Consider the following 144,179-nt stretch of genomic DNA (forward strand, 5'->3'; position numbering starts at 1 on the left):
TGAGGGAGACCAGCCCCCATGTTGTGAGCTGCCCTATGGAGAGGCCTTGTGGTAACTGAGAGAGGTCTCTGGCCAGTAGCCAGTTAAGAATTGAGGCCTTTGGCCCATTAACCCATGAGGAGCTGAATCTTGCCAACAGTTTGGAAGTGAATCATCTTTCAGTTGAAACTTCAGATGAGCCCACAGCCCCAGCTGACACCTAACTATTACCTCATGAGAGACCTTCAGCCAGAGGCACCCAGCTAAGGGGCAGCTGGATTCCTGACCCACAGAAATTGTGAGGTAACAAATGCTTGTTGTTTCAAGCTGCTCAGTTTTGGGGTAATTTATTTTATGGCAATAAATAATTAATATAGGGTAGGAGAGAACAAATATTAAACTAATAAATAATTCTAGATAAGTTTGGCTTGTCATATAGGTAGGAAAAAACATAAACAATGGTGGAGGATGACAACTGCTGTGTCTTTGCCTCAGTATGTTTCCTCAGATAAGTCATATGACCTTTCTGCGCCTCTCTTATCTTGATCACAGGTATACTTTACTCACAGAATGTCTGTGAGTTGGAAATGAAATAATAAATGCAAAGCACTCGGAAAATTTCTAAGTACTGTACCTATGTGAAATGATTGGTATTAAAGCTGAGAAATAACTGTTTCAGTCCAGGACTCAGTGTAGGACTCACAGTGTAGTGGAATGAGCACTGTGCCTCAGTAGACCTGAATTCCAACCCAGCACCTTTCATTAACCAGCTGGGTGACCTTGAGAAAGCCACTTAAGTTCTATTAGCTTCAATTTTCTGATCTGATAAACCTTTAGACACTGAAAGGAAAGAAAACAGGACAAGTAAGTTTTGATTGATGAAAGCAGCCTAGGAGCATGGGTATAGTAATTGGGACCCTTTGGTCAAAAGTGACAGAAATCCAAGTTGAAATAGATTATCTCTAGGATCTACTTTAGGGTTAAAAATATTGATTTTTTTAAAGCATTTCTTTTGCTTTCACTAGGTTTCCAACAGAATGTGATTGTAATTTTCTTTTACTTCAGAGTCTACTTTTAAGGACATTTGTGTGCTGGAGTGAGTGAAAAAATATGTTTTTTGAGAGCATGGTTAGTCAAGTGAATCCATCATACAGGCAGGCACTGAGCAAAGGGGTTGGACAATGATGTCTAGATGCTAGGTCTGGTAAAGTTGACCACCAGCGCCTGTTTCTGGTCTTCTGATTCTTCCATCCCACATTCTTCCTATAACTAAATCAGCCTAGAAGATGTGTGTTTATTTCAGGAAGAATCTCACACACTTCTAGAGTCTGAATTTTGCAGCTATGGCCTTAATGATGTTATGGGGCCAGGGCAGGCCCTTGTACAATCCTGAAAATAAGCATCTCCCTGAATCATTTGCCCTTGGCGCTTCCCTTGCCTCATCCTTGTTCTGGCCATATGTTATTTCCTTGGTCCCACTTAACATAAGCCACAGGAGTACCCCCTTCCTTGTAGGCAGAGTAGACAGCTGCTTCACCAGAGTTCTGAGGATCCTCTGAAGCTCCTCTTGATCACATCGTCTTCCTCACTGGCCTTCACCAATATCCAAAAGTCTAAGCCTGGAGTTACTTCCTAAAGCAAGAAGGTGTTGGGAAAAGTACGCAGGATTTGGAAGCAAGAGAAAGGGTTTGAAATTCAGGCTCTGGCAAAAAATAATGGGGAACTTGGGCAAGTCACTTAATTTATCTGGACCTAACTTTTCTATTCCATAAAATGAGGAAGATATTATCTGCCCTCCTTTCCCCTGCATCTTTATGTGGATCAACTGAAATACTGATTGAAAAATCATTTTGAAAATGGAAAAGCAATATATAAGTGCTTACTGTGATTGTTAAGGGTTAATACATTATTATCTATGTTAGAAGCAGTAAAATTTTCTGTTCACCCCTTGGAACACTGAAAAGAAAGGAGACAGGCTGAGTAAACTTTGATTGATGAGCAAGGGGTGAGAGCATAAGTATATGAGTCAGGTCCCTTTGTTCAAAATGGATAGAAATCCAACTTGAAATAGTTTAGGCAAAAGAAGAAGGAAATTTCTAAAAGGGCATCACACTTAACCTAGAGTAGAACAAGGTGGGAGATGGTCCTCAGGGAAAATTGGAAAAGGAACTCAAATCGAACCATAACTTCACTTTTCTCATGGCAGAGCTTCCTTTTCTGTTATGTAGACTGTCTTCTTCCTTGTGCTGGGAACCTGGCTTACGTGTGCTCCCACCATTCAAATCCTGTTGTTTCTACCAACCAGGAGGGGATGATTTTCTCTATTGTTTCAGTTTTGAACATTCCAGGGAAGGATGCTGATTGGTTTGGCTGAAGTCAGATACCCACTTCTGGACCAACTGGAACCAAGGAGGCAGAATCTTTGTGGGGACACATAGCAACTGCCTTTCCCAGAGGAGTAGGAATGCCTTGGAGCAGATGCCAAATGTTGTCCTCTGCAATAAGGCGCTGTCTAGGTCACTGGCTGCCACATAGAGTTGTTTAGGTTGTGCAGTGTGCTGCATGCAGCAGCCCCACCTGGCTGGGGAGAAAGCTAAAATGCAATGTGCCTGCACAAAAGCAGTTCATTTCTAAAAAGAAATATACTCCAAAATGTGGCAGCAAAAGAAGTTTTGCAAAATGTTAGTCCAAATGAGAGAAGATGGAAGAAGTTTCCACTGGGGGAAAAGATAAGCCTGTGCCAGACAAGCCTTTGTCAGCCCTTTGCTCAGAGCCCATGAGTGCCAGGCAGTGGACTGGGATGGGTGACAGCTCCGTTCTCAGAGGCGTACCCTCCCCACATTTTATATTGATGAGATGAAATGGGAAATTAAACTCTGACACCAATATGAATAGGAGAAAAAAAGGAAAAGCTACGAAGCGACAGTTCTTTCTTCAGACTTCAGAGAAATGATTGCCCTGCCTAATGTTGGTGGCATGTTCCAAATGGTTTGGGTTGTTAATGTGGAGGAACTCCAGTCATCTTTGTCCCCTTCTGCCAGGATAAGTAGGTGGCATTGAACCCACCTGTCCCTCCTGCTGATGCTGCCTGGCTAATTTTCCTCCAGCCCACATGTGCTAATCCTGACTGTCCTGCTCGAAAGCCAGATGTCCTCTCTCTACTGCCTGCCAACTCCTTAAACAGGCACCCACGGCCTTTCACGCTATGGCCCCAATCTGCCTTTCCAGGTTCCTCTCCCACTTTCTCTCTAAGTCCATAAATATAGACTTTTGTTGTCCCCAGATATGCCAAACCAAGTCTCACCTTTGAGCCTGTGCTTGGGCTATTTTTTTTTTCTGCCTGGAATGGGCTGCTTTTTGAAAACTTCCCTATTCATCCTTTACAAAGCATTTCCTGGTTCCCCCCAAGTAAATGCGACTTCTTTTTTTGATCCCCAGAACTCATGGCTTGTACTCCTTTATAGCACTCACCACATTCTGTCTTAAGTCATGGTTGCACCTGTTATATTTCATTCTCCCAGATGAAAAGATCCTTGAAAGGAGATTTTTTTTAAATGGTGATGATAAACACATACATTTCTTACTCTGTGCCAGCCCTGCTACATATTTTAAGTTATTTAATCCTCATGACAACCTTTTTGCAAATGAAAAACAGAAACACAGAGAGGTTTAGTAACTTGCCAAAGGTCACACAGCTAACCTAGGATTGAATCCTGGGTAGTGCGCCTCCCTGAGTCCATGCTGTTGACCACGATTATACCTCTTTTTGTGGAGGCAGAGGAGTATTTACTGGGAAGCCAATGAAGTTCTTTTCAAGGCAGCAATTTATAATTTTGTATACTTGTTGTAAAAGAAGCATTCAAACGTATATTAACTTCAGATCCTAAAAGAACCCAGGATGGATGTACTTGCTTATGTCTGAATCCTCTGCAACCTCATTTGGTAATAACGATTGCCATGATGATGATGACAATCATTTCAACCCTTGTATAGAGCATTTGCAAGGCACCTCAACTATCTCCCTGGATCCTCAGAACAACCCGAAAGTTAGGCACGATCCTTGTCACTTTTACAGATGATGTACTAACCTCAAAGAGACAATGATTTTGCCTAAAGTCACCTAGCTAGTAAGTGATGGGGCCAGGATTGAAACTCAGAGCCTCTGATCCCATATGTCATGCTTCCTCCACTCAAACATTTGCTGCCTGTGGGTTCTGAGGGTCCTTTACAGTGCTTAGTAGATGGTGCTCCTCCCCGCCCCAGCCCCATACAGACCCATTTACAGAGCACTCCATCACATCCAACAATTATCTAAATTGAAGTTGTCCATCCTGCCTTTTAAGTTCTTTTCCAGCTAATGAACCTTTTCAACCAACACAGGGCGCTTGATATTAATCACACGGAGAAATGCAAGCTCAATCTGTTCACCTTCGAATAGATAGCGCCTAAAAGGTATAGAAATTGCATTTAACTTCTTAAGCCCTAATCTTAAGAATTTCTTAGGGGAAACTTCTTCAACGGCCTGTTTTCAAGAGACTTTCAAAACCCTCAAGCAATTGCTAAAGTGATACTAGAAATGCATTTGCCTTTATCTAGAGACTTGGTGAGTACTAGCCTGTAATTTATCATTCTGTATAACAGAAAGCCTGGAGAATCATATTATAAAGAAGTCTTCGGCTTTCATAGCTGATATGTAAACATATTCCTAAGGCAGAAAAGGACTGGATTATTAGTGATGCCTAAACACTGACCCTGGGGAAAGCACTCCACATCCAGTTATTTTTAAGGACATATTATCTTTGTGTCATGCAGGAAAGTGCCTGCACCAGCAAGGCCTTGTCTTCCTTCCCAGACTCACATAATCAGTGGTAAAGAGGTTACTAGAGATAGTGATTGAGAACTCAAGCTTTGGAGTTAGGCCAGCCTAGGCGTGACCTGCATATTCCTGCATAAATATGGGTACGTGCATATATGCATAAACCTGGGTGTGGCTTATTTATATCACTTAACTTCATTCATTGATTCAACAAATATTTACTGAGCACCTGCTACATGCCAGCCAGTTTCGTAGGTACTGAAGACAAAGGAGTAAACAAAACAAAACTACCTCGGGGTGCTTCCATTTGTCTGCAAAATATAGCAGTAATTTGTCGCGCCTTGCCCATAAGGCTGTTTAAGGATTACAACTGAGCCTGGTACCCGGCACATACTTATTAGTATAAAAACAAAATAATGTTTTACCCCATTCTAGATTTAAAATACTTCATGGTTCATTTGTTTATATTTTGAGCCATTTCAAAACCTGTTTTTCAGAAAATTATTGTGGGGGTTCCTTTGATGGGGCCTGGCAGATACGATAAATAGTAGCTGGCTCTTTGGGCTATGTGAGCAGGAGCTGTGGTAGGAGGCAGGGCAGCAGGCCGCATGAGTGCATTTGGTCATGCCAAATGAGTGCAACTGAGTCATGGCCAGAATGTGTTCAGGTAGCCTTGGCATAGATCATCACAGAGGCTCGTCATTTTCAGTTTTATTCTGAAGGGATTGTGCTGAGATTACTTTCCCTCTAGAGTTTCTATCTGTCAGGAATACTACTAAAGAGTTTCAAATGAAGCATTTAACAGAAATTCCTGATGCTGTGGCTCCAATTCGTTTTCTTTCCTCTTGCCCTCCAGGTCTCAGTGGTGGAGGGTTGAGTTGGACAACCCAACCTACTTCTGCCCAGGTCTTCTGGGTACTTGGCTATTCCTTGGGCTTCTCTGTGACGCATCAGAACCCAAGGCTGTGTGTGGGCCCATCCTTCCTTGGTACACAGATACAGAGACCCTCTGTCTCTGATAGACAAGTGGACTATCCTTTCCTCCCACTTCTGGAGTATCATGCTTTCCTGCTTTACTTCCTTTGTCTTTTCATCCTTCGGAATTCATTTCCCAGTACCACCTGCCTTAGCACCTATCATTGTCACCTGGTGGGGCCTGAGCTATGGATACTGCACTTCCTTAGACCCCAAGGTGAGGCCCTCCTTCTGTGGCACACTTCCAACCCACTGAACAGGAAATAAAAAACAGCAAAACATTTCCTTTTACATTTCTTTGCCCCCACATTTTGCGATGGGAGGTGAAATAAGAAGCAAAGTCAAATCTTATGAAATTGCCAATGTCAATTATTTCTGACCTAAAGGAAGAAAGCAAAGGAGGAAGGAAGCAAGGAAGCAAAAAAGGGGGAAGGAATGGGGGAAAAATCTTGTGGAAGCGAGGGCTAGAATTAGGTAACGACTCATATATTCTGCTCTTTAATGATAATTACGGTTTATTGAATGCTTCCTCTGCATGAAGCACTGGCTAAACAAAGTTTTACATATATCACCTCACTTAATCATCACATCAACTGCATGAAGCTCCTCTCACCCCCTAAATTATTCCCATTTTAAGGATGCAGTAACTGAGGGTAAGAGTTAAGATACTCATCCAAGGTCCTGCAACATTTAACCACAAAAGTCATGGCTTATCTGCTATATGAGAAGAAAGAGATACAAATCATTAGCATCAACAACTTCCACTACCTTTTAATAATGTTATATATATTTTCATGATTATAAGAGTAATCATGTTCAGTATAGGAAATTTGAAAATTACATAACATTTGATGGAGAAAATGAAAAATCATATGAAGTCAAATATAACTTGCATTATTATTTTACAGTCTCTCTCACTTTGGGTGTTTTCCTGCTTTTAACAAATTTGGAATTGTTCTTTTTATTTTATACTCTGCCTTAAAAATAATTAGCATTGTTATGAATGTTGCCCCATTACTTTAAAAATTCACCAAAAACTTATTTGGTTATATTATATTGATACATAATATAATATATCAAACATATATAATGATATCCCATTAGTTATTCAATTGTTTTTCTCATGTTAAAAAATTAAGCAGTTACCAAATTCTGCTGTTACAAATGTGATGAACATCATTGTACAAAATCACTACTTTTGACACCAATGGCAGGTGTGTTTGTCATTTAAAGGTGATTTCTTTTCCACAAGAAGTGTCATCACTTACATTTTCTAGTTGTTTGGTCACAATGACCTCCATGGTGTGACCAGGTTGATGGAACCGATACACTGCATTTGTTGGGAGCTGACCCAGCCAGACCTGGGGTGTGAGTGCCCAGACCAAAGCCAACTCCAGCCAGGTGAGAGGACTTGCAGCTATTTCCTCCCCTTGGTGCTGTCCTGGGCTCAGCCTGGTGAGGATTTCCCACAGGAGGCAGGGATGAGCAGACTAGAGACAGCTGTGTTGTTCTGAGAGCTCACTGCTGGCTGCCACACAGGGCAGCATCTGCTTTAGTACCTAAGGTTGTCACCTGGTGGGGCCTGAGCTATGGATACTGCACTTCCTGAGACCCCAAGGTGTGGCCCTCCTTCTGTGGCACACTTCCAACCCACTGAACAGGAAATAAAACACAGCAAAACACTTTATTTCTTCTTCCCTTCTTTCATTCCCAAACCTTATTCTTACTTGGTTAAACTCACTTTCCTTAATCAGAAAGAAAGGAGGTGGCTCACGCCTGTAATCCCAGCACTTTGGGAGGCCAAGGCCTGCAGATCACCTGAGGTCAGGAGTTTGAGTCCAGCCTGGCCAACGTGGTGAAACCCCGTCTCTACTAAAGTAATCCCAGCTACTTGAGAGGCTGAGGCGGGAGAATTGCTTGAACCTGGGAGGTGGAGGCTGCAGTGAGCCGAGATCGCGCCATTGTACTCCAGCCTGTGCAACAAGAGCGAAATTCCGTCTTAAAAAAAAAAAGGAGGGGCATACCTCCTTTTATTGTGGCAAGGAGAAGGGGAGAAAGTAGAAACACACAAATTAGACTGCACTGCCAGTTTCACCTCCTGCTTTGTGCTTTTTTTTCCTTAAAGTATGACTTTTTCTTCATATTTTAAAATATTTTACTCAACAAAATTTATTGAATGTGTATTATGTACAAAGCACTGTGTTTAATGCAATAGGAATGGAAATGACTGAGGCTCTACTGAAGGAAAAATTTTACATGACTTTGCTTAGATTGGCTGCTTATTCAAAAATTTAGAATATTGAATATATTAATTTTCCTAGCTACTAGAAATGTCAAGCCCTTTATTAATAAATTCTAAGTTTTTTAAAGTCTCTAGCCATTTTTATTTTAGTTTTCCCCTCTGTGCCAAAGAGTTTTCTGTTTAACATTGTTAAATTTAGCAAATAAAAACACAAGACACACAATTAATACTGGATTTCAGGTGAACAAATACCTTTAAGTATATTTCATGAAATATCCATAGGTGTGTTCCAAGTATTACTAAAACATTTGTTCCTTATCTAAAATTCAAATTTAACTGGATGTCCTGTATTTTATCTGGCAACTCTATTTCTATTGAATAAGAAGTTGCCATTTATTGAGTCTTTGCCTTGGGCTCTTTTTTTTTCTTTTTTTTTTTTGAGTCAGAGTCTTGCTCTGTCACCCAGGCTGGAGTGCAGTGGCACGATCTCTGCTCACTGCAACCTCTGCCTCCCGGGTTCAAGTGATTCTTGTGTCTAAGCCTCCCGAGTAGCTGGGATTACAGGCACCCACCGCCACGCCTGGCTAATTTTTGTTATTTTTAGTAGAGACGTGGTTTTGCCATGTTGGTCAGGCTGGTCTCAAATTCCTTCAGGTGATCCACCCTCCTTGGCCTCCCAAAGTGCTGGGATTACAGGCGTGAGCCACCACTCCTGGCCTGCATTGGGCTCTTAACCTGACACATTTAATGTTTATACATCTCTATAATGTAGGTATTGCTATCCACATTTTATATGCAAGGGAATGGAGGCCTCTAGAAAACAAATAATTTGTCTGAAGTCCCAAAGCCAGCAAGTGGTGGAGACAGCATTCAGACTCAGGTTCACCTGACACCTAGGTCCATGTTCTTTCCTCTGGATTATAAGTACTTATAATTGAAGTATGGACTAGTTTTGGAATATTCCACTTTAACTGTATTTTAGTAGAATATTTGATTTCAAATTGAAAGAACAATCTATGTAAGAATGAGGTGGGTAAGAAGGAGGAAATTTTGCTCTTCTTCCCATAATATTTAGAAGAAACATTTTACCCCAAAAGCACTTGAACAAATGGCACTCCTCCAACTCTACCTTAAGATACTCATTTTCTAAATGTATAGTTTTTGTTCAAAGTGGTTGAGCACTTCACTGAAGTTTGTAGTAAAATATCGCCCTCTTCTGGACAGATGGGTATCATTCAATGGAGATGGATACAAAAGACTTTTTTTTTTTTTCCTTCCAACTTTTATTTTAGGTTCACAGGATACATGTGCAGGTTTGTTATATGGGTAAATTGTATGTTGTTGGGGTTTGGTGTACAAATTTTTTGTCACCCAGGTAGTTAGCCTATAATAGTACCTGCTAGGTAGTTTTTTGATCCTCATCCTCCTCCCACCTTCCAACCTCAAGTAGGTTCTGGTGTCTATTGTTCCCCTCTTTGTGTCCACGTGTCCTCAATGTTTAGCTCCCACTTATAAGTGAGAACATGTGGTATTTGCTTTTCTGTTCCTGTGTTAATTCACTTAGGATAATGGCCACCAGCTGTATCTATGTTGCTGCAAAGGGCATGATTTTGTTGTTTTTATGGCTGCATAGTATTCCATCGTGTGTATGTCCCAGTACTTCTTTTTGTTGTTTTTATGGCTGCATAGTATTCCATCGTGTATATGTCCCAATACACTTATTTATCCAGTACACTGTTGATGGGCATCTAGATTTATTCCATGTCTTTGCTAATGTGAATAGTGCTGCAATGAACATACACATGGCATGTATCGTGTCTTTATAGCAGAACAATGATACAAAGGCTTTTTAAGAGTTAGAACAAAAGTACAATTTGATTATGTATCCAATCACACAATAAATAGCTGTTGTTGTCACTAAGTGTACACCTTCTTCTTCACTGTGACTTCTCAGAATGAAAACAGAAAGACATGTTAGAGTTCGCTGAGCAACATATTCCATCCATGTTTATGGAGCTTGCTGAGTGGTGGGGATGGAAGTGGGCAAAATCTTTACTTCCAGGACACACCTTAAGTAACCAAACTGCAGTAATACCTAAGTCATCAGAATCACATAGCTTCAATGAATCCTGAACAGAAAGAATTTCACATGTATAAGATGAATGGTCAAAGAAGAATAGAAAAATATCCACCAGCATTGGAACTTTGGCATCAAACAATCTATTTTGATTTCCTTCTCTTCCACTGATAAACTATGTGACCTTAGGCAAGTTATCTAAATTCTTTAGCTCTCAGTTTCCTCACCTGTGAAATGATAAAAATAGCCACTTATTAGGACAGGTGTAATAAAGAAATGTGGTAATATCTGCTAGAGTCTGAATGTTTTTGTTCCCCCAAAATTCACATATTGAAATCCTCACCCCAACAGTGATGGTATTAGGAGGTGGGGCCTTTAGGAGATGATTAGCTTATGGTGACAGAGCCTTCATGAATGGGATTAGTGCCTTTATAAAGGAGGCTCCTGAAAGATCTCCTGCCTCTCCCACTGTGAGAGGTTTATAGCAAAGAGACATTGTTTATGAACCAGGAAGTGCCCTCACCAGACACTGAATCTGGTGGCACCTTGATCTTGGACTTCCCAGCTTCCAGAGCTGTGGGGAACAAATTTCTGTGGATTGTATGCTATCCAGTCCATGACATTTCATTATAGCAGCCTAAAAGGACTAACATATAAAGTATAAAAAGTTTCATTTTCTAAAGTGTCCTACTTTATTTTCACCCAAATTTTGGCTAATAGCCAAGGTTTAGCAAACCAAATTATTTCTCCAAATTTATCCAATTTTAGAACTGTGTATTTTTTCAAGAAAGTCAATGATATCACCATAAAGATATTTTGAAGTAGGAACCTCAGAAATAGGTGAACCTATGAACGTCAAACCAAATATACTCTATATTTTGTTTTATGTAATTTCAAAGCTGAAAAAAGTTAAAAAATGTAAATACACTAAAATATCAAAAAAGATGAAAGCATTTAAATATCCCTGTATCACAAATGATTAAGAATATCCAGCTTTATAAAATATACTGTCAAGTATCAGAAAGTCATTATGCATTTGATCTTTTTTTTTTGGCATCATTATCTCTGGAAATGACATACAGAAAATGTTGAGATGTGTGCCGAGTTCTCTTTTGTTTGGCAGGAACCAGTTTCACATTCTCCTCTTTCACACCACAGAACTGAGAGTCCTGTAAGGGTAAAAGGGAAGAAGAACAGGAGCTGTTGATGCTTAAACTTCATTTTGCTAGCAGTGTTATAAACCACAAATTTAAGTCAATGATATGCCTTTAACTGCCCGACAAGTTATTTAATTCAGATACAGCTATTAAAAATTTCTATTAATTTGACCTAGGATTGAGTTCTAGCTATGAAACATAGGATGACAGAGAAAATTATTCAAGTATTCTCTGTTTAGCTTATAAACAACAGAAATTTAATTCTTACAGTTCTGGAGGGTGAGAAGTCCAAGTTCCAATTTTCAAACATGCTAGGCACTTTAAAAGCAAGTAACACCAATACAAATACCCTAAATTGGTAACTTAATTACAAGTGCCTTATTGTTATTACAGAATGTCAGACCCTCATGGTAAATTACCATAGGCCATGCTACGTTTGTCTAAAGGAGGTTAAGGTCTGTGAGAATGGTATGAGAAGATTTTGCAGGGCAGGATTGAAGATGTAGGGGTAAGTCACAGCTGTTTGCTCTCCTTAAAAGATATAAAAGTTCCTGGCCAGGTGCGGTGGCTCACGCCTATAATCCCAGCACTTTGGGAGGCCGAGGTGGGCGGATCACAAGGTCAGGAGATCGAGATCATCCTGGTTAACACGGTGAAACCCTGTCTCTACTAAAAATACAAAAATTAGCCGGGCGTGGTGGCGGGCACCTGTAGTCCTAGCTACTCGGGAGGCTGAGGCAGGAGAATGGTGTGAACCCAGGAGGCAGAGCTTGCAGTGAGCCGAGATCGCACCACTGCACTCCTCCAGCCTGGGCAAAAGAGCGAGACTCCGTCTCAAAAAAAAAAAGAAGATGAAAGTCCCCAAGGGCATGAGTTTCAAACAGGCCATTCTACCCTTGATCTTTTATCCTCAAATGAGTAGAGCTAACTTTCCATCTAGTCATTACCTTGTATTCACTTAATGGTCAATCATGTGCAAAAAGAGAAAATTATTGACTCACATAACTGAAAAGTCCAGGTTTGACTTCAGACATAACCGGATCGAGATACCCAAATTCTATCTGTCTTGGTCTCTAGCTTCCACTTTCATCTATGTTGTTTACATTCTAAGGCAGATTCTCATTTAGTGCCAAGATTAGCCACCAGTAGGCCTGGTCTTAAATCTGTAAACTTAGCAAACCTCATTGAAAAAAAGCATCACTTCTTCTCTAGTCTCAGTAAGCCTGAAGTTGATTGGCTTTGATTGACCTGGCTAGTCATACGTCCACCCTTCTAACATTCATCAAGGCTAGTGAGATGCTACATTCTCAAAGGCCAGGACTTGTGATAAACCCACCCTACAACCACAAAGTAAGGCCAACTGTATCTGAACCACATGGGCTGAGTACAAGGGTGGTTTCTCAAAGGCCAACTGCAGAGCGCTAATTCCAGAAGGGGAAGTGATACTGGGCATGCGAAACACTACCAAACTTTAACTGACGTGGAAACAAAAATAAAAAGAAAACCCAAAGCAGATTCAAGAATTTTCCAAGCAGTGACCAAATGGATTTGATAATATGAACAAAAGAAAGCAGTAAAAAATGACTGACTATATATTTTATTGACTCATCTAAGGCCAGATACAGCAAACAATCTAATAGTTTATAATTTCTTTGATTTTTAGAGCCAGGAACTGAGAACCAAGTTGAAATAGAAATAAATTAGGTTACTGTATTAGTCAGGGTTTTCCAGAGAAAGGGAACCAACTGGATGTGTCTGCCTGCCTGCCTGTCAATTGATATATTGATCTATCCATCCATCAAGAGGTGTAAAGAGCCTCTCAACATGGGTTCTCGGTGTGTCACACAGTGGGAGGCTTGGTTTGCCAAGAATTTGTAGTTGAGCACTGACCCTAAAATCTATGTGTAGTTCTTTAAAAGACACAAGAAAAAAATAAGCATGTTTTTTCAATTATAGCTTTTGGGGATGAGTTGGAAACTTTTACTGAAAAAATTAGAAAATGTTTCCTTTTCAAAATTTTCTATAGGAAAGTCTACCGTCCAATTTAGAGAGGTCATGAGCTATTTTGGAATAATAAATTTATTTTCATACACCAAACTGTAGGGCCTGTATTTTATGCAGAAATTTTCTTTGCATAGTCTCATTCACTAAGTCATAAATGGCTAGATGCTTGCTAGCATTTTTAAAAAACCTCAATATACCACAATTCACTAAGCAATTCCGAATACCTCTCTTAATGCCAAAATTCAATTTGTATTTTATCCAGAATCTTGTAGTCTCCATTTATATGGTACCAGTACTGCTACTATTGGTTACTTTATCTTATGTGACAAAATAACCAATTTTTCAATATAACTATTACACTACCTTCAAGACCAAATAATAAATTTGGGGTGCCAGAATATAACAAAAAACAATTTAATTTGCATTTTTCAAATTCTTCGGCGTAACTGATTGCTTGTTAACAAAGGGAAACTTAGCCAATTTGTTAAGTTTAGCAATGTTTGCAAACATTAGTTTTAGTAAGTCTATTTATTTCAAAATGTATCTTAGGTTTCAAAATCTAAGATAGGATAGGTAGATTATGGTAACTTTTTTTTTTTTAAGATGGAGTCTCGCTCTGTGTCCAGGATGGAGTGCGGTGGCGCAATCTCAGCTCACCACAACCTCCGACTCCTGGGTTCAAGCTATTCTCGTGCCTCAGCCTCCCGAGTAGCTGGGATTACAGGCATGCGCCACCATGCCCAGCTAATTTTTGCATTTTTAGTAGAGATGGGGTTTCACTATGTTGGCCAGGCTGGTCTCGAACTCCTGACCTCATGATCCACCCGCCTCAGCCTCCCAAAGTGCTGGGATTACAGGTGTGAGCCACCATGTCTGGCCAGCAACTCTTTAAAAAATAAAAAGTTTGTTTGCTTGTAATGACATGAAATGTAGTGTCTAATCATTGGACGTTTAACCAAGAAATCATTCCCTTGTAGTTTCGAGGAGGAAAAAACACGTTTTAGTTGTGGCATTTCACAAAACTGTAATACTTCCAAATTTAAATACCTTTTGTATTTGAAGGTGTTTTATTGCTATCCCAAATAATAATCTGCTTTATCTAATAAATTTCCTGTATTTTTCTAAAAGTTAAATTATAAGATTAGTAAATCCTCACAACTATACCATTAAAAATACATATTGGGACATATACTTTGCGGAAGTCTATTACCTTTCGAACTAAGTATTCAGTTGTGTTTCATGATTTTAAAAAAATAGATAAGAGCATTACTTCCCAAGTACCTCCACTTTATAAAAATAAGTGAAAAAGAGACTCAGAATTGCCTGTGTGTATTTCTGTATCCTCACTCACATTCTTGAAAATTAACACCCAATATGGTTGACTGCTGCTGGGCAAGACCTAAGAATGATAGAGAAACCATTTGATTTTGAAAAACATCCACTTCAGCAGGTTATTATGTAATTACATGTTCACAGTTAAATTTATAAGTTAAGAGATTAAAAGAAAGTAGTAATAGCTGAGAGCAGTTTTTTTCATGAAGATACCAGATGTCAGCAAAACTAAGGCAGTGTCCTGAATTTTGCACAAGAATGTTAAGCTATAAGCAGGGCAACCATCATGGAGGTAGAAAACCTCTACCAAAATGCAGTCCAGATAAGACATCAGTTTTCTACATTGTGACTCAACGTGTAATCACCTTTTGGAGGTGGAAGGGGTATATGAGGCCAGTGGGATCTGATTTTTCAGGGCAGTCACAGCTCTTCTCAAGGACTGAGCTGTTCTGGTTTTGTTTTTCTTGAAAACGGCCACCCACAACACTATTTAACAAACCAACCGACACTTTAGCTATACTCAACTGAAAAAGTAAAATTGTTTACAGAATATTTCATACTACCCAGGCACTACAATACATGTTCAGGAATTCTCAACATCGATATTTGTGAGTACACGAATGCAGATATTTTTCTGGGAAGTTAGTTTATAGCTTTCATCACTTTCTCACAGAGGTCTTTAACTTCCAAAAAGTTAAGACTATGATAGAACTCACTAAAATTATTTTCTTTTTATTAATAAATCACTATGTATATATATGGATATTTCAAAATTCACTTGCTAAAAATTACTTGCTTGAAATCGCGCCAGGGAGGCAGTTTTAGATTAGACTGTCAGGTTGTAGAACAGCCTGTTATATAGAACTAAACATAATATTTTAAAAAGAGAAGAATCCTATATATGATGTTACAAGGTAGATAGCTATTTCCATATTTAAAAAAAAGAAAAAAGATCACGAGATGACATTTTATTCAAATATATACATGCATTTCTACCTTAATATTTGTGACCAACATTGTGTGAGACCAACATTTGTGACCTAACTTCTCTACTAGGATCTACACACAACAGAAATTGTTTATAAAACTTTGCTTTTTAGAATAGAATTCTAAAGTAATTTATAGTCACCTGGAATATTTACGCACAATATAAAGAGGCTCTAGATGATTTCATTATATTCCATATTTCTGTAATTTTATATTACAAAATAGTAAGTGGGCTCATTATTTAATTTTTCCAAAACATAGCTTTATTACAGCTTACCGTAAATCAGATACACCTTTCTCTGTAAACATTTTGTATGCTCATTAAAAGTTTGCTTCCCTAAATGGGCATGATGAACAAATATTAGCAAAATTGTTCAAGAATATTTTCCTTTGAAAAACGTATTAGTCTTTGAAAAATTACAGGTCTGTTCTAAAAAATGCTGCAATATGGCAATTTTAAAGTCATTTATTCCATCAAAAATATTCCTATTTTAAGTAAAAAAACCTGATTTTAATTTATCCCTATGAAAAGCCTAAGCACTGTCATACTTAGAAAAACTAAAAGATGGTAGAAACAGTTAAGATCTAATGATCCTAATGTTCAGATAAAACTGGAGTGTTTATGTCCTCAATAACAAAGTATTTCCTTAATTTAGAAAAAAGTAATCTAGCATCTGACTTAAGTGAATAAAGCTGAAATATTCTTTTGCCAGTGCTCAGGTAAATCATACAGATCAAGGAACTGACAAGCTAACAGTATGTACTTCTGGTAACAGGTGAGTGAACAGTTAAAATTATTAAAAATATGTCATTCCAAGGCTGAATATGCCATTCCCTCAAAGTAAAACCAGTCATTTTAAAAGCAAAAAAATTAAAAAACAAACAAACCCTCTAATGGTCAATTCAAACTGGCTGCATAAATTGAGTTTTAATGACTACAAAATCTTTCAAATTGCTAAGAGCACATTTGATTTAACTGATGGACTGTATTTAGGGTGCAAACACCCCCCAAAACCTAGATTAGTGGCAATGTCCCATGTGACAAAAAGCTTTTAGACAAAATGACAGCTGTCTTCAAAAAAGTGCAAAGACCGAGGAGGGCAGATCATGAGGTCAGGAGATCAAGACCATCCTGGCCAATATGGTGAAACCCCGTCTCTACTAAAAATACAAAAAATAAGCTGGGCGTGGTGGCACGCGCCTGTAGTCCCCGCTACTCAGGAGGCTGAAGCAGGAGAATCACTTGAACCCAGGAGGTGGAGGTTGCAGCGAGCCGAGATTGAGCCACTGCACCCTAGCCTGGGTAACAGAGTAAGACTCTGTCTCAAAAAAAACAAATAAAAGCAGAGATGATACCATTCCCCCATCCTCCAAACAGCATCCAAGCAAATTCCAACATTAAGATGCAATCAATTTCCAAAAAACTTATTTATACTCTGTATTAACCAGTGTTTCTCTTTTCCATCATCACTCCCTAAGGAGTCTTTTTATAATCCTAATCAACCACCCCCAAAATTTTCATACCACAGATATAGTATCTGTTTAAGTACTGTGTGTATATTCATGCTTTATACATCAAGTTTTTGTCCCCCAGAACAATTTTGACAAGGACTGTATGGTGCAAACAATGAAAAGTTTATAGTATTAAAACTTTTTTATTTGAATAAGTGGGGAGAAGAGAAATATATTTCAGCATTTAGATATGTAAATTATTTCCAAAACAGTTTAATACTCAACTAGTCGGTTCTATCAAAATCAGTTTTCCCTGAAGCAAGCACTGTTCCCAGCTACAAGCGATCCTCATTTCACATGGTACTGTGGGACCATAAAAATGGTCCTCCAATCTTAGTAATCAATGGGGAAAATGATGATTGTTCCATGACCTTTAAGGTTCTGCTCAAATCTTAAAAACTCTTAAGATCAGTTATAAATGTAGAAAAAATGCAAAAATGTTTAAAAATATTTAGTAATTTAAAACATTAGAAATAGAACTAAAGTGTTTTATTTCATTGTAAAAACAAAGTAGTTTGAATAGTGCTTGCTTTTTTTTCTGGCAAGTAACTTACCATACTGAGTAAGCATCTTTTATGTTCATGGCAAACTGCCACACTCCTTGTAAGTTTGGGTCAGCTTCCACCCTTTTATTGCTTGTGCTTTCAATGTTGTGAAATATTTCTATATTCACATTAAATATCCTTTAATGTAAAGTTTTTTTTTTTTTAACCACCACTTCCTCTGGGACATATTTGTCTTTATTGCAACCACTTTTCTTATTTGTGCTGGTAAGTTTGCCTTCACTAAGCTCCTATGAATACACAGCAGCAAGAACAACATTCCCATGGTCAGTGACTTCTTCTACAAATTCATTTATGTTTGATTAAAATTTCACTTCCAGTGTTATCATTTTTCATTGCTTTGCTGCACTTTCATCTTTGTTGACCAGTTCTTTCGAGTGTTCACTTCTACAGAATGTCAAGTAGATGACAAAGAGACAGCACAACTACATGTTCTGCTGTAAGTGAACTGAATAACAGATGCACAGGGACAAACCACTGGAAGAATTTGAAAGAAGTAACATGACTGGTCACTAATCATGAAGCATATCTGTTATTTACATAGCGATTTGTAGACTGAAGAGCTAGCAGAGAGGTTTGTACTTCATGTAATTACTCAGAGTTTCACTGTGCTAACTAAAATTTTAACCTAGATTTTAACAACAGTTTCCTTACCAGTTTTCTTTCCTTCCTGGTTAAGGAAACTGGTATTTAAACTAAATCTAGGTCACTGAAATTTGTGCCCATGGGAAACATGCAAACAGAGGACTGCCTACACCCTACTTGTTTATATTGATCCAGACAGGCTTAACGCTGACTACTGAAAAATAGCCTATCTGAATTTATATCAAATAGTGTATCTTAAAGCACCCAAGATGAAAAATTAGGGCACACTGAGATGATCTGAAAATCTTTGTCATATGATAATCAAGCTTAAAATGTATCTTAGAGTAACAGATTTTTAGAAATAAAGACCTTTAAAGGCTCCATAGTTTGGTACCACAGATTATCCAGCATGTTTATTATGAATTATTTCTCCTCCTTCAATTTCAATTTGCTCATACAGCCACTTGCGGTCACAGCGGCATTCAGCTCCACACTTGGTAGAACCACAGGCAGGACAAGCATAGAAACATCCTAAGCAATCTTCATCGAGGCAGTCACAGAGGTCCATCCCACTAAAAATCAGGAGACCCTGGCTATCATAGACCTTACTCTTTGCTGGTATCACTTGTCTGTAAAATAAAACACAATGAATTATACCTCATAAATATGTTATTTTTGATTTAATTGAAAATACAGTAAAAAAAAGGAGATAAAATATTTTGAGATGAGGTCATGCCAAAATGATCTATAATTTATCAGGCTCAAGGCTTATTCTATCGTCAGCAGTAAATGAACTCCATGTGAGAAAAGGAGACCTAACTCTATAGAGTGTTGAGACAAATCTAAAAATTCTGAATACGCTTCTTGAAGTGCATAATTTTCCCTTTACTTTAAACAAACAAAAAAGAATGACAGATTAATAGTGGTTCACTTTATTAGCTACCAACCTCTTCACTGTTTTAGCAACACAGTTTTATTTTTATTATAGTATACTGCCTCTATAGATTTTTATACTACAATTAATGTTTCTTGTTCTTTAATGGACTCTAGTAAATTTGGCCTAAAAATATTTAAATGACTCAATGGTAAATTTTAACAGATGGAATAGATGGCATATATAGAAATGTTGACTGAACTTAAAAAAAAAATTCTGAATGATTATACTAACATTTGTTTTAGAGTCATATTCTAAACAATTTAGTTCTCCCATTCATTCTGTTGACTATACAGAACTGCATTTCTATTTTAGACATGTAAAAAATAAAAACCTTGCATTCTCATAAAATGTAATTACCTTTTAGCTGCTACCCATAGAACAGAGATATATGAATTACAGGCACACTTTGGAGGTATTGTGGGTTTGGTTCCAGACCACCGCCAATAAAGTGAGTCACACACACACACATATATATATACACATATATTTTTTTTTTGCTTTTCCAGTGCATATAAAAGTTAAGCTTACACTATAGCCTATTAAGTGTGCAACAGCCTTATGTCTAAGAAAAAATGTATGTACCTTAATTTAAAAATACTCTATTGCTAAAAAATGCTAACAATCATCTGAAACTTCAATGAGTTGTAGTTTTTTTGCTGGTGGAGGATCTTGCCCCAGTGAGGACAGCTGACTGACCAGGGTGGTTGTTGCTGAAGGCTAGGGTAGATGTGGCAATTTCTTCAAGACTACAGTGAAGTTTGCTGCATCACTGGACTCTTCTTACAAAAGATTTCTCTGTAGCACGTGATGGTGTTTGATAGCATTTTACCTACAGTAGAATGTTCAAAATTGGAGTCATCCTCTCAAATTCTGCCTCTGCTTTATCTACTAAGTTTATATAATCTAAGTCCTTTGTCATTTCAGTAATGTTAACAGCATCCTCACCAGTAGATTCCACCTCAATAAATCACATTCTTTGCTCATCTCTAAGAAGCAACTCCTCATCCATTCAAGTTTTATCACAAGATTGCAATAACTCAGTCACATCTCCAGGCTCTGCTTCTAATTCTAGTTCTCTTGCTATTTCCACCACGTCTGCAATTACTTCCTCCACTGAAGTCTTGAACCCCTCAAAGTCATCCATGAGGACTCGAATCTTCTTCCAAACTCTTGGAATGGTTAATCCTTTCCAGAAGGTGTTCAATTTACTTTGCCCAAATCCATCAGAGGAATCACTCACTGTCTATGGCAGCTCTGGCCTCACAAAATGTATTTCTTAAATAAGACTTGAAAGTCAAAGTACTCCTTGATCCGTGGGCTATATAATGAATGTTGTGTTAGGAGGCATGAAACATTTATCTCCTGGGACATCTCTATCAGAGCTCTTGAGTGATCAGGTACATTGTCAAGGTGTAGCAATATTTTGAAAGGAATCCTTTTATCTAGGCAGGAGGTCTCTCAAGTGGGCTTAAAATATTCAATGAACAATGCTGTAAACAGATATGCTGCCATCCAGGCTTTGTCCCATTTATACAGGACAGGTAGAGTACATTTAGCATCATTAGGATCCTAGGATTTCGAAGAGGTAAATAATTGGCTTCGACTTAAAAGTCAACAGCTGCATTAGTCCCTACCAAGAGAAACGGCCTGTCCTTTGAAGATTTGAACCCAGGTATAGACTTCCCCTTTCTAGCTATGAAAGATGGCATCTTCTTCCATTAGAAGGCTGTTTGTTGGCTGGGCGTGGTGGCTCACACCTGTAATCCCAGCACTTTGGGAGGTCAAGGTGGGCAGATCACGAGGTCAGGAGATTGAGACCATCCTGGCTAACATGGTGAAATCTGTCTCTACTAAAAATACAAAAAATTAGCTGGCTGTGGTGGCAGGCACCTGTAGTCCCAGCTACCCGAGAGGCTGAGGCAGAAGAATTGCTTGAACCCAGCAGATGGAGGTTGCAGTGAGCTGAGACTGCACCACTGCACTTCAGGCTGGGCGACAGAACAAGACTCCGTCTCAAAAAAAAAAAAAAAGTCTGTCTACATTGAAAATCTGTTGGGTAGTGTAGCCACCTTCATCAATAACTTGCTGCTTCACCTTGCACTTTTATGTTATGGAGATGGCTTCTTTCCTTACCCTCATAAACCAACCTCTGCTAGCTTCAAACTTTTCTTCTGAAGCTTCTTCACTTGTCTCAGCCTTCAGAGAATTGAAGAGGGTTAGAACCTTGCTTTGGATTAGGCTTTTGCTTAAGGGAATGTGTTGTAGCTGGTTTGATCTTCTATCCAGACCATTTAAAGTTTCTCCATATTAGCAATAAGGCTGTTTTGCTTTCTTATCATTTGCGTTCAATGGAATGGTACTTTTAATGTCCTTCCTGAACTTTTTCTTTGCATTCACAACTTGGCTGTTTAGCACAAGAGGCCCAGCTTTTGGCCTGTCTCAGTTTTTGACGTGCCTTCCTCCCAAGCTTAATCATTTCTAGCTTTTTTTGTAAAATGAGAGACGTGACTCTTCCTTTCACTTGAACACTTAGAGACCATTGCAGGGTTATTAGTTGGACCAATTTCAATATATTTGTTTCTCAGGGAATAGGGACACCTGAGGAGAGGGAGAGAGTCTAGAGAACAGCCAGTAGGTGGAGCAGTAAGAACACCCACAGCATTTATCAACTAAGTTCACCACCTTGTATTGGTGTGGTTCCTAGTGACTCAAAACAATTATAATAGTAACATCAAAGATCATCATAACAGATATAGTAATGAAAAAGTTGGAAATATTGCAATAATTACCAAAATGCGACAGAGATAGAGAGTACATGCTGTTAGAAAAATGACACTAATAGACTTGTTTACCACAGTTGCCACAAATTTTCAATTTGTAAAAATAAATAGCACCTTGTAAAGACTAAAGTGAAGCACCAATAAAATGAGGTATGTCCGTATATATATAATAACAATGCTTTTCAAATAAGTGAATTACTTTAATTGTAATTATTTTAACTCTCATGCCAAAATTATTTCTTCAGTTCATTGCTACCTTCTTAGAAACAAATTTTTGGAGTTGAAAGGGATACCTTAATTTTATATGAATAAAAACAAACGTCTTCATAGGTTTTTACTACTTCCACATTATCCAATTTAAAATATGAACCCAGAAAATTCAAAATTTAAGAGAAAAATAGGGGAACAATGCAGATGTGAAGCAGCAAGTTAACATGTCTTCAGTAACACTTAGCCTACCTGTCTGAACCAGCGGTTGCATTTTTTGTAAGCCTTCTTTTTTCTCTTTTACCAGTTTCTGGAGCAAATTCAGTTTGCCTTCCTGGATTTGTAAATTGTAATGACCTCAAAGCTTTAGCAGTTCTTCCCTGAAGAAAGGTAAACAAATTATCAACTCAAATCTTGACATCAGACAATAGATTAACATTTTATTTAATGTTAAACCAGATGATTCCCTAACGTGGAAGACAGTCTGGAACACACAAGAAAGAAAACAAGGTTTTAGAGCCTAAGTGCAAGAAAATTTAAATGGCCCTAGACCATATTCAAAGCGTATTGGTTAATGTATTAGTAACATTTCCATTATTTGATTTTAGTCTCTGGTATATTAGGAGCAGAGGAGGAAGGCACTGTGAAAACTGCAATGGCTGCTGCCAACACAGGTGAGAAGGCACAAAAACTGCTGTATAATCCAGTGGCACATAACTGATTTCCTAACAATCCTGGGTCCTTATTATTGTATTTTACATATTTTTAAGAGCAGAGAATATGATTTCAAGTTCTATAGTATTATAATCTTTTTGAAAAGTTTTGGTGAAACAAAATTTAGATGTTTAAGGGTTTATGTTTGTTATTTGGGGAGGAAAGAGCTGCAGCTGATATATTCTACAAGAACATTGGATAGATAAGGTGAAGACATCTACAATGACACTATCAGCAAGTATCTAGTATGAACTTCAGATAAACTGGGCCTTCAAGGTGTTCCTCTGAGAAAAGAACAACAGGAAAATAGTATAATTTCAAATTTCAACTATCTTTTAACTTGGTTTAATAAAAAGGAGAAAACTGAGAAAAATATTCTAGCAGTAAGAATTATGAAATAATTACAAGTAAAAATTCTGAGATGTGCTTCTTTGATATACTTGTCCTACACAAAAGATAGCTTTATGAAAACTTAAGTTGTTCTGATATGGTTAAATATGCATGTAGGCATGTCAATAAGGAATAGAGGTAAAATATTTAATACTTTACAATGTAAAAATGTATTATTATTATTTTTTTTACCACAAGGAGTCCTAAAATTAACCTTGACCATATTAAGTAGGAATTCAGAACTAGAAGCAAAGAAAATTCACAAGCATTTAAAAAACTCAAGAATGAGATAGTGTCAAAGGAGAAAAAAAGAGTGAAATAAAAACCAATTACTGTAAGTCACCTCTCCAATGTTCCTTTTAAAGCAGTGATTTCCAAGTCCTTCATATAAAGGCGAATTCATCCTGCTGCAAAGACCCTTGCTGGTTGCCATGTCCCAGCTGCAAAGACCCTTGCTGGTTGCCATGTCCCATGTAGTTACTTTGGTATCAGAAAAGAAACTAAATCTTGGCTTGGCCAGAATATTCTAAAACCCACTCCTAAAGTCTTCGTACTAAAAGTTGTAGCTTGGAGTCTTAGGCATATTTTATTATTACTTTCCCAAGCCTACTTTCTTTATCCCCCAATCTTGACCTTCAGTATATGTGAATAATATTTAGAAACAGCATCCACTTTCACCCCCTCCTTTTAATTCACTGTATGCTAACAAATATAGTAATAATGTAAATATGATTTTCTTATAGTTAAGCAAAATCCTACACGGTAGAATTCACAAAGTAGAAAAAAATGACTATTATACATACATCTGACTCAGGTTTCCTTTTCTGGCGGTCTTCAGTATCAACATCCACACTTCCATTGATTATCTGTGTGCATTTTGGACAAAGCTTCCAACCAGGTACAAGCTGTCTTCCAAATTTAGCACTCAGAAAAGTGGCATCATCTAAGTCAATTACATGCAAATTTTTTTTCGCTAATTTTTTGTGTATGTTAAATGGGTCACAACATGACTTCTGTAAATCCTCAAATCTGTCAATGTAAATTTTTACATGATGAAAGCAAATTGTATTGTTCCCAGAAAGTGTCATTCCAGTTCTAAGCTGAAGTAAAAGCATATCATTTGATGACAATTCTTGCAAAGTCTTAAAACCTGTGTGACGAGTATAGTAGGTTTTATGGCACTCATTTGTAGTACGCAGCTGGACTCCAACTGAACATGGATCCATCATTCTTGATTCTAGCAAATTTTCCCTGTTTTATTTTGTCTGGAGGTTTAGGTCATGGGCTGATCACCCTAGAGAAAATATTAAAGAGAATCAAATTTGTGCTGCAAGTTTATCTAGGAAACTGAAAAAGCATTTGATAAAATTCAACACTTGTCTAAAAGAAAATAAGGAATAAAAAAGGTATTTATCGAAGTCTTATAATAGACATTTAATAATCAAACAGAAGCGTTCCCTGTAAAGTCAGAACTTCACGAAAACACCTGCAATTACAGATTATATTTAAGGCCACATAAGAATTAAAAAGGAGGAAATAAGAAATATTATCCTAAGATACATGAGAAATACAAGAGGTTTAACAAACTATTAGAACTAATAAGAGAATTCACCAGGGATGCTAGAAACTAAAAAACACTGTATCTTACAAAATATGTGAATCTTACAAAAGACATAAAACAAGACCTTCATGGACAAAATTATCAAACTGAAAGACAAAAACGGTACCCTAAATAAATGCAGCTATATATCATGGAGTGCCTCATTATAAAAAATATGTCAATTATCCGGGAATACATCTGTAAATTCAGTTCCATTACAATCAAAGTTCCATCAGATATTCTACTGCCACCCCCTTGGAATTTAGCAAGCTGGTCTATATGAAAGAGCAAAGGTCTAAGAAAGCCAAGGTAATCTTGAAGGAAAATACAGTAACATATTGATTTACTATAAACCTATTCTAATTAAAACTATGGTATTGGTATAGTATAAACAAACAGATCCATGAGTAGATGAGGGCTCGGTATATGACATGTGGTACTATTAATAGATGGGTATCACACACTAATGAAGAAGGGACTTTAACCATATGGAAAAAGAATTAGATCTCTTCTGCACAAACAAAAATCAATAACAGGTGGATTAAAGATTTAAACATGAAAAGAAAAACTAAACATGCTTATGAGAAAATAAAGAAAGTTTTCTGACACGGAAGTATGGAAGAATTTTTCAAACAAGCAAGCAGGTACCAAAAAATAAAAATAAATAAAAAGATGGACACATTTGATTATACGTAAAATTTACACATTTCTGTATAACCAAAGGAGAAAAAAATGACACTTGAAAAGTGTTGTTAGGATTATTATCGTAAATATTCGAGTAACTCCTCACTTCTAAAAATCAATTAGAAAATGACAGAGTCCACTGGAAAACTAAACAAATATAGTTAGGCAATTCAGAGAAAGAGAACAAAAGCCAATACATGCATACAAACTGTTTCCCTCATAGTTCCTAGGAAAATACAAATTAAATATCATTTCTTAAACATTTGCTTGAAATCAATTTAAAAATCTGATATCTGGTTAAGATGTGTCCAACTCTCACATGCTCCTCATAATAACTTTGGTAGGAATGTAAATTGCTGCAACTGCTTTAGAATGTTTTCTGCAATTTCTTGTAAAACTGAGGAAGCATATACCTTGGGACTCAGCTCTTTTCAGTTCTGGGTGTCAGCTGGAGAAAAATATCTCCAATATGAACACAAGTTATATATGAAAACTTTCAGTATTCACTGCCTTTGTCAGTAAAAGATGACAAATAACCTAACTGTAAAGGATGTGAAATTGTTACTCATACAAGGGACTCCCACATAACGGTTAAAATGAATAAACTACATGAATTACATGAATCAACATGAATAAATCTCAAAGACAATCTTAAGTGAAAAAAGTTGTAAAGATTATATAGTATCATCATTAAAGGTAAAATTTTAAAAAATAAGATAGTATATAAGATTTACAGATGAAACATGAATATATACTAAAATATACATGAGAGTAACATATATCACATTTGTGGATACTTCTGAGGGGAAAAAACATTATTTTCCCCAAAAAGATTTACAGAAAATAAGGTTTGGTGACATGTACATAAGTGCTTCACTACTGTCCATACTTTCTATTTGAAATTTTTCATAAATAATAATTTTCAAAGCAAATTAAAAAAAAAAGTTGAATTCTCAAGAAAACATGCAACCAATGCAACTCATTAGGAAAAAAACTGCTGTTGAGAAAAAATGTGACCCACTGAAATCTGAGTGGTAGTGAGGTACTGTGAAGTCTAGGATTCAGCAATTTTACAAGTATTTATAAGCTTTGCAAAATTAAAAAAAAAAACTGGAGAGAAATCTTAAACACATTTTGATGTGGTTTCTGCAGAGAAAAACAATAATCAGCAAAATCATATAAAAAGAAAAGACCCTGGCCTCAGGTAACAAAAAATGGTGAATAAGTGTCTGTGTTTTAGGTCAAAATACTATATTTAGAAAGTTAAAAAATAAAATACACTTTAAAGTGTTAAAAAATGTTACTGAACACTTTAACTGAAAAAAGTTTTAAAGCTGGTAAAAACAGAGTATATTTATATTCATTTATTGTGTTTTAGTCAGTTTTTAAAATGAACTAATACAGGTCCCAATCAAATCAGATAAAATGGCTTCTATCACAGTAATAATTAGAAAATTTTTTCTAGCCAGGCATTGTGGCTCATGCCTGTAATCCCAGCACTCTGGGAGGCCAATGTGGGTTGATCGCTTGAGGCCAGGAGTTCTAGACTAGACTGGCTAACACAGTGAAACCCTGGGTCTACTAAAAATACAAAAATATTAGTCAGGTGTGGTAGTGCAGCTATATGGGAGGTTGAGGCACGAGAATCGCTTGAACCCAGGAGGCGGAAGTTAAGGTGAGCCGAGATTGTGTCACTGGACTCCAGTCCGGGCGACAAGGCGAGACTCTCATCTCAAAAAAAAAAATTGTTTTTTTCTTCAAACAGATAATTGGATTAAGATAAATTAAGGAGGAGAAAAAGGAAATCAGAGGTAAAGTTACAAGGCAACGAACTATGTGGCAATGTATCTTAGCAAATAGGGGACACAATCTGGCTTTGACCTTTCTTATTTTTTATCTATATTTTTTGAGACGGAGTCTCACTCTGTCGCCCAGGCTGGAGTGCAGTGGCGAGATCTCGGCTCACTGCAAGCTCTGCCTACAGGGTTCACGCCATTCTCCTGCCTCAGCCTCCAGAGTAGCTGGGACTATAGGTGCCCGCCACCATGCCTGGCTAATTTTTTCGGTTTTTTTTTTTGTACTTTTAGTAGAGATGGGGTTTCACCATGTTAGCCAGGATGGTCTCGATCTTCTGACCTCATGATCCGCCTGCCTCAGCCTCCCAAAGTGCTGGGATTACAGGCATGAGCCACTGTGCCTGGCCTGACCTTTCTTAATACAAGGGAAACTAGGACAACTATCCCTCATCACTGTACAGAAAATAATGCTTAATATTTTGTTAATGCCACAGATTCTTTTTATTTGGAGGTAATCATCACCAGTTTTTAGCTGCAGATCTATAATGGAATTTTTTTTCCATAAAGCTATTTCCTAATATTCAAAACTTGGGCTACCATGGTCATATTTGATAGGAAAAGCATCTTGGATTTAGGAAACTAATTACTTTAGAAACCTTATCTGTCCATAGTAATCATACATTTTTACCCTTTAGGGTAATTACATTTACTCTATTAATTTTAATTTTAGGTAAAAAATTCTTTTCCTTAGTTATTGGGGAGTCTCTGTTCCATTAGTTTCCTTTATTCATGGCTAAATTACTACAAAATTCAACAGAGTTCATCATGATTAAAGGAAACTAATGGAATAGACTCTGTAACTTGTGCCAGTGAAGTTGAATACCTATTTCTGAAATTCCTGGCCTCAAGTGATCTTCTCACCTCAGCCTTCTGAGTAGGTGGGTCCTATAATTTGTTTACAAGAAGTTCAGTTTTTCTTAGTAACAGGCAGGACATTGAGCTGGCACCAAAGAAAGATCTCTACTTACTGGATGCAGAAAATGGGGTCACCAGATTTGGCAAATAAAAAACGCAGGATGCCCTGTTAGATTTGAATTTCGGACAATGAATTACTTCTTTACAGGATCCGCTCATTTTAAAATTAAAATATCCTATCTGATAAAAGACATTGTCAACTGTGATAAAAACTAAATTTTACACAGATTAAAACTCAGCGGCAAACTAATCCCACTCACTTGAGTAAAAGTGCACACACCTGAGTCAAGGTAGTTTTAAAGTCTTCCATAGGTCAGCTTTCTGATCTACGATTAGGCAGTTTGTTCACATACTGTCAAAGAGTCCAAGTCCAGCTAGCTCAAGGAACACCAAATTTCAGACACTGATCATAAATGGTCACTGTTTGCATTCTAAAAATTACACCCTCTGGTTGTTCCTCCTCTGTTATATTCCTCAATGTTCTCATTTCCAGCTCTTTCTGACTTCCTCCTATAAGCTGAAGTTCTGCATTTGGGCCTGTTTCCTAGCAACTGTTTTTGCTCATTTTGGTCTGTGTTCTGGCAATGTGGCCTACAGTTTATATTTTATTTTCTTCAAATGACAGTCCAGCAAGTTCATATTGTTCCTTTCACCTACAGTACAGTGCTATGTTCTTCCATAACGATGATTTATCTGGCCCTTTCCTTAATATAGTTGGAAATGCATTACTGTTTACTCTCCCTGAATCAGCACTGGCATCAGCTGAGACCTCAGGAGAAATAACAGAATCTCAGTATCAGCTCCAGACCCAATGAGTCAGGATCTGCATTTCAAAAAGAGACCCAAGTGATTTGTAAGCACATTACAGTTTGCTATGTACTGCTTCAGATAATTCAATTAAAAAATTTAAATTTAAAATGTTTTGATATCTTCTATATTTTATAGAAGATAGCAAAAAAGAGTAAGAAAAACACAGATATGTATTTGCCTTACAGGAAGTCTAACTCTAGGGAAGATTATTGGGGGAGAGGAGATTTAAATTTGATACACTAAGGACAGAGAAAAACATCTGCTTCAATAGAAAACTGCACTGTTGAGAGCACAGCCTTTCAGGTTTTCACATTCTGATTACATGGGAAGTCTGATTCTTTCAGCATCTTGGAGCTATTTTACAACTGTCAACTGTAGATAACCAACAGCAATGCAAAATAATTGTCTGTATTCTTGTAAATTCTATCTGGTGAAGGTTCAATGGACTTCCATCTGACTGTGGAAGCTGCTAATTTTGCCTTCACTTGCACATTTATTTCAATATTCCTGCTCTATACACATGTCTACTTTCAGTTGTCATTTAAACTGGTTATAGCATCTTACCAGTTCCTATTTTAATAATCTTTTAATGCAAGAAAAGATTAATTTGCTCCAAACACTTTGGTCAATATAAAACCTAGTACTCTTCATGGAAGAAAAAAATCCAGCTTCTTATAGGATAACAAGCAAACCAATAACAAAAACCCCAGTCTTAGAAAGATTCATGATGGTATAAATAAAATCCAGGTTTTCAATACTTTTCAATGTCAAATAATAAAAACACTTTTTGGCAAGTTGAATTTTGCTTGAGCCCTGTGCTGGTTCATTATTAGCTATAATTTAAAAAATCCTCCCACCGTTGAGTTAGGTAAGACTCAAGGATCCTCCCTTGTTTACCTATGACCAGGCAAAAGAAAGACCCTCCAAATTCTCATTTTTTGCTTCAATTATGAATTTATGAATGATTTGCTGATCTGCTTGGCCCTACAGATCAAGTGGAACCAAATACTTGTTAATCAAACTTTAGTTTCTCTCCTTCCCCCAGGTTCCTGAGCTTTGGCCAACTCTCAGCCAGACCCAGGGAATAACATTCTCAGATCTACTATTAGATCAAGCCACCCTTATATCCTACTTCCTCACACCAAAACTTTCTAGCACAGTTCACTCCTTGGAAATTCTTGCAGATCTTTTGGTTCTACCCATTGCAAAAGTCCCTTTTCTCCTTTTGCAATAACCCTTTTGAATAAAGTCTCTCCTAAGTCCAGATTTCTTATTTGACATTGTCTTTTAAAAATTCTGCATAGGAGAAAATTAAGACTTTCTACTGCCTTAGGATTGACATCACTTTACTTTAGTGCCTAAATACAGCATGTTTTGTATTCTAAGATTAACATTTAATATTGTTGTAGCACTACCTAAGAATCAAAAGAGAATGAAATAAATGTAGAATACTTTGATTAGACCTCTCCTACTACCTTAGGCAGTAAACAAAAGTATTTGCTCCTCATACAATTTGAAAGTTGCCAGCTCAGGAAATTATCCAGCTTTACTTTTTAAAACATCAGTAGTTTTAAAGAGTTCTTAAGCATTATCTTGCTACCCACTACCAAACGGTAAGGAAGGTAGATTAGGTTGAGGAAGCTGAGAAAACTCACACGTGGCCACGACGCTTGCAAGGTCTAGGACATTATCACAGGGGTTTCGGGGTGTTAATGCAGAACACCCCCCCCACCACCAACAAAACAGCAAAACAGCCACTAACAAAACAACAGCAGAGGGAATTGAGGATTAATTAGGGAACTCACTTTTTCTTCCTAAATTTGTAGGGGAGATGCAGAAATATCTGTTCCAATATGTTAATTTCCCTTAACATAGTTTTTTAGTTTGTTACCAGTCTCCTTATAAGTGAGAAAAGTAACATTTAGAGGAAATTTAACAAAACAAAAAATCTACTTCGTTTTTAGGTCAACTGATGTCTCTTTTATGAAAAACATAAAAAAAAAAAGTTTTCATGAAATGTTTTATGAAAAAAATTAAAGGCTTTTTTTGGCATAGGGTCTTACAACTTATACAGCGTCTTCCCAGATTATCTCTCATTTAATAAAAATATAATTTAATCTACCCCTACTCCCCAAATCAGTAGCTTTAGTTATGGGCACGTACGCCTACAAAAGTCACGCATCTTGCAACTGTGAACTTTTTGTGCCTGTCATCTTCAAATACTGATTACCTATAACATGACAATTTGCATTAATCAAAGGGCCCAAAGGCAAAGAGGAGAGTCTCAATCCTCAGGAAGATCTAGGCACAATAAGAAAGGTAAAGGCAATTTAAAACAAAAATATAGTCCATAACACCACTGAGAAGATTTGGTTCAAGTGTGGTAGTCAGGACATGCTAGGTACAGTGCTTAGGGCAAACATCATTTCAGGAACCTTCATAGCCACCCTGAGGAAAGTACTATCATTCTCATTTACAGATGAAGAAACTCAAGCCTAGAGCTGTTGTTATCATGCCTAACAGAGTGCCCCCAAACCCTGCAATGATTCCCACCCCAACCCTGTAAAAGGCCACATACATTTCTTCCTTAGTTCACGGCTATTAACAAATGACTAAAACCACCAGATCCGTCCAATGGGCACCTACTAAGTTCATGGTACCGGGATGGAAAAATAAACATTAGCCTTTGGCCTCAAACGGCCAGTGTTGAAAGGATTCTGATTTGAAAAATTAAAAACAAAAATAGCAGAGATACAGGCTGTCTACGGAGTTCAAGGCCACAATAACCCTAAGCAGTTCACGTCAAAATAGTAGCTTTGAAGGTCCTGGGCCTACAGGACAGGAGACGACCCTCAGAGAGGTCAGAGGCGGCAGAACCTGTGCTGGGCTTTGGCCCAAGGCGTTGCGTCGCAGATGAACTACGCGGGGGTAGGGGTGAGAGGCCCCGGCCAGCAGCTGGAAATCCCCCTCACGTGTGCGGGCCTCCTCTTCCCCCTCTCCCCGGGTTCCCCCGTGACGCCGCCGGGCTCCCTCGCCACCCAGGGGCCCGTCTCCACTCTCCCACTCCTCCCCAGGGCCTCCCCCGCTCCCCTTCCACCTTAGCTTGAGCTCTCCTCCGCTCGGCTTCGGGCAAGATGCGCATCCACACAGGCCACACTCGACCGACCGCTTCCCAGCCAGTCCCCGCGCTACCACTGAGAGGACGGCAAGCGCGGGCTAGAGGAGCTCAACACCACCACAAAGAGACGTCCGGCAGAAGCCTAGAGCGGACACGAGTTTGGCGGCCTCCGGGGACGGAAGGGGCGGGGCGGCGTGAAGTGGCAAATGATTCAACGCGAGGCAAGAGTTGCTTCAGATGCTGTCTTTTGCGGTCCTCCGAGAGGTTAGGGATTTGGGAGGTCCCTGGGGGCCATCTCTTACAAGACACAGTTTCCACTAAATTGGATCGTATTTGTACATCTCTACACCTGTGCGTGATAGTAAACTTTTGCACCCAAATACCCCGACCCCTGAAGGAGAGTGTGAGTTAAAAGGATCTGAAGAACGGACCCTTTAAGGTCTCACATTCTATTTCTTTAATTCAAGCGAAATATATTCCAAAATGCATCTTTTATTGTAAGCTATAAAAATAGCTATTACTTCGAGTAAAATGTAGGCTCCAGGAAGATGCTTGTAAATTTTCTCAGAACAGAAATGGTATTTTTATTGTATCCTTATTGTCTGTCACAGTATAGGTGCTCATTAATTTTTAAAGTGGGTTTTATTATCTAGAATCCAGGAGAATTGAAAGTCTCTTAAAGATTCTTAGCCTTTTAATTATCTTAAGGTCGGGATAGCAGGGAAACAAAAACTTGTTTTAAACCCCCAGTGAAAAATGAGGAACAGGCAAATAAGACAAGCCCCACCAAGGCCCAAGCTTGCTAGTAATTCTCTGCATCTACTGTAAGCTGTTTTCTGCAGTGAGTCTATGGTCCTCCCACCACTTTCATACTGCTCCCCGGCTAGGCAGGCGATTGATGCCTAGAACTAGGGAATGACAGGAAAAAACAATGAATAGTTTCTTCAACTGTGTCTGCAGGAGGTTGCATTCTTTAATTCTTTTACTGTTTACTTTGTGGTTGGCACTTTGTTAAGTAATGATTAGACAAAAAGAATAAAATGTATTTCTGCTTCCAAGGAGCTCACAGACTAGTGAGAGAGGAATAAACAGTTAATCACAGTGTGGTGTGAAAAGTGTCATAACAAACACATGGATATAAACAGGATAAAATGATAGGGGCTAAAGCAGGAGCATTCTGGGAGGAGATTAATGCCTTCATGGAACTTAATTTGATGCAATGGTGGCTTCCTAGTAAACTAGGCAAGTTATCCTAAAGGTAGTGAAACAGAGAAGGCTCACAGATCAAATTAAGATTATTAAATAATATAGCCTATTCAATTTAAGTATCCAGTGAAAAGGTGAAAGAGTTGTGGTAAGTGGACACACTTAGGATAAGGTGCAAGCAAGTGGAAGGAGACCATCACCTGAATCATGGGTTAAGTAATGTTCATATATCCTATCTGCCACAACAGCCTTCTTCACTGGTGGTATACTTACGAGGACCAGAGGTGAGGTGTCAGCAAGGAGGCCCACAGGTGGAAAGTGCTTTGGGCCAATGGTACACACCTGCTTTATTGGATAGAAGCAGAGAAGTATGCCTGGTCACAGCCAGAGCTTACTAGGTAAGTTGTTGAACAGATACAGGTTTTATTTGCATTTCCTGGGCAGAGCACATATGAGACTATTCTAAGTGTGACCAATGGGTGGCTGATTTAGAGGTGGCATAGTTAATAGTCCAGAGATGTCAGATTGCTCATTGCTTAGTTTTTCCATCCCTTTTTGGCTATCAGTGACTCTCTATTCCATCATATTTCTATTTAACTTTGGCATGTCTTACAGTTTACTAACTTACTATATATATTTTACATAATCCTGCCTGTGTTTCACAAAGTACATGCTTACTCATATTCTATATTTAAAATATGCTAGGAGTTTTGCATTTATCTCATAAGCTACTAGCTTACTTACTGTCTATAGTTAACATTTCTTACGACTTTCATCCATCCCTAAGGAAACTGCAAAGCCTTTCAGTATGGGTAGAGTGGAAAGCTGGAAAGGCACGTTAGGTAACAAATAATGCCCTTTTCATGCCATATTAGAGATACTTAATTTTAACCTGTGAAAACTGTAAAACTATCAGTAGTGTAGAGAATAGAAGAGAGGTGCAGTCCTGGGCTAGAGGGCCAGGTGGAAACTCTTGCCCTAACACAGATGATTAAGAAGAGGGCCTCCATCAAGTGAGGCAGTGGCTCTATAGGATGAAATGTGATTCCCTCCCACTCACCTCCTCCCACTGGATTTGGTAATGTCTAGAAACATTGTGGCTGTACCAGCAAGGGGTGCTACTAGTATCTAGAGGGGTAAAGGACAGGGTAACTGCTAAACACTTAACAATGCACAGGACAGCCTCCCTCCTCCAACAACAAAGAACTAACTGGCTCAAGATTTCAGTAGAGCCAAGATTGAGAAACCCTAAATGAAGGACATTTAAAAGGCATAGAGATGATAGAGGTTAAGTAAGCAGAATTGCTCCTATTTTTTAACTGATTAGATATAGAGGTTAGGAAGAAGTAAATAATTATTTCAGGTTTCTAGCTTGGTTAACTGGGAGGTCAAAAGGAGGAATGGGCTAGGGAGAACAGAGATAAGAATTTAAATACTGAATACGCTAAGTTTTCTCAAACTTATCAAATGTACCTCCAAGTGAAGATATACAGCTGGCAGTTGGAAGAAGAGGGCAGGATAAGAGAGGGATCTCAGCTGGAAAACAAGAGTTTTGGGAGATGTTATTCTGTGAGTGGTAGTTCTACCTTTGGAGGTGGGTGGGATAGGGAAGATGATACCTATGGAATGTTTAGGGTAAAATGAGAACAAATAGGGCTAAAGATTATTCTAAATTTCTGAGCTCTCGTTCTATTTTACTGAATCAGAATCTCGGTCCTCCAAGCCAGCCTACCAGATCATAATATCTGCAGATAAGATCCAAGAATCTGCATTTTTGGCAAGCAACCCAGGTGATTTTGCAGCACACTACGATTTTAGAACAACAGATTTAGGTCTCAGAAGAGAAGTGTGAGAAGGAGCAGACAGCGAGGTAGCAAGAAAACTAGGGAAGAACAGAGACCCACAAACCAAGAAAGGAAAGTTTAAAGCAGGGCTCTGTTGGTGCAAGAGGTTGTAGAGCAGTACTGGCCATTAGAAATACAATGTGAGTCACATAAGCAATTGTAAATTTTCTAGTAGTGATATAAAAAGTTAAACAGAAGCAGATGAAATTAATTTTAGAGATAGCGCTTGTTTAACCCAATAATTAGACATTATCATTTTAACATGTAATTAACATAAAAACTAATGAGATATGTCATGTCCTTTAATTCATATTATGTCTTGGAAACCTGGTGTGTGTTTTACACCTCCAGTGCCTCTCAATTTGGTCTAGCTACACTTCAAATATTCAGTAGCCGCATGTGCCTAGTGGCTACCAGAGTGGACAGCACAGATGTAGAAAGTCAAGTAAGGAAATAACTCATCTTCCAGCTTGGACTGAAATGAACTAGAAGGAAAATAAAAAGAACTAAATATATTCCTTAGCCGTACTAATAAGATAGTTATAGATGGTGTGATAAGACCTGTTTCAGTGATGTGGTGATGGTAGAAGTCAGAATATACCCAATTAAAGAGTGGGAAGTTAGAGATGCTAACAGCTACCTGAGAGAACATCTTCAACAAGTTTTACTGTCAAGTATAAAGAGGCACCCCTTTTTTGTGTCTTTGAAGATGAATTTTAAGATTAAAGAACACAATTCAGTTTTAGGTTTTAGCAATTACATTTGGATTTCTGCTTCTGCAAAATTACCCTATCACTAGAAACACCTGGAAAATTGAGCATAATATGTGAAATGAATTGGGCACGGTAGCTCACAAGTGTAGTCTCAGCTACTGGAGAAGCTGAGATGGGAGTATCACTTGAAAAAAATATATATTTTATATATTACATGTGTTTATATATAATATAAAATATATAATATGTATATAACATTTTATACAACATTAATATACTGAATATATTATATATAATATATAAATAAATATACAATGTGTATAAAATACATGCATATGATAAAATATACGTTTATATTTTATATAAATATATGAAATATATATTATAAATATATAATATGTATAAGATATATAATATATACACACATATATACATTCATGTAAATCATAAGTATATATACTTATACATATTTAGGAAAGGGTTGTATATATACATATACACATATATGTACGTGTATATGAAATCATTGTTTTCAGACATTGGCCAACAGGCAGTGCAGGATCGTGATCCCTGAGAGAAGGGAAACAAATGAATTAAGCTCCATAATGACCCCAGCTTACTATCTGGAGGCAGTGTCCAGAGCCTAGAACAGGGAAGGGAACCCAAACAAAAACCGATGATTTCACTAAATGGAGGCAGCAGAGATGGAGGCGACAGAGATGGGAATTTGGGGAGGCTGATGGACAGAGTATCTGAGAGGAGGACGTGGCACACAATAGAGTCTTGGACATCTGCAAGAGTGTTCCTTTGTATTGCTTACTTCCCTTTGGCTCTGAGTACTTATCTGTGCAATGGAAGGATGAAACTCCACGAGGCTAGGGAAAAGACACCAAAAAGCTGTGGGCCAAACAGTTTCTAGTACTTACACAGGGCTGGGAATAGTTTGTCTTCCCATAAGCCAGAGCAGATTGACAGACCTTGTAAGAAGCACTTATTTGTTTCTACCAATCAAAGTAACAGTAGGAGCTGGGCCAGGTTGGTCTTTCTCTCTCTTTCTCTCTCTTTCTGTCTCCACGTGGGCTCTTTGCTTAGGCTAGTTTGGTCTTCCTCACAGCATGGCAGCCAGAAGGTAGTTGGATTTATTACATGGTGTCTCAGAGCTCCCAGGGTTTGTGCTCCAGAAAGCAAGGTGAAAGCCTCTTTGCCTTTCATGACTTAGCCCCTGGAAACATATAGCATCACTTCCACTGAATTCTCTTGGTTGTGTGGGAGTCATTGAGCTTGCCCCAGATTCACAGGAAAGGAACATAATCTTTACCTCTTAATGGGAGGAGTGTCAAAAACCATGTTTTTTTAAAATGCTACAATACTTACCCTAATGCATACAATAGCATGGTCTGGTGTCAAATCTAATAACTACCATAATTGCAAAGTAGTAACGAATATGAATATATCCTGAGATATCTGTAACAACTATAATATGATACAAAAAGTTATGTGATTTCTGTTGGTGACAAAGTTATAGACACTGTAAACAAAGTTACTAGTACTGCAGCAGTACTAATAGGCACTGCTAATACTATTATTTGTTGCCTGACCTTTGTAAATAAATGAAATGCTAAATTTCAATTAGAGGTTAGGAAAAATAAAGAGAAAGCTCGCTAGGGACATAGAACAGCATTTAGGACCTAGATGAAGTTAGAGACCATGAATATGCAGAGACATAAATTAATGATGTGAAAATTTTAATTTTTCTTCTAGTGTATAGTTGTCCTTGTGTGGGACCAGTGAAGGCAGAGAACAGAATTAATTTAAGCAAGAGCAGTTGACGGTTAGATGTGTAAGAAGGACAAGAGACAAGAGAGTTTAGAGTTTTTTCATGGAAGTCATTAGATGGTGAGAATCATGAGATAAGACATAATGTCAGTTTAATTTACTATAGTATTCCGAGAGCCTAGCGCTATTAGTTGGATAAGAGGAATGGTTGAAATGATAAATCTCTTCAAATAAACAAATGAACAAAGGAGGGAAAGCTGGTTGAGAATGAAGAGAAATGGAGCTTTCAAAATCAAAATTGAAGGCAAGGAGGTGGAATCTGTGATCAAATTGAAACAATGAACAGTTGTGGTCAGAGAGTGGAACTGAAGTTTAGGATGTCAGCTAGTGAGGTAGTTTCCTGTGAGAAATTCACAGCTTCTCATTAAACGCACTTGGGAATGTGCAAAGGAACCAAGAATTAGGAAAAAAGAGAAACATTTGCATCCAAGAATCCCAAGTTTGGGATGAGATGGCATGTACTCTGAAAGGGAATGAAGGGGAATGAATTCTTAGTAATTGTTTTCATTTCCTTTGTGTAAGCTTTCATGCTGAATTTTGGCATACCACAGAGAAGTACACAAGTTCTAAGTCTATAGCTTGATACATTTTTATATTTGTATAACCACTACCCAGGTCAAGAAATTATGAGCTCCCCAGAAGTCTCTCGCATGCTGTCTCCTAGTTGTGAGCGCCTTTTACCAAAGGTAACCATCATTCTAACTTCTTTGACCATAGATTGGTTTTGGTTGTTTCTGGACTTTGAGCTTTGGAATTGTACCACATATATTCCTTTGTGTCTGGCTTCTTGTGGTCAGTAGTATGTCCTTGAAATTCATCTATGCTGTATGACATCGTAAGCAATTATTTGTCATTGCTGAGTGGTATTTCTATTACGTGAAACTGACAACGTTTTCTTTTATCTCTTTCACTGTTGATGGACATTGGGTTCATTCAATTTGGGGCTTCTACAAATAATGCTGCAACAAACATTTGAACATTCTGTCTTTTGGTCCACATACATTTACACTTTCATTTGGATATGTAGTAGGGAGTGGAATTGTTGGATTATAGGCAATGTGTATGTTCAGTTTGAGTACATACTGCTGAAGAGTTTTTCAAAGTGGTTGCATCAATTTACGTTCCTTCCAGCACCAATTTACACTCATAAACATGCTCACCACCACTTGGAGTTCTCAGTTGTTATTGTTGGCTTTCATTTTAGTTATTCTGGAGGGTGCATAACTAATTGCTTTCTAAAGCTTCAATATCCTCCTTGGGGCATGAAACAAAACTCTAAGTGGGCTCTGGAATCAGACTGCCTGGTTCAAATCCTGGCTCAGCCACTAGTAGGATAATGTGTAGATATTACATTAATTCTCTTAGCTTCAAATTCTTGTCTGTAAAATAGAGAAAGTAGCATCTGCCTTATAGAGTTTTTGTGGGGAATAAATGAATGTTTGTGTTTGTGTATAACTTTTTATATATATAGTTTAGCATAGTGCCTGGCACATAGTGAGTTCTCAATAACTGGTAGCTATAATTATTCTTGCTACTATTTATGGACCTTCCAGTTATGTCTGAAAACACTGGAATGATAATCTCACATATATTATCTCATTCATGACATGGTATATTTCAATCTGGAAAGATGGGTATTAAACTTAAAAGAAGTGGAGTCATTATTTGAACTAGTATCCCCTAACCTCACACCCACCTTGTCCTTGCTTTCCTTATAACAATGTTTAAGAGTCAGTTGATTCAAAGAAATGTGATATAGGGGATTTAACTAATGACTGGACAGAAGGACAGATTGAAACTGCATTTTTCAGCAGTTCTTGTGATTTGTCTCATTTGAAGTAAAGATTTCAGACTGTTGTGGGGGTGGCGTAGGGGAAGGAAATACAGATTTGTTCACAGCTGCTACTCAAAATACTAGCCATATAACTAGGAAAGAATTTGGCTCGAATAAAAATCCCAGGGCTCTTTATTGCCATCACAATCATTATTGTATCAATTAGGATTCATCTGGGTGTCCACAGTGTGTTTGGCACAACATCAAGGAAGGAAGCTGATGATTACAGGAACCATTTTGGTTACATCTTCGAATGACCCAAATGGTGTGAATTAAATGCAGAAATTAATTATTAAAAATTAATAATTCAACAGCACTGGGAACAAAAAAAATTAGAACTGGAAAAGGATTTAACAATTCTGTTGCATAGCTTCCTCATTTAGAGGTTGATGAGACTTAGTTCCATAAATGGTAATGTTATACAACTAACATATAAATGACAATCTGTAAAGGTTGTACAACCAGTACATAATAGGGACAGTCAAGACTCACATCCAGGTTGTCTTTCTAAAAATGCAGTGTTTTTCTTACTCAATCAGGCTGCATCTCAATCTGTAAGAATCATATTCTTAGAAAACTAGAAAACATAATATTATATATTTGTAATATTAATATCAATTACTTCTTTTGAATTGCTCTTTTGGAAAATTGGTCAAGCCATTGGATTCTACTTGTTCTATCTTTTCTGTATTAGTCATTATCTGTGATAAGAAGAGAAGGTAATGATGGCTTTGGTGGGGATGCTTTAGCTTTGGTGGAGCTTATTTAGATGAACATTATGAGCATTCTAAATATTTTTGGAAAAAATTACAAAAACATTATAGATATTTTTGAGATTCCTTGAAAAAATTTCATATGGGCCTTTGGACAGATCTTTGAAGAGCAATACTGCCTAAAAGCCAGCAGAGGGAGAACAGAGCACTGTTTTGCTAATTTTCACCAAGTTTCTCCTCATTCTCTTTTACATTTTATTTTTCCACATATTTAATACATTTCTTGACCATGAGATAATATTATCCTGTCCTGCACTTTTGGAAAGGGCAGAGGATGCTGTTATCATTGAATTAGAGTTTTGTTTAACTCACTGGTCAATAGGGTATCAAATGAGCTGGGTTAGACAGTTCTTAAGCATAGTTGGAGTTCATTTGTGTGGCTTTCACATGTTTTTCTCTATAATAATTGTGTCAATTAGGTGATTTTAAATATTATATATAATCAAGTCAATTAATATAGATTCTCTCACTTCCAATAATTACTGCTAAGAGAAAGTTACGATGTAATAACAAGGTTTGGGATTATCTCATTAATGACTTGATGTTGCTATGTAAGAGGGCAAATGTATATTGACTCAAAAGAAAGTTGAAAATGATGACTTTTTATAATGAGAGTTTTAGAAATAAAATTCAAGTGCCAGTTAGTTGAAGTAATCACCTACTCATTCTTCCAAAAATCTTCAATACATTTCCACATTCACTATTGCTTTGTTTTCTGTATCTTCAAAGTTTGAGGTACAAAACTGAATATACTACACACTTGTCCTCAAATAATTCATAAGAGACAGACACAGAAACAGATGATCAAAAATGTTAACAGTAGTGTTAGACATGTTCATGAGGCAGTAAGTGTGCATAGAACACAGGCACCCAAACCAATAAAGGGAATCTGGAGTGCTCCCTGGAGGAGGGTCATCTGAGCTGAGATTCCTTATTTATGCTTAATTTATATTAATTCATTTATGCAAATGAAATTTTTTCAAAGAATCTCAAAAATATCTATAATGTTTTTGTAATTTTTTCCAAAAATTTTCTGGGTGATTCCCTCCCCCATCCACATGGTTATGGTGAGAGCAGCTATTCTGTACATCATCACACTGCATCCCTGGGCCACAAATGTTTGGGCCATGAGTGGGCACATGAAACATGCTGAGGCAATCAATGTCCCTCCCTAGGATTTTTCCACATGGGACTCACTGAAGCTTGAGAACTGTCAATTGCTATGTTTTCTGCCATTTGATAGAGGAAAACCAATAATAACAACAATGTGAGTTACATTGACATGCACGGGGGAAGCAGAGAGAAACTGTGAAGAGAATGCATCTCCCAGACAATGCATTCTGTTGTTACCTACAATAGGTATACAATCACTTCCTTGCTCTCTGTTTCAGGAAACATCCCAGTATCCTTACAGTAAATTTCTCTTTTTTCCTCCAGTTAGTTTGAACTAGCTTGCTTTCTTCTGCAGCCATGAGAATCCCAGCTGGTATGAAGAGTTACCAAGGGTGAAGGACATTTCATGGACTGCATGAGCAAAGCCACAGAGACATAAAAAAGCATGGCATGTATAGAGAAATAGAAATAGTTTAGTTTTTTTGAAACAAAATGAGAGAGAGAAAGAGTGCTAAGAGCTTTGGTGAGAGATATGTCATTTTAAAGAGTTTAACTCTACCCTGAAGGCAGTGAAGAGCCATACACTGGTTTATACAGTGAGTGACATGGTCAGATATGTGGTTTAGATAGATCACTCTGGCAGGATTTTCTTCAATAGTTCTCTCTTATCTCTGGGCTTATCCTATGTTCCCTCACCCAGGAACCTGGGGAAAGAAGATGGGACATAGAAAATGTATTCTTTCACTAGCCAGAGCAAAGCCCAGAGTCATGACTTTTTATTATTTGCATTTTAATTGCTATATAACAGTCTGTCTTCTCTTGCATTCTGAAAGTCCCACTGGAGCACAGGCCATGTCTAGTTTGTTTACCATTGAATTCCCAATGCCTATCTTAGTACCCAGAACACATGGTGATTCAATAAAAAGTTGTTAAGTGAATAAATGAGTGAATGAGTAAATAAATAGTGATAAGGTGGAGGAGATAAATTCAAGATATATTTTGCAATAGTCAGGACTTGATGAGTTTTATAACATATCCTGCTTTACTGAGCACTTATGTGCTCTGCAGGGGATGGAGTGCTTTGCATGCATTATCTTATTTAAATCTCACAACAATCACCTGTGTAATATGTACCACAGCTCTTCCTATTTTTCATATGGGGGAAAAAGAAGATTAAAGAGACCAAATGCTAGTTTGAACCATATGAAATTGCCACCTAATAACTTGCCCAATATAGTTAATGAGTCAGTAAGTACTCTACAAACTGAATGTGTGTTTCCTCACCAAATTTATATGTTGAAACCTAATCCCCAATGTGATGGTATTAGGAAATGGGACCTTTGGGAGGTAATTAGGTCACAGATATAGAGTCCTGATGAATGGAACTAATGCCCTTATAAGGGGCTGAAGAGGTCAGAGTTCTCCCTTCCACCATGTGAGAATACACACCAAATCTGCCAGCTCCTTGATCTTAAACTTTCTAGTCTCAAGAACTGTGAGATATAAATATCTTTTGTTTATAAGCCACCAGTTTATGGTACTTTATTATAGCAGCCTAAATGGACTAAGACAAAGTGGTACTGAAACAGTTGAATATCCAGATGCAAAAAAGTAAACAATGATTTTTATGTCATACCATATACAAAAATTAATACAAAATAGACCACATATCCAAATATATCTAAACTATAAAAAAAGGTCTAGAAGCAAGTATATGAGATATTCATTGTAGTTTTGGGTTAGACAAAATTTTTTTTAGATACAACCAAAAAAACAGGAACCATAAAATAAAAAAATGATAAATTGGATTTCATGAAAATGAAAAACTCTCACTCTTCAAAAGACACCAATGGAAACGAAAAGAAAAGCAACACACTCTGATAAAATACTTGTAGACATATGTCTGATAAAGAACTTGTTTCTAGAATATATCAAGAACTCTTATAATTCAATAATGGTAAGACAAATGACACAATTTAAAACAAAATTGGCTAAAGATGTGAAGACATACTTTGTCGAAGAAAATATATCAGTGGCAATGGTATGTGAAAAGATGTTCAATATCATTAATCATTTATAAAATGCAAATTAAAGCCACAATGAGATAGCACTACACATCTACTATATGGCTAAAATTTTTAAAAATGATTGATAAAATCAAGTGCTTAAGAGGAGGTATGGAGCAAATGACATTCTCATACATTTCAGATGGAAATGCAAAAGGGTACAGCCACTTTGGAAATGCCATTTGACAATCCTTACAAGTTAAACAGATCACTTAGAAATCTCACTCTCAGGCATTTATCAGGGACAAGTTTAAGCACCTACCTGATCAATAATTTGGATCTGAATGCTCATAGCAGCTTTATTCATAATGATTGAAAAAAAGAAAGAACCAAAGTGTCCATTGAATGATGAATGGATAAACAATGATATGTCCATACAATGGAATAACACTCAGCAATGAAAAAAGCTAATCTACTGATAAGCATAACATATATGAATCTCAGAAGCATTATGCTACAAAAAGAAGCCAGATAGAATATGTAGTCTTTTACATGATTCCATTTATATGAAATTTTAGAAAAGGCACAAATATAGAGATAGAAAGGAGATCAGTCGTTGCCAGGAGCCAAAGAGGATTGACAGCAGTGGTGAATGAGGAAACTTTTGAGATGATACAAATGTTTTGTATTATCATTGTAGTGATATTCAAATGACTGAATTTATTTGTCAAAACTCATCAATTGTATACTTACAAATTGGTGAATATTACTGTCTATAAGTTGTACTTAAATCACAGTGGCTAGTGAGAGAGAGAGAAAAGGAGAGGTGAGAAAGAGAGTAGAAGCTGACCTACCCCATTCCACAAGTGCAAGTGGCCTGCCTACCCACCTGCCTTAAGCAGAGGAAGGGAGGGGAAACTGCTTTTGAATGAAAGCTTAAGAGATGTTTAATATTGTGGACTTGGTAGTTCCACTTTCTGAACTGAGACAATGGTTTGTAACTTGAGTGACCACAGAGCCATCGGATACCTAAACTGAGAAAGTTATGAGTCCCATGAAGTCTCCTTTTCAGTCACAAAGAAAGATTCTCCTCTGAATAACTTTAAAGAGCCATTAAGAGGCAAAAAACAAAGTTGGATCCCATAAATCAAGCTTGTCCAATGTGCTAAGTACATTGACAAGAGAGTACTTCAGAAAGGTAGCCATGAGCGTCAGGATAGGCAGGCAAGGAAACAAAACCAGGGGAGGAGAAAATGACTGGGAGAAAGTGAAGGAAACTAATGAGCAGAGGTTATTAAGATCTTGCTAAATAGGAAAAGTTGCCAATGTGAGTGAACTACAAGGATAGAGCTTAGTGTCTTTTTAAATATATATCTGCAGATTTAAGGAACAATTTCATATCATTTTCCCTTTAGATTTTCATCTTTGCAACAAAACTCATTGATGTATTAATATAATCAATCATTTATGTATTCAACAGATATCGTTAAGTTCCAGTACACTGCTAAGCACTTGGATCTTGAAGTAAATAAGTAAAACACAGCCCTGCCCTCCTAGGATTTACAGTTTAGCAGGAAAGGGAAGCCATTACATACAGTCATGTGCCATGTAACAATGTTTTGGTCAATGACACAGTGTATATACAGCAGTGGCCCAAAAAGATTATTCCTGTATTTTTGCTGTACCTTTTCTATGTTTAGATGCACAAATACCTACCATTGTGTTATAATTGCCTATAGTATTCAGTACAGTAACATGCTGTACAGGTTTATAGCTTAGAAGCAATAGGCTACAGCATATAGCTTAGGTGTGTAGTAGGCTATATACATTTAGGTTTGTGTAAGTACACTCTATGATGTTCACACAATGATGAAATTACCTAACAATGCATTTCTCAGAATGTATCCCCATCATTAAGTGATGGATGACTGTAGTTTTGTTTTTAATTATATCCATGAAACCTAGCACATTGCTTATTATGTGCTTAATCAATATTTGTTGAATTAATAGACATATTTTATAATGTGTGTATGTGTGTGTGTGAATATCAAAACAATCCTTAAAGCTGCGGAAACTTATTTTCTCTGTTGTGTATAGATTAACTTGCAGTTTTCTCAATTAAAGAAAAGTCTCTAGCAATATTTGGTCTTGTCTCTGTTCTCTGAATGACTTTTGTGAGTCTAAAGGTATAAAGAAAATCCTATTCACCAAAATGTTCATGGCATTGGAGAACACAGATATGCTTTTGTCAAGTGAGGTCTACTTTTCATTAGGAGAATTAAGCTTCCTATGCATGATAAGGAAGAAGACATGTGGGAGCACGAGATTTTGGAAAAGTCAGAGCCTACAGGGTCTGGCTGAGAAGAAAAAAAGAAGGAAGGTCGGGGCAACAAGATGGCAGATGGCAGTGCGCACCACAATGAGATTCTCTTACCTCTGCGACTGCACAGAACCTTAGAATATCTATAAAGAATATAAATGTGATTGGAAATTTTGTGTAAGATAGTGAAGCTTCTAGATATGAGGTGCCACAGGAGCAGGGTAACCTGAATAAATTCAGAAGTGGAGGCAGAAAAAGGAGAAATCATGGTCTAAAAATCATGGGGTAATTTTGGGAGCTTGATGGGCTGAGTCTAAGCAGAGCTACTCATCGCCTTTAACCACATAGAAGTTATCAATAAAAAAAAATAACAAAAGACTGACTTGTCATAAGATAGATGTCAGTGGGTGCAAGAAAAGGAAAATTAAAGCCAGAGTAATAAACTTACCAGCTGATGCTGTGGAGGCTGGGGGAGCTGGTGACTGGATCTAGCCACTAGGAACTAGGGGCTGTAGCTTTGAAGGTCTCCTGGAGACAAGAGATAAGGCTTTGACTTGTGTGAGGCAGAAAGTTGGAACTGAGACCGCAGCATAAAGGCAGAATCATAGAATTGCTGTCTGTCAGTGAAGGAGGAATTAGAAAAACTAAACACTAAAACTTAAAAAAAAAAAAAACTCCCTAAGAAATCAAAGCTCCAGGGTTTTTCCATATTTAACTGTGAAGTCTCAATTGACATTCTTCCTAGGGTTTTATAATAAACAATAATCCTTCACACCAATGAAGTTCTGGGGTGTCCGGCAGAAGCAAAACTCTGTATAGCTACACCTCCAACAGTCCAGGGTGATAAAGAACTACCAACAAGAGCTCGGGATTAAAATTTATAAATCATAGAAGAAAATAATTCACCATGACAGAGAGTAATTAGACAGTGAAGAGGACTGTTAGAACTTCAAGGACTTGAGAAACTAGAACAATATGAAATGTATTCTAGAATAACTATGCTTAACATAATTAAAGTGATAAAAGGAGTAAAAACCACAAGGAAAGAGTAAGATATTATTATATAAGAATATGTGAACTTGAAAAATAGGAAAGAACTCCAAAAAATGATTTTTTTAATTTTTGAAATTAAAAATTCAATGAAAGAGTTAAACAATAGGTAGATCATAGCTAAAATGAGAATTACTGAACTAGAAGACAGAGATGGAAAAGCTAACCAAAATCCAGCAAAGATAAAGAAATGGAAAATGGGGGAAAATGTTTGAGAAATAGAGGCAGACTGAATGGGTTGAACATTTGTCTAATATAATAAGAGTTGTAGAGGATGAGAAATGAGATTGGAGAAGAGGCAATATCTAAAGAAATTCCCATAATCAAGTGTGTCATGGTTATAAGCAGCATATAGTTAAGCTTTGTTTATTTTTTTCAGTCTGACAATCTTTGTTTTTCTATTGGAGTATATATTCTTTTCTTGTGATTAACATTACGTGCTTATTACTGATATATTTGGGTAGATGCTGACCATTATACTACAATATCTGGTTTTTTTTGGGGTCTCATTTGTTGTATGTTGCCTTTTTCTTCCTTTGATGAATTCATCAAACCTTTCTATTAATTATCTTTTACCTTTATCATCATGAGAATTATGCATTCCATTAGTGGCTACTGCTGTGCTACAGTGGCCATAGGTACATGTGGCTCTTTAAATGTAAATCCATTAAAATAAAAAAGAAAATTCAGTTCTTCATGTCAAGTACTCAATAGCCACATGTGTGCAGTCACTCGTGTATTGGATTGCACATACATAAAACATTTCTATCATTGCAGAAAGTTCTGTTAGATAACATTGATTTTGATAATCTGTGGGTCTATTTATATCATCTGGGCTTTATTTTTGTCTTGTTTCTTGGTCTGCCTTTGTAGGGAATAAAAGATTTCTCATCCATCACAAATTCATGGCTGAGTCACTTATAATAAAAGACAGATTAACATGAGAAAAGCTTACAAATTTATTTAATGTAAGTTTTCTATGACACAGGAGCCTTCAGAAATGACGACCCAAAGAAATAGGGAGAACTGTATTTTTATGCTTAGGTTTGCTGAAGAATGAACAGTCACACAGAAGTGTGGACAAAAGGGGGTGTGTTCTAAAGGTTACAAGTTGGGGGCGGAGGGCAGACTTAGGAAGGGTTGTTCAGATTCTTCTTGGCATCTCTATCTTTGAGGATAAGAGCGTTCCTTTCTTCCGGGTATAGGGAGGGGGTCTATGGAATTAAGGTCTTATGCTTCAGGGGAAGATCAGCTAGGTTTTTATGGCCTGCTTCAGGGGAGAAGGGGCAAGGGGAGAGTGAGAGTGACCTTATTGCTTTTGCCGTTTTCTCAAATCCAAGGTGCCATATTTTGGTGTACCGTGTCCTGAACCCCATCTCCTTGGCATCTTTTTATTAAATGATGAGTATTTTATATGAAAAAATTACATGTGTTCAGATGATTTTGTCTGTCCCCAGAAAGGGTTCACCTTGTTCTCTGTCAGGAAACTACAGTGAGGAAACTACACTTTAATTTAATCAACAACTGAATTAACCTAAGTTGTCTGCGTTACAGTTGTTATGAACTCAAATATACATCTTGTTTAACCTCATTCTTGGGAGCATAGCCTCAGACAGTCTTAACTGAGAGGCTGGGGTATTTTTCCTTTTATTAAGTCCCCTTCTTTTTACCTCATTCATATGCTGTAAATTGTCTTTGTCACTGTCAGACTATTGAAAATGACTTTTCTTTTAAGTGGCATTCTGCTTAGATTCTTAGCCGGTTGCTTTGTGTATCTTAAAAATGTAGCTGTGGCCAGGCGCGGTGGCTCACGCCTGTAATCCCAGCACTTTGGTAGGCCGAGGCAGGTGGATCACGAGGTCAGGAGATTGAGACCATCCTGGCTAACATGGTGAAACCCCGTCTCTACAAAAAAAAAAAAAAAAAAAAATTAGCCAGGCGTGGTGGCGGGCACCTGTAGTCCCAGCTACTCCGGAGGCTGAGGCAGGAGAATGGCGTGAACCCGGTAGGCGGAGCTTGCAGTGCGCCGAGATCGCGCCACTGCACTCCAGCCTGGGCAACAGAGCAAGACTCCGTCTCAAAAAAAAAAAAATGTAACTGTGTGTGTCAGGCTTGTTTCTCCCTCTGTCTTTGCTGCCTTGGCGGCTCTGGGCTCCACTTTTTGTCTTTTCTGCCCTGCAAAATTACCGGAAACTCTTTCAGCTACTCTGCTTCTCAGCAACTATGCTCTTCCTGAGATACATAGCCTTTCACACAGCACCAAAAATTAGGAAATTCTCCAAGGGGACTCTTACTGGCTCACATCTTTCTGCTTCACTCTTTAGGATGTTGGGCCTTTAAGTCCTAACTGCCTAATTAGCTCTCAATGCTTTTAAATAGAGATTTTTAAAAATCTCTTTTTTTTCTTTGTGGGAGCTGCTATTGTTTGAATGTATGTGTCCCTCCAAAATTCACATGTTGGAACTTAACCCACAAGGTGATGGTCTTAAGAGGTGGGGTACTTAACAAGTGATTATGTCATGAGGGCTCCAGCCTGGTGAATGGGATTAATGTCCTTATAAAAGTGCTGGAGGGAAGTAGCCAGGCTCTTTTTTGCCCATTGCCTTTCACCATGTGAGGATGAAGCAACAAGGTGCCACCTTGAATGTGGAGAGCAAGCCTTCACCAGACATGGAATTTGTCTGCACCTTGATTTTGAACTTTCCAGCCTCTAAAACACAAGAAATAAAATTCTATTATTTATAAATTACCCATTCTATGGTATTTTGTTATAGTAGCACAAATGAACTAAGACAGAAGCATCATTGGTTTGCTCCAAGTTATGCTGTTATATAATAGCTGGGAATAGAAGCCCTTCCACTTCATTTCCAGTCATGGTTAATTCTGGTTCAAGCTTCCAATATTGACAGGAGAGTCATTTTATTATTACCAATGTTTCTGTGTAGTTACATCTTTTTTCTGTGGCATCAGTATGACTACTATTATGCTTGTATCTGTAAATCCTCAATGAAATATTGGGAATTTGTTGCATAAATTCATATGATTTAATGAACCTTATTTTGGGCAAACTTCTGAGAGCTATAATAACAGGTAACATTTATCAACCACCTATCACATACCTTGTGTGTTGGATATAAGTTGCTTCTAATTATTAACAATAATTCTGCACCATATATATTATTGCTCTAACTTTACTGATAAGAAAGCCGAGGCTAAGAATAGTTAGATAACTTCCCTTTGGAGAGGATCCAGGGTTGACTAACTTTAAAGTATTCGTAGCCATTTTCCACCTATTCTTGAGAAGGTACCAAAACCTTAGGAATACTCTGTTCTTCACATCCCCTCAAGCTTAGCTGCAGACTCATTTGCTGTAATTCAATTCAGCTTTCTAGGTAATATCCCAAAGGAATAAAAATAGAAATAATGACAACAGGCCATGCTTATTGCACTGAGAGGCTCTAAAATCATTTTAATGAGCTAAACCTACTAGTATTAGTAATAGTCTAGTGACCACCAGCATGTTGTCTGCTTCAGGCAAAGTTTAGTTGGCTGGGCAAAAATAGGAAAATCACAGATGAGGACTTTTTCATTTAAATAAATTAGCACTGCCATAGCATTCATTATCTAGAGTAGCTATTTTTAGCTCAGAGTACCCTGCAGAGAAGATGCCAGACAGAATCTTCTGTCTTACTTGCTGGCTTGGAAGAAAGTCCTCTGACCCCAACACTGAAAGGAAGACAGGATCTGAAAACCACTCATCTCCCTCCCTGGTTCCTTGCTGAAGTGCACATTCTGAACTACCCATCACTGCTTGTGACTTTGTACTTCCTAGTATCCTTCTACAGTGGCCTACATATTTATCCCATTCTTTGTGATGTCTTATGCTAATCTGAAATAGAGTGATGAGAACCTAAATTATGATGGTGGATATCCGGCAGTGCCTAAGTCAGATCTTAGCAAAGTGATAGTTGAGGAATAATTCTAATTCAATGAGAGCCGCAAGGTTTGTTTGGGACTGTAACTTCATCTAGAAACATCTAGAAAGTGAGAGTCCAGATATTACAAATAAGAAATAAATTGAATCATACAAATGGCTTGTTTCAATATATTCACAGTTCAGAGAATGATGCAAAACATTTTTTTCCTGTTGCCATGGGGTCATCTTTCACTCCAAAATGAGTAATAATCAGATAGGCACCAAGAAATTCTTTCTTTTTAGTCTGTTACTCTCTGTTCTTTTATTGCCTCTGTTTCCTCACAATTCTATCCTCTGTTAGGTTCTGGTACGTTTTGCTACCCCAGGTAACCTATGCCACATTTCATGTTTGGATGGCAATGGTGAATTCCTATTTTCTTAAATGGACCATCTATAAAGCAAACAAATTTTCCTTTTGCATCATAAGTCAGCCTTAGAGCATTAACATAGTTGTATTTTTATGAGAGAAGGACTCTGCATCAGAGATGAGAATGGAAAGTGACACAGTAAAGGAGATAGAGACCCCTATGCTCCAGAATTATTAATGAAGAGAGGAAGATGGCATGACTAATGGGAGGAGATTTGAAGAAGTGTTTTCTTTTTATGTTACAAATGTGAATTGCTCTACAACTCTATGGCTTTAATTCATTTATTCATTCATTCCAAAATGTTTATTAATTATATACTCTGTATCAGGAACTACATCAGACACAAGTAGGTAAATATTTGGTAAATAAACAAGATGGGACTCCTGCATTGGCTAATATACAACCTAATTGGGAAGGCAGACAACCAACATATTAAAAACAAACAGTAAAAAGTGCAAAGAAGAAAAGGTGAGGGGTATGGTCATAGGGATTATGTGCAGTGTGGTGTGTGCATGAATTAATTATATATAAAAATAAAATTCATAAGCATATAGATAGCATTTAAAGTTGTAGAAATTTACGAGATCAACAAGGGAAAGAAGACACAGAGATAAGAAAAGAGATTCCTAAACTAAGCCCTTAAGAAGCAAACTTTTTCTTTTGTCTAAATAAGGCTAAATCTGGTTTTATCCACTAAGATTGCTTGAAAGTTTGTTATCAGACATTTTATTTCACAGCCTCCTTCCCCTTGCTTGGGTTTTACAAGGACCCTGGGGACTTAGAAGGTCCTTAAAGGCAGACACAACAATTCATTTGAGATTAATCATTCCAGTGTGTGATTTGTTTCCACTGTACCAAATTTAACCAGATGGACCCTCACTTAGACTTCAAGGAGTGTAGCGCTTCTTCCCTAATTATGGCCTTCTACAGTTCTTTCACTACACAGGCAGTTTAGGTGGGATCAGTCCTCACACCCATGGCAAGCAGGTATATATTAGAGAATCAATAACTATCAGCCTGTCAGATAACACTATAAAGACTCCAATTCTTCTCTTCTTTCCAAATATTTGTTTCTCCAAATGGACCTAGGCCTTTGAAGCACAAAGACCTATTCAGGGCTGTCTTCAATGGTAGAGGTTCTCTGCCTAGCAACTCACCCTTCTGGCTCCAAAACACAATATCATTGTTTATTTTTTTCTAAACTTAAAAACAGCCCATGCCTTAGAAGTCAAGACCCAACTACCTCCCTGGGTGGCAGAATTAATGATATCTTTTCTTTCTTTCTTATAAATATAGAGTAGCCAGAAACAAGACAAAATTATTATTTCTTTCTTACTGATGTAGAGTAGCCAGAAACAAAATAAAATCTATTATCTTGTAATCTGCCACTTTAGGTGGCAGAATATATTTTAAATGAGCTTAACCTTAAAATACACAATGCATTACTGGTGGGAATAGAAACTAGTACAATATTTCTGGAAATTAAGCTAATAGTATAAGTGTGACTATACCTTGTGAACCAGAAATACCATTTCTGGGTGTGTATTACATGGAAAACTTCCCACATGTGGATCTATAAGGATATTCATCACTGTTAGTATTCAAAGGTAACCTAGGTGGTCATCACTAGGGAAATTGATATGTAAAATATGAGGGACACATACTGTAGAAATTGATGCTGCAGAGAATGTAGCATTAGAAGCAACTGAGTAGATCTATATATAGCCACATGGATCGATCTGAAAATATAGTGATAAATGGGAAAAATACATAAATTAAAAATACAAACACAAAACATATTTTATAGGCTGTATAATTATAGTCAGTACCTCAATTAAAATGCTAAACTGGCTATCTGGTCGGATGGATAATGGGAAATGTGTTCATCTAGGATGAAGGGAGAAAATAAGTAATAAAATAAAAGAAGGAACCTGTAAAGACTGAGCATGATAATCTTCCATGAATTAAGCAGTATATAATACTTATTTTCTTTGTGCCTGAGGGAACAAACCAGCTTCAAACATCAAAAACAATAACCCAAATTCTTAGAAGAAAAGAAGTTCCATTTTCTTTCATTTTTTAAACTTTTATTTTAGGTTCAGGGGAACATGTGCAGGTTTGTTATATAGGAAAATTGCATGCCACAGGGGTTTGGTGCACAGATTATTTTATCACCCAGGTAATAAGCATAGTACCTGATAGGTGGTTTTTCAGTCTTCACCCTCCTCCCACTCTCCACCCTCAAGTAGGCCTAGATTATCTGTTGTTCTCTGTGTCCATGTGTACTCAATGATTAGCTCCCACTTGTAAGTGAGAATATGTATTTGGTTTTCTGTTCCTGTGTTAGCTTGCTTAGGACAATGTTCTCCAGCACCATCCATATTGCTGCAAAGGATATAATCACCTTGTTTTTTTAAGGCTACATAGTATTCCATGGTGTATATGTATCACATTTTCTTTATCTAGTCCATCATTGATGGGCATTTAGGTTGGTTCCATGTCTTTGCTATTGTTAATAGTGCTGTGATGAACATACATGTATGTGCGTCTTTATGGTAGAGTGATTTATATTCCTTTGGTTATAGACCCAATAATGGGATTCCTGGGTCAAATGGAAATTTTAAGTTCTTTGAGAAATTGCCAAACTGCTTTCCACAATGGATTAACTAACTTACTTTCCCATCAACAGTGTATAAGTGTTCCCTTTTCTCCATAACCTTGCCAGTGTCTGTTAGTTTTTAACTTTTTGATAATAGATATTCTGACTAATGTTAGATGGCATCTCATTGTGGTTTTGATTTGGATTTATTTAATGATTAGTGATGTTGAGCATTTTTTCATATGCTTATTGGCTGCCTGTATGTCTTCTTTCAAAAATGTCTGTTCATGTCCTTTACCCACTTTTTAATGGGGTTGTGTTTGTTTTTGCTTGTTAATTTGTTTAAGTTTCTTATAGATTATGGATATTAGTTCTTTGTTGGATGCATAGATTGCAAATATTCTCTCCCATTCTGTAGGCTATCTGTTTAGCTTGTTGGTAGTTTCTTTTGCTGTACAGAGCTCTTCAGTTTAGGTCCCACATGCAAACTTTTGCTTTTGTCATAATTGCTTTTGGCATCTTCATCATGAAATCTTTGCCAGGTCCTGTGTCCGGAATGATAATTCCTAAGTTATCTTCCATGGTTTTTATACTTTTAGGTTTTACATTTAAGTCTTTAATACACTTTGAATTGATTTTTTATGTGTTTCAAAGGAGGGGTCCAATTTAAATCTTCTGCATATGGCTAGCAAGTAATCTCAGCACCATTTATTGAATAGGGAGTCCTTTCCCCATTGCCAATGCTTGTTTTGGTTGACTTTGTCAGCAATTAGATGGTTGTAGGTATGTGGCATTATTTTTAGTCTCTCTATTCTGTTCCATTGATCTATTGTCTATTTTGTACCAGTTCCATGCTTTTTTGGTTACTGTAGCCTTATACTATAGTTTGAAGACAAGTAATGTGATACCTCCAGCTTTGTTCTTTTTGCTTATGTTTGCTTTAGCTATTTGGGCTCTTTTTTGATTTTATATGAATTTTAAACTAGTATTTTTTTTGGAATTCTGAGAAGAATTCCATTGGTAGTTTGATAGGAATAGCATTGAATCTGTAAATTGCTTTGGGCAGTATGGCCATTTTAACAATATTAATTCTTCCTATCCATGAGTTTGAAATGTTTTTTCATTTGTTTGTGTAATCTCTAATTTCTTTCACTAGTGTTTTGTAATTCTCCTTGTAGAGATTTTTCACCTCCCTGATTAGCTGTATTCCTAGGTATTCTTTTTTCTTTTTGTGGATATTGTGAACAGGATTAAGTTTCTGATTTGGTTTACAGCTTGGATGTTGTTGGTGTATGGGAATGCTACTAGTTTTTGTACATTGATTTTGTGTCCTGAAACTTTGCTAAAGTTGTTTATCTGCTTAAGGAGCTTTTGGGCAAAGACTGGGGTTTTCTAGGTATAAAATGTCATCTGCAAGCAGAAATAGTTTGACATCCTCTCTTACTGCTTGGGTGCCCTTTATTTCTTTCTCTTGCCTAATTGCTCTGGCTAGGACTTCCAGTACTATGTTGAATAGGAGTGGTAATAGAGGGCACCCTTGTCTTGTTTCAGTTTTCAAGGGGAATGCTTCCAGCTTTTGTCCATTCAGTATGATGTTGGCTGTGGGCTTGGTATAGATGGTTCTTATTATTTTGAAGTATGTTCCTTCCTTCAATGCCTAGTTTGTTGAGGGCTTTTTTCTTTTTTAACATGAAGGGATGCTGAATTTTATTAAAAGCCTTTTTTGCACCTACTGAGATGATTGTGTGTTTTTTGTTTTTAGCTCAGTTTAGGTGATGAATCGCATTTATTGATTTGTGTATGTTGAATCAACCTTACATCCCAGGGATAAAGCCTACCTGATTGTGGTAGATTAGCTTTTTGATATGCTGCTGGATTCAGTTTGCTAGTACTTTGTTGAGTATTTTTGTATCTAAAGTTAATCAAGAATCCAGGTCAAGAATAATGGCCTGGAGTTTCCTTTTTGGCTATGTTTCTGCCAAGTTTTGGTATCAGGATGATGGTGGCCTCATAGAATGAGTTAGGAGTCCCTTCTCAATTTTTGAAATAGTTTCAGTAGAAATGGTACCAACTCTTATTTATACATCTGGTAGAATTCAACTGTGAATTTTTCTGGTCCTGGGCCTTTTCTGGTTGATAGGCTTTTTATTACTGATTCAATTTTGAAACTTGTTATTGATCTGTTCAGGGATTCAATTTCTTCCTGGTTCAGTCTTGGGAGATTATATGTTTCCAGGAATTTATTCATTTCATGCAGATTTTCTAACTTGTTTGCATAATGGTATGCATAGTAATCTGTGAGGGAGGGATTTTTTGTATTTCTGTGGGTTTGGTGATCACAACCCCTTTGTCATTTCTGATTGTGTTTATTTGGATCTTCTCTTTTTCATTAGCCTAGCTAGTGATCTATCTATCTTATTTATTCTTTCAAAAAATTAACTTAAGGATTCATTGATTTTTTTGTATTTTTAGGGGGAGGGTCTCAATTTCCTTCAGTTCTACTCTAATTTTGGTGTTTTTCTGTCTTCTGCTAGCTCTGTGGTTGGTTTGCTCTTGTTTCTCTAGTTCTTCTAGGTGTGACAATAAGTTGTTAATTTGAGATTTTTCTAACTTTTTGATGTGGGCATTTAGTGCTGTAAACTTCCCTCTTAACATGCTTTAGTTGTGTCTCAGAGAATCTTTGTTCTCATTAATTTGAAAGAATTTCTTGATTTCTACCTTAATTTCATTGTTTACCCAAAGTCATTCAGGAGTAGGTTGTTTAATTTTTTTGTAATTGTTTTTGAGTGATCTTCTTAGCATTGATTTCTATTTTAATTGCTCTGTGGTCCCAGAGTGTGGTTGGTATAATTTCATTTTTTTTTTGATTTGCTGAGGATTGTTTAATGGCCAGTTGGGTGGTTGATTTTAGAGTATTGCCATGTGCATATAAGAAGAATTTATATTCTGTTGTTTTAGGGTGGAGAGTTCTGTAGATATGTATTAGGTCTATTTAATCGAGTGTTGAGTTCAAGTCCTGAATATCCTAGTTACTTCTCTGCCTTGATTATCTGTCTAATACTGTCAGTGGCTATTGAAATCTCCCACTATTATTGTGTGGTTATCTAAGTCTCTCTGTAGGCCTCTAAGAACTTGTTTTATTAATCTGGGTGCTTCTGTGTTGGGTGTATGCATATATTTAGAATAGGTAAGTCTTCCTGTTAAATTGATCTCTTTATCATTATGTAACGCCCTCCTTTGTATTTTTTGATCCTTGTTGGTTTGCAGTCTGTTTTGTCTGAAATTAGAATAGTAACTCCTACTCTTTTTTGTTTTCTGTTTGCTTGGTAGATTTTACTCCATCCCTTTAGTTTGAGCCTATGGGTGTCATTGCATGTGAGATGGGCCTCTTGAAGACAGCATACCATTGGATCTTGCTTCTTTATCCAACTTGCTACTCTATGCCTTTTAATTGGGACAGTTAGCCCATTTATATTCAAGGTTAATATTGATATGTGCAGATTTGATCCTGTTATCGTGTTGTTAGCTTGTTATTATGCAGACTTGTTTGTGTGGTTACTTTATAGTATCAAAGGTCTATGTACTTCAGTGTGTTTCTGTAGTGGCCAGTAACAACAGTCTTTCCTTTTCATATTTAGTGCTTCCTTCAGGACCTCTTGTAAGACAGGTCTGGTGGTAACAATTCCCTTAGCATTTGCTTGTCTGAAAAGAATCTTAGTTAGTTTGGCTGGATATGAAATTCTTGTTTGGATGTTTTGTTTTGTTTTTTGAGAGGAGTTTTGCTCTTTGTTGCCTAGGCTGGAGTACAGTGGCACGATCTCGGCTCACTGCAACCTCCACTTCTGGGGTTCAAACAATTCTCCTGTCTCAGCCTCCTGAATAGCTGGGATTACAGGCGCCTGCCACCACGGCTGGCTAATTTTTGTATTTTTAGTAGAGATGGGGTTTCACCCTGTTGGCTGGGCTGGTCTCAAACTCCTGACCTCAGGTGATCCACCCACCTCGGCTTCCCAAAGTCCTGGGATTTATAGGTGTGAGCCACCACACCTGGCCTGGAATTTTTTTTTTTTTTTCAAGAACGCTGAGGGCCAGGTGGGGTGGCTTATACCTGTAATCCCAGCACTTTGGGAGGCTGAGGTAGGCAGATCACCTGAGGTCAGGAGTTCGAGACCAGCCTGCCCAACATGGCAAAACCTTGTCTCTACTGAAAATAGAAGAATTAGCTGAGTGTGATGGCATGTGCCTATAATCCCAGCTACTCGGGAGGCTGAGGCAGGAGAATTGCTTGAACCCAAGAGGTGGAGGTTGCAGTGAGCTGAGATCATGCTGTTGCACTCCAACCTGGGTGATAGAGCAAGACTCCATCTCAAAAAAGAAGAATGCTGAACACAGGCTCCCATTCTCTTCTGGCTTGTAGGGTTTCTGTTGAAATATCCACTCTTAGCCTGATGGGGTTGCCTTTGTAGGTGACCTGCCTCTTCTCTGTAGCTGCCTTTAATATTTTCTCTTTCATTTTGGCCTTGGAGAAACTGATGACTCTGTGTCTTGAGGATAGTCATCTGTGTACTGTCTCATAAGGGTTTTCTGCATTTCTTGAGTTTGAATGTTGGCTTCTCTAGTAAGGTTGGGGAAATTTTCATGGATGATATCCTGAAATACATTTTCCAAGTCATTTGCTTTCTCTCTGTGTATTTCAGGGATGCTAATGAATAGTAGATTTCGTCTCTTTACATAATCTCACATTTCTTGGATGTTTTGTTCATTCTTCTTTGTCTTTATTTTTGTCCTACTGAATTATCTCAGATAACTGGTCTTTTAGCTCTGAGATTCTTTCATCAGCTTGGTCAATTCTGCTGTTAATACTTGAGATTTTATTCTAAAATTCTTGGAGTTTTTCAGCTTTATCAGATCAATTGGTTCTTTCTTAAAATGGCCATTTTGTCTTTCATCTCCTGTATTGTTTTATTGTATTCCTTAGAGTCCTTGGATTAGGTTTCGACTTCCTCCTGAATCTCTTGATAATCTTCATTTCTACCATATTCTGAATTATATTTTGGTCATTTCTGCCATTTCATACTGGTTAAGAACCATTACTGGAGAACTAGTGTAGTTGTTTGGCGGCAAGAAGAAACTCTGGCTTTTGGAATCGCCAAAGTTCTTGTCCTCGTTCTTTCTCATCTGTGTGGACTGATGTTCCTTTAATGTTTGAAGTTGTGTCCTGTGGATGTTTTTTTTTTCTATTATCTCCTTTGATGTCCTTGGGGGTTTCATTGTGATATAAGGTTTGTACAGTCTACTGGCTTCATTTCTAAAAGATTTTAGGGGGTCAAGGGTCAGCTTAGCACTCTTGGGCTATGTGTTCTAATTCTGGGTAGCTGGTATAGGGCCCCTGGCTTTGTTTTCTGGTCCCTTGAGATTAGGAACTTGTTGTGCTGAGGGGACTGAGGTATTCCCAGACCACTGATACAACACTCTGATGGATGATACCAGCCAAAGTGCTTTGTCAGGGCAGTTACAGCAGGATCTGTGCTGTGCCAGCAGTGGCAGTGCAGTGCAGTGAATGCTTATCAGCTGGGATAGGGTGCTGGTGGGTACCAGTCTGCTTCTCCCCAGGTGTGCATTCACAGTGCAACAGTGGCAACCTGGAGCAGGGGAGTAAGGCCACTGGCATCAGTGTGGATGTTTGCACTGGTGGTGGTTGGTGTGGGGTTGAGGTGCTGGTGGATGCAGAACTGCTGGCCTCTATGTGGGGTAATTTTGCCAGTGGTGGTGGTGATGCAGTTCAGGGAAGGGGGTGGGGTGTGGGACCACTGGCCTTTGTTTGCAAGTTGATGCTGGCAGTGGTGATGTGGGGGTGGGGTATGCTTATGCCAGCAGCAGTGGTGCATTAGGGTGCACTGCATGCCAGCTGGGAAAGGGAGGCAAGGTCTACCCACATGTAAACAAAGAAGGGGGGTGCAACTGTGGGTAAGTGTGTATTGGCAGAGCAGCTCAGGAGAGGCTGTGATGGTGGGGGAGTGAGGGTGGGTTGGTATATGTCTGTCTGCAGGGGCCACTCTTCTGGAGCTCTCCCCCATGGTCAGTTGCAGTCGGCCGTTGATGGACCTAGGAGGCAGGACCCTAGGAGGCACCATGGTTGGGCATCTGAGGCTGCACTGCAAATGGGTGTGGTCAGGCTGGGGCCCAGGAAGAGGCCAGCAGACAGGCCGGTGCTTAGATCTCACTGGCCCCGTCTCGTGGGCAAGACCACCCTGCTCTGTTTGGGTTGGACAACTCCCCTAGGCTAAAGTCTCCTAGAGGAGCATGGCAAGCATTGGGAGATTGGCATCCCTGACCATGCTCCACTGCAGATGGTCTTGCACCAAACCCTCTGGGCTCTGCACATGCAGGAGCTGTGTCCCTACCACCTCTCTAAGCAGCTCTCTCTGCCAGCTCAGGTGTCTATGGGTATCATGGGGCCTCCTGCTGCCAGGATTCCAGAGGTCCATGGCAAGTATCCGTTGTTCTTCACCTTTTCAACTTACTCCTTCCCCAGTAGTCATTGGGGGCCAGGAATGAATCCTGATGCATGGTAGCCCTGTGTGGTGTGCCCCGCTTACTTCCCTTCTGTAGAAGTTATATTTTCTAATCTTAATACACAGGAGAAATTCTGTGGCCATGTTCCTTAGATGAGAGCTATATTATTTTGGGTTTAATCACATTTAAGTTTATTGGCAAGCCTTGAACTCTGAGAAAGTATACTAGAGTGGTTTGTTCAGAGATATGCATTAGCAGATATTTTATAAAAATCAACTTTGTTGATATATAATTTACATGCAATAAATTTTATCTACTTTTAAGTTCAATGGATCTCGACAAATGTATTTATCTTTGTAACAGCCTCCCCGACTGGGATGTAGAACATCTCTGTTATCCCCCGACAATTTTCTTAAGGAGTTTGCCAGGCAGTCTTCCACTCCAATTTGCAGCCCAGACAACAATCACTATACATCAGTTTTACCTATCTTCGAATTTTATATAAATTGAAACATGCAGTATGATTTTTGTCTGCCTTCCTTGGCTTAGTATAATGTTTTTGAGAGTCATAGATGTTGACTCTCGAATTGTATGTATCAGTAGTTTATAGCTTTTTACTGTTTAGTAGTATGTCATTTTATGGAAATGCCATAATTTGTTAATCCTGATGTAACCTATTGATTTATATTTAAGTTGTTTGTAGCTTTTGGCTACTATAAATAAATCTTTAAAAATATTTTTATGCAAGCCTTTATGCTGATATATGTTTATAAATTTATTTTTGTATTTGATGTTAGAGATTATTATTATTTTGATTATTACGATTATGATTATTTTGCATCTGGATATTCAAATTTTCCAACATCATTTGTTGAAAAGACTATTTTTTCCCCATTGCATTACCTTGAGATATTTGTTTAAAACAGTTGTCTTTTGACAATATACCTATTTTTGTTCCACTGATCTGTAAGTAGTATACTGTCCTTATTAATGTAGTTTTGGAATAAGTCTTCATATTAACTATGCAAGCCCTCCAACATTGTTTCTTATTTTTAAAATTGTTTTTACTATTCTGGCTCTTTTGCATTTCTGTATCAATTTTAGGATTCCCTTGTCGATTTCTCCAAAAATCTTCCTGTAACTTTGCTTGGTATTGGTTTGAATCTATGTGTCTATAAAGAATTGATATCTTAAATATATTAAATCCCCCAACCACCAACATGGTATATTTCTCTCTATACATTTTCTTTAATTTCTCTCAACATTGTTTTATGGTTTCAGTGTCCAAATTTTGCTTATATTTCTTTCTTTCTGGTTTTTTTTTTTTTTTTGAGACAGAGTTTTGCTCTTTCACCTAGGCTGGAGTGAAGTGGCATGATCTCGGCTCACTGCAACCTCTGCCCCCCAGGTTCAAGTGATTCTCCTGCCTCAGCCTCCTGAGTAGCTGTTATTATAGGCACCCGCCACCACGCCCAGCTAGTTGTTGTATTTTTAGTAGAGACGGGTTTTTGCCACGTTGGCCCATATTTCTATTACCTAAGTAATTTGTATTTTATTGATATTTTCATAAGGTATATATTTTATTAAATTTCTTTTTAAAGTTATTTTGTTTTTAGCATATAGAACTATAATTGATTTTTGTATGTTGGCTTTGCATCCTGCACTCTTGCTAAATTCACTCATTAATTCTAGTAATTTTCTGTGCATTCTGTAGAATTTTCTTTTTATGTAGTAATATCTATCTGTAAGGACAGTTTACTTGCTTGCAGTTGTTTTCTTGCCAATTGTACTAGCTAGGAAACTTATTAATCATGATGTTACATAGAAGGTGACTTAGTTTCTTCCTGATCTTAGGGGCAGCATGCTTATTTATTCTGCATTAAGAATTATGTAGCAGTAGGGTTTGTAGTAAATGTTGACAAAGGTTATTATTATTACTATTATTTTGCATATGGATATTCAATTTTCCAGCATCATTGGTTGAAAAGACTATCCTTTCCCCATTTCGTTATGTTGAGATATTTGTTTGAAACAATCGTGTTTTCTGCTTAGTTCTCTTGCCTTCTCTCTGGTGGTCTGCCTCACAAATTTCAGCTGCTTAGCCTCCCAAACTGTGATCTCCATCTCAGCAGTTCTGTAGATGAGTCTTCCCTGCTTGGCTTACACTTCTCCACTTTGTGATCCAGGCAGTTCCTTAGGGTAGAAACTGGGGGTAAACAAAGGGATCACAGTCCTACACTACCTGTTGTCTAAACTCTGAAAACAGTTCTTTCACAAGTTTTTTTCAGTTTTTGTTTGCTTATGATGAAATACCTACCGGCATCAGTTTCTCTGTCAGGACCAGAAGAGGATGGTTTTTCTTTCCTAGAAGTCTATAGTCATCTTCTCTTAGCCCAGAATTACTTAGATTTTCATATTAATTCCTGAACCAATGACCAGCAAGTGGCATGAGATTACCATTTTTGGTGTAATCTAACAGTAATCAGAGTCCACTCATGCGGTTGAGGATGGCAAAGGCCACATTATATTTATTTATTTATTTATTTATTTATTTTTGAGGCAGGGTCTTGCTCTATCACCCAGGCTGGAGTGCAGTGGTGCAATCTCGGCTAACTGCAACCTCCACCTCCCGGGTTCAAGTGATTCTCGTGCCTCAGTCTCCTGGGTAGCTGGGACTACAGGAGCGCATCACCTCTCTGAGCTGATTTTTGCATTATTTTGTAGAGATGGGATTTCACCATGTTGGCCAGGCTGGGCTCGAACTCCTGACCTCAAGTGATCCACCCGCCTTGGCCTTTCAAAGTGCTGGGATTACAGGCAGGAACCACTGTGCCCAGCCAAAGGCCAAACTTTAAAAAGAGTGCTTAGCAAAGGGATACAAGGGAAGTTTTTTGGGCAAGTTAAAAATTTTGTATCTTGGTGGTAGTACTGAATACACGACTTTATATTTTCAAAACTCATCAAATTGTAAACTTAAAATTGATACATTTTATTGTAGTTAAATTATACCCTAATAAAGCCATTTGAAAAAACAATAAATTATCACCTGCTTTGGTTGTATATGCAGATAACTGTATTTTAAAAGGTACAGATGTCAATAGAAAAAACAGCCTGAGCCCCAGTCTCTCAGCCTCACTGTGAGCCTTATACAAGGTAATGTTTTAACTATCGAATGCCTAGCAGCCAAAAATACTCTAGAGAGAGTAGCTTCCTAGGCCAGAAGTCTTGAGGGCTTTTTTTCTTGCATTCTGTCTCTTATTTTTTTTTCGTTACTGTCATCTCTTAGGTAGGCAAGTTCTTTCTCTCTCATACCCCACTTGAAGAGAAAGTGCTTTCCTCTCTCTTTAATGGAATGGCCTCTTTTTTTCTTATAGGAGTCCATCCTCCTTAGCCTCCCTTAATAGCCTACAGACTTAAACAATACAGTGCAGTGTCTTAGTTTATCTTCCTAGAGAAATAGTCTTTTCTTTCATATCAGAAGTGTCTTGTCTTGTTTTACTCGGGATCATTGGTGAAAGAAGTCCGTTATAACTTTGAAGTTACCGCCCTGTAGTGGACTGCTTGCCTGCAGCGCATCAGCTCCTCTTTTTCCTGCCTAGTAGAACTCTGAATGTGTTCCAGTATCTACTATACTTTCATGCAGCCTATGTGACTCAAGAGAAATTGACCTTTTTCCATGTAATATGAGCTCAATAAATCTTTGTTGAATAAATTGCATTTATTAAACTCTATTTTAACTTTTCATTTGATCTCCTGTTTCCCCAAGTGTGATATGGTTTGGATGTTTGTCACCTCCAAATCTCGTGTTGAAATGTGATTCTCATTGTTGGAGGTAGGGCCTGGTGGAAGGTGATTAGATCATGGCAGTGGATCCTTCATGTACAGTTCAGCACTATCCCCTTGGTGATAATGGAGATCTCATTCAGTTCATGCGAGATCTGGTTGTTTAGAAGTCTGGGATCCCTCCACCCGACCCTGCTCCCTTGCTCCCACTCTTGCCGACACGCCTGCTCTCCCTTTGCCCTCTGCCATGATCGGAAGCCTCCAGCATTACCAGGAGCTGATGCTGGATCCATGCTTGTACAGCCTGCAGAACTCTAAGCCAATTAATTTTTTTTCTTTATAAATTGCCCAGTCTCAGATATTCCTTTATAGCAATGCAAGAATGACCTAACTCACTTAAGATTGTCTTATTTATTAGGTACTGTTAACATAGTATATAAAGCCAAGAGGCAGAGGCTCTGAAGATGTAAGAGACCCTCCCTCCCTCCAAAAAAACCCAAAACCAGAAATGAGGCTTTGTGTTCATAGCATTGGTTAGGTTGTGCTGCAATCACAATTATTTCCCAGGTGTTGGCGACTTTAAAAAGGCTTTATTTCTAGCTTATGTTACATGTTCCTTGCAGGTTAATGATGAAGGGTTGGGGGTTCTGGGCTTCACTAAGCCACTTAAGAACCCAGGCTGATAGAACCTCTGCCATGTCTTATTTGCACCATCTAGAAAACACAGCCTTCCTGATTGCCAAGGCAATTGGGGAAGAGAGAGCCTGAAGATTGGGCACAGACTTTTCTCTGCCTCACTATTTACCTTTCACTGGGCAGGACTAATTATGTAGCTTTTCAGCTGGAACATGTAGCTTTCTATTTGCCCAGAGGAGAGGAGGGCTAGTGATTGGTGGATATTATTTTATCTACCAGAAATTCTAAACTATAAAAATAAAACTGAAAATTCAAGTTAATAAATTCAAATTAATAAAAACCCAAAATAAAAATAAAGAAAATCCACATTAATAGTTAATTAAATGTTACTTCGTCATTAAATGGGGGCATACATAAATATTTCACTGCATTCAAAAAGTTTCTTTCTTAATTTCAAAAACCTCAGTACGTGTAATGCTATAAAATCATAATCATAAATTATATTTTACTTATATCCAATGATGTCAAACACAAAATTGAAAAACTTTTGTAACTTTTTCTGCTACATTAAAAATGTTTAATATGATGTGTGGTATGGCCTCCAAAATTAAAACAACCAAAGAAAGTATTTTAATGCTGTTAGTAGGCAGTAAGTGCCATGAAGGCATAATCTTTTTCTTTTGTTACTTATTCCTGGGGTCTGGCACAATTTCTGACATGGTGGAGAAGCTCGTCAATATTTGTTAATACAGAAGGAGCAGGATTGAAAAAAAATACTTGTCAAACTACTGAACAAAACCATAAAATAATTTAGTCTTCACTTTCAAGGAAAGTATAATCCTAGTGAAGAAACTGATGAGTCCAATACATTTCTGTAAATGTTAGCAGTCAAAGTCCCAGTAGAAAAAAGCTGGCAAACACAAATTGAACAGTGTGAAGAGAATTTAATGAAGATGTGGACAGGTCTGAGGTGGGGAGGGAAGGAAGTAGTTCCTGGAAAGAGGGCCACTTACAGCAAAAGTTACTTTGGGTTGAGGGACTCAGCCAGCCTGCAGACATTTTCCAAGTCAGATAGAAAATGTAGGTGGAAAAGTCTATGCCAGGCAGAGGGAATAAGATTTTGCATGGCAGGGAGGGGTGAAAACACCAAATGTACTGAACTGATGGTGAAGTGCAGCATCAGAAGTAGGCAGAGGTGACTGGGTGCAGTGGCTCACACCTGTAATCCCAGCACTTTGAGAGGCTGAAGCGGGCAGATCACTTGATGTCAGGAGTTCAAGACCAGCCTGGACAGCATAGTGAAATCCCGTCTCTACTGAACATACAAAAATTAGCTGGGCATGGTGGTGCGCATCTGTAATCCCAGCTACTTGAGAGGCTGAGGCAGGGGAATTGCTTAAACCTGGGAGGTGGAGGTTGCAGTGAGCTGGGATTACGCCACTGCACTCTAGCTTGGGCAACAGAGTGAGACTCCACCTCAAAACAAAACAAAACAAAGAAGTCGGCAGAGCCAGAAGGTCCTGGAGTAGAGTGGAGAAGCAGATAGGAGCTGTAATGTGAAGTATCTTTGGAAACAGATGTTCCCCTGTAGGTATGGCCTATTGACTGATTAGGAAACCAAACCCTTCAAAACATTCCTGAACAATGTAAACTTCTCCCTTGTGAAAACAGAAATATAACTACAGGGGCTGGTGCCAGGGAGATTTTACAGGTTACCTTTTACCTTTTTCTTCAAAATATGGTTCAAAAGTATTTTTTCCTCAGTCCAATTTCAAAAATTCCCTCCTCATAAATTGAGAGTCTGAGCCAGGAATATGTCTGAATGTAGCCCTTGCTTTGTGATGGTAGGAGAATGTCTGGGTTGATTGTAGCTAATAAAGGATCTATCTGGAGAAGAATGTAGGGGGAGAAACAGAAGTAGTCTGAGAGGTGAATCTTGAGTCCCTGGATCCAATATCCTGGAACGAGAACTGCAATTTATCACGGTCCCACCCATTTTCCAGAGTTGCCTTGGCTCACGGTGCCCTGCTTTAGTTTAAGGCTCTTATTCAGTCACTGTGGTTTGTTAGGTGGGGCTTCCCAAGAGGTGATGCTGCTTGTCTGTGGCTTCCACTCCAGCCAGGTTCAGACAATTGCCAGTCCCATCAGTAGGTGCAAGGGCAGTAGTAGGAAGTTTATGAGTTTGCTCCCTAGTATCTGTCCAAAGGCCAGGAAGTTGAATGCAAGCATCCTAGATGTGAGTGGGTCATAGGAGGGTAGATGTGTAGACAAGCTTACTTGCATTTGCTCTTTTTAGTGCCTGCAAACTTCAGCTCTCTACTGGTCTTGCATTGTCGGGCTGTCCATATCAGTCCCACTTCTCTCTTCCAGAGCCTTTCTAGTTCTCCCGTGTTCCTGCTTGTCTGCTACATGGCAGATTCCCAGCTTATACACTGTTCAGCCCTATCATGGTTACTACTTGGAAAGTCTTCTTTGGTTCAACAAAACTACCATAGGCCAGACTTGAAATAAGCTTCACCTAGAAGAGGATAGCCAGGAAAAGTAGCATGCCAGGAGGGCAGTCAAATGTTTCTCTTTGGTGGGAGAAATCTTCACAGCAATCCATATGATCTTCCAGGAGCCAGCCGTTTTTGTTCCCTACCCATATCCCAAGTTTTAGCTCAGTTGTGAAGAGAGGAGATCCAACTGGGTAAGTACCGTATTCAACCTAGCTTCAAGGCCTTGTGTCACAAATATGACTTGGTATCATACATTACTTTCTTAGGCACAGTTTCCAGGATTCTTGCAAGGAACATGTTTGATTACAAGAACTATCACTTTCAGAGGAGTCTGAAGATGTGTATTCCAATAAAGTATTTATAGTTCATACACATAGCTTCCACTCCAGATGTTATTGAGTATGAATCAGCGTTTTTTTTTTCTTTTCTTTTTCTTTTTCTTTTTTTTTTAACTAAAAGCACGTTGCTTGGTAACAGAGTTGCTCTTCTGACTTTATTAGGTTTCCAGGATAACAGTGCTAAAATGTTAACCCAAGGTCATTCTGAAAAAAGAGAAAGGGTATTATTAACCATGTATCCATAGAAGGTTTCATTGATAGAATATCATTTGAGAAAAGACTTGAAGGAGGAAAGGGAGTTAGCCATGGGGCTATCTGAGAAAACTCTTTAGGCAGAGAAGGAACAATCAGTTTAAGTACCCGAGGTGGAGGCATATCTGCAAAGGGTGAGGAATACCAGAGATGTCAGTGCCTCTGAAGTAGAGTCAATGAGAAGAGTGGTAGGAGCTGGTGAGAGGTAAGTGGTGAGGATACAGGCTAAGTAGTGCTTCTTAGGACATTGTAAAAGACTGGATATTTCTTTGAGTAAAATAGAAAGATATTAGAGAGTTTTGAAAAGAAGAGTGATGAAATCTGCCTGATATTTTAAAAGGACCATTCTAGCTATTGTGTTGAAAATAGATTGTACCAAAGGGTAGAAGCATGATGACTTGTAGAAGGCTGTTGTAATAATTTCATATGGGCAGTGGCTTGGATTCCTGTAGTAGCAGTTGAAGTGAAGGGAAACTAGTCACTTTTTAAATATATTATAGACAAAGCATGTAGTTCAGCTATGCATTCTCTATCAAATACAACTTTTAAAGCTTATTCAGTTATCTGTATACATGAATGTAGTGCATAAAGAATGACAGCAGTGCATTCTGAGAAATTGGGGAAGATGGCCAGTAAACAATCAGGATTTGAGAGTGAAGCAAAAATAGTAAACCCATACTGCCCAAACTGAGATATGAAAATCACTGAGAGCTTCATTGTCATATGAAAGGTCAATGCTGGTGTCTCCAAGTGTATGGAAAGTCTTATGGCCAAACCCAGGTATTTACTTTTCCTCTCAAGCCTAGGAGTTAGAGTCCAGGCTGGGCAACATAGTGAGGCTCCGTCTTAAAAATAATAATAATTATCATGATAATAACATCAAACAAACTGCAAACTACCTTCTCCTAACTCCCAGTATTCTCAACCCCACTTCCCTAGTTTTCTCCATAGCTCTGATCACTATCTGATATATTCTGTATTTTCCTTGTTAATTTATTGTCTGTAAATAGAAATGTAAGTTACTTGATGACAAGTACTTTTGTCTGTTTTGTTCACTCCTATATCACCAATCCTTGACAAGTGTTAGGCATACCCACATTTTCTGAAAGACTAAATAGTATATTTCATATAAACTGGTTGTTTTTTAATTAACGTATTTTTTCCTCTTTCTGTATGTTGTTTTTATTGTCTTCTTTTGATGCAAGCGTATTTTTTCCACACATGTACAATCTATTATTAAAAATTTCAACCTTATAAAAGTAGATAAAATAGTATTAATTAAGTCCCATGTGACCATCATTTCTTTTTAATGATTATCAACTCATTGTCAACCTTGTCTATTTCACTATCCTTATAACGACACCCTCCATGAATTATTTTGAAGCAAATCTAAGACATGTAATTTCAATATGTATTTCTAAAAGACAAGGACTTTTAAAAAATATATGGTTGGAATACTACTAACACACTGCAAAAAAAATGAGCACAACTCTATAATCTCAGCACAGAAAAAAGGAATATTTCCATAATGTCAGCAAATATGCAGTCACTGTTTAATGTTTCCCAAGTGACTCACATTTTTAAAAACAATTTGTTTAAATCAAAATACAATTAAGGCCTCTATACTGCAATTCAGTGGATGTATCATTTATCTATTGTTACAGTAATATAATGCTTCATCACAATACCTACAGTACTTCTGAGGTTAAACAATAAAGCATTTAATGCTAATGTGTATGGGATCAGTGTGCAGCTCTGTTGATCTTGTCTGAGATCACTTACATTGGATTTGGCTGGCTGTTAGCTACGTATGTTGGCCCCACCTGGGATGACTGGTATGACTTGTCCTTGATCTGCATGTCTCTCATCATCCACAGGCCAGCTCTGGCATGTTCTCATAGTGATGGCAAAGGAACCAGAGTATGATATGTAGCTTTGAAGTGATTCCAAATACTTACCTAGTTTGCCACATGAGTGACATGTTTTGCTGTGATAAGAACATGGAGTCTAATCCCTCTCCATGCAAAAATGTTACACCCCACCCTATTGGACTACATGTGTGAGTTACTGGACTCACTGGACTCCAACACACATATAAGCCCAAGGTTATGACAAACACATTGACAGCTCAGGTCCAAAAGTCAATTTGTCTGGCTATTCTGGCAGGGATGCCTATTAAATGTGTCACTGAACATAAGAATCATGTAACCAGTACATTTTTTGAAAATTCCATTTTCACCAAACAACTATATGATTGTGATTTGATTTCTCATATTATCTGCCTGCTGAATTTTTAGTTAATGCTTGTCTTGCAAATGAACAACTTCATTCTAGCGCATTTAGGTATACTTTGAATGTGATTAGTGACAGCCATCTTAAGTCACATCTACTGTAGGAGTTTTATATTATGTTGGTGCAAAAGTAATTGCGGTTTTTGCCATTACTTTTAATGCAAAACCGCGATTACTTTTGCACCAACCTAATATTAGGAAAGGTAAGAACTAGAATCTGCACTAAGGTAAATTACTCAAAGTAATAGGATCCTGGGAGGGCCCTTTTCACTAGTGGCAAGCAGATTCTGCCTTTCCATTTAGCTCCTTCTACCTTCTTCAATGGTCTTAAAATGGTGTATTTCCTAATATAAATTGATAAACTGGTTTTTAAATGACAAGTCAGACTCCATTTAAACTGGCAACTTTTTAAGGGCAAGTTATTTCTCTAGAGCCTAAGCATTTCTAAGTAAACTGATAAAATATAATTCAGAGGACAACAAAACCAAGGATCTTCTTCATCTACCAATATATTATTTTTCTTTTCCAACTTCTATTTTAGAATCAGAGGGTATATGTTCAGGTATGTTGCATGGATATTTTACATGATGCTGAGGTTTGGGGTATGATTGATCCCATCACCCAGGTGCTGAGCATAATACTAATAGGCAGTTTCTCAGCCTTTGCCTCCCTCCCTCTCTCCACCTTTTAGTAGTCCCCATTGTCTGTTGTTCCCATCTTTATTTCCATGTGTACCCAGTGTTTAGCCCCCACTTGTAAGTGAGAACATGTGGTATTTGGTTTTCTATTTCTGTGTTAGTTTGCTTAGGATAGTGGCCTCCAAATGTAGTCATGTTGCTGCAAAGGACATGACTTCATTCTTTTTTTGTGGCTGCATAGTATTCCATGGTATGTGTGTGCCACATTTTCTTTATCTGATCCACTGTTGATGGGCCCCTAGGTTGATTCCATGATTTTGCTATTGTGAGCAGCACTGTGATGTATATACGAGTATCTGCGTCCTTTTGGTGGGATAATTTATTTTCCTTTAGGTATATATGCAGTAATGGGATTGCTGGGCCAAATGGTAGTTCAATTCTTAGTTTTTTGAGAAATCTCCAAACTTTTCTCAATAGTGGCTAGACTAATTTGTATTATTTCCACCAACAGTATATAAGTGCCCTTTCCACTGCCTCACCAAAATCTGTTATGTTTTTGAGTTTTTAACAAAGACCGTTCTGACTGGTGTGAGATGGTATCTCCTTGGGGTGTTGATTTGTATTTCTCAGATGATTAGTGAGGATGAGTATTTTTTCTCATATGTTTGTTGGCCACTTGTATGTCTTCTTTTGAGAAGTATCTGTTCATGTCCTTTGCTCACATTTTAGTGGTTTTTGCTTGTTTAAGTTCCTTATAGATTCTGGATATTACACCTTTGCTGGATGCATGGTTTGTTAACATTTATCGTTCCATTCTGTAGGTTGTCTCTATACTTTGTTGATAGTTTCTATTGCTGTGCAGAAGCTCTTTAGTTTAGTTAGGTCCCACTTATCATTTTTGTTGTTGTTATAATTGCTTTCGAGGACTTAGCCATAAATTCTTTGCCAAGGCTGATGTCAGCAAAGGTATTTCCTAGATTTTCTTCTAGGATTTTTATAGTTTTAGGTCTTACATATAAGTTTTTAATTTATTTTGAGTTAATTTTTGTATATGGTGATAGGTAGGGGTCCAGTTTCATTCTTCTGTATTTGGATAGCCAGTTATTCCAGCACCACTTTTGAATATGGAACTTTCCCTCCATTGCTTGTTTTTGTTTTTGTTGTAATGTCATCTTTGTTGTTTCTGATTGTGCCATTTGGATCTTCTCTCTTTTTTTCTTTGTTTAGTTAACAGTCTATCAATCTTGTTTATTCCTTCACAGTACCAACTTTTGGTTTAATTTTCTTTCATATGGACATTTGCATCCTAGTTTCATTCAGTTATTCCTTGATTTTAGTTATTTCTTTTCTTCTGCTAGTTTTGGGTTTTTGTTTTTTTTTTCTAGTTCCTCTAGGTGTGATGTTAGAGTGTCAATTTGAGGTCTTTCTAGCTTCCTGATATGGGTGTTTAGCACTGTTAACTTTTCTCCTAACACTGCTTTAGCCACATCCCAGGGATTTTGGTATGTTGTATTTTTATTTTCATTAATTTCAAAGAATTTGAATCTCTCTACTTCTCTCTCAGGAATGCCAATGAGTCACAGGTTTGGTTTCTTTATACAATCCTGTATTTCTCCGAGGTTTTGTTCATTTATAAAAAATTAATTTTTCTTTATTTTTTTCTGAGTTGATTTGAAGAACTGGTCTTAGAGCTCTGAGATTTTTTCCCTCAGCTTGGTCTATTTTGTTGTTAGTGCTTCCAACTGTATCATAAAATTCTTTTAGTAAGTTTTTCAATTCCAAAACCTCAGTTTGGTTCTTTCTTAAAATGGCAATTTTGTCTTTCAATTCTTGGATCATTTTACTGAATTCCTTGGATGAAGTTTCGGATTTCCTCTGGATCTCAATGAGCTTCGTTGCCATACAGATTCTAAATTCTATGTCTGTCATTTCAGTCATTTCAATCTGATTAAGAACCACTTGCTAGAGAGGGAGAGATGACCCCCCTCGCCATGTCCTTTCCTGTGCCTTAGGGGAGCCCCCTTTGATCACTGGTGCTGCACCTGCATTTCCTTTGTTAGGTGTTCCAGGATGCAGGGCTCCCTCAGGCAGAGGCTGTGGCTGGCAGACTGACCACATCCTTCCTGGACCAGCCTTGTAGAGGGAGGCATGCCCTGCTGCCGTGCTAGTCCACAAACCCATGTCTCATTCTTCTCAGTGTTCTGAGAGTGGGGGCTCTTCCCCTGCTTAATTGCTGGTAATAGGTCTCAGCTTAGTACCCCTGAGCTATATGCTCTAAGCCTGGGGCACTGGGACTAGACCTATGGCTTTGTCCTCTGGCTGCTTGGGGTCAGGTACTGGCTGTGCTGAGGGAGCCAAAGTGCTCCCAGGCTGCTGGGAAAGCACTCAGACAGGGCCACTGGCAAAGCATTCATGCTGGGCGGTGGAGGTTATGATGCATGCACACTCTTGCAGGAGCACACTCATGCAGGGGCCTTGGGAGGGGCAGGGAGAGATGTGCTGAAGAGGCATGATCCAGTCCCATGGGAGAGATGGCCCTGCTCTCTCCTGGCCTGGGGATCAGATAGGGTTAGAGGTATTTGGAGGAAGATGGAGAGCCTTGGGGAATCGATGCCTATTACTGCATTTTGCTGCAGCTGCTTATCACACAAACTCTGCTAGGTTCTGCACAGGCTGGAGCTCTGTCTCTATCTACTCTCTGAGCAGATCCCCCTGCCAATTCTAATGTGTATGAGGGTTGTAGAATCTCTGGTAGTTAAGATCACAGAGGTCCTCAGCGATGATGGGTTTCTTTGCCATCACTTCACTCTCCCCTTCCCCTTAGGAGCTCTTCAGGGCTGAGAACTAGTCCTAGCACTTGGCAACCCCGTGCAGGGTTCCTAACTTCCTCCCTCTTCAGCCTCAGTGTCTGCATTGTCTCTCTGTTGCCTCTCAGTGTTTTCTCTCTGAAGATCTTTTTAAAATATGTTGGTTTACTCAATATTTTGATCTAATCAGCCATCTTGTCCTCTTCCTTCCCAATATACTATTATGAGGACCTTCTGAGTGGCTAGTCAGCTCTTCTCCTTAATATATAAAAATAAAAACAGAACAAACAAACTATGTAGTTTTCTTCTGTTTATAGATTGTTTATAAGCAAGAAATATAAACTTTATAAAATTTAGTGATGCTATGATAAATTTTATATGATGTGCAATATTCCACAATTAAAAAATGTAAATTTTTTTGCTAGGATACCCAAGAACTCTAGGTTGCAGATACAGCGGTCACTCCTGTCAGCCTCTTAGCATTTGACACAAGTGGTCTCTTTCTTGGAACATGTGGCATCTAGGATACTCCACGCTCATGGCTTTTTTTTCTACTTGAAGTATTGTTGGCTCTTGGTTGCCTTTCTGGGATCATTCTTATCTTTCTGACCTCTAACGTTGGGGTTCCCTAGGCTTAGTCCCTCTACCTCTTTTTTTCTCTATGTTTATTTCCTAGGTGACTTAATTCAATTCCTTAGCTTTAAATACCACTTAGGTGTTTTTCAAATTTATGTGTCCAGGGCCAGTGTGTTCTCTGAAGTCTAGACTTTTATGTGTCTCTTGGATATCTAATAGCATCTTAATTTTAACATGTCTTAAACCAAATTCTTGATTTCTACTTTATCATCATCCTCCCACTCCTCATCCAAAGGAAAGTAAACAAAAGAAGCTGCTCTTAGTGCAGCGGGGGGTCATACACTTTCATTGATTAACTGTGTGGCTTTGGGCAAGTTATTAAAAATTTCAGTGCCTCAGTTTCCTTGTTTGAAGAAGATCAAATGAAATAATATATATAAAGCATTTGGAAAAGTGCCTGAGCCCTACTAAAAATAAGGTTAACTATTAGGTATTATTATTTATAGTTACCAAAATGATAACAATAACAACAGAACAATAATAACAATTTTTGTTGATTTTACTCTCAGGTTGTTTTCTGAATCCTAATACTTTCCACCACTTCCATAGCTACAACCCAAGTCAAAGCCATCATCCTCTCTTGCCCGGAAAATGGCAAGAACCTCCTCACTGGTCTACTTGTTTTTATTCTTGCCTTGTGTGATAGTTAATTTTATGTCAACTTCACTAGGCCATGGGGTGCCCAGATATTTTTTAGACATTATTTTGGCTGTATCTGTGAGGGTGTTTTTAGAGGAGATTAACATTGGACCTAGTAGATTGAGTAAAGCAGACTGCCATCCATCCCTAATGTAGGTGGGCCTCATCCAATCAGTTGACAGTCTGAGTAGAAGAAAAAGGGGAATATTCTCATGAGTAAGAGGATACACACCTGCCTAACTGCTTTGAGATAGAACACTGGTTTTCTTCAGCCTTTGGACTTGACCTGAAACGTCGGCTCTTCTTGGGTTTAAAGCCTGCTGGCTTTGGACTGGAATTATAACATCAGTTCTTTTGGGTCTCCAGTGTATTGACTATAGATGTTGGGACATCTCAGCCTCTGTAACTTTCAGAGCCAATTTCTTAGAAGTCTCCTTATGCACATATGCACACATGCACACACACACACCCTGTGGATTCTGTTTCTCAGGAGAACCCTGACTAATATACTCTATAAGTTTATTCTCTGCGAACAGCTAAGGGAATCCCTTAAGAGAGTAAATCTGATCACATCAGCCCCCTGCTAAAAACACTCTAGTAGCTTTTCTTCATTCTTGAAGTAAAATTCTGAGTTATTTTCTTGAGGGGAGAGAGAGAGAGTCAGAGAGAGATACCAACACACACACACACACACACACACACACGGAGGGAGAGAGAACTTGGGATTACCATTTCTTTACCAGCAGAAAATCCCACCTGTTTTCGTTCCTCCCCATAATCAGCTGGAAATAGAAATTAGAACATGTGTGATAAGGTGGAGCTCCAAATAATTGACTTGTCACTTTTAAATGTTAAATAACATTGTTTATTTTTAACGATATGAAAAAGTATATTTTAGGAAATGGCCTATAATGCCTATGACATAGAAAATAAAATATGACATGCTTATATGAAGCACAGTCAAACAGTATAGAAAGGTTCTAAATGACTTATAGTCTCTTGAATATGTGAACCTACCATATTAGTTTCTCATGCTTCCTTCCAGAGAAGAAATTATGTGTTCATTGTCTGTATATAAAATATTTCTATTTTTTCATTCACACAAAAAGAGGAGTATACTTACACATTATTCTGCACTTGATTTTGCAACTCAATAACATGGCTTGGCTATCCTTCCGTTATCAGCTAATATAGATCTTTCCCCTTGTATCATGGACTACATAGTATTCCATAGTCTGGAGATGTCATATTTTATTTAATAAGAACTAGAGTGTTGAAAAAGCATTTGTTGTTTTCATTTTTAGCTCCAATAAATAACCTGTACATATATCTTGATGAATTTTTGCAAGTGTGGATGTAGGTAAATTCCTTGCAATTAATTGAGAGGTGTCACGTAACACACTTTAAATGTTGGAAGATAGCACAAATTGCCTCTAAAATGTTGTGTAAATTTACATATCTAGCAATAGTGTCAGCATTAGTCATTGTTAAACTTTAAAAACTTTTAGTTAGTGGGTGAAACTAACATCTTATTTTCGTTTATATTTCTTTAATTATGAATTATAAAATTTTTCCTCAGCCTATTGGCCATTATTTTTATTTTACTATAAATTATCTGTTCATATTTTTTGTTTATTCTTTATTAGTTTACTTATCTTACCCTTGATTCTTACAACTTGTGAATATGTTAAAGAAAATTTTTGTCTAATGTATACTATAAATATGTTTCCAAGTCTTAACTGTAATTTTTATGAACAATTTTTTTTTTGGTTTTTGTTTTCCTTTTTTGTTTTTTTGAGACAGAGTCTTGCTCTGTTGCTCAGGCTGGAGTGCAGTGGTACAATCTCAGCTCACTGCAACCTCCTCCTCCCGGGTTCAAGTGATTCTCATGCCTCAGCCTCCAGAGTAGCTGGGATCACAAGTGTATGCCACCATGTCTGGCAAATTTAGTAGAGACGAGCTTTCATTATATTGGCCAGGGTGGTCTTGAACTTCTGGGCTCAAGCGATCCACCCATCTTGGCCTCCCAAATTGCTGGAAGTACCGGCATGAGCCACTGCACCTGGCCTTTTATAAACAATTTCTTATGTAGTCATGTGACTTCTGAATTGTGTTTTACCTTTCCCGTTCTCAGCTTTTTGAATACATTCACTGTTTCTTTCTTTAAGAACACTGATGATTTCATATTTTGAGTGTTTGAATCTTAGATCTCTCTGGAAATGATTTAATTGCTACAAACCAAATAGGGATCTTAATATATTTTCTTCCTAATTGGTTACCTAATTGCCTCAACATTATTTATTGAACAATCTATTCCTTTGACTACTTACTTGAAATACTCATTTATCAAATGGATTTGCATCAATTTTTGAATTCTCTCTTACATTCTGTTGATCCATATGCTTCTTCTTTAGTCCCTAAAACTAATTAATATAGCTTCTTACCATATCTATTTATTAGGGTGAGCTTATCCTTTCTCATTTTCTTTTTCATAATATTCCTGGCTTTTGGTACTTGTTCTTTTTTCCAGTTGAACTTATTTGTGGTACAGAGAGGACACTAAAAAACCTTTGCTTGTTCTAATCTGTGTTTCTTCACACATAAACATAACAACTACATGGGTTCATTTCAACTAGGTACTAAGCCTTCTAGAATATAACTAACTGGCATATATACTCAAAATGACAGGTGGTGGAAATCTGGGAAATTCAGTTTCCATATATATGGCCTCAAAAAGGAAATAGCAAAATCATGCAGATGAAATTCTAGAGAATGGATGTTTTCATGTAGGTTGTCAAAAATCTTATTCTTGTTTCTACGAGGATAAAACCAGTCAATATATGGTAATGATGAAGGATCCCATAACATTATTTAGGATTGATCTCTGATTTATTGACTAGGATTTTTCCTATCTTCTTCCTCACCTCTCAAAATTCATTTGGCATAATCAAGTATCACTTTTAAATTCTGCATATTTTTCACTTGACATATTACCAACCTCTTTTGGACTATTCTACTGTGTTGGCACTAAACTTAGAACAGTTTCCTTGGGAATCTGATGCCCTTTCATTTCACATCCTAAATATTGACAATCACCAGTGAAATCCTAAAATCTTATTTTTCCCCTTGGATTTTGTACTAGGTTTGATTTTGTTTCTTATTTGCATTTTCCATTATAGAGAAAGTGACAGCAAGCATGTTGCCATAAACGCTTAAGCTCCACACCCCACTTTTATAAAGTTGATATTTTAGCAGGTGGCTGTTCAGCCCAGAGAGATTTCAGAGTCGATAAATATTTTTAAATATCTTATTAGAATTCTTAATCTCGGTAATCTTCTAGGGTATATATCATTAATCTTGTTTAACAGAAGAGTAAACAATCTAAAGAAGCTGAGGGGAGAGAAAACAAAAGGTATATTTATTGTGCACCTATTATATGCTAAGAATTGCCGAGTGCTTTACTCCATGAGGGTGGTGACCATGGTCACTGGTCATGGTTTGTTTTGGTCACCAACCTATCCTCAGTATCTGGCATGTTGCCCAGGACATAATGCTTGCTGAATATTATTTGCTGAAAACTTGAGTGAGCATCCATGCTTCCAGGCTAGATAGCAATGGCTGGTGAATAGCAGGGCTGTTCTCCCTGTTTTGGCATGTATGTGTGTGGTGCAGCCACATCTGTAAAAGAAAAGCCTTAATGAAACTGGATTACTTTAAGCTCTTGTGGCAGATCCATCTATTTTCAGTGACTTTGGGAAACCCTAGAAGAATTTTTATTTTCCAACCATTAAGTTTTCACCTTTGCAGTTTTTAGTTTCTCTATGTTAAGGATGAGGAAAAGGCATCGGGACAGCCCATGGAGAAATATTTCTTATTCTAGAAGGAAGTACCTGGAATGTATGTTTCTCCTTGTGAAATGTTGTTATACTAACTTCTTTAACACTCTAAAGTATTACTCTTTCCTGCATTGTTTGGGTTCAGTTATAGACCTACTGCCACAGATAACATAGTTCCGTCGGGGGAAAACGTGTTTCATATCTTCAAGTTTCAATTTATATTTTTGTGGCAAACCAAGGCCTGATTTTCTGTTGGCATTAATGATGTGTTATCCACAAGACTTCTTTCCATTAGCAGAATTAATAAAGGGTTGATTACATCTCCTCCACAAAGCCCCTCAGTTTTTCAGTTTTTCCATCTTCATTGCTGCATATGCCTGTGACACAGCTCATGATTAATCACTCACTTTCAGGATATAGGGCTACTGTCTTTCTCAACCCTGGAAAACCCGGGAAAGGTTACAGTCATTTACCACACAAATGGAAAGGAACATCAGAATAGCTTCAGGGGTTCCTCCAAATCAGAGATGATTTTTCACAGAAATGTATTTTAAAATTTGAGAGCAGTTGTGTGCCTTTTCTTCTAAACTGTGGAACAATTTAATGTCTTTTTAATGTGAGAAGCAATTTGCATTGTCCTGAAGTGTTATAGCCTTTAAACCAATCATGAGATTGTACTAGGCTCCATTTGCTCCCAGATCTCATGTGCTATAGTAACAGTGAAGGAAAAACCATATTCATTTCTCAAACACTGTTGGCTGTTCCTGTTGCAACTAATACAAAGGTTTGGCTTTTAATTTGTTGTCGGTTTCTGTAAAGCACAAATTATATTACTGGTTTTAAATGATGAGGTATGCTATTATTTTAGATATGTGAAGAAACGAGACTGTGGTGTGCAAATTTAATTTTAAATTGCTTGATTAATTCATTTTGGTGGCATGTAGCAAAGACTATTCTTTATTACGCTGGAATAAGCCAATTTACTGTAAATCACTTTAACAAATGAAATGCCTGAAGGTACCTTATAAACTGCAGTACTATTTTCGTTGTAGGGAATATAAATGAATCAAAATGCAAATTTCTAAGGCAGTTTAAAAATGTTTCTAGTAGCATTTGTGTGTAAATCATTGACCTGACTTTCATAGTTGATTACATTCAGCTAAGATTTTGTTCGTTTACATTTTTCTTCTCTCAAAGGCTGACAGAGATCTGAAGTTGCCCACCATTTTGAATCGTAGATTTGCCTTTCATTTGGTTGGTAAGGAGGGTTTCACCATGCTTCATTCTTACTGGCCAGAAGATAATTTTAGAGGGTGGTGAAACTTTCAGGAAAATCTGAGTTGACATATGCAGCCAATGCAACATGAATTTTTATACCAGGTGTGAGAACTTTTGATATATTCCTTTGAGTGAGAAAAGCAAGACATAGACAAGCATGTAAAGACGATTATTGTATATACACAAAGCCATATCATATGGGTGTGTACCTATATATCTCAATATTTAGAGATAAAAATATATAGAGTTATAGCAATGCAATGCAATGCAAACATGCTCATTGTTAGCATGAGTTTTCCGGGGAGTGGGGTGGGTGGAAAAAAAGCCAGGAAAAGAATGAAAAGACAGAAAATATTGCCCTAAAAAGCAGATTTCATGTTTGTAAAAATAGGCATGTTTCATTTACCAGTTGGATTATTTTTAGAGGAGATAGAAATAAGGTACAGTGGAAGCTCTTCTCCATTTATAGAGCAGTAAGTAAATTAGATTTCTTTACATTTACCACATCTTAAACACTAAATATTAAATAAGGCAAACTGCAAATTTGATTACGTCATTTGAAAAAGGAATATGATTTTTTGTAAAGTGAATGAATAGTCAACCACCTTAATTATTGTGTATGAACGGCAAGCAGAAACCACACAATAGAGAAGAGTGATTTTTCATTATAGGACTTTATCGTTCCTTTAGTCAACAAGCAATTATTTAGCACCTATTATGGGCAAGGGCCTGCCTTAGGTGCTGGGCAGGCTATGTAGAAATAACACAGTACAAACTTCAAGGAATTTACAGTATAGTTGGGGAGACCAACAATCAACTAATGTATAGCATGTTTGCCAAGTGAAAAAGGGAAGAAAGAAAAGCATTTCAGGCAGAGACAATAGCATGTGCAAAGCCTCAAAAGTGAGAAAGAGAATGGAATGGCATGGTTACGGACTTGTAGAACAGAATATGATTGGGCAATATGGAGGAGGAAAGCTAGCTGGACAGAAGAAAGCTTGAGAATATTAGGAGACAAAATTAAGGTAGATTTGGATGAGACTGTAGAGGCGTGGTGAACATGCTATGAAGAGTTTGGGCTACCTGCTACAAGTAAAGAGGTGCTCTAGAAAGTATTAGCGCAAACGTGACATGATTACATTTATCTTTTTAGAAAGATGACTCTAACAGCAAGATAGAGGTTATATTTGAAGAGAAAATAATGTGAAGCAGTGAAACCGTTTAGGAAGATTTTCTTGAAGACAAGTACTAGAAAATAAAAGTATTTAGAAGAGGAAGGAGCTATTGTGGCAGAGGTTATAAAGGAAGAATTGATAGAATATAGTGATTGATTGATTGTTGCAAGAGGTTGGTCAAGAATGTCAGGAGTCAAATATGCCTCCAGAGTTTCTAAGAATAAAGTCAGTGCAATAACTAATTTTCCCCATTAACTCCATGAGAAAAGAGAAGGGCTTAGATTTAGAACATGCTGATAAACAGGCCAGTTCTAAACATAAAACTAATTTTAATTGAATGTTTATTATATATCAGGTAAGACACATTATATGCACTATCTCTTTACTAATATACACTTAATATATGTATGAGTACCAATTATGTGCCTGAAAATGTTTTAGACATTATTATATTTTCATCTTATAAATGGAAACAGCAGCTTAAAGTGGTTAAGGAACTTGCCTATGGCATCACAGTCAATTGATGGTGGGGTCAGAACTAGAATATAGATTTGTTCAGCTCTGTAGGTTAGGCTTCTCAATAACCACACTGTGTTGTCTTTTTGATGTTATGTAGGGTGGGTAGGCTCCATGTTTCCCAGCAAAGCTGGAGACATACAGACTACTGGTTCTACATTTATTTCAGTGCCTCCTGAGTGTCTCTAAATGACATATTTTCGTTGATACTTTTTCATTTTCTAAGCTATGGGGTTTTCTCTATGAAAAATAAAGATATAATTCTTTACTCTCCCTACCTTGCTATATATATATGTAACCTTTTTATTTCCCATTCTGCCAATACAGTGATGATTTAACTTTGGTTTAATATACTCATTTATATGTTTTGAATGTATTCCCTAATCACAACTGCACCATGTAGAAAAGTCTGGTTACTTTTATTTTACTACATAATTTTTACATTTGTCTTCTTTTATTTGCTTAATTTTCTATGCACTTATAATTAATCCAACCTCAGACTATACACCAACTGTCTAGAATGCTTCTGAATGCATTAATTTATATTCAGTTTTCTATTTTGCCTTCCTAAAGATGTTTCTCCTACATCCTTTTAACTTATTCCTAAGGAACTGGATTGGTTCCTTTTCTGCTAGGTATATCTCTGACAACGTGGGACCGTCATTCATAATCATTGTGAGATGCCCTTTACCTCTTCTCTGTGTTGTATAGCCTGTTTCTGATTTTTCTTGTCTTTTCTATTTAATTCTCATAAAAGACAAATTTTATAACAATTTTGCATGTTTAAAAATATTTATTTTTTTCTTCACTTTTATTTATTTATTTATTTATTTTTAATTATGTTACCTTTTATTATTTTACAATGTATTTCAAAAAATGCTGTTACAGTTGCCTTAACCTACTCTATATGATCTGGAATAAAGAACTCTTAGAATTAGAACACACAAACATCAAGCTGTAATACCTACTTGTCCTGAAACATTACTACCAAAGGGATGTAGTTTTTAAATAAGCAGATGTGTGGCAATGCAAAATAAAATACAAATTTGTTAAAACAGTAAACTTTGCTTTAATGGCTATAGAAAGAAGGTGGTTTTATTTTCTTTTTTCAACACATCTAGTTCTGGCAGCAAGTTATATTGTGCATTTAGAGCAATAGGTGCCCTGAAAGTTGTTGTTGTTGTTGTTGTTGTTTTTTCAGTTTGTGCGTGTCACTTGAATCAGAAACCAAACACATGAAAAAAAAATCATCCTCAGTGCTCCCAATAACTCTCTCTCCAGAAGGTGACAATGTTAGTGAACTCAAGACTCTCACTGATGATGGTATTTTACAATGAAAACACAAGGAAACCTTTTGGGGTCCAATTTTCACATCATATTCTCCAAATAGTAAAATAGCAGCTCTACATATTGATGAAAAGAAATTTCAATTTCTTCCTATTTGTTTTTAGTCATATCAACATTAATATGTATCTGGATTTATTAATTTCTGAAAAGAAAATTTTAGTTACCAAATATTTCAGAAATGTAATAAAGCATTACATATATGTAATTAGCACTTATCTACCAAAAAAAATATGTGTATGAATGTGGCTTGGTAATGAATTCTAGGTTGAAAATCATTTTTGTTTGGAATTCAGAAAGGATTCTATAGGTGTTATCTAGCTTGCAGTGTTGAGATTGAGCCACTGGGAATCTCATTTTTTTCTTTTTGGCAGCTTGAGGGATCTTCTCTTTGTCTTCAGTATCCTGAAATTGCACAACGATGGGATTTTTGTTTATGTGTGGGTGAGTGGGTGGTGGTGGTGGGGTTCTTCTCTCTACATAGTCTCTCTCTCATTCCTTCCTCTCTCCCTCTCCCTTCCGCCTGCACCTTTTAGTTTAGGAGCTTTCCTTAGATGTGTGTAATCTGTGACTTTTTGTTTGATTTTAAGAAGGGGAATTAAAAAACTAATTAAAAATATAGGAACATGATGTAGCTTGTCAACTGAGAGCTCCCTGCAGGTTGCTCTAACTAGGCCTTTTGAATGAGGAAATGCTGATGTTTATATCCTCTAGGGCTGGGGAGATTCTGCAAAGAAAAATTTTCTGTCTCCTTCTTGGAAGGTGAAGTCTAGCTGATGGCCTCTGTGAGCCCAGTGGGATAGAGATCTTTATTTTTAGTCAGGTGTCTTTTGAGGTTAACTGTTCTCAGTGACTTCAGTCAAGAAGGAAGGTACCTCTATTTTACCTTTCTCAAGGTTTAAAAGAAAAAAGAAAAAAGAATAAGAAAAAGAAAACAAAAAAGGTATTTTGTTGGAGCAGAGCATTGCTAGTTTCCTGGCTATAGAGAGTAGGTTGGGATCTAGGACTTACTATAATTCCCTTTTTGAAGCCTTTTCCCCTTTACACTTATTTTCATGATAATAGATACTACCAATTTCTGAGTCTTTTGGGGATCTGGAGTGTATGGCTACCAGGTAAGGATTCAGTTTTCTTACATCTGCTATATTATTTATTTTTCTTCTGCTTTATATCTCCTCCAAATTTATTTTTGTTTCCTTATGTTTTTTAGGTTTTTTTTGTGGATTTGGTCCTTTAAAAACATCTCTCTACTATTTTAGTAGATTTTGGATAGGTAGTGAAAGTAAATATGTGTATTCATTTTTCCATCTTTACCTAGAAATCCAAAAAATGCCAAGAAACTCTTTTGTGATGCAGTTATGCTTTTGATTCCATTTATTTAGCTACTTTCTCTTGTGGCATCCTTTACTGAGATGAAGAATCACTAGTTAGAATACACTCGTCAAGGGCAGATCACCTGAGGTCAGGGGTTTGAGGCCAGCCTGGCCAAAATGGTGAAACCCTGTCTCTATGAAAAATACAAACAAATAGCTGGGTGTGGTGGTGGGTGCCTGTAATCCTAGCTACTCAGGAGGCTGAGGCAGGAGAATTGCTTGAACCCAGGAGGCGGAGGTTGCAGTGAGCCGAGATCAAGCCATTGCACTCCACCCTGGGTGACAAGAGCGAGACTCTGTCTCAAAAAAAAAAAAAAAAAAGAATACACTCGTCTAATGGACTGGAACAGCCATGTTTTATTTTTGTCTCTGCCATCAGTTGGCTTTGTGACTGGAGTGAAATCCCTTAAACTCTTTTCCTTAGTCTATGTCTCTATAAAGTAGAAATAATACATTATGCTCACAGGTTATTATGACGATAAAATCAGATAACACGGCAGTGTATTGTAAAAGGGCTTTAATGTGCTCCATAAATGCAACCTAATTCAAATGTGAAGACACCTTAGTGCTCTTTATAGTATAAACCATGCCAATTTATAAACCTTTTTCCTCACAGATACTTTTTTTTCAATGCCTGATTATTTTTGTTGCTCTTCCCTGAAACATTTCTTTCTTTTCCAAGAGCAGCCTACTGCTCTGCCCTACGCCAAGAGGAATGAAGTGATTATGCTCAGCTCTTTCATGTCAAACTTCTGCCAACACCTCTCATGGCATTTCTTCACTACAACATAAACAATGAGGGAATAAATTCATCTTTAGTTCATTATGTCTTCTCTGTTTTCTCTGCCTTTGAGTATTCCATCTGGTTATCCTAGTTGAGGGATTTTTCCTTGTGCCATCACCAAAGTTGCAAACCAGATGATAGTGTGACAGTGCCTATCAGCAGCTTGTTCCAACTGCCAAACAGTGGAATATACTTGCTTTACTAGCTGAAGAAAAAATACTGACAAAAAAGGCCTGGATTCAGTGACCTATGCCAAAAATAGTTAGGAGCAGAAAAAAAAAATGAAGCACTTGTGATTCCCAGCAGGCAGCAAAGAATTCCAAAATAGCTGTTCTTCTCCTAAACTTTCTCTGAACGATTGTCTCATGATTCTACAGCATCAGTTCCTGAAATGTATGTGCCAGAGACATGATTCTTCTGCACCTTTGCTAAGATGTTTCTCTTGAGGCATTTGATGGTTGGGGGCTATAGTTTTTGCAATATAGAAAGAAAATGAGATGGATTTTGACTTCTGGATTTGGCAGAATAATTGAGACTAGCCTAGCCCTCCAACTTTAAACAACTAGATGGATAAAATATATGGAACATTATATTTTTGAACTTTGGGTAATAGACATTCCAGAACTCTCATCCCTTAGAAGGGAAACAAATAGGGTGAGTCCTAAAATCACTTTGGTTTTCTGCCAGAGAAACATCATTTTCTGACAGGATGAGCACTGATTTGAGAACACAGAGATCACAGTGTGAAGAAATGAGGCAGCTAGGATTTGCAGGACGGACTACAGGAGAGGAAAGAGCTAGTCAGAGAAAGAACTCCAGAAATCTGCATATGGGGTTCCCTTGAGTCTGATGCTAAATACAAATCCACAGATTGATACAGTGGAAACCAAAGAGGCTGGGAAAGATAATTGGGTAATATGCTGAGAAAGTTCTCATTATTTACACAGGGCTGAAAGATGTTCAAATCTTGACTGGCCAGAGCAGAGAGTCCTCATTTAACATCAAGGACATTGCTGTAGACCCTTCAGAAAGGTCATACGTTAGAAGTATGGCCAAACTAGTTCTATCGTAAAGGCTACTCAAGACCTTCCACAACAAACTGAACAAGAAGCTTTGAAAAGATCAAAATTATTGGAAAATAAATTAACCGCTTGTCAGAACCAGGTCCAACACCGTTTAAAGGCTGAAACAAAATCCAGTGTTCCAAAATGTAAAATTAATAATGGCCAACATCCAGTAAAATATACTAAAACAGTAAAAAACTTTTAAACAGCTATTATTAATAATGTTTAAAGATATAATGAAAGACATGAAAATGACAAGAGGATTGTAAACTATTAAAAAACTCACAGCAGAAAAATGCAATATCTATAATATTTATTATTTGAAAAATTAGGGCAAAATGAAGATTTTTTAAATAGATAAACAGAAGATTTGTCACCAGACACTATAAAATTTAATATTGAGGGAAAACATTATCAGATGAAAATTTGTATGTATATAAAATGAATGAAGACTGCTAGAAGTGGTAAATAAGAGAGTAGAGATCAAATTTTTTTCTAATTTAAGTTTTGTTAAAAGATAACTGTTGGGGGGAGGAGGCAAGATGGCCAAATAGGAACAGCTCTGGTCTACAGCTCCCAGCGTGAGCGACGCAGAAGATGGGTGATTTCTGCATTTCCAACTGAGGTACTGGGTTCATCTTACTGGGGAGTGCCAGAGAGTAGGTGCAGGACAGTGGGTGCAGCGCTCCGTGCGCGAGCCGAAGCAGGGCGAGGCATCACCTCACCTGGGAAGCGCAAGGGGTCAGGGAATTCCCTTTCCTAGTCAGAGAAAGTGGTGACAGATGGCACCTGGAAAATCGGGTCACTCCCACCCTAATACTGCGCTTTTCCAATGGGCTTAAAAAATGGCACACCAGGAGATTATATCCTGCACCTGCCTCCGAGGATCCTGAGCCCACGGAGTCTCGCTCATTGCTAGCACAGCAGTCCAAGATCAAACTGCAAGGCAGCAGCGAGGCTGGGGGAGGGGCACCCGCCATTGCCGAGTTAGTTGTTTGATTAGGAAAACAAAGCAGCCAGGAAGCTCAAACTGGGTGGAACCCACCACAGCTCAAGGAGGCCTGCCTGCCTTTGTAGGCTCCACCTCTGGGGGCAGGGCACAGACAAACAAAAAGATAGCAGTAACCTCTGCAGACTTAAATGTCCCTGTCTGACAGCTTTGAAGAGAGTAGTGGTTCTCCCAGCATGCAGCTTGAGATCTGAGAACGGGCAGACTGCCTCCTCAAGTGGGTCCCTGACCCCTGAGCAGCCTAACTGAGAGGCATCCCCCAGTAGGGGCAGACTGACAACTCACACGGCCAAGTACTCCTCTGAGACAAAACTTCCAGAGAAACAATCAGGCAGCAGCATCTGCGGTTCTCCAATATCTGCTGTTCTGCAGCTACTGCTGCTGATACCCGGGCAAACAGGGTCTGGAGTGGACCTCTAGCAAACTCCAACAGACCTGCAGCTGAGGGTCCTGTCTGTTAGACGGAAAACTAACAAACAGAAAGGACATCCACATCAAAAACCCATCTGTATGTCACCATCATCAAAGACCAAAGGTAGATAAAACCACAAAGATGGGAAAAAACAGAGCAGAAAAACTGGAAACTCTAAAAATCAGAGTGCCTCTCCTCCTCCAAAGGAACGCAGCTCCTCACCAGCAACAGAACAAAGCTGGATGGAGAATGACTTTGACGAGTTAAGAGAAGGCTTCAGACGATCAAACTACTCCAAGCTACAGGAGGAAGTTCAAACCAATGGCAAAGAAGTCAAAAGCTTTGAAAAAAAATTAGATGAATGGATGACTAGAATAACCAATGCAGAGAAGTCCTTAAAGGACCTGATGGAGCTGAAAACCAAGGCATGAGAGCTATGTGATGAATGCAGAAGCCTCAGTAGCCGATGCGATCAACTGGAAGAAAGGGTATCAGTGATGGAAGATCAAATGAATGAAATGAAGTGAGAAGAGAAGTTTAGAGAAAAAAGAATAAAAAGAAACGAACAAAGCCTCCAAGAAATATGGGACTATGTGAAAAGACCAAATCTACGTCTCATTGGTGTACCTGAAAGTGATGGGGAGAATGGAACCAAGTTGGGAAACACTCTGCAGGATATTATCCAGGAGAACTTCCCCAATCTAGCAAGGCAGGCCAACATTCAGATTCAGGAAATACAGAGAACGCCACAAAGATACTCCACCAGAAGAGAAACTCCAGGACACATAATTGTCAGATTCACCAAGTTGAAATGAAGGAAAACATGTTAAGGGCAGCCAGGGAGAAAGGTCGGATTACCCACAAAGGGAACCCCATCAGACTAACAGCTGATCTCTCTGCAGAAATTCTACAAGCCAGAGGAGAGTGGGGACCAATATTCAACATTCTTGAAGAAAAGAATTTTTCAACCGAGAATCTCATATCCAGCCAAACTAAGCTTCATAAGTGAAGGAGAAATAAATTACTTTACAGACAAGCAAATGCTGAGAGATTTTGTCACCACCAGGCCTGCCCTATAAGAGCTCCTGAAGGAAGCACTGAACATGGAAAGGAACAACCGGTACCAGCCACTGCAAAAACATGCCAAATTGTAAAGACCATCAAGGCTAGGAAGAAACTGCATCAACTATTGAGCAAAATAGCCAGCTAATATCATAAAGACAGGATCAAATTCACACATAACAATGTTAACTTTAAATGTAAATGGGCTAAATGCTCCAATTAAAAGACACAGACTGGCAAATTGGATAAAGAGTCAAGACCCATCAGTGTGCTGGATTCAGGAAACCCATCTCATGTGCAGAGACACACATAGGCTCAAAATAAAGGGATGGAGAAAGATCTACCAAGCAAATAGAAAACAAAAAAAGGCAGGGGTTGCAATCCTAGTCTGTGATAAAACAGACTTTAAACCAACAAAGATCAAAAGAGACAAAGAAGGCCATTACATAATGGTAAAGGGATCAATTCAACAAGAAGAGCTAACTATCCTAGATATATATGCACCCAATACAGGAGCACCCAGATTCATAAAGCAAGTCCTGAGTGACCTACAAAAAGACTTAGACTCCCACACAATAATAATAGGAGACTTTAACACCCCACTGTCAACATTAGACAGATCAATGAGACAGAAAGTTAACAAGGATACCCAGGAATTGAACTCAGCTCTGCACCAAGTGGACCTAATAGACATCTACAGAACTCTCCATCCCAAATCAACAGAATATACATTCTTTTCAGCACCAGGCCACACCTACTCCAAAATTGACCACATAGTTAGAAGTAAAGCACTCCTCAGCAAATGTAAAAGAACAGAAATTATAACAAACTGTCTCTCAGACCACAGTGCAATCAAACTAGAACTCGGGATTAAGAAACTCACTCAAAACCACTCAATTACATGGAAACTGAACAACCTGCTCCTGAATGACTACTGGGTAAATAATGAAATGAAGGCAGAAATAAAGATGTTCTTTGAAATCAATGAGAACAAAGACACAACATACCAGAATCTCTGGGACACATTCAAAGCAGTTACACACTACTTTTTCCCTCTACACGAGGGAAATTTATAGCACTAAATGCCCACAAGAGAAAGCAGCAAAGATCTAAAATTGACACCCCAACATCACAATTAAAAGGGCTAGAAAAGCAAGAGCAAACACATTCAAAAGCTACCAGAAGGCAAGAAATAACTAAGATCAGAGCAGAACTGAAGGAAATAGAGACACAAGAAAGCCTTCAAAAAATCAATGAATCCAGGAGCTGATTTTTTGAAAGGATCAACAAAATTGATAGACCGCTAGCAAGACTGATAAAAAAGAAAAGAGAGAAGAATCAAATAGATGCAATAAAAAATGATAAAGGGGATATCACCACCAATCCCACAGAAATACAAACTACCATCAGAGAATACTATAAACACCTCTACACAAATAAACTAGAAAATCTAGAAGAAATGGATAAATTCCTCGACATACACATCCTCCCAAGACTAAATCAGGAAGAATTTGAATCTCTGAATAGACCAATAACAGGCTCTGAAATTGAGGCAATAATCAATAGCTTACCAACCAAAAAAAGTCCAGGACTAGATGGATTCACAGCCAAATTCTACCAGAGGTACAAAGAGGAGCTGGTACCATTCCTTCTGAAACTATTCCAATCAATAGAAAAAGAGGGAATCCTCCCTAACTCATTTTATGAGGCCAGCATCATTCTGATACCAAAGCCTGGCAGAGACACAACCAAAAAAGAGAAATTTAGACCAATATCCTTGATGAACATCGATGCAAAAATCCTCAATAAATAAATCCTCAGTAAAATACTGGCAAATCGAATCCAGCAGCACATCAAAAAGCTTATCCACCATGATCAAATGGGATTCATCCCTGGGATGCAAGGCTGGTTCAACATACGCAAATCAATAAATGTAATCCAGCATATAAACAGAACCAAAGACAAAAACCACATGATTATCTCAATAGACGTAGAAAGGCCTTTGACACAATTCAACAACCCTTCATGCTAAAAACTCTCAATAAATTAGGTATTGATGGGAGGTATCTCAAAATAATAAGAGCTATCTATGACAAACCCACAGCCAATATCATACTGAATGGGCAAAAACTGGAAGCATTCCCTTTGAAAACAGGCACAAGACAGGGATACCCTCTCTCACCACTCCTATTCAACATAGTGTTGGAAGTTCTGGCCAGGGCAATCAGGCAGGAGAAGAAAATAAAGGGTATTCAATTAGGAAAAGAGGAAGTCAAATTGTCCCTGTTTGTAGATGACATGATTGTATATCTAGAAAACCCCATCATCTCAGCCCAAAATTTCCTCAAGCTGATAAGCAACTTCAGCAAAGTCTCAGGATACAAAATCAATGTGCAAAAATCACAAGCATTCTTATACACCAATAACAGACAAACAGAGAGCCAAATCATGAGTGAACTCCCATTCACAATTGCTTCAAAGAGAATAAAATACCTAGGAATCCAACTTACAAGGGATGTGAAGGACCCCTTCAAGGAGAACTACAAACCACTGCTCAGTGAAATAAAAGAGGATACAAACAAATGGAAGAACATTCCATGCTCATGGGTAGGAAGAATCAATATTGTGAAAACGGCCATACTGCCCAAGGTAATTTATAGATTCAATGCCATCCCCATCAAGCTACCAATGACTTTCTTCACAGAATTGGAAAAAACTACTTTAAAGTTCATATGGAACCAAAAAAGAGCCCGTGTCACCAAGTCAATCCTAAGCCAACAGAACAAAGCTGGAGGCATCACGCTACTTGACTTCAAACTATACTACAAGGCTACGGTAATCAAAACAGCATGGTACTGGTACCAAAACAGAGATATAGACCAATGGAACAGAACAGAGCCCTCAGAAATAATGCCACATATGTACAACTATCTGGTCTTTGACAAAACTGACAAAAACAAGCAATGGGGAAAGGATTCCCTATTTAATAAATGGTGCTGGGAAAACTGGCTAGCCATATGTAGAAAGCTGAAACTGGATCCCTTCCTTACACCTTGTACAAAAATTAATGCAAGATGGATTAAAGACTTACATGTTAGACCTAAAACCATGAAAACCCTAGAAGAAAACCTAGGCAATACCATTTAGGACATAGGCATGGGCAAGGACTTCATGTCTAAAACACCAAAAGCAATGGCAACAAAAGCCAAAATTGACAAATGAGATCTAATTAAACTAAAGAGCTTCTGTACAGCAAAAGAAACTACCATCAGAATGAATAGGCAACCTACAGAATGCGAGAAAAGTTTTGCAACCTACTCATCTGACAAAGGGCTAATATCCAGAATCTACAATGAACTCCAACAAATTTACAAGAAAAAACAAACAACCCCATCAAAAAGTGGGCGAAGGATATGAACAGACACTTCTCAAAAGAAGACGTTTATGCAGCCAAAAAACACATGAAAAAATGCTCATCATCACTGGCCATCAGAGAAATGCAAATCAAAACCACAATGAGATACCATCTCACACCAGTTAGAATGGCAATCATTAAAAAGTCAGGAAACAACAGGTGCTGGAGAGGATGTAGAGAAATAGGAACACTTTTACACTGTTGGTGGGACTGTAAACTAGTTCATCCATTGTGGAAGTCAGTGTGGCGATTCCTCAGGGATCTAGAACTAGAAATACCATTTGACCCAGCCATCCCATTACTGGGTATATACCCAAAAGATTATAAATCATGCTGCTATAAAGACACATGCACATGTTTGTTTACTACGGCACTATTCACAATAGCAAAGACTTGGAACCAACCCAAATGTCCAACAACGATAGACTGGATTAAGAAAATGTGGCACATATACACCATGGAATACTATGCAGCCATAAAAAATGATGAGTTCATGTCCTTTGTAGGGACATGGATGAAGCTGGAAACCATCATTCTGAGCAAACTATCACAAGGAGAAAAAACCAAACACCACATATTCTCACTCATAGGTGGGAATTGAACAATGAGAACACATGGACACAGGAAGGGGAACATCACACACTGGTGCCTGTTGTGGGGTTGGGGGAGGGTGGAAGGATAGCATTAGGAGATATACCTAATACTAAATGACGAGTTAATGGGTGCAGCACACGAGCATGGCACATGTATTCATATGTAACAAACCTGCACGTTGTGCACATGTACCCTAAAACTTATAATATAAATTTAAAAAAAGATAACTGTTAAAGACAAATTATAAATTTATTGTCAGTTTTATGATGTAAATAAAAGTAAAATGTATGAAAGCAAGGATAGCAGGCTGATATGAAAGTATAACATTGTAAATTTCTTATAAATAAAATAAAATAATATTATTTAAGGTAGACTGTGTTAATTTCAAGTTGTATATTATAAACTCTAGCACAATCTCTAAAACAATACAAAGATGTATAGCCAGTAAATGCAATAGGGGACATAAAATGAAAACCAAAATGTAGTCAATAAATTCCGAATGAGAACAGAATGTGGGGGCCCCAGAAAATAAATTACACGGGAAATTAGGAAATTATATGAATGTGATGAAAAATAAAAACACAGTGTAGTGAAATTTGTGAAATGCAGCTAAAGTTATGTTTAGAGGGAAATTTTTACCTTATTTGCTTATATTAGAAAAGAAAGGAGGTTTAATTGATAATCTAAACTTCCACCTTAAGAAGCTAGAGAAAGAGTGAATTAGATCCAAAGTAAGTAAAGGGATGAAAATTGTAAAAACAAGAATAGAAAACAATAAAATACAAAATGAAAAAAACAATAGAGAAAAATCAATGGTACCAAAAGCTAGTCTTTTGGAAAATAACAAAATCTATGGCCATCTGGCTAGACTGCTCAGAAAAAAAAGAAGATAGCAATGATCATTTACCAGATACTAAAATATGAAAAAAACAACAAGGTAATATTAGGAACAACTTTGAGCTCATAAAATTAACAAATTGATGCATTTTATTTTATGTAAATTATGCCTCAGTAAAGATGATTTTGTAAAGGAAATAAACAAGTAATTTTAATTGCTGTGTTTACTGAGATCCTATCTAGGTATTTGTCATAGATCATCTCATTAATTTCACAAATCATGGTATAACTTAGTGGTTTGGAGCATATACTCTATATACCAAGACTACCTGTCTTTGAATAATGGTTCTGTCACCTAGTAAGTGTATGACCAGGAAAGTTATTTAACCACTAGAATGCAAACTGTACATTGGCAGGGAACTTCTGTTTTATTCATCTAGAAGAGTTCTGGCACATGGTAGGCATCCGGTAAACATTCGTTGTTAAACTCCAGTTGACAGATGGGAAAATTGTGGCAAAGAAGCGATTTAGTGACTTTCAAAGGTTGCCAGGAAGAAAAAAACTCAAGATTGAACTCAGATCTGTCAGATTCCAGAACAAATGTTTTTTTTTTCTTCTGTTGATATGGCAGATGAATGAGAAATAGTAAAAGGTTGCCTAATAGGTATCTATGCATTTTCTATTTACCTATAAGAAATGAAAATTACGTGTATTTCTTTTCATTATCAAATTAATTCTTGGAATGGTTACCTCTCTGATTTTAAATAAAACTGTTATTGCAGGAGAAAAATAAAGCAGGCATCATTTTTTTTCAATACTTCTATTAGATGCTGCTGCTGAAATTGTGCAGTAAGTGCTCTGAATGTAAGCACTGACTGCACCAGAGTTTTTCTAAGGCAAATAAACAAAACCCAAGTTAAGAGTTTTGATTTCTTGAAAAGCATGCTGTTTTGACTCATATTACACTCATCTGATATAGGCCATCAGAGTAGTATGTTATTAAATCCTATTCAAATCCATTTTAAAATGTGAAACACATGCTTAGTAGCTGGCTTGGCTTTGAATAAGGGATGAAATTGAAGAAATAAGATTAACCTCTATGTGTCAGACATTTTGCTGTTATTTCTAATTTTAATCTTCACAAGTGTGAAGACTTTACAATGCATAACCACAAATCTCATTTTAACCAAATTGCATAGAGTGCAATTGTATAGAGTTATAAGGCTAGTAAATAATACATCTGGGATTTTATTTTAAGATCATAAACCATAATCATGATGTGCCTGGTGTGTTTTGGTTATTTTTTTTTTCTTTCTAATAAGATAACTCAATTGAAGCCTGACTCACCAGGAATAAATTAAAACCCATGAATATCCTCAACTATATTTCTTCAGCTCTTAGTTTCTTCATGTTACAAATGTTTTCTTAAACTTTATTGTAGAAAATTTCAAATATGTAAAAGTGAGAGGCTAGTACAGCACACTCCCATACAGTCATCTCTCAGTTCCAGCAAGTATCAACTTGTGGTCGACATTGTTTTACCACAACTACTATACTTGTGCCTACTCTCTCACACATCCAGTAATCATTTCATTTTTAAGACTTTCCATATGGATTTCTAAAAGATAGACAAACAGTTTTAAAAAAATCAAAATTATATCATTATCAAACCTAGATAAAAAGTAATAAATAAATTGATACATACTTAAATATATAGAATATACCTCATAACTTATATGACAATGTGCTAAATGGATAATATAAATATTAAAGTTAATACTATAAATTTTAGAAAAAACTATCGGAAAAATATTTATGATCTTAGGCTAGATAACAATTTTTTAGAGAAGGCACAAAAAACATAAACCATGAAAGACAAAATGACAATATGGTCTCCATAAAAATTAAAAATGTATTTTTCAAAAGACAGTGTTAACTATAGGAAAAAAAGCTATAGGCAGAAGGCAATATTTTCAAAATTTTTATCTGATAAAGAAATTATATCAGAATATAGAAAGGACTTTTACAACTCAATAATAAAACAACTCAATTAAAAATGGGCTAAGATTTTGATAGATATTTCACAAAAGATACACAAATGGCAAATAAGCATATGAAAAACAGGCTCAATATCATTAGTCATCAGCAGTAAGATGCCATTGCACAACCAATAGACAACTACGATGAAAGAGACTGCAGTAACAAGGATTGGTGAAGATGAGGGGTAACTGGAACCCTTGAACATTGCTGTAGGGAATGTAAAATAGTACAGCAACTTGAGAAAACAGTTTACCTGTTTCTTATCAATTTAAACATACTCTAACATACTTCCTAGCAGTTCTTCTCCTAGGCATTCACTCATCCATATAAACTTATTTTTACATGATCACCTCCTTAAAGACCTATCTCCAAACACAGTCACATTCTGAGGTACTAGGAAATAGACTTCAGCATATGCATTTGCAGGGAGCGGGCATAATTCAGCTGATCCATACACTTTCATGCTTTTCTAGGGTCCTCTGCCATGTAGTGCTGCAGAGCATTCAAAATACTACTTCTGTTTTTAAAATTAATTTTAATTTTAATTTTAAGTTCCAGGGTACATGTGCAGGATGTGCAGGTTTGTTACATAGGTAAATGTGTGCTATGGTGGTTTGCTGCATCTATTAACCCATCACCTAGGTATTAAGCCCAGCATGCATTAGCTATTTTTCCTAATACTCTCCCTCCCCCAATCCTGCCCCTCGATAGGCCCCAGTGTCCATTGTTCCCCTCCCTGTGTCCATGTGTTCTCATTGTTCAGCTCCCACTTATAAGTGAGAACATGCGGTATTTGGTTCTCTGTTCCTACATCAGTTTGCTGAGGATAATGACTTCCAGCTCCATACATGTCCCTGCAAAGGACATGATCTCATTCATCTTTATGACTGCATAGTATTCCATCATGTATATATATATATATGTACCACATTTTCTTTATCCAGTCTATCATCGATGGCAACTTCTTTTTTCTTAAAAAAGGTAAAGAAAGAAAAGACACACAGACTTGTACCCAAACATTAATATAAACATTATTTATAATGGCCCAGAATTAGAAATAACTCAAATGTCCATCAATTGGTGACTGGATTAAAAAATTGTGATATATCCATAAGGAAAAATATTACTCAACGATAAAAAGGAAATGCAGTACTGATTCACAAAGCAGCATGAATAAATATCAAATGCTGAATGAAAAGAAGCCAAGATACAAAGACTGTACTCTGTATGATCCCATTTATAGGAAGTTGTAGAAAAGGCATATTATAGTGATAGCAGATCAGTGGTTGCCCAGGACTGGGACTTAGGAAGGAGATTAACTGCAGAGAGGCATGAGGGAACTTTTTGGGGTGATAGAAATGTTCATGATTATGATGGCTTTATATGACTATGTTTTTCAAAACCAATCAAATTGTACACTTACACTGGGGATACAGCAGTCAATAAAATAGGTTAAGGGCTTTGTCTTCATCCAGTTTATAGTCTCTTCTCTGCACTTGACCACATATGGTGCCAAACTAGTATAGAAGTCTACTAATTTATGCTAATCATTGGCCAAAACCTACTTGTAAGGAGTCTTCTTTCAGGCTGCAAGACCCATGAACACAGCTGCTGCTCCAAATCCCATGCAAATGCCTGTGGTTGCTGCTATAACAAAATACCACAGACTGGGTGGCTTAAACAATAGATATTTATTTTCTCACGTTCTGGAGGCTAGAAGTCCAAGGTCAAGGTGTGGGTAGGTTTGGTTTCTTCTGAGGCTTTTGCTCTTAGCTTGTAGGTGGATGCCTCTTGCTGTCCTCACGTGGTCTTTTTTTTCTGGGTGTGTACCTATGGGACACCTCTGTGTGTTCAATTTTCCTTCTCTTGTGAGAACACTAGTCAGATTGAATTAGGGCCCACTCTTATAAGTTTATTTTAACTTAATCACCTCGTTAAAGGCCCTATCTCTAATTATAGTCACATTCTGAGGTACTGGAGGATAGGGCTTTAACATATGAATTTACAGGATGTGAGGGCAGCATAATTCAGCCCTTATATAGTTTCATGCTTTTCCTGGACCCTCTGCCATGAAGTCACTGAGTATCTAAAGTATCACTTGTTAAGTCCCTGAGAAATAAATCACAGAAGCGATTTTGGAAAACTTTCACACATCTTACATTATTTTCAACATTGCAAGGAAAATGAACAAGAACGACAAAGAAGCACTAGTCTCTGTTCTCAAAACTCAAATTGAAGAGTCCCCTTTTGTAGGTTTCATGGTCTCTGTACTGTGGGATTCCACATAGCATTTTCCTTTCTGCTTCTTCAAGCAGGAGACAGGCACAGCAGGGAATCTCTGAGAGTTTATCTTGATTTTCACCTGTTACTCCTTTTCCTATAAGTAACATTCAGTAACTGAAAAGCACGAGTTCTGGGTAGCACTAAAAGAAATGTGGGATCCCTACATCCTGGATATCTAGCCCAAAACCAAATTGGTTTTGAGTTTCTTGAGGGCAGTGATCATGCCTGTTATGTTTCTTAGTACCTTTCATAGTACTATTGCAGGTGAACCCCAAAATTGAGGTTCACCCCTGGAGGCCACGTGGGTTCTTGGCTTCATGCAGGGAAGAATTCAAGGGCGAGCTGACAGAGTAAAGTAAAAGTAAGTTTATTACAAAGCAAAGGAATAAAAGGATGGCTGCTCCATAGGCAGAGCACAGGTACCCCATAGGCAGAATAGCACTAGGTGGGGGGCTGCTAGCTGGCTATTTTACAGCCATTTCTTGATTATATTCTAAGCAAAGGGTGGATTATTCACAAGTTTTCTGGGAATGGGGCAGGGAGCTCCCAGGACCAGGGATTTCTCCCCAGTCTTGACCATACAGTGTAACTTCTGGACATTGCCATGTGGCATTTATAAACTATCATGGTGCTTGTGCTAGTGTTTTAATTAGCATATGTTGTAATTAGCAGAGCGAAGGTTGCTTTAGTTGCCATGTTGGTTTTAGCTGACATAGGCTGGTTTGTTTACTTACCCTCTCTTATCAATGGGGTCTCCTATTTTAGCAGCAGGATTATGTGACCCATTGTCTTGGAAACTAGTCCTGTTGAATTCCTATTTGAGTACTGTGCTTAGTACTATGCCCTTAGTAGAAACTAAGCTATCTGCTTAATAAATATTTTCCAGAGGAAGTTAGGAGACTTTCAAAGGTGTGAACTACATTTCCCAGAATTCCCCTTGCCATATGATCCTTAGTGAGCATCTGTGGAGGTGGAAAAGAAAGAGAAGCTCCAGGACCAGCTGCAAGCAGGTGTGTGAGCTGACTGGAGGCTCGAGCAGCTTCTAGGTAATCTTGAGAATTGTCACACTGATTCTGCAGACTGAGCTAATTGGTGGAGGTGTCCATGAGGTTCTTGAGATTCATGATAGCTTTAAGTGAATGCTTGCAATCACCATCCATTGCCTGGGTGAAGAATGAAGAGTTCGAGTGAGGAGCTTTCTAGAGGTTCGACAGATTGGCAGCAGTGTTTGCTTCATCTCCTGAGAACCATCCACATTGGTGCTTCAGGCTGGCATAGTTGGTAGTGGCTTTCCTGACTTTTGCATCTCAACTCTTCCAACCTTGGAAAAGCTCGAATTCCCATACTAAAACCCTTCCTATCTGGAATACAGAAGTGGCTCTGGTTTTCACCTCTGAAGCCTGGTTAATACCTAAGGTCACACAACTGAGCACTGTCAGAAACTGTTCCAGAATTGCACTCAGAGAAGGTTAGAGGTAGAAGAAAACTCAGAGATCTCTATCTAAATTTCTTATTTTACAAATGAGGAAATGGGCTTCATGTAATATAGTGACTTAGATGAGAAAGGTAGAATTGCATTAAGAATCTGATTTCAATCCAGTGCTTTTTTATTTGTATCATACATAATTTACCTTTAAAAATACACATGAATATGAGCTTCAAATCACTGAAAAGTTTAGAAAATATTCAGAAATAAAGAGGGATTGTTTTGTTTAGGTAATCATCTATATATTTATTTATTTTGTGAATGTGAACTGTTCATGTGTGCTCTCTCTCTCTCTCTGTTCCAGTGAGAGCACCAGAAAGTATTTGATGAATTCTGAAGTTGAAATATACCTGTGGCGAGAAGCTTGTTCAGGGTTCTTAGGACAATCTAGAGAAGAGTCAGCTATAGGAAAGGAGCAGGTCAGCATGGAAGTGAAAGGACCATATTAAATACATTTTAGAACCCAGGATAAATCAGAACAATAATGAAAAATATGGAATAAAGTTGAATAAACTCAGATATATTGTGGTGATTAAAAAAAAGAAGACATTACCAAGATATTCTGTGTTACCAAGATATTCTATGGTGGAATACTGCATAAATAAATGACAGTCTATCATAACAATTGAATTTTGGGTGCCTATTAAAATGATTTTAACAGTGGGTTTTTAATAATATGAGAGAACACTTTTGACATCATGGTGACTGGATCACAAGAAGGATTAAGAATTATAAATGAGTTATCATCTCAGCTGTATTTTAAAACGGCACAGGAAAAAAAAGGACAAAGGAAATTTGCCACAATTATGCTGGTATTCACTTGGAATAGTGGGACTATGGCAAAACTCTGTCTCTCTGTCTCTCTCTGTCTCTTTTTTGCTTTCATTTTCTCTTGTCTAAGCCTTCTAGATTATCTGCAGTGAGCATATTACACTTACCATCAGAATTAAAACTGAAGAGGAAAAACTCGTAGTTTCGAGAAGTAATAAATAGGATAGTTAATCAAGGACAAGGTGAAGTTTTTCCCTAAGAAAATCTTAGCTACATCTTTTTTGTTTCATGAACTGCTCACTGTTTCCAACAGAACATTTGCAATAAAACCTGAATGGCTGACTGACTGAGTGACTGGCAGGTTTTAAAAGGTTCTGTCATGTAGTCAGAGAAGTGCATGAATTCTTTCTCCTGTGTGACATGCAGCAAATGGGGATGGAGGGCTGTTTTCTTAAATAATCTATGTAATAGGCATAGCTTGTAAGTGTTGTTTTTTTGTTTGTTTGTTTAAATTAGATTTGAAATTTTAACATGTACCATGGGAAATCTTTCAGGTCCTTAGCATGTTCATGAAAAAGCATGCTGGGTAAAACAATCCCTTTCTCAGAAAAAAAAATGCTGCTTATTTTTGCAAGCTCTCTTTTAACTTCACAAATATTAATGACCATTATTAAGGTATCTCTTTACAGAAATGCTCAAACATCTTGTAGATTAATAAACCTCTAGGTTTGGTATTTTATTTTGATTCATTTTGTAGAAATGCTCAAAAGGATGGAGCCAGTGACTCTCATTTCTCATATTATGTGGCTTGCTGACATTTGAATTTTCAAAATATCAACGATTTCTCCAGTGTGACTCATGTGAATCATGTGCCTTTTTTTTCTTTGAATGATGGGCTGCTGATTCAGAACTATATTATAAAATTAGAAATGCCAATATTTCATTCAGCCTACTTTTAAAAACCTGTTCTTTCAACTTTTGGCTTAGTAATCTGCAAACTAATTTGATAATTAAATTTGGTATAGAACTTTTATTTGTATTTTAGTTTTATTCTTAATGAGCAAAATAGCCTGAAGCACACTGATAAAATGTGTATGGGAAAATGGCAGCAGTCTGGGATTTTTGCTATGCAGGTCATAGTAATGTCTCCATCATTAACTTCCTAGGTAGCATGAGCTATAATCCTTGGCTTTAGTAGCTGTAATATGAGAGTTTCCTGCTCTTGATTTTAGTGGCTATAAAATGAGAGTTTGTTGCACTATATTAGACAGGATAGATTAAATTATGCTGCAGTAATGAAGAGCTTCCAAATTTCAGGGCTTGAAACAATCAACATTTATATCTTGCTTATACTATATAACCATCATGGGTCAATTGGGGTCTCTGTTCCCAAGTCATTATCATTCTTACTCCGGGACACAGGCTGACAGAGCAGCCACTTCCTGAAACATTGATGGTTGCCATAGCAAAGGTAATTGAGAAGATGCCAAAGCATGCATTGACTCTTAAAGCTTCTGCCCAGAAGTGACACATGCTACTTCCTTACGTATTCTATTCATCAAAGCCAGTCTTATGGCCAAGCTTAACTTAAAGAAAGGGAAACTCGATTTTGGTAAAAGTTAATATGATATGTAGATAATCTATAAAGGCCTTTTAATGTCTAGGAGTCTATGCTTCTGAAGTGCACTAAGAGTGGTTATGATAAACATTTGGCTTAAGAACAAATATGTACCTTGTAGCAAAGACTGATGATATTTTGGGGATTTTTATGGAGAGCATTATAGATTCACATGCAGGTGTAAGAAATAATGCAGAGAGATCTTTTATACACTTTACCTGTTTCCCTAGTGATAATATTTTGCAGAACTGTAGTATAATATCACAACCAGGATATGGACACAGATGCAATATACCTTTCTTATTCAAATGTCCCCAGTTTCGCTTGCACTCATTTATATTTGTATATGTGTGTTTAGTTCTGTGCAATTTTTATCAAATGTGTAGTTTTCATGTGTCTTCCACCACTGTGAAGGTACTAATCAGTTCTAACACTACAAGCATCCTTCTCTCCTACTACTAATGTGCTCTCCATTTCAAAAATTTTGTCATTTCAAAAATGCTATTTCAATGTAATCATACAGTGTACAACTTTAGGGGACTGGCCCTTTTCATTCAGCATAATTCCCTGGAGATTTATCTAAGTTGTTGAATATGTCGATAATCTGTTATTTTTATTGCTATGTGTTATTCATGGCATGTATATCCTCAGTTTGTTTAACATTTACCTGTTGAAAGACATCTGGGCTGTTTCCAGTTTTTGGCTAATATGAATAACACCACTATGAATATTTGTAGGCAAGTTCTTGTGTAAAAATAAGTTTTCATTTCTCTGAGATAAATGCCCATGAGTATAATTGCTGGATAATATGATAATTGTATGTTTAGTTTTATAAGAAATTGCCAATTGTTTTTCAGTGTGGCTTTACCATTTTATATTCCCACCACCAATGTATGAATGATCCACCAAATGCTCATAAGCATTTGGCATTTTCATTATTTTTTATTTTAGCTATTCTGATAGATGTGTAGTGATATCTCATTGTAGTTTTAATTTACATTTCCTTGATACCTAGTGATATTAAAAATCTTTGCAAGTGCTTATTTGCCATCTGTATCTTCATGTAAAGTGTCTGTTCATAGCTTTTTCTCATTCTTTATTAGTTTTTTTTTCTTATTGTTGAGTTTTGAGTATTCTTTCTGTGTTTTAGAAACAAGTTCTTTGTCAGAGTGATGATTTGCAAATATTTTCTTCTGATCTCCAGCTTGTCTTTTCATTCTCTTAATGGTGTCTTTTGCAGAAAAACATTTTTATTTTGAGTGGCATATGATTTATCTATTTTTTCTTGTATGGCTTTTGCTTTTGGTATCATTTAAGAAATCTTTGTCTATCCCTAGATCCCAAAGATTGTCTCCTATGTTTTGAGGAATCCAGATATGGGTGTGATTGTTCAGATTCAACTATAGGCAATTACAAAGCTTAGCCTGGCAGGCTTCATGGGGAGAAGCTGACCTCCCCACACCAGATTTTGTATATAGCCAATGCATTGCAATTTTCTGGAGCAAGTTGCAATCAAGGGCCTTCTGGGCCAACCATGTTTATATGCATATCTGCATTTCTAGTCCGGGCACCTCCAGTGGGAGGTCTCCTCTTTGAGGATCTACGCTGAGGCACTTCCCAGGCATCTCTGCTGAGACTTCCTTATTGGGAGCCTTGGCTAAAATACTTCTCTCCACTTAGCTTCAGTATCTTTCTACTCCCAGCCTTTCACCTTTCCATCTCCTCAGCCCATGAATCCATAGAGAGGCAAGTATCTTTTGTTTAGGGTTTTTCAGCAGTGAGACAATTCCCTTTGTAAGTACCGTGTCTACCTGACCCTCACACAGTGAAATAATAGAGGGGAAAAAATGGAACATTAGGGAGCTAGTGCCTTTTGCTTGCACAGTCACTATAAGTAAATAGAGGTTGGATTGTTACTTTCAGTTTGGCTAGTTGTCCTGATTGAGCATCTGCACATCTGACTGCTTGAATTTTTTTTTAAGTTTCATACCATTACTATTTATATTTAATTCCATTATTCATTTAGAGTTAATTATTGTATAAATGTAAGGTTTAGGTGGAGATTCATTTTACTTTTGTTTGTGATTGTTTAATCGCCCCAGTACCATTGGTTGAAAAGGCTCTTCCTCCAAAAAATTGCTTTTGCACTTTTGTGAAAAAATGGTTGAACATATTCGTGTGGGTCTATTTCCTGGCTTTCTATTTTGTTCCGTTAGTATATATCTATATCTCCCTACCAATACCACATTTTCGTGATTACTGTAGCCACCTTTTTAGCATAAATAGTTACTGGATTTTATCAAATTCTTTTCTGCATTAATTGATAGGGCCATATAATTTCTGTTTTTAAATCTGTTGATGTAATATATTACACTGGTTTTCAATTTTTGAGTCAGGTTTGAGTACCTGAAATAAATCTCACTTGGTCATAGTGTATAAGTCTATTTATACATTGCTTGGAATTGGTTTGGGAACATTTATTGAAGATTTTTCCTTCTAAGATGGTGAGAATTATTGATCTGTAGTTTTTTTTTTCTTTTCCTATTTTTGTCTAATTTGGTATACTTGCTTAATAAAATGAGTTTAGTGTGTGTTCTCTCTTATTCTATTTTTTATAATAGATTGTGTAAAATTGATGTTCATTTTTCTCTAAATGTTTGATAGAATTCTCCAGTGAAAGTATCTGGACCTAGAAAATTTTGGGGGAGAGCTTTTAAATTACAGATTCAATTTCTTTAATGGTTATAAGGATCTCTATATTACATATTTCATCTTTATTGAGTTTCGGTTGTTTGTAGCTTTCAGGGAATTGGTCAATTTTTCTTACTTTGTTGAATATCTTAGCATACAGCTGTTTGTTGTATTTCCTTATCTTTTCAGTGTTTGCTGGGTCTGTAGTCACAACCTCAATTTAATTTCAATTTTTTTATTTGTGTCTTCTCTATTTATTTTTAAAATCTTATTAGAGATGATCAATTTATAGATTTTATTTTTTTGAAGAACCAACTTTTTGTTTCATTGATTTTTTTTTTCTATTATTTTTCTATTTTCAGTTTTGGTCATTTTTGTTCTGACTTTTGTTATCTTGTTTTTATTTGGGGCTTATTTTGCTCTTCTTTTTCTAGTGATTTTGAGGTAAGAACTTACGTTATTGATTTGAGGCCTTTCCTCATTTCTAATGTAAGTATTTGGTGATATACGTATCCCTTTTAGCACTGCTTCAGTTGTAGCACATACATTTTGGTATGTTATTTATGTATTTATTTATTTATTTGAGGCAGGGTCTCTCTCTGTTGCCCATGCTGGAGTGCAGTGGCGTGATTATGGCTCACTGCAGCCTCAACCTCCCAGGTTCAAGTGATCCTCCCACCTCAGCTTCCCCAGAAGCTGGAACTACAGGCCTACACCACCATGCCTGACTAATTTTTTAATTTTTGTATAGAGATAGGATCCCCTATGTTGACCAGGCTAATTTTGGAATGTTGTACTTGTCATTTTCATTCAGTTCAATGTAGTTTTAAAAATTTTCTGAGAATTGCTCCTTAACCCATAGATTATTTAGAAGTTTTCTGTTTCATTTCCATATGTTGAGAGATTTTCCTATAGTCTTGTATTTAAAAATTGATTTTTTGTTTGACTCCATTATAGTCAGACAACACATTCTGTGTGATTTCACTTCTTTTAAATTTGCTGAGGCTTGCTTCATGATCCAGTGTATATTCTATCTTGAGGAATGTTTCATGGGCACTTGAAAAAAGTGTATATTTTGTTGTTGGTGATGGTGCAGTGTTCTATATAAGTACATTAGGAATTCTTAGTTGATTGTGTTGTTTACATCTTTTAAATTCTTGCTGCTTTTATTTCTGGTAGTCTTTTCAGATGCTGAGAAGGGGGTGCTGATGTAGTCAGCTTAATTGTGATTTTGTCATTATGTCATCCCCCTATTTGTCGCTACTAATTTTCTTTGCTCTAAAGTCTATTTTATCACATATTTATGTAGCCATGGCTGCTTTTTTATTTTATAAAAACATAGTGTTTTATGGAATACTATTTAGCATCCTTTTAGTTTCAGTTTGCCTATGTTGTTGGATTGAAAGTGCTTTATTGTAAACAGATATAGTTGGGTCATTTTAAAATACACTCTTGTGTGAAATGGAAAGGGGTGGTGAAGAAATGGGGACGAATTCTTCCCTTGACCACTTTTTCTCAATCAGAAAACAACAAAAGGGGCTCCTGATCAACTCGATGGTGTTGGTCCTGCCTGATGTTGTCAGAGGGACCATGGTTTGATCATGGGGAGGAATGAGCCTACTTGCATTGGGCGTTGGCAAATATGGGTCTGGCTTGCCTTCTATTGTTAGGTAGAGGGATGGATGTATGATGCCCCACTGCTGTATTACTTCAGTCCTAAGATCCTGAGATAAGTTAACTTTCTTTTTACAACCGTACAGAGTTCTCCTTTGATTATCTCTTATGTTATTTTCCAGCTTTATAGTTGTGCTTAGAAGGGAGGAATAAAGAGAAATGGATTTAAGCCATCCTGTCCAGACTGGAAGAGATATTTTATATGTTAAATTACCAAATTACAAATTCTCTGAAGGTAAGATTTGCCTTATTCTACTTAGCGTCTTTCACAGTCCATAGTGTAGTTTTTAGTGTATCATAGCTTTTCAATGACTGCAATTTTAAGTGAGAATTATTTAATAAAATAAATAATTGTAATAAATAAAATAAAAAAATTATTATTTAATAAAATACTGAATTATTATGAGTGGCTACATATTTCAGTTACCATATTTCTTTCGCAAATACATTTCACTTAAAAGATTTAACTTTTGGATCTGCTGAAGTCATTTTTAAGATGGTTCTGTTACAAATGAGTAGAATGAAAAGTCTATTCTCACAGGTTGTCATTTGGAAAAAGGGAGATAAAGGGTCAGGTTATTAGTATTTAACAAGGAGCCCAGTTACTGAGTTGGCCAGAATGCTCAGATGAATGGCTATGAAAAGAGAAAGCATAACATCACTAGGAACTTAAGTAGAAGTTAACATCAAATATTCGAAATTAATGAGTATTTCTCCTTTCTTCTGTAACTTTCTTCATCTGTACTATAAACCTAACATTTGATTGTACTTTGTTTTCTACTCTTTATTTCCTCTGGTTAAGTATTGTTTTACTTACCCTTCTATATAAACTTCTTCATGCGCCAGAAGGAAGCCTTATACTTCATCTGCTTTCTCCTTCATTCCTTCAACTCTTCTTCTTGATAAAAATGACCTTATATTCCAGGCTTTCTGGCCAGTTCTAATTTTAAGTGTTCTACCACATTGTTCCACAAACCATCAACCTGTCCCAGAATTTCAACACTGTAATGTATAAGATAGATTTAGCAAACTGGATTTCATAATTGAAGTAATACTGCAATTCTTTAGTAAGATGAACTGTCTTAATAGTTGCAGAGAGAGATGAACTGTCTTAATAGTTGCAAAGAGATGTAATTTCTGTTCTAAATTTAAAGCAAAGAATAGACAAGTGTGCTGACATTGGAGGCAATGGCTAAAGTGATGATATGGTTTGGCTGTATCCCCACCCAAATCTCATCTTGAATTGTAGCTCCCATAATTCCCATGTGTTGTGGGAGGGACCCGGTGGGAGGTAATTGAATCATGGGGGCAGGTCTTTCCCGTGCTGTTCTCATGGTAGTGAATATGTCTCACAAGATCCGATGGTTTTACAGAGGGGATTTTCCCTATACAAGTTCTCTCTTGCCTACTGCCATATAAGATGTGTCTTTCTCCTCCTTTGCCTTCCACCATGATTGTGAGGCCTTCCCAGCCATGTGGAACTGTGAGTCCATTAAACCTCTTTTTCTTTATAAATCACTCCATCTTGGCTACGTCTTTATTAGCAGCATGAGAACTAATACAAGTGGTATATTTTCTGAACTCTTGGTTCAGAAAATACATTTGTTATACCCACAGTGACTAGTAAATTATCTTGTTACATTATAGGATGTTAGAGAATAGAACATCTGTATTATATTTGGCATAGTTTCCATTGTTGCTAAAGTCCACAGGAGAGGAAACAAGATAGATGCTTTCACCCATGGAATATTCAATCCAATATTATAATGATCAATCTTACAAAATAATTTTCTATATCTGCTGACTTTAAGTGTGGGAAATGAATATCTTTAAGTGTGGATATGACAAATTCTATTTTGTTTGTGTATCTTTGAGGAGATCTTTCAGATTTGTAGGTGGAAACACATTTTAATGTTGTTTTCTCTGGGTGAGCAAGTGACATTCTCTTAGGAAAAGTAAGCCATTAGAATGAAACAGAATAATCAAGATTGCCCAGTTTATTAATATCTATTTTAAATTTTAGCAATGAAACATTATTCAAACAAGAGAGAAGATCCTGAAGACCTAGTGCGAGAACTATTTTGAACTTAGGAATTCTTAGAGCTGGCACCATGCTGGCCCTTATTAATTATGCATCCTACAAATTTCTTCACTTGCTTGGGTTCCTAGTTCTTGTAAACTGAAAATTTTTTGACAAATGCAATAGCTTTATTTATGGTAAAATGAAGTCAAGAGTGAAAAATCATAAAGTGCCTTAAGGCATATCCTATCAAATTCCAGTTAGAGTCTATGATAGTTATTATAATATTCAACTAGGCTGGGCGCCAGTGGCTCACACCTGTAATCCCAGCACTTTGGGAGGCCAAGGTGGGCGGATCACAAGGTCAAGAGATCGAGACCATCCTGGCTAACACGGTGAAACCCCGTCTCTACTAAAAATACAAAAAATTAGCCGGGCGTGGTGGCGGGTGCCTGTAGTCTCAGCTACTCGGGAGGCTGAGGCAGGAGAATGGCGTGAACCCAGGAGGTGGAGCTTGCAGTGAGCAGAGATCGTGCCACTGCACTCCAGCCTGGGTGACAGAGCAAGACTCCATCTCAAATATATATATATATTCAACTAGTGTTTTTTGAGCATCTACTGTGTGTCAAGCATTGAACTCTTAAGTTCTGAAGATGGAATTGCAAACAAGAAGTGGTCCCTATCCTCAAGAAATGCTTATAGTCTAGAGGACTTAGCATCAGTAACAAACATGAAATTATCTCCTGAAAGCATCCTTAGCTTTTAAAACAAATAAGTTTGCACTTTCCCCAGTCTATTTGTTTTGTAAGCTATGACTGAATTGTGTAGACAGCTCATAAACTGCTCTGATTCAGGTTCCATGTATCATGAGTTTAGTTAGTGGTGCTGGTGTGTAGCTGGAGGTACATCCCACGTAAAGTGAGATTTGGGTTATGGATCTTGACTGGAAGAGTTAGACACACTTTTTGAGGAGGAGGAGGGTGAGAACTTTTGACATGTGTATCAGTTTCCTATTGTTGCTATCATAAATTATTAAAAACTTGGTAGCTTATAAGAAACTCAAATTTATCATCTTGCTATTCTGTAGATTAGAAGTCCAATAAAGGCCTCAGTGGGCTAAAATGAAGGTACCAATCAGGTTGTGTTTCTTTCTGGATGCTTTAGAGGAGAACCAATTTCCTTTTCCAACTTCTAGAGGCTACCCATATTCTTTGATTTGTGGCTTTCTTTCTCCATCTTCAAAGCCAGCAATGGCAGGTTAATTTCTTCTTACATTGCTTCTGTCACCTTCTTTCTTAGTCACATTTCTCTGTGATGCAACTCTTCTGCCTCTCTCTTCCACTTTTAAGGACACTTGTAAAATATTGGAGCCACTTGGATAATTCAGGATAATCTCTCCATCTCAAGGTCATCACATCTGCCAAGTCCCTTTTGCCATATAGGGTAATACATTCACAGATTCCCGTGTTCAGAGCATAGATATCTTTGTGGATCATTGTCCTGCCTACCGCCACAGGTTACATAATCTTAAAGTTAAAGAACCCTGATATTGCTTGTGATTCACTAGAAGAAATGCAGCACGATGGAGCCTTAGCATTTAGCCATTCCTGCTATAGAGGCTGCTAGTCTTATCACAACATTGAGCAAAATAATGCTAAACTAGTTGGTAATATAATCATTCCTGCTGTGAACTGAATGTTTGTGCTTCTCAAAATTCCTGTTTTGAAGCCACAACCCCCAAAGTGACTGTATTTGGAGATAGGGCCTTTATGGAGGTAATTAAGGTTAAATGAGGTCCTAAGGATGGGGCTTTGATCTGATAGTATTAGTATCCTGATAAGAAGAGACAAGAGAGAGCTTGCTGTCTCTCTCTCTGTCTCTGTATGTCCTTGCCATGTGAAGACACAGAGAGAAGGTGGCAAGTTAGGAAAAGATCTTTTACTAGGAAGCAAATTGGCCAGCTCCCTGATTTGGAACTTCTAGCCTCCAGAGCAGTGATAAAATAAATTTCTGTTGCTTAAACCACCCGTTCTATGGTATTTGTTATGAAAGTCTGAGTTAAGTAAGACAATTCCCAAAATGGCTTTGTCTGTCTCTCTCCCTTTTTCACTCACTGGCCCATGCGCCTTCTTGCAGCTTCTGCCCATTTGTCTTTGTCCCAACATTTATTTAAGAAAATAAAAAAGGGCATAAAACATGCTCAAGGATAGATGAGAATATAACATTTTGCCCAGAGGAGAATTAAATTCTGAGACAGCATTCTGAAGGTGCATATTAAGTAAATTGGTGGGGGAAAATGTAATTTAGGAGACAGTCAAATTGCATTTGAGTGGAGAAGCAGTCATCTCGCAGCAGCACTGTGTCTATCTAGATATCATTTCCATTTCAGTTTCCTGCATGTGTCATGTCCTAGAACTCCCCCACTACATTTCTTTTGAGACCATCAAGAATAGATAACTCAAGAATGATCTGCAGGTCAGTGTACAGGTAAAGGAAGTTTCTAACACTGGAATAAAGATAGGGCAAAAATGAAAATCATGAGCACCATGTTTCTTTTCATTTTTGATCAATTTATTTCTTATAATGTATTAGGCAGTATAATAGGATGTTAGAATCAAAGTTTCAAGACATCAAGATGTAGTAAATTTCAGATATCAAAGTAAGTCAGACCATCCTTTAGGAATTTCAAAGTAGATGGCCAAAAAATTCTCAGAGAGCCTCACTGTCAGTAAGGGATTTAAAAAAATGTGGGTGTTTGAAAATGAGAATATTTTATGAAGAGGAATGCTTTGGAGGAGGTTGTATAAACTTCCCACCCTATACCCTGTTGCTAAGGAGGCAAGGTGGAGAGGTATGTGCTCCTTATTTCGAATTCAAGGGAGGGAGGATTAAGTGGGATCATTCAGAGAGCTTCATAAATAGTCCCTAGAATTGTTAGATACAGTGACTAATATCTGACTCATGCCTGAGAAAGCTAAAAGTGAAGAAGTTATCTAAATCTTCCTGTGGTTTCAAAGTAGAGGAATGGAACTAGAAAGCAACTGCTCTCCCTCCACGCTCTCCACCCACCAATATTGGGTCAATGTGGCAAAAATTCTGGGGCCAGAATGGGAACCCCACTTTAGGAGTGTCTATTTAATAAAGGCTCCTGCTCAATACGGTTCTTGACAGAGATTTGAGGTATATATTGTTAAATAAAGAAAGCCTGCCTCCAGAGATGCACTCCCCACGACAGTGGAATTATGGTTGGAGGGTCCCAGCAGAGGTGCCTCTGAAAGAGCTCAGACACATGCTTAGAAAAGAGTCACTGTCAAACAGCTATCATGTCCTGAGAGGATGCACCCATTTCCTTTGGCTCTTCCTCTTTTCCCACTCTGTATTCTAATCCAGAAGGAGCAGTGACCTAGGAACAGGGAATAGAAATCCCAGATGGGGAGAGAGAGTTAAAGAATTATACCTCCACTCCTCCAAGGATGGGAAATGTTTAATATTGACTCAGGTTTGATTGAAACTTTTATTATTAGTAGGGACTGGCAGTTTTTGGTTACTGTTGTGTTTATGTAGTAGAGACTGAAGGTTTTTGGTTACTATTGTGCTTGTGAAGTGATAATGAAAACTTTGTTACCCAAAGTGACCATTGATACATCAGGCCATGTAGCCTGATAGATTTCCATCCAGTGGCAGGAGAAGGACAGCTTCATTTTAGCAAATTCACAGGGACAATGGGAGAGCAAAATAAAGTTGCTTTTAGGATCTCACTCTGTGAGTCCTGTTTGTTCAGCATACTGATGACAGTGGCAAATAATAGTTTTATATTGGGGCCAATGCCCACAAAATTGACTGAATTCAGATCAATATACCTATCTTCAAAAGCATGAATCACTTCTTTTTTCTTCAAATACAGAAAAACTACTTAGAGCTTTTTTTCAAGGCCATTAAATTCTTAGTTCTGACTTCAGAAAAATATTTGTTTCAGATATGGAAATCAATCTGCCTGTCATTGTCAGCTTCTCTTTCTAGATTAAACTGTCTTTCTATCTCTCCTTTGCTAAAAAATAATAGTATCAGGCTGTTCTTTGTTCCTGGGAAGTTACTGAAGAGACAATGATTGTATCCTGCTTTCAAAGGCAGCCTATCATTAGGGTACCCGGAAGTGTACTGTTGGGGTATTAGTCAGGATTCTATAGGGGAACAGAACTAATAGGATAGATGTGTATGTGAAGCAGAGTTTATTAAGGAGTATTGACTCATATGATCACAAGGTAAGGTCCCACAATAGGCCATCTGCAAGCTGGGGAGCAAGGGAGCCACTCCGAGTCCCAAAGCCTCAAAAGTAGAGAAGCTGACAGTGCAGGCTTCGGTCTGTGGACTCACTGGTGTTAAGTCCAAGAGTCATTTATTCTCACTAGTGTGAGATCAAGAGTCCAAATGCTGAAGAACTTGGAGTCCAATGTTCAAGGGCAGGAAACATCCAGCACGGGAGAAAGATGAAGGCCAGAAGACTCAGCAAGTCAGCTCTTTCCACCTTCTTCTGCCTGCTTTATTCTAGCCACGCTGGCAGCCAATTAGATTATGCCCACCCAAATTGAGGGTGGGTCTGCCTTTCCCAGTCCACTGACTCAAATGTTAATCTCCTTTGGCAACACCCTCACAGACACACCAGGAACAAAACTTTGCATCCTTCAATCCAATCAGGTTGACACTCAATATTAACCATCACAGGTACCTAGTGGCCTTCATCATGGTCTTGTGTGAAAGGCTGTACCCAAAGAGAAATGATAACATTTGAATCAATCAAATCCTTTTTTTTTGGAGGGGGGTGGAATTTAGGCTAAGAGACTCAAAGAGAAGTTCTGATTGATTCTGGGTGCTGATGTTGAAAGACACCTGTAATTAACAGCACATCCATACTGTGGAGATTGGAACTGCTGTGCAGGGAGAAAGAAATGTTAGGAAGGAGACTTGGGAACCCTTAAAGCAAGAATGACCATTTTGGTCCTTTAGCTATTTTAGTTTTAGTTCCAATTCCATGGACATCATTACAATGGAACCTTCCTTTCATGTAAAGAATCTTGCCTTCCTTTGCCAATAAAGCCTCTGATTAGAAGATTGCCTAGGTTTTCTTCTAGGGTTTTTATGGTTTTAGGTCTAACATTTAAGTCTTTAATCCATCTTGAATTGATTTTTGTATAAGGTGTAAGGAAGGGATCCAGTTTCAGCTTTCTACATATGGCTAGCCAGTTTTCCCAGCACCATTTATTAAATAGGGAATCCTTTCCCCATTTCTTGTTTTTGTCAGGTTTGTCAAAGATCAGATAGTTGTAGATATGTGGCATTATTTCTGACGGCTCTGTTCTGTTCCATTGATCTATATCTCTGTTTTGGTACCAGTACCATGCTGTTTTGGTTACTGTAGCCTTGTAGTATAGTTTGAAGTCAGGTAGTGTGATGCATGTGGCACATATACACCATGGAATACTATGCAGCCATAAAAAATGATGAGTTCACGTCCTTTGTAGGGACATGGATGAAATTGGAAATCATCATTCTCAGTAAACTATCGCAAGAACAAAAAACCAAACACCGCATATTCTCACTCATAGGTGGGAATTGAACAATGAGAACACATGGACATAGGAAGGGGAACATCACACTCTGGGGACTGTTGTGGGGTGGGGGGAGGGGGGAGGGATAGCATTGGGAGATATACCTAATGCTAGATGACGAGTTGGTGGGTGCAGCGCACCAGCATGGCACATGTATACATATGTAACTTACCTGCACGTTGCGCACATGTACCATAAAACCTAAAGTATAATAATAATAATAAAAGAAAAAAGAAAAAAAGAAAAAAGAAGAAAAAAAGAAAAAAAGAAAAAAAAAATATTCCACCCTAAAGGAAAAAAAAAAAAAAAAGAAGATTGCCATAAACTTGACTCGGTGGCACTGATTTCATTGCATACCCCGCACAATTTTACCTTCAAAATTCACTCAGATCTCAGCTGCTGTGTGATGGGCTTTTGGTTTTCTGCTTATTTTAAGGGCAGTTGACTTTCTAAATGCTACTACTATTTAGCACCTACTATTATTTCAGTTGGTTCTCAATTGTTATTTATTACTTTAATAATTTAATCTGGATTGATTGTCTAAATACCTGCATCTTCACATGGACAAGCAGACCACCTTCTATATATAGACTTTAAATATGATTATTATGTACATTGCTTAAAGGTGGCTGAGATTGTTTTATTATTGTAGATGTTACTGGCTGATCTTTTCAGCTGATCTTTTTTATTGGAAATTGAGAAAGAAACGCTAATGGAGTAAAAAGGCCTTTTTCTTTAGATTTTGGAAAATTATGTTTAAGGTGGAAATAAATATACTCCATGTAAGGGATTCCTTGAAGAATTATTGTTTAATAACTTTAATTGTTTCCTGTCTCCTCTGTACTTTCACTACTCTCTCCCTGCTCCTAATCTCTGGCATTTGGTCTAGCCAATATTACATATCCTCCAGGGTTACCCTCTGTTTCCCCAGATGCATTAAGGCTTTGAAGTAATCTCATTTGGAAAGGTAGCATTTTATCGTGGTGTGATATGAGTGTCTGGTTTCTTTAAAACCTTATTAGTAAACTGAGGGTCAAATTTTAAGTCCCAGCCCAACATTACCAAGTAATCTACATGGACCGCTGAAATACCCTCATGATAGTGCTTGTAAAGAATGTTGGAGTATGGTAGATGGTACACAGGCTCTAAAGTCATGAGAACTCCCCGATCCTGGATTCCCCACTTAACAGCTCTGTGATACACTGTCTCAAGGATATGTACTTTACCAGCGGGACCAGTAGGAGGCACTAGCTTGCCTTTTTGTGTGGAGTATTTCATATGAAATAGTAGTCAGTGATTTCCTGAGCCACTTTCAGACAGAAAGAAGGAGGAAGTTTTATTTAGGGAAATTCTGTCGCTCTCTCTCTCTATCTCTCTCTCACACACACACACAAACACACACACACACACAGACACACACACACACACACACACCCCTCCAGGCTAAAACTTAAAGTACTAAATAACAAAGCTATTTGGCTTATTTGAACAGAAGATTGTGATCTGGGGTATATATGTGTACATTATTAGATAACTAATTTTATACTTGGTTCATGTGAGTTGATCTGAAACATTATATTTAAGCTCCTTAAGTACTGTGGATCCCTACAATAGTTAAGGTAATATTACCTGCTATAACAAATAAACCCCCAAGTCTCAGTGACTTAACACAAGAGGAATTTGTTTCTTGTTCATATAAAGTTCTTTCAGAGGGAACAGGTGTTTAGGCATGTTTGAGTCCTCTGGGCATTCTGAGATTTAAGCTGTTGAGCCTCTGCTGCTCTCTGTGCATGACTTCCAAGGTTGCTTTAATCATTAGTACTCAGTCACCTGAGAGTAGAAGAGAGTATGATTTACCTGTTGGAGGATTTATGAGCCAGACCTAGAAGTAGCACACATCATTTCTGATAACCTTTGTTATTGGTAGAACTTGGTGACGTAAATATACCTTTTTACAAGTGGGGCTGCAAAGTATGTCCCCAGGAAAATTAGAGAAGGTTTCTGTGAACACATAACAGTCTCTGTCACAGTCCAACCTTCTGAGAACAAATATCAATTTCATCTTTCTCTCTCATCTGGAACCACCTCCTCCCCTTCTTTAGTCCAATCCCAGGACCTTAATACTCGGATGATACACAGTTTTCTTTATAATGTCCAAATGTGGCTTCTCATGAGCTGGCAACTCAACCTGTGGACAAAAAACACTTGTTATCTTCCTTGTCCCTTCCCCCCAGTATTCAGGGATGAAGTAGGGACCCTTTGCACAATAACTGTGTTCACAATAATACTTCTATTCATAAGAAGAAAGAATGGGAGACACAGCTCACTGGATTAAGCAATGATGAAACCCTACTGGGCAAACTTTATGAAATCCTTTTGCCAGGCCAGTGGAGGAAGTTCCTGGATTAGATGCTGCTTCTTCTCACTAGGGGCAACATTCTTCCCTTGGCCACTGTTCTCCATGGCTCCTGGCTCTATCATCTGGAAAGTTCTTCCTTATCCATTACCTTCCATGACTACATCCAAAGTGGATGTTGGAGAGTCATCCTCCTTGGTCTTGTACAGGTTTCATAGTCTGTTTTCTCCTCATCAAGTTTAGGAGCCCAAAGGTTGTTCAAAGAAAGGCATTTTTAGTCTGGTCTCCTAGTTTCTTTGACAATCAGCTCCTTCAAATATTTCCATTTAGTTCCTAGTGCCTATAAACATGTTATAAGTTTTTTCTTATTCATAATTATCAATCTTGATTTTTTTTTTTTGCTTCCTTACAACTTAGTAGTTCTACAATGATACTACCTGAGATAGAAGATCTGGATGGGAAGACCATATCTAAATCTGTCTTTACCTCAGAACCGAGTTTTAATGAACCTTTGTTTTTCAAATCCATCTTATCTCTTACTATTTATTTGTTTTTCAAATCCATCTTATCTCTTAGTATTTATTTGTTTTCCAAATCCATCTTATTTCTTACTATGTATTTGTTTTTCAAATCCATCTTATCACTTACTATTTGGGATGAGGAAGCAATAGACATTTACATACAATTGAGGCAAAAATTTCTGGACTTTCTCCATTCCATTTTGCAAAAAAGCTGTCTCTTTAATATCTAGAAAGGAAAAGCCAACTCCCTTTACATTCCGGTTCTTTGTAAGCCTTTCCCTTAGAGCAGAGACTGGCAAATTTTTCTGTAAAGTTTCAAATTATATTTTATTTACATTGTGGGCCATATGGTCTTTGAATTCTGCTTTTGTAGTATAAAAGCAATCATAGAAAATATGTAAAAAATTAGGGTGGCTGTGTTCCAATAAGCTTTGTTTAAAAAAAAAGGTGATGGGCCAGATTTGGCCTTCAGGGCACAATTTGCTGACCCTGCCATAAAGCTAAGGACTGAATAGGCATGTGGCCAGCCTTCATGTTTTCCCAGGTGAAAGTTGTACTCTTTTTTTTTTTTTTTTTTTTGTGAGTCTCACTTTGTCCCTCAGGCTGAAGTGCAGTTGTGTGATCTTAGCTCATTGCAACCTCTGCATCCTGGTTTCAAGTGATTCTTAGGCCTCAGGCATGCACCACCACACCTGGCTAATTTTTTATATTTTTTGCAGAGGTGGGGTTGGCCAGGCTTTTCTCGAACTCCTGGCCTCAGGTGATCTGCCCACCTTGGCCTCCCAAAGCGCTGGGATTATAGGCATGAGCCCCCATGTCCAGCTGAAAGTTGTACTTTTGAGAAATAATAACATTCTAAACCCCTAACTGACAGAACAGATTCTTCTCTTGGCCAAGGGGACCCCATAGAAAACTTGGAAGCTAAGTTCATGGCATGATGGGATGGGAGGTCCGAAAGGCTTCATGATATTCTCTCCAAGCTCTTAGGCTTTCTTCCCTAAGGGCTAACTAGACACCAGCTTTTTCAAAAAAGTCCACTCTGATAATATCTACGAGTTTATTTTCCCAGGTACAGAACAAAGAGAAGATGAGAGTAATCATTCCTTCACTCTACCCTGAGATGTCTGCTTCCTCCATTCCTATTTTCTTTGTTCACCTTATCTTACATAAAATGTAGATTTACTGAGTACTAACTAAAATCTCACAAGTATGTAATCATTTGTCTCATTGCCGCACCGACTCCTCTACCTTTGTAAAGGAAAATGTATAAATATTAAACCTCTGAGGACCTCTTTGGAAAAAACAGCCACAGATGTGTCTGTTACTTGAGTTTTTTCTGGATGCATCCTCAAACTGGCACAATAAACCTTGATGACTGAGACATGCCTCTCAATCACTCATTTTGGTTGCCACTATGATGACTACTTTCTTTTCTCCTATTGTACAACCACTAAGCCAATGCCGTATGTACTAAGGTTTTCATTAATGCAACACTCCACTTCACACTTCCAGTACCAATATATGTAAGTTAAAATAATGCATTCTTTAAAACGAATAAACTCACAAATGTCAGTGACTTAGAAGTTTATTGTGTTGATGCATAGCGTCCACACAGCCTGCTATAAGGGGTTGTTGATGTTGGGCACACTGCTCCATGCAGACATTCGGGGATCCAGGTTGACGGTGGTTCTGTTTTCATCAACACAAAGCTTTCCTAGTCACCTTCAGTATTGACATCCAGCAAATAGAGGAAGAGAATAGATGATCACTTATGAGAGGTTTTTATGGGCCGTGTACTGCCCACATTCCATTAGCTGGCACACAGATACACTTGATTGCAAAGAAGGTGGGAAAATGTTGTCCAGCTTTATAGCCAGGAAGACATAGGCACATATCTTCATAAGTAGATTTGAATTCTCTACCTCTGTCACTAAATGCATACTAATGATTGAGGCTTTGCACACTAGCTGTGTGACTTCAGACTAGGCTCAGGGCCCATTTCACTTTTCTTATATTAGGCATAAAATCTAGATTAAATGTACAGTGCATAAAAAGATGCCTTGTTAGTTGTCAACTAGTAAACACTGAACATGCCTACAGGAATATAGTAAACACCTGTACAGCAGTCTCCCAGTTTTTTATATATTAACATTATATCATATCTGTAAGAAATAAAACATTACAAATACAGTTTGAGGCTCTCTGGGTACTTTTCCACAGTTCCGTTTCTCCTTCACCTTCCTCACTACCATGAACTCAGTGTTTATTATTCTTATGTACTGGCCTCACATTTTTATGATTAAAGTGCTGCTGACTTACTGACCAGTTTTCAATTACAGTCCACCAAATATCTCATGGGATGAATGGCATGGTATTTTAGTTAAGGCATTTCAGGAATGGAAGGCCCCCAATCCTTCAATCCTCAAAACTAATCTCTAGATTCAGCAACCCTTATGGGGAGCAGAAGAGGTAAGAAGTTAAATAATCAGAGGTCAGACCATGATAGGCCTCATGTTTCAGCTAAGAATTAAGATTTTTTTTCCTGAAAACAATTGGAAATCTCATTAATTAATTGGCATGGTCAAAGTTGTGGTTTAGACATACAATTTTTTTTTTTTGAGATGGAGTCTTGCTCTGTTGCCCAGGCTGGAGTGCAATGGCGCAATCTCAGCTCATTGCAACTTCTGCCTCCTGGGTTCAAGTGATTCTCCTGCCTTAGCCTCATGAGTAGCTGGGATTACAGGCATGCGCCACCACGCCCAGCTAATTTTTGTATTTTTAGTAGAGATGGGGTTTCACCATGTTGGTCAGGCTGGTCTCGAACTCCTGACCTGGTGATCCGCCCGCCTTGGCCTCCCAAAGTGCTGGAAATACAGGCATGAGCCACCACACCCGGCCTAGACATGCAATTCTTAAAGTCATGTGAGGACTGCCCAGAGCCAGGAGATGTCCACCATAGTGCTGAGAAGGGATTATCAGACTTCAACTAAAATGGCAGCCAATGGAGATGGACCTTTTCTTGGCCTCCACCTGGAGGGTGCACAGGTTTTTGTTGCTGCTTCAGAAAGGAGTGTACTCCTATTTGGCATGGGAGTGCCATAAGAAGAAACTTCTGCTTTTTACTAGCATTTTGACCTTGGCTATTTGAACTAAGTGGTAAAGGGGCCTCTCTCCAGCAGGATTATAGCTCTGATGGCCTCCTTTAACTGCATTATATTTTTAAATCTGCACAGCAACTATGTGAGATAGTTACCATTTTTACTCTATTTTAAAAGTGAGAAAAGTGAGACCCAAAGGGGTTAACTAGTTTGCTCAGACCAGAAAGAGTATGAGCTGGGTTGGCCTTAACTTAAATCTGACTTTACCATTTTACTGCATTGTCTCTCTCAAGAGATAACCATCAACTAATATTTATTGAGGAATTACTATGTGCCAAGTACTGTTCTAAGCCCTTTTATCTGTTATTTCATTAATCATGAACACAACCGTCTAAAGCAGGAAATATTATTATCCCCATTATACAGTTGAGGAAACTGAGGTCCAGAGAATTTAAGTAACTTGTTCGAGATGACACATCTGCTTAAGATGATTGAGACAACATAAATCTGAAGCCATTGCCCTCTACTCTCTCTAATGTGAGGTTTATTATTTTGGTCTGCAAAACTACAGGAAGAAGGAAAAGGCTATAATTTAAAGCATCTTATTCAACATTGTTAATATAGCCCTAATTTCAATGCATTGCTATAAGCCACACCCAATACCAGATTAGAATGTACAGAGATGATTATTATAATAATATCTATAGTTTTGCTTCAGTCTTTACCAAAATGACTTCTTATTATAGTGGAGTAGTCAAAGGAGAGCTGGGTTAAGAGCAAGGAGGCTAGAATTCTAATCCTGGCTCTGCCACGAACAGTCTTTGTGATTGCTGTGGTCTGAACGTTTATGTTGCTCCAAGATTCGTAATGAACCCTGATCCTTATTGTGGTGGTATTAAGAAGTGGGGCCTTAGGAGGTGATTAGATCATGAAAATGGACCTCTTATGTATGAGATTAGTGCTCTTATAAAAGAGACTTGAGGGATCTTTCCGCTGTTTCCACCACATGAGGATGCAGCAAAAAGTCACCAGCGTTGAGGTAGAGAGCAGGCCCTCCCTCCCCAGACAAGAAATCTGCTGGCACCTTGATCTTGGACTTCCCAGCCTACAGACTGTGAGCAATAAATTTCTGTTGTTTATTAATTACCCAGTCTAAGGTATTCTGTCATAGCAGCCCAAAAGGACTAGGACAGTGATCTTGGGTGGGTCACTTAATATCACTGGGCTTTAATTTTTCCATCTCAAAAGTTCAAGAAGTAAGCTAGAGAAACTCTAGCGTCTCCACCCATTCTGTGATTCTCTCTATGCTTTTTTTCTCCCCAATTACATCAGAAAATATCTTCAAACAATGACAGGAAATTTAAGTGACAAAACACTTCAGAAATCCAACAAAATTATTTTTAATATCTCCAAAGATAAGGAAAGGTAATATTTATAGAAACACTGGGAATTATATTTTAAGATTTCATTCCACTAATATGATAAAATACACAATATCTACGTCATCTGTTTGTACATAAAACAATCCAAACCTATGACTCTGGTGGCTAGCATCTTTATTAAAAAAATAAGATTTAAATAAATTAGTTAAACAATATGAGTGTGAAACTGAGTGCATAATTAAGACAGTTAACACGTTTAAAAGAAATCAACTCATGAAATAGTTTTAATATATAACCTGTTGAAAGAAAGCACAGATTTGGGAGAACATGGATGGCTAAAATAGAAGATTGATGTAGACAGGATCCTAGAAAACAGCAGTTTCCCCTTGTCCCCCATGGCTAATTCTTTCTAAAGGAGCTATTTATTTATACAAATATATTTGTAGACAAGTTAATTATATTTATTAAATTGCTGAAACTGCTTTCAAACCTACTTTCAAATCCTTTGTCATTCCAAAGAAGTGGATCCTAGGGAGGGTAGGGTGAGATAGTTTGGTTTTTTCTCTTTATCTCAAAAAGGAGTTTTGCAGGAGCCTAGTAGCATTTGATCAATTTGTTTAAGTAATGAATAGAGGCAGGCTAATTTCCACAGCCCCAAATTAAAATTTCTTGCCTTTGCCCTTAACTAACAGGCTTGGTAGTAATAGCTTGGAAATCCTGAGCTCTGTTACTCCCTATCTGTACTGAACAATTCAGAGAGATACATCATGTCTCAATACTCCATGTGCTGGAGAAGAGGCGAGGTGGAACTGATGCCACTACTCTCATGGGACTGGTGTGGCTGGGGGCAGCCTCATCAGCTTACCTCAAACATCCTCTTCCAGTATTTTCTACCCTTGACCTTTCTGATCTAAAGAAGCCATTGTTGTGTTTCTAAGTTCCAGGCAGAGTGCTAGGCATTGAGGCTACAATGCTGAAGATGCTGACCTTGCTCTAGAGGGCCCAAGAGTCTACCAGAAGACTGCTGCAGTTAGTTCTTTCACTCACTCCCATTACTCCTTCCTCCTTCTAGGCTTATGTTTCCCCCTAAGAGAAAGGCATTTCCTGAGAAGATTTCTAAGATTTTTAAAGAAGAAACCATGCACAAGTCTGTGAGTTAAGACTGAATAAACCTTATGAAATCAGACCTAGGAATATAGAGCTGAATCATGATGGAGTCCTGGCCCCCAGCACTCTCAATTCCCAGAGTTCCCTCTGCCAATAGACCAGGGATCAGTAGAGTCTGAATCCCCTGATCCAGTGGTTTGTACCCTGGGCACATTGCACACACACATACTTTTCGAATATCTTGGTCCTTCAGGACAAGGGTATGTGGCCGGAAATGTCCACTGATCTTTATTCTTTCATTTCACCAAAGGAGCAGTAGCTGGGCCCCAGGCCTCGCACGGTACAGTCAGTGCTGTCGCTGTCACACTTGCCACAGTGACACTGGGTGGCCACTGGGTATGTATACAAGGAATCTGCATGGTGAGCACAGCCGGGCACTCTCACTGTTTCATATACCAGTTCCTTGAAGGTACATGTTTTCTGGATGTTGGGCCTGGCTGGGTCCTTATACACCAGATCCTGAGGAGTTTAAAAAGAGAGTTAGGTTACGGTATTGTGGAAGTTCCTATTTAGCTTAGTCAAAATGAGACAGAAATTGAATACTGCTTGCTCTAACATTTACCCATTAAAACGTGACCTCATAAATGACCTATATGCTATTTACATTTCTAAATTGTTCTCGAAATCTTACAGAAAATACAAGTAATTCCTTTTCTTACTTCCTATGGCTATATCAAAATATTAATTATTTTTCAAAATATAAAGGAACTTTGAATTTTAGTATAGAAAAATGATGAAAAACATGACAGAATTTTAAGTCGACTTTTCATATTTAATTGAAAGCTACATTAATGACAACTTAAACCATAAACAAAGATATCTAATGTCTCAGAAAAAATATTTTAAAACACACTGCCCTGATGTATTTACAAAAGGTCAAAAATATATAATTTTAAATGTTAATGCTTAAGTTAACATGTTTGCTAAGGCTAACATAAGATTTTAAATATTCCAACTCCTTGTGCACATTTTTCTGCCTTAAAAGCTGTATACTTTGCAGCGTTCCTAGTTTCAAAGGATATGCAGTTTACATGTAAGAATTTTTAATCCAGGTAGAAATTATTTGTAGCAGCACTTTCCAGTGGAAAAATTATTTATGCTGCATAAAGAAATTGGGGCTGCTGTTTATTTGAATATCATCCTACCAAATGTATATCCCAAGAAGGTGCAATAAATTGTGTAATAAATGGAGTTTGATCAAACTCATTTACCATCAAATGAAGTATCATTCATTTAAAAAGTTGCCATTTTCAGTTTTAGTTTACAGAATGAAATTCTGCATAGATAATTAGGGGTGCTGCAGAGAAAAAAGAAAGCACCATGGAAACTATTTCTTTACTTGTATTAATGCAAGGAAACTGCAAACACAGACTAGCAACTGATGCCTCTATGTCTTGGTTTTCTCAATGCTATAACGTAGGGAGTGGGTTTGCTGATTCATTTTTGTTCTAACAGTCTGCAAGAATTGATTGTGTTCTCAGGCTATTTGTTGGCATTTGTATTTAGTAGGGCCAGGAAGACAATTTTTTTAAGGGGCTGTCTGTGTTTTTATGTGACTTGGAGACATATTTTGGTATGATTTTTGTGTCAAAGATGTAGCATCAGTTAAAGAAATTGCCTTTATGAGAATACTGTAGGTCCTTTATGATTAAATATATGGATGTTTCCATGTTTATCTCTCTATATGTAAAAACATAACATAGAAATACTTTTTTCCTGTAAATGCAAAGTTGGACTATTACCAAATTGATCAGATGAAACCTGAGGCTTTCCTAAATTTACCCAAATCAAATCCAAGCCCAAACATCTAAGTGATATCATGGTCATTAACCCTAATCACAACACAGGCAGTCTTGGCTAAAGGACTCATGGCTGTTACTTAGAATACATAAAATATTGATAAAGTAGAAACTAATGAAACCGGCCTAATACAGACCTTCAACACCCTCGCTTCCAGCAAAACATGGTACCTACCCTGGTGTAGCAGTAGCCAGCACACCAAGTGGTGTTGATGCTTATGCAGAAACGACATTCCTCTTTCTCTATTGCAATGGTGATGTTGGTCAGCTCACAGCTATTGCAGCAGATTGCTTTCCAGCAACAGAAAAGGAAGAAAAACTGGACTGTCTTCATCCTGGTCTGGGAAGCAAACAATGAAGCCCACTAGAAACTGAGAAACCAAAGAACGATAATCATTATGTAAGCTGACCAAACCAAAAATAATTGGTCTGCTCATCCTCCTCAATCACATTTTGGTTCAAAAGTTTTTTTCCTTCCTTATGCCTTTTTACTTACGTCTTTGTTTCTTGGAACAAACATCTTTTCTTGTCCTTCTTCAATTTTTGTGTCAGGGTGGGAATATATTATAGATCAAAACTCCAATATAATGGTTTAAGCAGAGGAATATTTAAAGATTAGAATCTTATTGCTGACTGTCGTAAAGTGATTACTCTGATAATTGTGATCATCATATTTGTTCTTCCATTATTATTTTAAAGTCTATTTTTGTCTGAAAAGAAAAATAAAATTCTTTTCTTTTCTTGAGACAGGGTCTTGCTGTGTTGCCCAGGCAGGAGTGCAGTGGTATAATCATGAATCACTGCATCTTCAACCTTCCAGGCTCAAGCAATCCTCTGACCTTGGCCTCCCAAAGTGCTGGGATTACAGGCATGAGCCACCATTCCTGGCCAAGAGAATTCTATACTACAAAATTATGTCTTCATTTTTAGAATCTCATAAATATTTTCTTTTGCTCACATTTGTTTAAAATAAGACCATTTCAGAAGAGAGGCATATTGATCTATAAAGTCAGTTACTTGCTAACAGTGATTACATTATATTAACCATATTTTACAAGCCAGGTTGACAAGCATAAATTTCCTACACAACAGTAGTGAAAAGCTCTAGTTTTGTCCTCCATGTCCTGACAAATCTGTAATTTCAAAAGTAGCTGTCGCCACTTGAAAACTGTAGATGCCAAGACTCACCTGTGGTCGGCTGCCTTGCCTGGCAAGAGCTGTAGACTGAGTGAAATCTCAGTTCACCTTTTATACAAAATCATGTGCAACTAACACCTTGTGGATTTGTTGGGTATTAATATGACCAATGCTAGCCTGAAGCTTGCTGTAAGTGAATCAGTGTTTAGATAGACAGGGAGATCAAGCTTTACTAAAGTAGTCTAAACGCAGTAGATTAGAAAAAATAACGTTACCAGAGATGATGATTTTGTACAAATTAAATTTGATACAGTAGCACACCCACTCCTTTACCTTCTCAAATTAATTGTGACTACAGATTTTTCTTTTGTATGTTTAAATCAGGAAATTCAGAGTCCTTTCCAAGTATTGCTTTGACTCTGTTCAGGAGATGCATTAAAAATATGGTTAATTAATTGCTCCAGGAGCATATCAAAAGCTGTGAAGGAAGAAACAAACAAAGAGAAAGCATTTCATGATCTGGCTCCTGTCTAAAGTGTGAACTGTGTCTCTCTTTCCCTCCCACATTCTGGCCCCCTAATCACAAATCTTTATTTTTTGATGTTTTAGCAAGAACTTTCTACTTTACTTGTATTTCCATAAATATGTTGCTGATTCATATCTTTAGATCTTTGCATGTAATGTTCTTTCTGCCTGAAATGTCCTTGCCTCCTCCCTGCTTCCTCCAACACCACCCTGAACCCTGGCAAATTCCTCAGCCTTCAACATCCAGGGGAGTTTCACCTGTCAAAGTTTAGGATGGGAGGTGAGGGAGAACCATAATTACTACCTTCTGTGTGTAACCATTTATAGGCTCTTGTTTCCTCCAATAAACTATGATTTCCTTGGAGACTAGGATTGCTTTGTTTAGTAAATATTTACTAATCAAACAGTGTGACTGGAGCAAAAGGACAGCAGCAGTAATATTAGAATATGATGTCAGAGAGATAACAGGAGTCAAATAATGTAGGACCTTGTAGACCAATGTAAGGGCTCTGGTTTGTACTCTTTGTGTAATGGGACCCATTGAAGGATTTTAAGTAGAGGAGTGACATGACATGATCCGATTTAGTTCTAAAAGGATTCCTAAGCTGTGTTGCTAATGTAGGGGAACAAAGAAACAGGAAGTCCCATTAGGATGCTATCAATAACCCAGGTGAGAAATGATGTTTGTTCAGACTAGTGTGGTAGCTATTGGAGGTAATGAGACATGCTCTGACTCTGGATTCATTTTGAAAGTAGAACCAACAAAATTTTCTGATGGATAGATGTTGAGTGTGAAGGGAGGAAAAGGGTCCAGGATGGCTCTAAAGATTCTGGTTTGAGTAGCTGGAAGAATAAACTTGCTGTCAGCTGAAAAGGGATGGCTGTAAATGTTGAAGTTTGGGAAAAGGAAATGGAGTTCAGTATGCACATGCTGAGCTTGTGTTGTTTGTACTACATCCAGGAGATAATGAAGTTTCTTTTTCCTCTTTCCAAAGGAGACTGAGGAGGGCCACTGAGGAAAGTAGGAATGGGGAGAATATGGTGTCCCAAAAGCCAAATAAAGAGAGCATCTCAGGGAGGAGCCAGTGACACCTGTGTCAGATACTGCTGACAGGTTAAGTAAGATGAGGATCAAGAACTTCACAATGCATATGCGATGTAAAGTTCACTACTGTCCTCGGCTATGAAAGTTACTTTGGAATGATGGAAACAAAAACCTGATTGGTGTGTGTTTAAGTGATTTGGAGGAGATAAGTCATAGTGAATATAGACAACTTTTTCCAAGAGCTTTTTTTTACAAAGATCAACAAAGAAATGGGTATTTGGGTAATGTAGATGTTGGGTAAAAATAATTTTCTTTTGTTTTATTTTTATTTTTGAGATGGAGTCTCACTCTGTCACTCCAGCTGGAGTGCAATGGCACAATCTCAGCTCACTGCAACCTCCGCCTCGTGGGTTCCAGCCATTCTCTGGCCTCAGCCTTCCAAGTAGCTGAGACTACAGGCATGTGCCACCATGCCCGGCTAATTTTTGTATTTTTAGTAGAGATGGGGTTTCACCATGTTGGCCAGGCTGGTCTTGAACGCCTAACCTCAAGTCATCCAACCCTCCTCGGCCTCCCAAAGTGTTGGGATTACAGGCGTGAGCCACTGTACCTGGCTGCAGATAATTTTCTTTTGATTTTTAACTTTAAGATGGGAGAAATAAACACGTTTGTGTGGTGATGGGAATGATGGAGTAAAGTGGAAAAAGTTGGTATCAGAAGGAGAGAGAAGTTCTGAAGTATACTTGAAGAGGTAAAAGGAAATGGGTTATAGAAGAGGAGTGGAAGCATTGTCTTTAGGCAGAACCATGGAGAGCTCATCCCGTATTAGGCAAGAAGGCAGAGCTTGATGGTGCAGATGCTAACGAGTGGGCAAGTGTGATGAATGCAGACTCTGGTGGGTGAGGAGGGGTTGTGGGTGCAGATGCTGGTGGGTGGAGAGGTGGTGAGTGAAGATGCTGGTAGGTGGGGAAATGTGGTGGGTGCAGATGCTTGTGGATGGGAAGGAGTGATGGGTGCAGATGGTGATGGCTGGAAGGTGTAGTGAGTGTACGTGGTGGTGGGTGGGCGGTGTGGTGGGTGCAGATGCTGATAGTTTGGGAGGGGTGGTTGGTATAGATAATGGTGGGTGGGGAGGGGTGGTGGGTGCAGATGCTGGTGGGTAGAGGAAGGTGGTAGGTATAGATCTGTACCTACCACACTTTGCCTGTTAACAGCAGAGGTTCAGGCACGTGGGTGACCAAAAGTTGGATCCATCTAGGATTATGATTTTATAAAATATGTTTGACAAAGACAAAACTTAGCATAGCAGTAGACATTGTAAGTACCAAATCAATATTTATGTAAATGAATATTGTGAATATAGAAATATTTTGAAATCTGTCAGTAATTGGTAAGCAAGCATATTTCCAAGTTATGGAATGAATAATTAAATTTTATATTATGTATATTAAATAAAAATACTAATGATTCTTGGAAAATTATAAATCCTTTCAGTTTTTCCAAAGGAATGCTAACATTACTATATCTATTGGTAATACCTTGTATTATGAAACAAAACAAAGTTTTTCATATTACCTATGTATAATCACAAGATTTATTTGTGTGAGTGTAAATGAATTACTTTGTTTTAATGACTAATATGTACATAGTATTAGTTCCTTAAGTTCACTTTTAAAATATTAATATTAATAGCTTCTTTTTCATTGAGTACCTCCTATGTCCCAGGTGAAACTGCCTTTGCAAAGGTTATGACAGTGAGATAAATCTAGCATGGCTGACTCCATCTTGCCTCTAGCCTCACAGGCTGGCTGTCCTCACTCATTCTTAGGTGTAGGCCAAGCTAACCATGGGAGGAATTTAGTTTATAGTTTAACTGAAGCAAAGATAATAGTCCTATCCTAAAACTAACCCCCTCCTTGCTCAGGGACTGAAAATGGCCTTTCTAAACAAATGAAATGCTATGAGATTAGGATTATGGGAGGACCTGAATTCTGATAATGTATAGCCATGGTTTTTATAATCCCTTACTAGTTCTGGAGTCATGTGTCCAGAGGTCAAAAGATTTATGACTTCCCCAATTGCTCCTATAGACAATATCACTATTGTAGAGCCTACAGTTGATCTTTTGATCTTTTGAGACGTTTTTCAGGCTTTTGCATTCTGGCAACAAACTGACTCCACTTGGACACATGCTTCATGACTCAACTGGTCGTGTGGCCTACACCCAGAAGCACACTCAATGAAGGAGGACAGTTTTCCACAATCTTACTATTTCATTCCCCAACCAATCAGCAGCACCCATTCCCTAGTCCCCTGCCCACCAAATTATCCATAAAACCCTAGCCTCTGAGTTTTCAGGGAGACTGATTTGAATAATAACTCCAGTCCTCCCATTTGACCTACATTAATTAGATTTGTTCTTTACTGCAATTCCATGATTTCAGTGAATCAGTTTTGTCTGTGCAGTGAGCTAGAAGAGCACATTGGACAATTACACAGGCATTTAACTAAACATGTTAAATAGAAGTTCATATACAATGTTTACAATAACACAATAACATTTTTCTTTTTTAGACAAGGTCTCACTGTGTCACGCAGGCTTGAGTGCAGTGGTGCAATCTTGGCTCACTGCACCCCTCTGCTTTCCAGACTCAAGTGATGCTCATGCCTCAGCCTCCCAGGTAGCTGGAATTCCAGGTGTGTGCCACCACACCCAGCAAAATTTTTTAAATTTCTTTTTGTAGAGACAGAGTTTCACCATGTTGGCCAGGCTAGTCTCAAACTCCTGGCCTCAAGTGATCCACTAGCCTCCGCCTCCCAAAGTGCTGTGATTACAGGCGTGAGCCACTGCATCCAGCCTACAATAACCTTTTAAAGAAGTTACTATTTTTCTTCTTTGAAAGATGAGAAAACTGAGGGTAAATGCAACCTGTAAGTAGCAAAGCTGGGGTTCGTATTCAGGTCGGTTTGACTCCGAAGCCAGGGGGCTATTCATTGAGCCATGGTGACCTCAGTGCTCTACAGTTCTCATCAATCCCATTAATTGGAGAGACCCAGAGACAGAAATCATCCAAAGGTTGGGCCAGTATTCTAAATGCCCATATTTATATTTCCACCTGCAGTTAGGTCAGAGATTCCCACAAACAGCTCAGAACTTGGCCCGTCAAGAGGCCCCCAGACCTTTCTCTCAATTCTAAGCCTCTTATGGCTAGCTCATCTCATTAGCGTATTTGCTAATTAATGCCATTACTCTCATTGAAGTTTTTGAAATATTTTATTGATAAAAATTTAGAGTTCTTTTTTATTCGCCTTTGAATTCCCCAAAAGAAATAGAATTTCTATTACATAGTAGTTACTGAAATACTTTTCTTGAACCAAATGAAAAAAAAAATCACTCATTGTTTCTTTTATGTTGTGTTGGTCCATAGCCTGCTTGCTATCAAATGCATTCCTTGTTTTTCCTTGGTTTTGCGCTGTTTTGTGGGAGAAAGGACCTCGGCAGGCTGCTTTTCCACTCTGCTGCATTAGTAGGCTTTTGCCTCTGTGAATGGAGATTGGAAAGTGAATGCAAGGAAGAAGGTGAAGTATTTCTCTCTACCTTTTACATTCTGCTTCCCTTCCTGGTAGTGACTGCATGATCTCCCTGGCTCCAGGTCCCATCGGACAGCTCCTCCCTTGGTGGTCCCAGCTTTTGTGAGGAAACCCCAGCTGTGGTTTGAGCTTCTGCTAGGTGGTCTCACCTTCTGGCTTCTGGGAACCCCACCTATGTCCCTCCAATCCTGCGGATAAATGGAGCTTCTCACTATTACTTATCTCTGATTGCCTCATATCCCCTGTCTGGCTTTTCAGCAATCTAATACTTGAGCAACCAAATCTCTGGATTAATGAATTCCCTGAATTTCCTCTATTTTGCATATCAGGTGTGATTTCTGTTTTCCTGACTAGAAACTGGCTGATACACCTTCCTTTATTTCTAGAAAATATCCCCTCTAGAAATAAAACTCTCTTGGGCCTTTTTCTTCTTTCTATATAAAAGCAACTCTTGGGCTTTAATACAGTGATATATCACTCAATATTTAACAAATGATTGAACATTATTTAGGGAAGTCCTATGTCAAATTCACCTTTATTGGCTTAAAGCACCTCCCACCACCTCAAAATCACATGTATTCTTTTTGCTTCTTCTTTGAAGGAAATAAGGTTCTAGTCCATCTGCCTGATACATATTTCTCTTCTTCTTTTCACATAAGCTACTCCTATAAGTACTTCAAAACTCCATTTAGAGGTAACTTCTAGGAGACATTCACTTACCCTGCCTTACACAGCCTCCAATGCCCCACTCTCAGTTCAGCACTTTCTGTTTTACGCTTCCTTAGTTCCCAGTTCCTATCTCAGTGGTAACACTCATCACATTCTACTTTAAATGCATAGCTGACTTCTTTTGTGAATTCTGGTAAACCAATATCTTCAATTGCTGGAAGATCTCTTGAATTTCTGTGCATATACTCTACAGCCTATGTTGTTCTTTCATTTATGAAGATTTTCACCCCAAATTATTCTTTTATGTTTGGGTTATATATATATATATATATGTTTATAGATATTATATATATTATATATTTATATATGTTTATATATTATACACAATATATATTTATATATGTTTATATATTATACACAATATATATTTATATATGTTTATATATTATACACAATATATATTTATATATGTTTATATATTATACACAATATATATTTATATATGTTTATATATTATACACAATGTATATTTATATATGTTTATATATTATACACAATATATATTTTTATATGTTTATATAATATATATTTATATGTATGTTTATATATATATATTTTTTGTTTTGAGACAGAATCTTACTCTGTCACCCAGGCTGGAGTGAAGTGGCACAGTCTCAGCTCACTGCAACCTCTGCCTCCCAGGTTCAAGCGATTCTTGTGCCTCAGCCACCAGAGTAGCTGGAATTAAAGGCACACCACCACCATGACTGGCTAATTTTAGTATTTTTAGTAGAGACAGGATTTCGCCTTGTTGGCCAGGCTGGTCTCAAAATCCTAGACTCAAGCAATCCACCCACCTTGGCTTCCTAAAGTGTTGGGATTACAGGTGTGAGCCACCATGCCTGGCCTCAAAATAGGAAATTAAGCACCCGTGTTCATGCCTTGATAAATTACCTGCTCCTTCTATGTTCTCGTATCCTTTCCTGCTTTCCTTTGCCCATGTGATATATGTTTTACAATGTAAGGTTTTAAATGTTTAATATATTTTATTTTCTTTCTAATTATTTTATTCTTTTTTGTCATTTAAAATATTATTTAGACATATCTACTTTATTTAAATTATAAAGTAATAAATAACATATATGATATATATTTCTATAGAAAGTGCCAACATTTTATTAAGTTTTTACCCTATCTAATAACCCAACAATGGTAATATAGCATTTCACTGTCCAATGTGGTAGCCACCAACCACAGGTGGCTATTAGCACTTGAAATTCAGTTAGTCCAAATTAAGATATACTATAAGTGTAAAATACACACTGGGTTTCAAAGACAAAATAAAGCATATAATATATTCCATTAATAATTTTTATCTTGATTATATTTGAAATGACAATATTTTGGATATATTAGGCTAAAAAAATTGCTATTAAGATCTCACCTATTCCTTTTTATTTTGGCCTTTAAAATGTGGCTACCAGAAGATTTTAAATCACATAAGTGTTTCACATTATGTTTTTATTGGACAGCACTGATATAGAACTTGCCAGCTAATAAGTAAATTTGCAGCAGTCACAAGATGTGCTTACTGTTCTAATGTCTGGCACATGTGCATTACACATTGCCAGATTAGGTGAACTAATATAACCATAAAAAATAATAAAATAAGAAGCCCACTGGTTGCCAATGTTTATTAATATGAAGACACAATAATGTACTGTATATTTTTCAGTGAGACTCAATCTTCGTATTAGCAGGAAAACTTATTCTCATCCATTGAGGCAGTCAGATGGAACTATTTCATCAAACAAAACTATTTCATCAAACAAAACAAAATCAGCTGTCCATCTTTACTGTATTTTCTTTCCTTAGAGCAATATGGAGCAAATGGCATAGAGTGCTCCTGATAGGAGCTCTTTTAAATGCAGGTAATGGCACTCAGAATATTCCATGATGATGTTCCAGTAAGAAGTCAGTACATTTGGTATCAGTCAACTGATAATGCATGTAGCTAAAAATATTTCCTAGGCTTGATAGCATTTGGAACCTGCATAAAGTAAGCATTCAATAAATACTTACGAATTTGATTTTGTTTTGATGCTGGTTGGCAAGTTTCTAGCATAAAGCACTGAGAATGATGTGTACATCCAAGTGATTAACAATATATTGATGCTTCATGTGGGCTATGCTGAAAGGATAGTAATCCACCGATGGGCCAGCAGTTATCTCCAGTACAAAATGCAGATGCCAGTTGATTTCATATCTTTGTGTTTTAGGAAAGAGCAGAATATATAATGCACACACACACAGACACACACACATATAAAGTACTGAAATGACAGTTTATGGTGTGTTCACATCTTAAGTTTGTGTATATCCTTTGAGGAAAGTGTTGTTGTCCTCATGCTACACAGTATAAACATTGATTGAGCACTTACTCTGTACCAACCACTGTGCTAAATGTTTATATGCATTGTACCACTGAATGCTGTCACCAGCCGTATGATGTACATATTGTAGTTATTTGTACATTACAAATAAAGAAATGAGGGTCAGGGAAGTGCATTAAAGTTACCAATGTAATAGTAAGTAGCAAAGCATCAATTCCAGACTATGCAAGGACGCTCCAGCATCCCTCATATTACTTCAGTCATATAAACTTTGCTAGACAGACTGACTCAGTGGATGAGAAGCATCCAGGGACTGAAGGGCACCATTACTATTCAACATCAACATGGTGTGTTTTTTAAAATTTTGGATAAATTCTATTTGATTCCTTCACCAGGAAAAGCAGGGCCAACTGGGGAAACTGGAGAAACAGAATCTTAGGAAGAAAATGGTAGAAAAAGATAAGGAAACTGTACAGTGAATCATTAATCCAAGTAGGTGCATTAGAAAGTTAGATACTAAAGAATGAGTTGTCTTTTATTTAAGATATAAGTGCCAAGCTTAATGCTAAGCACTTTATATGTGTCATTTAAATGTATTTAATCCTCACAACCCGAAAAAAGTTCTATAATCATCTCTATTTTAGAGATAAGGAAACTGTGACACAGACAGTTCAAGTATCTTTACCAAGGCTACATGGCTGGTAAACAGGATAGCTGAAATTCAAACTCAAGGTGTCTGGTTCTTGCTTGCACTTTTACCACTATGCCATTCTACCACCCACTCTTATCAGAATAAAATCCAGCCCATTTTAGAATAAATATATGTGCCTCTCCATGCCCTCGACAGTGAATTTTTACTCCTCTGTGTGCATATGTGCACACACATCTGTGTGTAGAGGGAATTGTGCTAAAAGACCAAGATCTGTTTTTCCACCAACCAAAGAAAGTTCCTCATAATAAAACCTGTCATTCTCAGAATGCATGAGGAAAAAAATGGAGCACGAAGTATTTTTTAGATAATTTAACCATCACTACAGCATAGACAGGTCACCCCAAATATTCCATATACTAGCCTGCGTTATCTAGCTTCCTTATATTTAGATTGGGGTCATGTGACTAGTTCCAGCCAATTAACTATGCACAGAAGTGAATTGTATTATACATAAACTGAGGTGGAAAAATCTCTTCTGTGAGTACTGTAGGGACTTTATTTTCCAGGTGCTACAGCTAAAAGTTGGTAGAGATTCTGGCAGCATGTGTCCTTGAGTGACTGTGTGAAGCATAATCTCCTCTGACTCATGTTAGATGTTTAGTATGGAAAAGAAATTAACCTTTATTTTGTTAAGTCCTTGAGAATTTCAGGTTCTTTTGTTAGTGCACTATAATCCAGTATATTCCGACTAATAGATATCTTACCTGGACGGCATCTCAGCAGTGTGCTTGACTTTGTATGATGCCAGACCACAGGGACGGAAGGTATATACAGTGTATATATGTATAGCCGGGATCTTCTGTAACATAATTTTCAGAATTGTCCTCTTTGCTTTTCCAAGTCTTTCAATCCATATCATGACTCTGTCCACTCTGTGCCCCACCTGATCCTCCAGCAGAGCAGGAATAAAACTGTAGCATCTACATAAGTTACCTCCAACAAGACTCTTTTGCCTAGATTTGTTCCCTCCCTTAAAGCAGTTTAGAATTACTAGGTGCTTTCCATCTTTCCATTGCTTTTAAACAAACAGTAACAGAAGCAACAATGACAGCAAAATTTAATACTCCAGAAAATTATATATTAAAAAAAGCCCAACAACTACCAGCTGATTTTATGGCTGCTCTGCTTGTCCTAAATGGCCAACGGTAGCCTTTTTTGCAAACGAGATTGCTAGAATCTGAAATTTTGCCCAAGGAAAATAATTTATGTTATAAAAATCTAATCCTGTATACAATGATAACAATCAAATATAGGAGGCAGGTTGAGATAACAGGTTGATGCTGTGAGTCTTCATAAATATTGGTGATTTCTATGAAATTATTTTCTCTCTTTGATAGACCAGTGCCCCTCACCGAATCACCTAATATTAGACCAATTCCTTTGTTTCTGGTCCCTTGCTCTCTTGACATTTATCTGCCACATTCATTAAGGAACCCCAAAAGAGAATGGAGATAATTTTGAATGAGAGAATATATTTTTAAGGGAGAGAGAAATAATTTACTCCTTTAATTCTACTTTGTTCCTAGAATTATTTATATCACATTTCAAAAATTGCTTTCACATTTTAATCTCAGTTTACTCCCAAATATTCCTCAGAGCAATCTTTTAAGGTGGCAGGGTAAACATTACCTGAATATCGCTTGAGAACAGGAGTTCACCATTAGCTTGGGCAACATAGCAAAACCCTGTCTCTATAAAAATAAAAATAATCAAACAAACAAAATAATGTAGTCAAAGTCATCATCTCAGGGCAGAGAGTTAAAACCCTGAGTGACTTGCCTATGGTTATATTGAATGGCAGGCTTTTTATAAAAACATGTAATTTAAAGCATTCTATTTTAGGTGGCTCTGGAGTCTATTTTTGGCACAGAAAAAGGTAGCAACATTAGGAGCACAATGTGGCAGAGACTGCCAATTGTCCCTTGATAGTCAATCTCCCTCTATTCTGCCATAGGAATAGAATTTTTAGGCAGGCATATGGCTGCCCAGAAAAAGAGTCAATGTTCCACCTTCCACCTTCCTTGCAGCTAGGAATGGCCTTGCGTTGAGCAACAAGATGTAGGTAGAATGCTGTGTGGCAGCTTTCAGGAACTGTAGGAGATAGGTGGCAAGCAACTTTTGTTCCTTCTTTTTCATCCTTTCTCCATACTGCTCCTTGTAATGTGGATATGTCATCTTGAGCTAAGATACTGAGTGGGTGGAGTAGTGACCTAAAAGGCACCTGAGTTGCCGAGGACTTTTCAGAACTACCAGTCCAGCCTTAAACTGCTTAAAAGCTTTTTGTCTTCTTTTTTTTTTTTTTTTTTTTTTTTTTTTTTTGGTGAACAGTCAAAATAGTTTATTTCAAGATCAGGAAAAATACAAAATACTCACTATCACCCCACTTGTTGAACATTACACTGTAGGTCTTTGCTAGTACAGATAGAGAAAAGTAAAAAAGAAGAAAAAGGTATAAGAAATGAAAGGTGTGTAACAATGAAGAAATTCCAAAGAAAATTAAAGCTATACCATTACAACTAGTAGAGATTAGTAAGGTTTACTAAATAAAAATTAATGCATAAAAGTCAAATGCATTTCTTTTTTTTATTGTATTATTATTATTATTATTATTATTATTATACTTTAGGCTCTATGGTACATGTGCGCAACATGCAGGTAAGTTACATATGTATACATGTGCCATGCTGGTGCGCTGCACCCACCAACTCGTCATCTAGCATTAGGTATATCTCCCAATGCTATCCCTCCCCCCACCCCCCACCCCACAACAGTCCCCGAAGTGTGATGTTCCCCTTCCTGTGTCCATGTGTTCTCATTGTTCAATTCCCACCTATGAGTGAGGATATGCGGTGTTTGGTTTTTTGTTCTTGCGATACTTTACTGAGAATGATGATTTCCAATTTCATCCATGTCCCTACAAAGGACACGAACTCATCATTTTTTATGGCTGCATAGTATTCCATGGTGTATATGTGCCACATTTTCTTAATCCAGTCTATCATTGTTGGAAATTTGGGTTGGTTCCAAGTCTTTGCTATTGTGAATAATGCCGCAATAAACATACGTGTGCATGTGTCTTTATAGCAGCATGATTTATAGTCCTTTGGGTATATACCCAGTAATGGGATGGCTGGGTCAAATGGAATTTCTAGTTCTAGATCCCTGAGGAATCGCCACACTGACTTCCACAAGGGTTGAACTAGTTTACAGTCCCACCAACAGTGTAAAAGTGTTCCTATTTCTTCACATCCTCTCCAGCACCTGTTGTTTCCTGACTTTTTAATGATTGCCATTCTAACTGGTGTGAGATGGTATCTCATTGTGGTTTTGATTTGCATTTCTCTGATGGCCAGTGATGGTGAGCATTTTTTCATGTGTTTTTTGGCTGCATAAATGTCTTCTTTTGAGAAGTGTCTGTTCATGTCCTTTGCCCACTTTTTGATGGGGTTGTTTGTTTTTTTCTTGTAAATTTGTTGGAGTTCATTGTAGATTCTGGATATTAGCCCTTTGTCAGATGAGTAGGTTGCGAAAATTTTCTCCCATTTTGTAGGTTGCCTGTTCACTCTGATGGTAGTTTCCTTTGCTGTGCAGAAGCTCTTTAGTTTAATTAGATCCCATTTGTCAATTTTGGCTTTTGTTGCCATTGCTTTTGGAGCTTTAGACATGAAGTCCTTGCCCATGCCTATGTCCTGAATGGTATTGCCTAGGTTTTCTTCTAGGGTTTTTATGGTTTTAGGTCTAACATTTAAGTCTTTAATCCATCTTGAATTAATTTTTGTATAAGGTGTAAGGAAGGGATCCAGTTTCAGCTTTCTACATATGGCTAGCCAGTTTTCCCAGCACCATTTATTAAATAGGGAATCCTTTCCCCATTTCTTGTTTTTGTCAGGTTTGTCAAAGATCAGATAGTTGTAGATATGTGGCGTTATTTCTGAGGGCTCTGTTCTATTCCATTGATCTATATCTCTGTTTTGGTACCAGTACCATGCTGTTTTGGTTACTGTAGCCTTGTAGTATAGTTTGAAGTCAGGTAGCGTGATGCCTCCAGCTTTGTTCTTTTGGCTTAGGATTGACTTGGCGATGCGGGCTCTTTTTTGGTTCCATATGAACTTTAAAGTAGTTTTTTCCAATTCTGTGAAGAAAGTCATTGGTAACTCGATGGGGATGGCATTGAATCTGTAAATTACCTTGGGAAGGATGGCCATTTTCATGATATTGATTCTTCCTACCCATGAGCATGGAATGTTCTTCCATTTGTTTGTATCCTTTTATTTCCTTGAGCAGTGGTTTGTAGTTCTCCTTGAAGAGGTCCTTCACATCCCTTGTAAGTTGGATTCCTAGGTATTTTATTCTCTTTGAAGCAATTGTGAATGGGAGTTCACTCATGATTTGGCTCTCTGTTTGTCTGTTTTTGATGTATAAGAATGCTTGTGATTTTTGTACATTGATTTTGTATCCTGAGACTTTGCTGAAGTTGCTTATCAGCTTAAGGAGATTTTGGGCTGAGACAATGGGGTTTTCTAGATATACTATCATGTCATCTGCAAACAGGGACAATTTGACTTCCTCTTTTCCTAATTGAATACCCTTGATTTCCTTCTCTTGCCTAATTGCCCTGGATCTGGATATTTTCATGCATCTTTGGTGCAGAACTTTTTAGATGAACATACATGTGACATGAGGGATGTTCTGTCTCCATTTCCTTCCTTCTTCTTCCTTCCAGTGCTGGTAGAAAAACTGTCTTTTAGCATAGTACGTTGATGTATGCTGCTGGAGGTAAGAAGGGGATATTTGGATTGTAGATGCCCAGCTATGAAGAATGCCTGCAGCTATGGAGGAACTAGGAAGAAATGTATCTATGACTTTGATCTGAGAGAAGGGAAACAGCAAGCCAGGAGCAGAAGGGTAGAAAAGGGAAGCTGGGGGAGATAAGAGAGAAGATTCCCAAGTGTCAACTCAGTATAGGTCTAAAGTGATCAGGAAAAATGAAGAAACAATTTAAATGACTTTTTATGTGTATTGTTGAGAGATTAACAAGATGCTTGTTTCCATTACTGTATTGTATTCATCTGCCCTTATGTCTGCTCAGTGCTGTGGGTCTAGGAAAGGGGTTACATAGAGTAGAGCCTTTCTTATAAAATGGACATGTTTGTGGCAGTGTGACTAGGGGGACCACTTAGAAGGAAAATAGCCTGTTGGTAAAATGAGAACTTAAGGCAGTATAATTTTTAATGACTAGACTTAGACTGTCCTGATGAGGAAGAACTGTTCCTTATAGTTGGAGAAAGATGTGTGTGCTCTTGCTTGGGGTCTTGCTCAAGGCAGATGAAAGAACTGTTTTCTTTGGGGCTCAGTGACAAAGTAGGGCACAGCGTTAGAGGGAGGGGAGCATTCTTCTATTTCATCAGGGAAGCCAGCATCCCTCTCCCATTCATGTAGTTCAACACCAGCATTCTTGGCAAGAACTTTGGCATTTGCAGCTGGCATCATGTGCAGTGAGGACTGCTCTCAAGTAGTTCCCAGGTCCTAGGGAATGAAAGCTAGAGCAACGGTAGGAAACATGGCAGACATTCGGGGGAGGATGAAACTGTCAACTGATTGATGGGCATATGAGTCACCCTTTTGTAGACCTCCTAAAGAGTTGAGGACACTTTGGAGAAGGGAACATTAGGATTCTCACTGAGATGGTGGGAAAAGGAGGGGCTAAGGGCCATCAAAATCTGGGCATAGGGTGAGTCATAGGGTAATAGAAAGAAGACTCATCAAAATAGCAGACTTAAGGTTTTTTAGACAAAAGGGGACTGTACAAAGGCCAGAACACAGCACCTTCTCAGAGCTCAGAGTGCAAGAAATTCTAAAAGGGCATGTGGTTGACAATTGTGCAGCAGAGACCATGACTTTATGTAGCGACTAGTAAGAATGCCAGCTAACCAACTTAATGGCTTAGCTCTAGCTCCTTTTAGGGATCAGTTCTTGGGAGACTCTAAGAGGGTTTTCATTTTTAAAAGCAAAAAGAACCAGGCTCCAGTCAATACAGAATCTTATTCAGATTTTAAAATATGAGGTGAATGGAATACTACAAAGTCATATAAAAGAACAAAATTATGTTCTTTGTAGCAACATGGATGCAGCTGAAGACCATTATCCTAAGCAAATTAACACAGGAACAGAAAACCTAATTCGTCCTGTTCTCACTTATAAGTGGGAGCTAAGCATTGAGTATACACAAACATAAAGACCCCGAGGATTACTAGGGAAAGGATTGGGTCCTATGCTTACTACCTGGGTGATGGGATCAATCGTATCCCAAACCTCAGTATCACACAATGTGCCCATGTAACGAACCTACACATGTACCCCTGAACTTAAAAGTTGAAGTTTCTTTAAAAATGAAGGCAAGGATGTGCGCAGTGGCTCATGCCTGTAATCCCAGCACTTTGGGAGGCCGAGGCGGGCAGATCAGGAGGTCAGGAGATTGAGACCATCCTCGCCAAGATAGTGAAACTCCATCACTACTAAAAATACAAAAATTAGCTGGGTGTGGTGACTCATGCCTCTAGTCCCAGTTACTCGGGAGGCTGAGGTAGGAGAATCACTTGAACCTGGGAGGCAGAGGTTGCAGTGAGCCGGGATGGTGCCACTGCACTCCAGCCTGGCAACAGAGTGAGACTCTGTCTCAAAAAAGAAAAAAAAAAAAAAAAAGAAAAGAAGGCAAAATAAAGGTGTTTTCAAACAAACAGAAAAAATGAAGTGAAATTTTTATAACATAAACAAATAAATAAATAAATACATCTCCCTTTTGGCACCATGGTATTTTTATTCAGTATCAGTCCTTTTTCCATTCTCAGATCAGCAAATCTCTAATATAATAACAATATAATAACAAAAAAGCTAAGTACTTCTATCTCTGAGCAATTTCTTTTGATACGACATTTCTACAGACACTACTATTTTTAAAGGGACAATCCTGAAAGAATAATTTTTTTTAAAGAGTGCTTTTGTGTAAGTTGGTACATTTAAGGATTAAAAAAATATAGGTCATAGGGCTTTTGAAGTAGGTGGAAAGAGCATATATTATAGTCTGGTATACTATTCTGGAAGATGACAAGCAGCTTAATTTTAGTAAACTAAGTTGACCCTAGAATGATAAAAGACATAAAAAGGCCATTGTGATTTGTAACTTGAGCAGATAGGTTTTGAGGTAATTAAGAGTGTTTGCCACAGCAGCAACTGCCTGGTTTTCATTCTTGCCACCCTCCTCCTGCCTCAGGATTCTTCCAGATGTACAAAACAACACCAACTTTTGCACAAGTAGATCTCTGAAAATTCTTACTGATTACTGAGAATCTTTTCAATTCTATATATGGAGAGACTTACACTTGATAACAAATGGCTCTTTCTAGAAACGTAATAGTAATAGTAATCATTGTGTCAAAGAGATAGATATCTGTACCCTTATGTTCATAGCAGCATCGTGCATAATAGTCAAGATACAAAAACCACCCAAGTGTCTATCATAGATAGGATAAATGGGTAAAAAAAAGTGTGGTCTGTGTATACGTGTTTGTATATATCCTTATATATATGTATATATATGTACACACACATATATACAGACCACATTTTCAAAATATAATATTATTGATGCAGGAGTTAAAAAGAAATTATTTAGGCAGATAGTGAGAGTAAGAAAGTCCTCAGTAAGGTTTTCCTTTTAATGAAAAGCAGCCCCAAAATAATTTCTTTCTAACAAAAAGCAACCTGTAAAATCGAGCCACAGACATAGATAAGGAAGCTGGAAGCTTGCAGTGGTGAATGCCAGCAGCTGTGCCTATAGGAAAAGGCTACCTGGGGGCTAGGCATGTCCAATATGGAGGCTCCATCTTCCCTTTTCCTTGTCAACCACGTGCACGGTAAGGAGCAGACAACATGGTACTGGCCAAGTGGAGACTCCATTTGCATATAAAAGATTAGGGTGTGGTGGCCAGCTTCTTCTTGCACTATGTAACCATCACACTTAGTCCAACCAATCTTTGGGCCCTATATAAATCAGACATCACCACCTCACTCCTGTCTATAAAACCCTGTGCACTCTGCTGTGGGCCAGAAGTCCCATTCAGGTGCCCTTCTCTCTCCAGGAGAGAGAGCTGTTCTCCTTTCTCTTTCTTTTACCTATTAAACCTCCACTCCTCAACTCACTTGTGTGTCCGCATACTCGATTTCCTTGGCATGAGACGACAAACCTTAGGTATTTATCCCAGACAATGATGCCACTTCGTTATATTAACATAATATTTCTCTCCCTCCCTCTCTCTCTCTCTCTCCCTGGCCATATACATATATATGTGTATGTATATATGTGTGTGTGTGTGTGTGTGTGTGTGTGTGTGTGTATATTTAGCATTATGTCCTCCAGGTTCATCCATGTTGTCACAAATGGCAGGATTTCCTTCCTTCTTTTTTAATGCTGCATAATATTTCTCTCTCTCTAGGTGGAAAGCACCTAACAGCAATGTTGTAAACCAATGTTTCTCAAAATGTAGTCCCTGGGCCAGCAGGATCAGCATCACCTGCGAACTTGATAAAAATGCAAATTATTGTGCCTCACCCTGGATCTACTAAATCAGAAACTCTGGAGTGGAGCCCCACAATCTGGTTTTAGAAGTCCTTCAGGTGATACTGATACATACTCAATTGAGAACCAGTGTTGTGGGCAAAGCTCTCTCGGTTTTAAAAAACAGGAATCTACTTAATCTAGCTCAAACAAATATATCTTACTGAAAACCAGAATAATTACGAGTAGCTAAAACAGGCAGTCTCTGAAATATTGGTGCCTTTACTCAGAAGTTTATTTTTTGCTTATGTTGTGGTCTCTTGTTGGTTGGAGGACCTCCATGTTGTAGATTTGATGTCTGGAACTCTTGGACTCTAAGGTTACTGTAAAAGAGGAAAAGACAGCTGGAGGATTAGATTTTCCACAGTATTTTAAAGTGCCAGGTCTGGCACATGAAAAAATGTTTAACATCACTAATCATTAGAGAAATGCAAATCAAAACCACAATGGGATACCATCTCACATCAGTCAGAATGGCTATTACTAAAAAGTAAAAAACTAAGATACTGGCGAGGTTGTAGAGAAAAGGGAACACTTATACACTGCTGGTGGGAATGTAAATTAGTTCAGCCATTCAGGAAAGCAGTTTGGTGATTTCTCAAATCAAACAGAACTACTATTTGACCCAACAATCCCATTACTGGGTATATACCCAAGGGAATATAAGTCATTCTACCATAAAGACACCAGCACACTTATGTTCATCACAGCACTATTCACAATAGCAAAGACGTGGAATCAACCTAGATGCCCATCAGCAGTCGACTGGATAAAGAAAATGTTATGTGTATATATGTTATATACATATATAAATATATATAAATGTTTGTGTGTGTGTGTGTGTGTGTGTATACACATGCCATGGAATACTATGCAGCCATATAAAAGAATGAAATTATGTCCTTTGCAGCAACATGGATACAGCTGGAGGCCATTATCCTAGGTGAATTAACACAGGAACAAATAACCAAATACCACAGGTTCTCATGTATAACTGGAGATAAACATTGAGTACACATGTGCACAAAGAGGGGAACAATAGACACTGGGGCTTACTTGAGGGTGGAGGGTGGGAGGGGGGTGAGGATTGAAAAACTACCTATCAGGTAGTATGCTCACTACCTGGGTGATGAAATCATTTGTACACCAAACCCCAGTGACACGCAACTTACTCATGTAACAAACCTGCACATATACCCCCCTGAACCTAAAATAAAAGTTAGAAGAAAAAAATACATAAACAAAATTATTGTTTTGCTGCTAGTAGAGTCTGTGGTCACCTGGGCTGGCACATGGGTAACAGCCAAGAGCCCTCACCTCCCTCCCAATTGATCTGGCCCCTCCAGAGGCTCCCCATTCTATTATGCATA

The 144,179-nt window shown here is 37.7% G+C and overlaps 2 protein-coding genes and 1 long non-coding RNA gene across 5 annotated transcripts; 1 reads left to right on the forward strand and 2 right to left on the reverse strand.

Moving 5' to 3' along the window:
- Positions 1 to 9,271: 9,271 nt before the first annotated feature.
- Positions 9,272 to 32,424, reverse strand: ARL14EP (ADP ribosylation factor like GTPase 14 effector protein). Of its 2 annotated transcripts, XM_063728499.1 has the most exons (5): positions 32,220 to 32,379; positions 24,061 to 24,551; positions 22,406 to 22,533; positions 18,599 to 18,858; positions 9,272 to 11,258 (listed from the first exon to the last, which is right to left on the reverse strand). In XM_063728499.1, the coding sequence occupies exons 2-4, from the start codon at positions 24,484 to 24,486 to the stop codon at positions 18,630 to 18,632; spliced, it is 783 nt and encodes a 260-aa protein (XP_063584569.1). In that variant the 5' UTR covers positions 24,487 to 24,551; positions 32,220 to 32,379; the 3' UTR covers positions 9,272 to 11,258; positions 18,599 to 18,629. The 2 variants fall into 2 exon arrangements, with proteins under 2 accessions (XP_063584569.1, XP_002821971.1); XM_002821925.5 differs by lacking the exon at positions 9,272 to 11,258 and having other exon boundaries at positions 17,205 to 18,858; positions 32,220 to 32,424.
- LOC129048655 (uncharacterized) lies at positions 32,369 to 106,497 on the forward strand. 2 transcript variants are annotated; one of them, XR_008511174.1, is made up of 3 exons: positions 32,369 to 33,844; positions 38,455 to 38,525; positions 106,297 to 106,497. It is a non-coding gene; the product is annotated as an uncharacterized LOC129048655 (long non-coding RNA). The 2 variants fall into 2 exon arrangements; XR_010141863.1 differs by lacking the exon at positions 106,297 to 106,497 and having other exon boundaries at positions 32,369 to 32,679; positions 33,695 to 33,844; positions 38,455 to 40,248.
- Positions 106,498 to 122,552: 16,055 nt separating this feature from the next.
- FSHB (follicle stimulating hormone subunit beta) lies at positions 122,553 to 124,457 on the reverse strand. Its single transcript, XM_002821927.3, has 2 exons — positions 124,299 to 124,457; positions 122,553 to 122,783 (listed from the first exon to the last, which is right to left on the reverse strand). Exons 1-2 carry the CDS (start codon positions 124,455 to 124,457, stop codon positions 122,553 to 122,555), a joined length of 390 nt encoding a protein of 129 aa, XP_002821973.1.
- Between the last annotated feature and the right edge of the window lie 19,722 nt (positions 124,458 to 144,179).

Source organism: Pongo abelii, chromosome 9 (genome assembly GCF_028885655.2).
Source record: "Pongo abelii isolate AG06213 chromosome 9, NHGRI_mPonAbe1-v2.0_pri, whole genome shotgun sequence".
NCBI lineage: Eukaryota > Metazoa > Chordata > Mammalia > Primates > Hominidae > Pongo > Pongo abelii.

Coding starts and splice junctions, on each gene's coding strand:
- ARL14EP (XM_063728499.1), bottom strand. CDS start 24,486: ATGATGGATCCATGTTCAGTTGGAGTCCAGCTGCGTACTACAAATGAG. Junction 22,534..24,060: donor AAAGGAAACCTGAGTCAGAT/GTATGTATAATA, acceptor ACCTTTCTTCAG/GGAAGAACTGCTAAAGCTTT. Junction 18,859..22,405: donor GCAACCGCTGGTTCAGACAG/GTAGGCTAAGTG, acceptor TTTATTTTACAG/ACAAGTGATACCAGCAAAGA.
- FSHB (XM_002821927.3), bottom strand. CDS start 124,457: ATGAAGACAGTCCAGTTTTTCTTCCTTTTCTGTTGCTGGAAAGCAATC. Junction 122,784..124,298: donor CTGGCTACTGCTACACCAGG/GTAGGTACCATG, acceptor TAAACTCCTCAG/GATCTGGTGTATAAGGACCC.